Source organism: Lampris incognitus, chromosome 14 (assembly GCF_029633865.1).
Source record: "Lampris incognitus isolate fLamInc1 chromosome 14, fLamInc1.hap2, whole genome shotgun sequence".
Classification (NCBI taxonomy): domain Eukaryota; kingdom Metazoa; phylum Chordata; class Actinopteri; order Lampriformes; family Lampridae; genus Lampris; species Lampris incognitus.
The window spans coordinates 3,089,342-3,233,520 of record NC_079224.1 but is presented as its reverse complement, the minus strand read 5'-3'; the positions used below and the strand labels follow the sequence as shown (position 1 = coordinate 3,233,520).

The window sequence follows — 144,179 nt, the reverse complement described above, 5'->3', positions numbered from 1 at the left end:
TACTTCATTTACCAGCATGCTTTGTGTCTTAAACATTTCCCGTGTTGGTGTGGTTTCCAAACATGTGGACCAATGGAGTGTATTTGTTCTGTGTATTTGTGTTTGAATTTTGTGGTTGGCCAATGATGTGGTGTGGAGTTGTTTTGCCCGCGAAATCGCGGGGTTCGCAACGGTCGATCTCCTCGCGGGAAGGGAGGAGGTTGGTTTTTTCGCAGCAGGACTCCAAAGAGAGAGGTCCATGTTTTCCCTCTCTCTGCGGCCCCGTCTGAGTGCCCGTTTCGCGGAGACTTTGTACACAGCCGTGTACTGGGCCCGCATTTGAGGACAGGAGTGTTGCGATTGGCCCACGGTTGTGTGCTTGCTGGTGGGGTTTGTTTTGGGTCTGATTGCTTCGTTTCCCACCGGAGGACCATTGTCTTCGCCAGGGTTTTCGGAACGTTGCGACCTGTGGCCATCTTACGGGTGGAGGCCGCTGCCGGGGAGCCGACAGCTAGCACTGCGCCGTCCATCCTCTGGACTGCACACAGCCTCCCTGTCGTGGGAGCGATGGGTTGTGAGTAACCCGAAAAGATCACTTATACTGACACACACACACACACACACACACACACACACACACACACACACACACACACTTGTGTCTCGTCACCTGGGCATCGAAGGGTGTCTGCCTTGCTCTGCGCTCAGAGAACTGCTTTAATGGGCACCAACGGGCCCCAACAGAAAGCGCTGGGGATTTTTGTGTTGTTTTGGTACTTTCTTTCTGTTTATTGTGACCGGTTGTCACACCCTGTGTAATTTTAATTAATGTTTATTTGATCAACAATAGGGTGGTACTCTTGTTTTTTTCCCCCTCCCTCCCTCTCTCTCTCTCTCTCTCTCTCTCTCTCTCTCAGTATTATCCAATAAATCCTATTATTATTAATTACATGTCGGGTGTATTGGCAGCTCATTTACTTTTAGAGTGCTGGTAATAAGCTTGTACCGTACTCCAGTACACAGAGCAGGGTTATAAGATCTGCCTTAACCACAGCTTTGTTACATTCTGGGAAGATGCACCCTTCACTAGCCGCCTTAGGTAAGTGTAGTATTTTCTCAGTGGAGGCACCGCGCTACTAAATTGATAATCATCTTGGTTAATTATTTCTATTATTTTTTATCACTATTATTGTCTGTTGCATTGTTCATATTTGTCACGGATGTTTAGCTACATACTTGTTTGGTATGTTAATATACTTTTGTAGAGTTAGACTGCAGGAGCAAACATTAGACGTCCAGTCGTACTTGGTGGGGCAGGAAGAGAACTTTATTGCACATGCGCAGAAGTCATACACACACACACATATGGATACCCGCAAGGACCAAAATAGCTGCTTATAGCGCAGTAAATAATACAGTGGCTGACTGGCTGTATATGTGAGACTGCACATTATGTTCAACACCCTCACTCAGGCTCACCTTTACAGACTTACATGAAAAGAAAAACAGGTCTTCCTTAAAACATAAGTTACCTATGCCGGTAATTAACATAACATAACGGTAACATTATTCCTTGAATAACAACTCAGGAAAGCCCCAACTTTATTGTTGTTTGATACTTCTGGGTTATCTATGTTTCCCCAAACAAATAACATCTGAACTTCTCAAACTTTGCTTTTGTCAGTGGTTTGGTCAACACGTCGGCCATCATGTTTTCTGTGGGACAGTATTCACTGGATATTTTACCATCAATATGTGCGGCTCGCACAAAATGATATTTAATATCAACATGTTTGCTCCGTTGCCTACATACTGGATTTTTGGACAGAGCAATCGTCCCCTGATTGTCTTCGAATATTCTCACTGGTGTGTGCTGCCTATCCTTATTCATCCCTTGAAGTAATTGAACAAGATATAGGCTCTCTTGGGCAGTGGCTGCTAGAGCCATGTACTCCGCCTCGCATGTTGACAAAGCCACTGTTGGTTGTTTCCTAGTCTTCCAGGATACAACTGGACCCTCTTTGACCAAGCTAAAACAGTACCCAGTAGTACTCCTCCTGTCATTTTGGTCTGACGCCCAGTCGGCATCACTATAACCCTCTAGTTTAAGGTCTTTGTCACTTCTTTTGTAACATAGCTCATATTCAGTTGTGCCCTTCAAGTAACGTAGCACCTGTTTAGCTGTTACCCAGTGTTGTTGTTTTGGCTGTGCTAAGTGTTGTGACAACTTGCTGACCACCCAGCTTAGGTCTGGTCTGGTAGAGGTCATTATGTAGATCAGACTGCCAACTATCTCTCTGTAACCTGTGGCATCTACAACCTCACCCTCCTCATCAAAATTTAGCTTTTGCTCACAGGGTGTTGACCTCGGTTTACAGTCGGACATGCCAAACCTCTGTAGCACCTTTGCAATGTGTCTTGCCTGACTCATCTTGATTTCTCCCTTTTTCTGTGTGAAATCAATACCCAAGAAATGTTTAAGCTCCCCTAGATCCTTCATTTTGAACTTCATTTTCAACATTTCCTTTACCTCACTGATCAAGTCGTTGTTGTTGGCTGCAATTATTAAATCGTCCACCCAAATAATCAGGATCACCTTCTCATTTTCAGATTGTTTATCATATACACAATTGTCGGCCGCATTCTGGATAAATCCGTTTTCTACTAGGTGATCATGTAGGAGTTTGTTCCAGTTGCGCCCTGATTGTTTCAGGCCATACAACGACTTGTTCAGCTTACAAACCAAACGATCATCAGTGTTGAACTCAACTATGAATCCCTCCGGCTGTTCTATATACACCTGACAGTCCATCGGGGCATGTAGGTACGCCGTTTTCACGTCCATCTGATGGAGCACTAGGTCGTCTTGTGCCGCCATCTGCATCAGAATTCTCACTGACGTCATGTTAGCAGTTGGGGAGAATGTCTCTTTATAATCTATCCCCTCTATCTGGCTATAGCCCTTAGCTACATATCTAGCTTTGTATGTGTTAAGGTTTGTAGAACGAACCCAATAGCGACAACACAAGACAAAGTAAAGCACCAACCTGGCAGGACTCGTAGAGGAGAGCCGGCCGGGCCTGGACAGAAGGGGGAGGCGCTTCAGGCGGAACTTGAGAATAGCTTCTTAAAAATGGGAAAACGTAAACTGCCCCCTTAATCCGAAAAGGAAAAAACGTAAACTGCTCCCTTAAAGTCCGAAAGGGAAAAAAACACAAACTGCTCCTTTAAAGTCCGAAAGGGAAAAAAACACAAACTGCTCCTTTAAAGTCCGAAAGGGAAAAAAACACAAACTGCTCCTTTAAGGTAGAAGTCCAACCGAGTAATAAGATCCACAGTGAGAGAGGAGAAATTAGAATATCAAAAACTTGATCTCAACTTGAAAATCACGATGGGAAAATCCAATGGGGAAAACACAAAGAGAGTTCTTCTCTGAACAAGCTCTCAAGGAGAACTGACACAAGGGAATAATCAAACAAGCAAAAACACGGAGAATACTACAATCTGTACTCCACCGGGAGACACAGAAATGTCACAAAACTCGAGACGAAGAATTTACTCACGGGACTGTTCAGGACGAACTCGCGACGAGTTCTGGAAAGCAAACAAACTTATACTAGAGTGGTTAACGAGTAGGTAGGCTGCAGGTGTTTCAGACGCGCCCTTCCCCCGCTCTCATTGCTGGTTGCCAGGTTGGTCAACAGACCGAGCCCTAACAGTACCCCCCCCTCTACGGGAGCCACCAGGCGACCTGCCAGGCTTGTCAGGGTGACGGCGATAGAACTCAGCGAGCAGACCAGGGTCCATGATGAGCTGGCGGGATACCCAGCTTCGTTCCTCCACCCCATAGCCCTCCCAGTCAACCAAATACTGGAACCCCCGTCCCTTGCGTCGGACGTCCATCAGCCGACGGACCTTCCACTGTGGATGCCCATCCACAATCTCAGGGGGAGGCGGAGCTGGGGCCGGAGGCATAAGGGGGCTCTCGGAGACAGGCTTTACTCGGGACACATGAAAAACCGGATGGATCTTCATGGAGGCCGGGAGCTTAAGACGCACAACTGCAGGACTGGGTACTTCCTGGATCTCGAAGGGTCCAACGAACTGGGGATTCAGCTTCTTGGCAGAGGACTGAAAGGGGAGATCCTTGGTGGACAGCCAGACTCTCTGTCCGGGTTGGTAAGCTGGTGCTGTGGATTGGCGACGGTTAGCTCCTCGTCTGGCACGTTCCGTAGCACGGAGCAGCGCAGCCCTGGTGATCTCCCAGACACGACGACAGCGGTCCAGATGAGTCTGCACGGAGGGAACCTCCACTTCGGACTCCTGTGCAGAGAAGACGGGCGGCTGGTAACCCAGGGATGCCTCAAAGGGCGAGAGGCCGGTGGCGGAGCTGACCAGGGAGTTGACCGCATACTCGACCCAGGGGAGAAACTGACTCCAGGAGGTTGGCTTCTTGGCAGCGATGCAACGGAGAGCAGATTCCACACTCTGGTTCATCCTCTCAGTCTGTCCGTTAGTCTGCGGATGATATCCCGACGAAAGGCTGACCGAGGCGCCCAACCCCTTGCAGAAAGCACGCCACACACGGGAAACAAACTGGGGCCCTCTGTCTGACACAATGTCCTTGGGAAGTCCATGCAAACGGAAGACGTGGCTCATCAGGAGGTCAGCGGTTTCTGAAGCAGAAGGAAGCTTAGGCAAAGCCACCAGGTGAACACCCTTGCTGAAGCGATCCACCACCGTCAGGATCACTGTGTTGCCCTGAGACGGAGGAAGTCCAGAGACAAAATCCAACGCCACATGGGACCAGGGCCGACTGGGAATAGGAAGGGGCTGCAGCAGACCAGCCGGTGCCTGGTGAGAGGCCTTGCTGCGGGCACAGATGGTGCAGGCCATGACGAACTCCTTGACGTCCCTCCTCATAGTGGGCCACCAGAACCGTCGAGCTATGAAAGTGAAAGTGCGGTGGACTCCAGGGTGGCAAGCGAGCTGACTGGTGTGGCCCCATTTGAGGACCCGAGACCTCACTGAGTCCGGAACAAACAGTCGGCGAGGCGGCACGTTGCTCGGGGCTGGACTGGAGCGCAAGGCGCGCTTGACCACCGTTTCAAGGCCCCAGGTCACCACGCCAACGACCTTGGTCTCAGGGAGGACGGGACTTGGCTCCACCGTTACAGGTTCCTTAAGGTGTTGACGAGACAGAGCATCTGCCTTGGTGTTGCGGGAGCCAGGACGATAAGTCAGTGTGAAGTCGAACCGACTGAGGAAACTGGCCCACCGTGCCTGCCGACCATTGAGACGTTTGGTTGCCCGGATGAACGTCAGGTTCTTATGATCAGTCCAGATGGTAAATGGATGCTCTGCCCCCTCCAGCCAATGGCGCCATTCCTCAAGTGCAGCCACTACAGCGAGAAGCTCCCGATTACCAACATCGTAGTTCTCCTCGGCGGGAAGGAACCGGCGGGAGAAGAACGCGCAAGGATGAACCTTCTGGTCGGTCTCTGATCGTTGGGAGAGCACAGCCCCCAATCCGGTGTCCGAAGCGTCCACCTCAACTATGAACTGCCTCTTGGGATCGGGATGGAGTAGGACGGGGGCACTGGTGAACCTCTCCTTGAGCGACAGAAATGCAGAGCGAGCAGCTGGGGACCAGACGAACGGCTGAGAGGGGGAGGTTAGACGGGTGAGGGGTTCTGCTACAGAGCTGTAGTTTCGGACGAACCTCCTGTAAAAGTTCGCGAACCCGAGGAAGCTCTGCAGTTCCTTACGTGACTTAGGATCCGGCCATTCCACCACCGCTTTGATCTTGCGAGGATCAGCTCGAGTCTTGCCTCCCTCCACGATAAAGCCTAAGTAGTCCACTGACTCAGAATGGAACAGGCATTTCTCAGCCTTGACGAACAGCCGGTTACGAAGGAGGCGTTCGAGAACCTGCCGCACGTGCTGGACATGCTCCTCGAGGGACCTGGAGAAGATGAGGATGTCATCAAGGTAGACGACAACGAATTGGTCGAGCATGTCGCGAAGGATGTCATTCATGAGTGCCTGGAACACCGCCGGGGCGTTGGTGAGGCCGAACGGCATTACCAGGTACTCATAATGACCACGGGGAGTCTTAAAGGCTGTCTTCCACTCGTCCCCTTTCCGGATCCGAACGAGATGGTAGGCGTTCCGGAGATCCAGCTTAGTGAAGACAGTCGCCTGGGTCAGGGGTTCGAGGGTGGAGCTCATCAGAGGCAGGGGGTATTTATTCTTGATGGTGATGTCGTTGAGTTGGCGATAATCAATGCAGGGTCGGAGACCACCATCCTTCTTCTTAACGAAAAAGAAACCAGCTGCCACCTGGGAGGATGAGGGTCGGATGAGCCCTGCCGCCAACGATTCTGAAATGTAATCGTCCATAGCAGCCTTCTCGGGAATGGAAAGGCTGTAAAGACGACTGCTAGGGAGAGAGGCCCCAGGACGGAGGTTGATAGCACAATCATATGGCCGATGCGGAGGGAGAGACTGAGCCCGCGTCTTGCTGAAGACCTCCCCGAGATCATGATACTCGGGAGGAACAGAGGAAAGATCGGGAGGAGGGGCAATCGGAACAGTCTGGACTGCTGGACCAGGTGCGGCCTGAAGACACCGGGCGTGACAGGAGGAGCTCCACTCCAAAATGTTACCAGACGACCAAGCAATGTGTGGCTCATGCTGAGCCAACCAGGGACGCCCCAAGATCACAGGAACTAAGGGAGACTGGATGACGAAGAACTGAAGGCTCTCCACATGGTTTCCAGCAATAGTGAGAGACACGGGACAGGACTGTCGGGTAACACTGGCCAGGCGGCGCTCATCCAGAGCAAAGGCCTCTATTGGCCTCTCCAATTCCTCACATGGAATGTTAGCTTGAGCAGCAAACGTAGAGTCCAAGAAACACCCATCAGCTCCCGAATCGATGAGTGCGCCTACAGTGAGCCGCTGGTCTGCCCAAGCCAGGGTAACGCTCACAAGATGGTTAGCCGGAGCAGGATGACGGGAACAGGAAAGACGGCTCACTAGGATCTCCCGGGGTCCCAGTGAGCCTAATCTTTTGGCCGCGTAGGACACTCGCTGATCCGGTGTCCCTTAAGACCGCAGTAAAGACAGAGACCTGCCTTGAACCGGGCCTCACGTTCAGCGGGAGTCAGTCGTGTACGCCCAAGCTGCATAGGTTCCTCCTCTGTCACTGTCTGGGAGGAGGAGAGGCTTGCCACAGGGGAAGTGGAGTGCGACGAAGAAGAGCCCCCTTCGGAAGCTCTGGATGGCTGAGAGGTAGAAACGGTTCCCCGTAGACCTCGCTCGCGCCTTCTCTCGCGGAGACGTCCATCGATGCGGATGGCAAGGCTGATAAGGTCGTCGAGAGAGGTAGGATCCTCCCGGCTGGCTAGCTGATCCTTGACGGCATCGCTGAGGCCCCTACGGAAGGTTACCCGAAGTGACTGGTCGTTCCAGCCACTCTCAGCCGCAGCCAGCCTGAACTCGACTGAGTAGTCAGTGACACTGCCACTGCCCTGCTGGATCCTGCTCAATCGGACACCCGGATCCTGACCGTACACTGGATGATGGAATACCTTCCGAAGCTCAGCCACAAAGTCATCGTAGGAAGAGCAGAAACTGGCCCCCATGGACCAGGAAGCAGTGGCCCACTGAGCAGCGCGGCCAGTCAGCAGGTTAGTCACGTAAGCAACTCTTGCAGCATCTGTGGTGAACCCCCTGGAATGGTGGGCGAAGACAAGCTCACACTGCATGATGAACGTGGCACAGGTCTCAAAGTTGCCATCAAAAGGCTTGGGATTGGAGATACTGGGCTCCCGGAAATCCGAAACATAAACGGTAGGATTGTCTAAGGCAACGGCTGCGGGCACTGCTGGAGGAGGGGCGGCCGGAACTGGTGGGACAGCTGGCTGGATGGTGATAGCCGCTGTGAGAGTTTGCAACTGCTTAAGAACCTCCTCTTGTTGGCTCGCGAGCGCCGCTTGCTGGGCCGAAAGAGAATCCACCGAAGCCTGGAGGGGTTGCACCTGAGCCCGGAGGCCCTGCATGGCAACAGCGGCCTCTTGTAGTTGCTGGCCGTGGGAGGCTGTAAGCTGAATCTGCTTATAGAGAGCAGCCTGGACAGGATTGGCGTCTAGGTTGTCTGGGTTCATAGTGAAGGCGAGTTCGTACTGTTAAGGTTTGTAGAACGAACCCAATAGCGACAACACAAGACAAAGTAAAGCACCAACCTGGCAGGACTCGTAGAGGAGAGCCGGCCGGGCCTGGACAGAAGGGGGAGGCGCTTCAGGCGGAACTTGAGAATAGCTTCTTAAAAATGGGAAAACGTAAACTGCCCCCTTAATCCGAAAAGGAAAAAACGTAAACTGCTCCCTTAAAGTCCGAAAGGGAAAAAACGTAAACTGCTCCTTTAAAGTCCGAAAGGGAAAAAACGTAAACTGCTCCTTTAAAGTCCGAAAGGGAAAAAAACACAAACTGCTCCTTTAAAGTCCGAAAGGGAAAAAAACACAAACTGCTCCTTTAAAGTCCGAAAGGGAAAAAAACACAAACTGCTCCTTTAAGGTAGAAGTCCAACCGAGTAATAAGATCCACAGTGAGAGAGGAGAAATTAGAATATCAAAAACTTGATCTCAACTAGAAAATCACGATGGGAAAATCCAATGGGGAAAACACAAAGAGAGTTCTTCTCCGAACAAGCTCTCAAGGAGAACTGACACAAGGGAATAATCAAACAAGCAAAAAACACGGAGAATACTGCAATCTGTACTCCACCGGGAGACACAGAAATGTCACAAAACTCGAGACGAAGAATTTACTCACGGGACTGTTCAGGACGAACTCGCGACGAGTTCTGGAAAGCAAACAAACTTATACTAGAGTGGTTAACGAGTAGGTAGGCTGCAGGTGTTTCAGACGCGCCCTTCCCCCGCTCTCATTGCTGGTTGCCAGGTTGGTCAACAGACCGAGCCCTAACAGTATGTTTCAGATTCATCATGGTTCTCTTTAATCGTAAAGACCCAGCGACCTCCCACAACAGTTTTCCCTTTAGGAAGTGTGGTCAATGTGAACGTTTCGTTCTCTTTTAAAGAGTTAATCTCTTCTTCCATTGCGTTAGCCCACTTCTGAGACTTATTAGAGCTCATGGCCTCCTTGAATGTGTTTGGTACCCCAAATACAGCTCTATAAAAATAATCCACATCTTGCTCGTCAGTACATTCTGCTTTACACTGGTATTCTTCAAGATATTTTGGGGTCTTCCTCTCTCTAGTTGGGTAGCGGTTTCTGCCCTCACTATCCCCCTGGTTATTAGAAAGTGTACCACTTTCACCTCCTGTACCTGTAATCTGGGGCTGCTCATCAGTCCTAACTGGTACTACATCAGGCTCGTATGAGTCTATATCCTCATAGCTGTCTCCATCGTTGTGTGGACCTGTTTGTGTCTGGCAGTCTCAGTTGCTCTTCTGTATGAACTTAACTAATCTATGCTTTGACACTTTTCCTGTTTTTGGATAATATACATTGTATGCAGGGCTGTATTTATCATATCCTATGAAAATGCCCTTCTCGCACCTTGGATCCAGTTTCTTTTTGTCTTGTCTATAGGCATAGCACTCAGTGCCAAAAACCATCATATGGGAAATATTTGGTGTTTTCCCTGTGAAAGCACTGTATGGGGTTTGCTTTAATCGCTTACAATAGCACCTGTTGCGTATCTGTGCAGCTGTCTGCACCGCAAACCTCCATAGCTGTTTTGGCATCTTACTTTCTAGCAGCATACATCGTGCCATGTCAAATAATGTTCTCCAGTTTCGTTCTGCCGTGCCGTTCTGATGCGGCGAGTAGGGGGCACTAGTTTGGTGACTAATTTTATTTTCTCTCAGCAGATCTTGGAAACATCCTCCAGTGAACTCGGTACCATTGTCAGACCTAATGGTTTTCACCTGCCCAAAGGAGGCAGTGTCAGCTAAGAATTTTTCGGTAGCCTTAGCTGTATCACTCTTTGACCTCATGAAATATGTCCATGTCATACTGCTATAGTCATCTGTGAAAGCTATGGTGTATTTATACCCATCTTTATCAGTAGGCTCGATCGGGCCGCACAGATCTGTATGGACTAGTTCAAGTATTCCTTTAGCTTTGCTATCAGCCTGTCTATTTCTAGACTCCACAAATTTTCCTTCTGTACATGTTTCACAGTTGAAGTTAGATTTGTCATTTTTCCCCTTAATCATCATTCCTTCAACTACACCTTCTAGTCTTGAAACATCATCTAAGTTACAATGACCAAGGATTCTGTGCCACGTTTCAATATCATGACATCCTTTGTATCCGTCAACATTATCATCAGTATTATTAGCTGTAGACAAATAATACAGTTTCCCAAATACTTCAATGTTAAACTTGGTACCCTCGTTTTTATACCCCATCCAATTTTCACCTTCCTTGAAGTGGATTTCTGCTCCGTTACTTGAGGCTGCTTTAACGGAAAAAATGTCCTGAGGAAACGTCGGGATATACAGGGCCCTCTTCTGTCGTGCTGTCACCTTTCTTCCTTCGCTGTCAATTAAGGTGACTTCAGCTTCTCCTCTGGCCTTGGCAACTCCGGTAGCCTTTGTCCCGTCTGCAAGTTCAATCACGTGACTCTTGGGCTTAAAGCCTTTATCGACTGTTTTGAACTTTGTAAAGTCATTTATCATGTGTGACGTCGCGCCACAGTCGACCATCAAACCTCTGTTGTTGACAGTCCGCCTCACCGGCCTGGTGTCCTCTTTCATCTTGAAGCAATATGACCTGCCTTCCCGGTCATCGGCGTCCGCCTCTATTTCTCGGTGGGTGCCGTCTGTCTCTCGGTGCGCTCCCCAGCGTCCGTCCTGGTCCCACGCTGCACCCTGCTCTGCTCCGCTCACTCCCGCGATGGCGTCTCGCTGCTTCCCCCGGCCTCGCGCGTAATGTTGCCGAAGTATCTTCAATGCCGCCCTACCGTCGCCTGCTGCATCCCGCATAATTAGTGACAAGCTGTTGTTGTCTAAAACTTGCACCAGCTCCGCGTACGCTTCTCTGTTTTTCTTGACGTCTGCTTCTCTCAACTGGACAGCATTTTCGCCCGCAGCGATAACTGGCACGTTCAGTAGAGTCTCGCTGAGTCCTCTCAACTCCATGTGGGCTAGGAAGCGAGTTTCCCATAACTCGTATCCTCTCTCGTCGCCGTCGAACAAAGTCTATTAAATCGCTGACTAGACATGGCACTGGGCCCATAACCTGTTGCATTGTTCATATTTATGTCACGGATGTCTAGCTACATACTTGTTTGGTATGTTAATATACTTTTGTAGAGTTAGACTGCAGGAGCAAACATTAGACGTCCAGTCGTACTTGGTGGGGCAGGAAGAGAACTTTATTGCACATGCGCAGAAGTCATACACACACACACACACACACACATATGGATACCCGCAAGGACCAAAATAGCTGCTTATAGCGCAGTAAATAATACAGTGGCTGACTGGCTGTATATGTGAGACTGCACATTATGTTCAACATTGTCATTAGTGGCACTGGCCTACTAGTGCACAGGAGGTTCGGCCAGCTCACCATCCCACCGCTGAGAACTCGGGATCCTGTTGCGCCATTGGATGTTATTGTAACACTTTAGTAACTGGTAGCATTAGGATGTTGTCTTGTTTAAACGTGCTTGGCATTGCCCGCCAGTGAAGAAGGGGTTACAATTGCAAAAACAAACAAACAAACAAACAAACAAACAAACAAACAAACAAACAAACAAACAAACAAACAAACAAAAAAGCATGTTTACTGTTACTGGGAAAGCGGACATGACATGACTTTACGTGGCCGCTCTGAACAGCATGCATGCAATGTGACCGGCGCGAAAGTTGTGCTTGCAAATGGCGATGTAATGCTAGCGAAACCAAAAGGGAAACAAAACCCCCCAAAAAACCAATGGCAAAACAACAAACCTCATTATCTGATTTCTTCAAACGACCCAAACTAACAGAATCTTCGCATTCCGAATCCGAAGCCGTCATCAATGAGCGATGTTCGACAACTACAACTTCAACGTCGAGTGAGGTCCCAGCAAACACCGCGGCTTTGTCAGAAGCACCGGAAGACCTGTCATCCATTAATGAGGCGGCTGCACAAGGTATGTGGGCATTTCCCCGAGATGGCTGTGAGGAGACTTTTATTAAGACGGTGTAAAGGACTGGAAGCATCTCAGCCAAAGCTGTGGAAACACGAGATGAGCAAAACACACGCTATTGCCGTCAGCAAAGCAGCAGCTTGCAGGAGAGCCATCAATCTGGGGGGGGGGGGGGCGACATTTTAAATCAGCTCAGTAGGGGCGCAATGAACTCTGATTTCACTGGAAGAACCCGTGCGCATATAAACGTTGTAATTGACATAGTGTTTTTTGTTTTTTTTTGGGGGGGGGGTTGTGCAAACAGGACATACCCCTGCGTGCGCATCGCGTTGGTCAAGAGGCTTTAAACCAAGGAAACTTTCTCGAAATATTCAAATTAATCTGTCATTATCATAGCGAGATAAAAAACACGTCTTGAACAGTTGCTCAAGAATGGAACATTGATGAGCCCCGAAATAGAGAACGAGCTCCTTGAGGCTGCAGCTTCACTGCTTCTAACCAAAACCAAATGGGAGATGCACGAGAATCCGGCCACTTACTATGCGATTTTGGCTGACGAGTACAAAGACATGTCAAGAGGGGAGCTAGTGACAGTTTGTATTAGGTACCGCCACAACGGACTCCTAAAGGAGAGGGCCGTTGGTTTCGTTGATACTGCTGATCTGGCCGCAAATGGGATTTCCGAAAAGATTTTGCTGGTGTTTGCTGTTCGTGAACTTGCCCCCGCTCTCTGCGTGGGGTTCAGTTTGGACGGGGCATCGGTAATGGCTGATAACGGAGGAGGGGTCCAAGTCATCCTGAAAAAAACATTCCCCCATGCAGTATATGTACATTGTAATTCTCATCGTTTAAATCTTGTGCTTTGCACAGTTTTGAAGGTGTCGTCATGCGTCGACACTTTTTTTTGAGATTGTTAACACATTGCACGGTTTCGTGACGGGGTCCCACCGACATGCAAGGTTTTTAGATGTACAAAAACAGTTACATCCTGAGCGACGAGGCATGGAGCTGGAAAGATAAATCGACACTAGATGGAGTACTAAGTCTGGGTCGGTCAGTAAAGTGTTGACCTTCTATGGTGTCATACTAGAGACTGGCAGAATTCTCTGAAAGCGCTGGTCAGACCAAAGTTGATGCTGAATCGCTTCTCCGTCAGATACAGACAAAGAAATTTGTGTTTCTTCTCGTCACATTTGCTAAATTGTTTGAAAGCAGTGATTTCGTTACGAAAGGATTACAATCACCAAATTTGTCAATTACGGATTGCATTCACTTAATTGATGGTCTTAAAGAGTCTTTTATGTCATTTACAACAACTCTAAGAATGACTTTTATTCTGTCCTACGTGTTTGTGTCCATGTATAAACAGGCCGACAGATAGCCAACATGAAGAATCCCAAAGAAATACAGAGTCCCAGCCCAAGTTGAGGAACTTTACTGAAGAACTTTTTTGTAAAACTGTACAGGGGGGCAATACAGAGAAAGAATGTTTCAATAAACATTGCATAAATTATAAAATGTTATCACATGTCTATGACATAACTACATAACACATGTAAATAACTACACATGACTGCATGTAAATAATTATTGTAGGCTACATAACTGCATGTAAATAGCTGTACGTAACCTAGGAATTACGAAATCACACATGACTTATGAATGACTTATGAACTAATTGTAAATAATGTACGTATAACATAGATCAGTATGCTATAATATAGGCGGAATACGGGCAGACAGAATAACGTGACATTTCTACCACGGAGCTGACACAGCTAACTAGCACCCGAAAGCCTGGCTGGCTAACTGGCTAACAGAAAATGGGAGAAGCTAACGTTACACATAGCTATTTTCATATTAACATGAATACAATGAAGTTCTTATGACGGAAATCATCAATCACTTAAATAATGTCGCAACTGAACCTACAGACGATGCTCTCCAAGGCACAAACGTAGATAGAAGCAATAAACACAGGAGCTGGGCAAACATGAAACTCCGCATGGAAAGCTGGATTGTACTGTTACCATGACTACCAGGCAGCAAACTATTTCCTGAATTAAAGTCACGTGAGGAAGGCTAGAGGGAGCAAATAAACTTAAAAATAAAAGTACTCTTCTCACATTCTAATAAAGTAACGTCACACTCCCCGCCTGGTATAATTACTATACCACTATCTTAAACTAACATGAGGAGCATGTCCAGAGAACACAAACTAACTCAGTCCATATCCTCAGCAGACTGTCTCGGAGACAGGCCTCAAGAAGGTCTTTGTAGATCCATATTTTGTGACCTTGAGCTCAATCTTCCTGACCTTTCCATCCTGGCCAGGGAATGTCTTTGTAACAAGAGCCAGGGGCCACTCGTTCCTCGTCACTTGATTGTCCTTCAGCAACACTAGGTCGCCCTCCTTGGCGTTAGGACGCATGTCCTGCCACTTGCTGCGACTTTGGAGTGTGGGGTGGTACTCACGCCTCCATCGGTGCCAAAAGGTGTTGGCAAGATGTTGCACCTGCCTCCACTGCTGGCAGTGGAGATCCTTGCTGTCGAAGGTCCCCGGAGGGGGAGGGAGAGTACACACCTTTTGCGTCAGTAGTGAAGCGGGGGTCAGGAGGAAGGGAGATTCTGGGTCCGAGGAGATTGGTGCGAGGGGCCTGGCATTGATGATTGCTGTAACTTCTACCATTAAGGTAGACAACACCTCATGAGTAAGGCGTGATTGGCTGGTTTCCCTGAGCATGGAGTCAAGAATACGTCTGGAGACTCCAATCATACGCTCCCAGGCTCTTCCCATATGGGAGGAATGAGGAGGGTTAAAGATCCATGAACACCCTTCCTCACCCAAGTACTTCCTGACGTTAGGTTCTTCGGGATCTGTGAGGAGCATATGCAACTCCTTGCAGGCGCCTGTAAAGTTCGTACCACAGTCAGAACGAATCTGCTTCGCAGGGCCTCTCAGTGCAAAGAATCGTCGTAAGGCATTGATGGAACTTGATGTATCCATCGATTCGATGAGTTCGATGTGCACGGCACGTGTGCTCATGCACGTGAAGAGGACTGCCCACCTCTTGCTGTTAGCTTGACCGCCACGGGTTCGTCTTGTGGTGACAGCCCAAGGACCGAACACGTCGAGTCCTACGTAGGTGAAGGGTGGCTCTGTGCTCAGACGGTCGGAGGGTAGGTCCGCCATTTTCTGTTCGGCTGTCCTCCCTCGAAGTTTGTTGCAAGCCACGCATTTGCGGAGGATGCTGTTGATGCACCGCTTGGCTCCGACGATCCAGAATCCTGCTGTGCGGATGGACCCTTCCGTGAAGATACGACCCTGATGTTTGACTCTCTCATGGTAATGTCTCACAAGGAGCGTCGCGATGTGGCTGCGAGCTGGGATGACGACTGGGAACTGTTCGCTTGTGTCGATTGCTGCACGCTTGAGCCTTCCCCCTATCCTCAGAAGACCATCTTCATCCATGTAGGGGTCCAGCTTCCTTAGAGGACTGTGTTTGGGAATACTTTTCCCAGCACCCAAGCAGGTGAACTCTTCTCTGTAGGTCTCTCTTTGCACACAGCTGATGATGAGAGTCTCCTACATCGATAGCTGTTCCGTCGTGCAAGGCTTTGTGGGACCGGTACAGGTTTTGAGGTTGTCTTCCACAGCAGCTTTTTTTAGCTCCAAGATGCGGGTTAGGGATGCGATAGCTCGCACAAGAGACTTCCATGAGGAGAATCGCTCAAAGCGATGAGATCCCAGGTTAGCTGGAGGGACGGAGAGAGTCGTGGCATGAGAACGCACCTCACTGTCAGAATCCGGGTCGACGAGTTCGTGAGGCTCCTCTTCAGGAGTGTGAACTCCGTCAGGCGGGGACAGGAAAGGGGGTCCTGTGAGCCATGTAGTGTTTGTTAGCTTGGCGGCAGGTACCGATCGGGTAGCATGATCCGCTGGGTTTTGAGCTGTGTGGACGTAGCTCCACTGTTCTGGTTTGGTGAACTTCCTGATTCGCTGCACTCTGTTGCAGACGTACACATAGAACCGCCTGGTCTGGTTGTATATGTACCCTAAGACAACTTTGCTGTCTGTGTAGAACCGCATCGTGTCTACACTGATGTCCAACTCCCTCTCCGCCAGCTCTGCCATTTCCCCTGCCAGCACAGCGGCGCCAAGCTCCAGTCTTGGGATAGTATGAGCGGACGGAGGCGCCAGTTTCGCCTTTCCCAGGACAAAACCGACATGACACTCTCCATCACTGTCGATCACCTTGAGGTAAGCTACCGCGGTGATAGCCTTCACTGAAGCATCAGAGAAGACATGGAGCTCATTCCTTTGCGCGGTAGATAGGGTGGTGGGAGTGTAGGCTCTTGGTATCCTGATGTCTTTCAGGTCTTGTTATGAATCTTTCCACATCCTCCATTCTGCTTCCTTTTCATCTGGTAGAGGGGTGTCCCAGTCGAGAGCTTCATTGCAGGTGAGTTCTCGCAGCAGAAACTTTCCCTGAATGACGACTGGAGCAATGAGACCGAGGGGGTCAAACAAGCTGTTCACCGTGGCTAGAGCACCTCTGCGGGTGAAGGGCTTCTCTGTGGCCATTGCTCTGAAGGTGAAGATGTCGTGCTTGAGCTGAGTTCCAGGCTACGTTGGATGAGGGTGGAGTTGTCGTCGAAGTCCAAGTTTTGCAGTCCCTTTGCATGGTCTTCTGGAGGGAAGGCCTCCAGGACATCAGAACTGTTTGACACTATCTTATGGAGTCTCAGGTTTGAGGCAGCAAGCATCTCCTGTGTCCTTTTCAACAGGTCGATGGCTTCAGTGGCTGACGGGAGCGACTTGAGGCCGTCGTCGACGTAGAAGTCACGTTCCACGAAGTGCTTGGCATCCATTCCATGTTTCCTGGAGCCGTGTTCTGCTGCTCGGTGAAGTCCATAGATGGCGACAGCTGGGGATGGTGAGTTGCCGAATACGTGGACTTTCTTGCAATACTCGACAACCTCTTGGTTGGGGTCGTTGTTGTTGAACCACAGGAAACGCAGGAAATCTCTGTTGTCTTCTCGAACGACGAAGCTGTGAAACATCTGCTCGATGTCTGCTATGACAGCCACTGTTTCTCTTCGGAAGCGCAGCAAGACTCCCAGCAAGCTGTTGTTCAGATCCGGGCCGGTAAGTAGCACATCGTTCAGGGAGATGCCGTGATGTTGAGCGCTGGAGTCGAAGACAACCCTGATCTTGTCTGGCTTTTGAGGGTGGTAGACGCCGAAGATAGGTAAGTACCAGCACTCACTTCCCTCCGGTAGTGGTGGGGCCAACTCAGCCTGGTCGTAATCAAAGATGTTTTGCATGAAGGTGACGAAGTCGGCTTTCATCTTAGGCTTTCTTTCCAGGGTGCGGCGGAGAGAGGTAAGTCTGCTGAGAGCTTGGTCTCGATTGTTCGGGAGCCGTCGACGAGGGGATCTGAATGGGAGAGGCGCCACCCAGCTGTTGGTGTCGTCCATCACCATCTCTCTGTCCATGAACTCCAGGAACAGACGATCTTCGATGGAAAGCCCCACTTTGTGGTCATCTTTAGTACTCTGGAAGATAGTGCTGCCTAGGCTGCAGTCATCAGGGACTGGGGTGTCATGTTTGACGCTGTAAGGAGGGGAGGTGCTGTTATGTGCTTTGGAGCTGAACCTTTCCTTGACCTGGAGACGGTTGGGGCACGGAGTGAGGAGAGATGGCCTTCCATTTTCGAGCACGCTGGTGCGATAGGAAGTCACAGCTGCTGGCTTGTGGGCTGAACCCAGGCACACGTCACCTATAACCACCCTCCCAGGTCTAGAGGTTGGGCATAGGGGGCGCTGGGAGGACCATTGCGTTGCTCCCTGACTTTATGGACCTGAAGGATGTCGCGTCCCAGAAGTATCATGATCTGGGCTTCGGGGTCCAGGCAAGGGATTCTGCGAGCGATGGACTTCAGGTGGCTGTGGTGCTGTGCAGCTTCTGGGGTCGGGATTTCTGACCGATCGTCAGGCATATGGTTGCACTCGATGAGTGTTGGAAGCACCACACTTATTTTTCCATCCAACGACTCCACCAAGAATCCTGTGGCTCTTCTTCCAGATGTCTCGGTGACTCCTGCACATGTACGCAGGGTGTACGGTGAGTCTGAACCTCTGATTTGGAAGAGGTCGAAGAATTCAGACCTTGTCAGAGATCTATTGCTCTGGTCGTCCAGGACGATGTAGACGTTAGTAGCTCTGTCTGGGTGTGCTTTGGGGTATACCTTCACCAGGCAGATTTTGGCACAGGATCTGAGGCTTTGGCCTCTGCCACAGACTTCTGTGCATTTAGAGGTGACTGCTGGTGGAGGCGCCTCCTCTTCACTCTCCCCGCCATGCTCTGAGGTGGGGTCCTTGTCTTTTTTGTCCCACGGAGGAGGTCCAGGGTGGAGCGCCGCTATGTGGTCATCGCTCTCGCATTCGCTGCACTTCAAAGTTGCCTTACAGTTCTTCGCCAGGTGAGTTGTGGAGGAGCAACACCTGTAGCAGGCACCATTCTCTTTCAGAAAGGCTTTGCGCTCCTCAAGAGGCTTGCTTCGAAATCCCCGACATTTCTTTAGAGGATGGGGCTTCTGATGGATGGGACATTGTTTCCCAATGTCGTCAGGCTTGCTGCTCGAACTGCGTGACTGAGAAGCTGAGCGGTTTGTTGAGACCTCTGTCTTGTGGGTGGAGACATGCCTTTTGGCGTGTCTTGATTCCTTTTCTGATCGCTCATGTTTTGAGGACCCTGAGGAGGACTTGTTGGACGTTTTCAAGGGAGCTGAAGGGAGAGTAAAGCTGGGGTCGTTTCTTCTGCGTGCCTCGCTGCAGATAAAGTCTGCGAAGAAGGTGAATGGGGGGAAAGAGACATGGTGCTGCTCTTTGTACTGGGAACCCTTAGTTATCCACCTCTCTTGTAGACTGTGTGGCAGTTTCTCGACGACCGGATTGACACCCCTGGAGGTGTCCAGGTACGAGAGCCCCGGCAGGTAGCCTTCATAATTAGCAGAGTCTAATTCCATCAGCAGGTCTCCCAGTTCCCTCAACTTTACGGGGTCTTTCTGAGAGATTTTTGGAAAGTTATCTAGCCTCTCGAAGAGCGCTCTCTCGATCACTTCAGGGGAGCCATAGCACTCTTATAGGCCTTCCCAGACAAGTTGAAGGCCCACTACAGGGTTGGAGATGTGCACAGAGCGAATCCTTGTAACGTGCTCTGAGGACATTTTTCCTAACCACTTTGTCAAGAGGTCGAGCTCCTCGCTGGCAGTTAAGTTCAGTTCTTCAATGGCGTTGAAGAAAGAAGACTTCCACGCCCAATAATTTTCTGGGCGCTCGTTGAACTGGATGAGACCAGAATTCACAAGCTCTCGGCGCACCAAGTACCTCGCAATGTCATTTATACCAGTCGTGTCATCACGATGTGGCTGCGGTGAGGCTCTGAGAGGAGAGTGGTGCAGCTGAGGAGGGGAGAGCTGAGCAGGATGTTGGTGATGTACTGCAGGTGTTGACCTCGCAGGTTGCTGTGCCGGAGCTGCCGGCGCTGACCTCGCAGGCTGCTGTGCCGGAGCTGCAGGCGCTGACCTCGCAGGTTGCTGTGCTGCAGCTGGCATCGACCTCACAGGTTGCTGTGCCGGAGCTGCAGGCGCTGACCTCGCAGGTTGCTGTGCTGGAGCTGCCGGGGCTAACCTCGCTGCTTGCTGTGCCAGAGCTGCAGGCGCTGACCTCGCAGGTTGCTGTGCCGAAGCTGCAGGTGCTGACCTCGCAGATTGCTGTGCTGCAGCTGGCATCGACCTCGCAGGTTGCTGTGCTAGAGATGCAGGCGCTGACCTCGCAGGTTGCTGTGCCGGAGCTGCTGGCGTTGAACTTGCAGGTTGATGTGCTGCAGCTGGCGTTGTGGTTGCAGGTTGCTGTACTGTATGAACATCGTTCATGGCTGAGAGGTGAGGGGCTCTGAGCGGCGTATATCGTTCAAGTTCTGGGGGCTCCTCGTAACTAGTCTGTAGCTGAGAGTGGTGTTCGACGTAGTCACGTGTGCGTTGAAGGCTGTTGCTAACCGATTTGTATCGACTCTTCTCACTTCCCTCACGATCTCCAAGTTCAGCCGCTTCTTCGAGAACTTGAGCTTCTGCTGTAGCTGCCGATACCTCCTTCTCATGCTCCAATTTTGATAACTCGGCGGCTATTTGAGCTTCTTTAACTTTAATGTCAGCTGCTAGACGAGCCTCTTCTAATTTCAGGTGAGCTGCTATACGGGCCTCCTCTACCTTTAATTCAGCTTCCCGTTGACCGTAGGATGCACGTGCGCGGGCAGCTTCGACTTTGGCGCGAGCCCTGGTTGCAGCTTTGCCAGTTGAGGAGGTTTTAGATCCAGATGATGAGGCGGAATGTAGAGATGCAGCGTCAGGTGAGCGGTCCTGTTTCGTCACATCACCTTCAGTGTTTCCATTGGGTACGCCGTTTTCCGTCATTGTTTGTTGATCCTGTTGCTGTAGTGCCCGCCGTGAAGTCGTCTTTTTACTATTCTGTCCTACGTGTTTGTGTCCATGTATAAACAGGCCGACAGATAGCCAACATGAAGAATCCCAAAGAAATACAGAGTCCCGGTCCAAGTTGAGGAACTTTACTGAAGAACTTTGAGAATTCAACCTTTTTTGTAAAACTGTATAGGAGGGCAATACAGAGAAAGAATGTTTCAATAAACATTGCATAAATTATAAAATGTTATCACATGTCTATGACATAGCTACATAACACATGTAAATAACTGCACATGACTGCATGTAAATAATTATTGTAGGCTACATAACTGCATGTAAATAGCTGTACGTAACCTAGGAATTACGAAATCACACATGACTTATGAACTAATTGTAAATAATGTACATATGACATAGATCAACATGCTATAATATAGGCGGAATACGGGCAGACAGAATAACGTGACATTTCTACCACGGAGCTGGCACAGCTAACTAGCAACAGAAAGCCTGGCTGGCTAACTAGCTAACAGAAAATGGGAGAAGCTAACGTTACACATAGCTATTTTCGTATTAACATGAATACAACGAAGTTCTTATAACAGACATCATCAATCACTTAAATAATGTCGCAACTGAACTTACAGACGATGCTCTCCAAGGCACAAACGTAGATAGAAGCAATAAACACAGGAGCTGGGCAAACATATGAAACTCCGCATGGAAAGCTGGACTGTACTGTTACCATGACTATCAGGCAGCAAACTATTTCCTGAATTAAAGTCACGTGAGGAAGGCTAGAGGGAGCAAATAAACTTCAAAATAAAAGTACTCTTCTCACATTCTAATAAAGTAACGTCACAACTTTAACAAGGTTCTTAAACTGACAGAAGCTCTGATGGCTAAAAATTATATTGAACATTATCCAAAGGAGTTGAATCAAGTGCAACTGGACTTGGTATATATCCGTGAAGACGTTTCGCCTCTCATCCAAGAGGCTTCCTCAGTTCGTGCCTTTCTGACTACACCAAGCTAGTCTGACCGGCTGGTGATGACACTCAGAATTTATCCTCTAGGAGTCGTTATCAGAGATATAGATGTCCATGGCTCTTTGTGTCCCGATGTTTACCAACGCCCGTCGCTAACAGAGCCATAGATATGAGTGGCTCTTTTGTGTACCGATGTTGAACATTGGGATGTCAGCAGTTCGCGCAAACGAAAACTGCCCACTAGGTTAGAGGAGTCTCATGTGACGTCAACAGTCGCTCAGTCATGCAGTGTAAAGAACGATTCTGATTTAAGAATGCTTTGGAATGACATTTTAGACAGACAACTTGCCGAACTCAACTGTCCTTTTCACGAAGACTCGTATGGGCTCATGAAGGCTGCCACTGTCCTTTTGCCTGGCAGACACATTTGGCCAAGATGCAGCAGCAACACAGCGCCGCTGTGCCCATTATGGAATCCTGATGAGGATGCAGAACTGACTGTGTTGTATTCAGAAATCACGTCAGGACACAGCGCTGTCGCTCGACACAACCTCTCCGTGGCATTCTTTATTTAGACTGACACAGCATCAAAGGCAGACCCGATCAAACAACCCAGAGCCCGCAGGCATCACCAATCGATCCCAGCACAATAGAACAGCACCAAATCAAATGCAGCACTGTCGATGTGTGCAGACATAACATTTCCCCCCCCCCCGGCAGGATTTCAAACATGAAAGGTTGACACAAAGTCCTCTAGGTGGCCAGGGCGTAAACGTGTGCGAACAGGTCGCGGGGCGGCCTGAGGCTGGGCAGGCCGAGGTGGGGAGGGAGATGGCAGGGGAAGCTGAGGCCCAGAAATGTCTGGGGCCCGTGTAGGAGCTGCATGAAGCCCCGGGGCGTCTCGCCATGCTGAGGGAATGGCTATGGTTGTGTCACTAGCTGTGTGTGGCGGAGCTGACACCTTCCGTAGACGACTGGAGTGCCACCGAGTGCCATCGCTGAGGAGGTAAGTGGCTGGGCCCAGCTGACGGGTGACTTGGAGAGGAGAGGACCAGTATGAAGCCATTTTATTGTCCCTGTGGGGCCTGCGGACCCTGACCCAGTCTGACACATTGATGTCTGGCACCCTGGTTCGTTTTGACTGGTCAAACCGTTGCTTCATCCGCGTCTGCTGATAAGTGACTGAGGCTCTGACCCCAGAAGGAGGTGCCTGAGGTGTGGAGGGGCGGAGCCTGTCAAGGGGCATGCACAGTTCCCGGCCTAGCATGAGAGAGGCTGGGGAGACGCCTGTGGTCGAGTGCTGCGTGGCCCGATAGTGCAGCAGAGTGTGACGGATGGCCTGCGTTAAAGAGCACCCTTGGGCCATGTGTGCTCTGAGGCCGTTCTTCAGTGACTGGTGAAAACGTTCAACGCCGCCATTGGCCTGGGGGTGGTAGTACGCAGTGCGTATATGACGGATGCCCTTGCTTTCGAGATAAGCAGTGAACTCAGCAGAGACCAGCTGAGGGCCGTTGTCAGTGGTGATGGTCTTTGGGAGGCCCCAGCGAGAGAAAAGAGAGTCCAGGAAGTCGATGATGATCTGTGAGGTCACAGTGCCGGAAGTGGTGAGTTCAGGCCATTTTGAGTGTAGATCGTAGGCGACCACCATGAAGCGTTGGTGGTGGGGAACTCCATGGATCTCACCACAAATGTCCAACTGCAGGTGTTCCCAGGGCTGAGAGGGCCAGGCGAGAGGTTGCAGGGGTGGGGGAGCCTGGTGGCCAGTCTTGCCACTCACAAGGCAGGCAGAACAGTCCTTCACCAGAGCCTCAATATCTCTGTCTATCCCCGGCCACCACACCAGGTCTCGGCAGCGCTGTTTCAGTTTCACAATGCCCAGGTGGCCTTCATGCGCCGTATTCAAAACACGTGCACGGAGAGCAGCTGGGACCACTGTGCAAAACCCACGTGTCACGCAGGTGTCGTTCCAGCAGGAGAGCTCCTGTCTGACTCGGGCGAACGCAGCCAGCTCCTCTGGGACCTTGTGAGGCCAGCCGTTCTGGATGTAGGTGCGGAGCTGGGAGAGGACAGGGTCCTGTTCGGAGGCTGCCCTCAGCTCCTGCAGAGAGACAGTGGCCTGGAGGGGGTGTGTGTAGCATTTGGACAATGTCCTTTTCCACACAGTCAGTGTCCGTCTGTGGAGCTGGGGTGGAGACAGAGCGAGAGAGCAGGTCGGCGACAACATTGTCTCTGCCTGGGGTGAACTGCAGGCTGAAGTTGTACTGGCGGAGGCGGTCAGACCAGCGGTGCAGCCTCAGGGGTTTGTGGTCTGTCCCAGATTTGGACAGCAGCGCTGTCAGGGCCTGGTGATCTGTCCTGAGGGTGAAGGAGCGGCCATAGAGGTAGAGGTGCCACCTTTCACAAGCCCAGATACAGGCTAACGCCTCACGCTCACCCACGGAGTACCGCTGCTCGGTCAGGTTGAGGGCACGGGAGGCGAAGGCAATGGGCTTCTCCAAACCGTTCTGGGTTTGAGACAGCACAGCCCCTATCGCTGTGGCTGATGCGTCACAGGTCACAAAGGTGGAGCTGGAGATGTCGAAGTGAGCCAACACTGGTGGTGAAGTCAGTTGAGTCTTGAGATCACGCACAGCGTCACTGCATGCCTTTGACCACACCCTTGGCTCGTCCTTACGCAGCAGCTGGCGCAGGGGGGCTGTGGTCGCAGAGTACTGGGGAAGAAACCTCAGGTAGTAACTTGTCATACCCAGGAAGGAGGCGACCTGGGCGGCCGAGCTGGGCTCAGGGATGGCCTGAATGGCGTCCACGTTGGATTGTAGTGGAGTTACACCGCTCGCTGACAGCCGGAACCCCACGAAGTCGATGGCTGGCACAGAGAGGACACATTTCTCAGCATTGAGAGTTAGCTTGTGCTTGGACAGGGCTGCGAAGACCATGTTGAGGCGCTTGTCGTGGATTTCACTGGTGGGCCCGTGTACCACTATATCGTCCAGATAAATGGCCACGCCCAGTATGCCAGCCAGCACGGAGACCATGATTTTCTGGAAGCAGCTAGGGGCGGAGCTGAGACCGAAAGGCATCCTGGTGTAGCGAAACACTCCTGCATGTGTCACAAAGGCTGTGAGGTTTCGGCTGCTGGGGTGGAGGGGCACCTGTAAGTACCCCTGTCTGAGGTCGAGCTTGGAGAACACCTCAGAGCCATAGAACTGAGCAGTGAGTTCTTCTGAGGTGGGCAGTGGATACTTATCAGGGACCACTGCCTTATTTACTGCACGTAGATCGATGCAGACACGCAGGCCCCCCGATTCTTTTTAGCCACCACGAGGTTTGAGACCCAAGGTGACGCGTCCACCGGTTCAATGATGCCAGCTTCCAGCAGTTGTTGCAGCTCGGCGGAGACCCCATCACGGAGAGCCAACGGGATGCGGCGCAGTGGTTGGATGACAGATTTCACAGCAGGGTTGAGGAGAGGTTGATGGGTGAAGGCGGAGAGGCAGCCCAGCCCCATAAACAGCGATGGCCACTTCTGCTGCCAAGGTGTGGCAACAGTCAGGATTGCTGCCCCCCTTGTGTCTAAGAGGGAGAACCCCAGAGCGGAGAACAGGTCCAGGCCCATCAGGTTGGCCCCACGGCGTGCCACATGAAAAACTGCATTGGGTACCAGCTTGGTTCCATAGCGGACAGTAAGTTGGAGAGAGCCAACCAGATCGATTTTGGAGTCACCATACCCACAGAGGACAGCTGAGGGTGCGGACAGTAGCAGTGAACCGAAAAATTGACTGTAGGTATCAACATTCAGGAGAGACACACCTGCACCGGTGTCCAACAGCAGGGGGATGCACACATCATTAATGTTGACTGTGCATGATTTGAATGACGCTGGCCCAGAGCTCACCTTGTGAATGACGGCGGTTGAAGACTGGGGGGTGTGGCCCTCTGACCCAGCCGGGGAAGATCGACAGACGTTGGCAAAGTGATTGTGCTTACCGCAGCTACGGCATGTCTGGCCACGGGCAGGGCAGTTCTGAGCCCTTGAAACATGAGACCGAGACCCACAGTTACCACAGGACTGTTGAGGGCGGGGCCGAGAACGCCGTCGTTGCAGTTGCAAGACGTCCCCAGTGGAGTCGGCGCCCGCCTCACTCTGGTTGGGTTGCGTCCCGAGGGGCAGCCGTGAGTAGAGGGAGGAGTCGTTGGCAGCTTGACTGGAGGTGGCCACTTGCTGTGTATTTAGCATAGCAGCACATTCAGCTGCTCCCTCAACCTGTAGTGCGATGGTAATTGCTCTGGACAGCAGCAGATCGTCTTTTTCCAGCAGCAGAGTCTCACGCACCTTTGCGTTGTTGGTGTGTTCGATTAGCTGGTCGCGAACCATCTCGTCCTGAAGCGCGCCAAACTTGCATGAGCTAGCTAGCCCTCGCAAATTAGCTACGTACTGCCGCACAGACTCACCAGGCAGTTGGTGTCGCTGACGGAATATAAATCGCCGAAGGAGGGCACTCTGTGGAGCAGCGAAATGGGTGCTCATAAGTCCCACAGCTTCATCAAAGCTTGTGACGTTCCCCAGAGACCCGAGCACACGATGACCCTCTGCTCCCAAGCAGTGTAGCAACAGAGCCGTCTTCCTAGCCTGGCTCACGTCGTCGAGCCCTGAGGCGATGATGTAATTTTCAAAACTGTGTAGCCAGCAAGTCCATGGTACCGGAGGCTCGCCAGGTAATGCCAGGGAGGGGGCAGGTGGTGGGAGAGAGATATCAACCATCCTCGTCGCCAATGTTGTATCCAGAAATCACGTCAGGACACAGCGCTGTCGATCGACACAACCTCTCCGTGGCATTCTTTATTTAGAGTGACACAGCATCAAAGGCAGACCCGATCAAACAACCCAGAGCCCGCAGACATCACCAATCGATCCCAGCACAATAGAACAGCACCAAATCAAATGCAGCACTGTCTATGTGTGCAGACATAACAGACTGTCTTTACTCAGTGTAGAACATTGTATTTGTTGCAACACATGTTTGACATGTAACAGCCACCGTACTAAGGTAACCGCCTACTTCTGATACAGGTCGGTCTGCCTGTTACATACAAAGTGTTCTGTTGTTCCAATCAATAAACATGTTAAACGTTCTCCAGTGTCTGACCAGTCCTCATTCTACATGGTGTCAGAAGACGTGGAAGTAGTCTCATCGAACGAAGTGTCAAGGAAAACAAAAGTTTGAAAGGTAACACACTCCGATCAGTGTAGGACGTTCCTCAAATTGAAGGCTAATGGCTAATGCTGGCTCACAAGGAAGCTATCGTATAGACGCTGAGAAGAAAAATAATTACTGAAACTCAAAGAAACAGTCATGGCAGAGGGATTCCGTAAACCAGATCCATTGGTGTTTGACAACAATATTGCTGAGAACTGGAGACTTTTTGAACAGGAACATGACATATTTATTGAAGTGTGTACTCAGATAAACCGGATCGCACTCAAGCTTCCATCCTATTGAACCTGGCCGGCTCAGAAGCCAATCGAGCGGGAGCGGCGTTTGTGTATGCGCCAGCTGTGACTGCGGGAGTGGGAGACGATCGTCGCGCAATTGTCCCCGCTGAATCAAGAGAGGACCCGGAGGGTCAAAAAAGGAAATTCCGTGAGTTATGCAATCCTCAAGTAAATGTTACAATGGAAAGGCATAAGTTCAATACGAGAAATCAGAGATCAGGTGAGACCATTGAAGCTTATGTCCATAACTTAAAAAACAAAGCAAAAAGCTGCAGATTTGGAGTCTTGCATGACGAATTAATAAAAGACAGACTTGTGTGTGGCATAATAAATGATAGTGTAACCTATTTTTCTGGACTTGCCTGTTAGTGATTTTAAGTTCCTGTTATAAACTGTCGCCACAGTATATGCCTTGAGCTCTTATTTTGAAGGCTGAAGAGAGAGCGGAAGTGCTGTACGCAGTGTTTTTGCTGTGGAGTTCTGTTGGGGGAAGAATCCAAATAAAGTGGTCCTCGTGTGAAAGGGGAGGCTCTGTATTTGTTATTTTATAGTTTCATACCGTATAGGCGACATCTACATTGGTGGCAGCGGTGGGATCCGGAAGTGTGCAGATCCTCAGAAGTCTCTTCGGAGCGCGGAATGACAAAGCGCGAGGGCGCGCTTCCGGGGAGGGTGACGACTGTAAACTACTAATAAGACACGTTAGTCCCTAAGCAACGGGTCTGACCCTTTAGCCGAGCAGTTAGTGATGTCGCCTTGTGGTGCAGTACACCCCGTATCGAATCCCGCACCGGGCAAGAAAATAACCGGTTACAATAGCATGAGAAAACTTCTACTGCGTGATAGTGAACTGACTTTAGCCAAAGCAGTTGAAATATGTCAGATACATGAAATGACAGAGCAATACACAAAGACACTGGCTACACCGAGGCAAAACTCAACAAATGTAGACAGCTTGCAGCACAAAACAAAGGGAAAAAGTCACGTGGTGTCAAGCAGAAAAACTACACAGCACGTGTAACTCAGCCCATAGCTAACTGCAGCAACCTATGGAGGCAGCCACGAGGCCAAACGGGACGAATGCCCAGCATTTGGCAAGCAGTGTCATAAGTGCAACAAATGGAATCATTACAAGCAATGCTGCAAATGTATACAAAGCTATCACAGACAAAGTTACCACAGACATAGACCTAAAAAGTCTGTAAATCAAGTTGACACAGAACACTCAGGTGAGAGTGATGACTCATTTTATGTTGACGGGATTACAGTAGCGACAGAAACAGTCAATACTGTCGGCCCGCCGGTAACACGGAGGGGTGAAATATCCTGCACAGTTAAAGTCCATAGAAACCCCGTCGAACTCAAAGTGGGTACCGGGGCGAAATGCAATGTCATATCTGTCAAGACATTCAAACGAGTGAAACACAAGGAGAAAGTGGATCACTCCAAGACAGCAAAGCTGATTGCTTACGGAGGCAATGAAATCTGCACAGTCGCGTCAGGAACTCTATCATGCTGCTTAGCAGACAGGCTCTACACCCTACAGTTCCATGTGGTGAAGCAAACGTACAGCCATTACTAGGCTTACAAGACAGCCTTCGTATGGGACTAATCACACTCAGTGAAGAGATACATCGGCTTAGTGTGACAGAAGAGGCAAGCTTCTCACACAAAGTCTTCACAGACTATGCCGATCTCTTCGAAGATGAAATTGGTAAGCTTCTTCCTACCTACTCCATGAAGATTGGCCGTGAAGCACAACCTGTCGTCAGACCTGCACACCGCATTCCAGTTGCAATGTGAAATAAGGTCAAAGCAGAATTAGACAGAATGACAAGTCTAGGCGTCATCACCCCAGTTTCTGAATCTACTGAATGGGTCACATCCCCTTGGTGAAACTCCTCACTGTCAGGTGAAGAGAAGCGGCTGGCGACTCCACATGTATCCTCTGCATTACTGCTTCCGGGTAGACGCTCTTTGCCACTGCTCGGCTGTTGTCGGCTGGATTCGCTGTTGTTTTCTTTTTTGTCTTCGTCGCCTTTTGTATGTATGTGTGTTGTTTAAATCGGAGAGTACCGCTGGCGTCTCATGTGTGGCTGCCGCTTCTCCCACCGTCTTGTCTTTCCCTCTCTGTCCCCGTTTTTTCGGCGTTCCGTGCTAGCCGCCCTATACTAGCTAACTGGCTAACCACCACTTGGCTAACATTAACTTTACGTGAGCTCTGACCTCCTGGCTCTCCACGCTAGTTTGCGGATCTGGCTCAGTCCCCCAACCCCCGCTGGATTATTTATTTTATTTTCCCTCGGCAGTGGACACTATCCTTCTTTGGACCATCATCAACTGGGACTAGCATAATCTGGACTTCACCATCCCTTTTTCTTTTTTTTCCGGCCCACCGTGCTAGCTGCAACTGGCTAACCACTACTCGGCTAACGTTACCGTTACGTGACCTCTGACCTCCTGGCTCTGCATGCTAGTTTGCAGATCTGGCTCCGTCCCCCAACCCCCGCTGGATTATTTTCTTGATTTTCCCTCGGCAGTGGACACTAACCCTCTTTGGGCCATCATCAACTGGGACTAGCGTAATCTGGACATCACCATCCCTGGCGGCACTCCCCTTCATATGGTGAGTAGCTAGCCTCACCCCATCCGTGTTCTGCGCCATCCCTCTTACATTTCCAACATTATTAACCCACCCGTCTCATGGAACCAACACTCTGCCCTCTTCTGTTTTTCCTTACGTTACCCCCCTTATTACGACTACATAGAATACCCTGCGTTCCCTTTTTATTTCCTCTCCTGCTTAGCTTCCCTCCTCCTCCCTTACACTACTCTCCTGATGAACTCCTGTCCCTCAACAAAAACTATATCCTCTGTTGCACCCACCTCCCCTCTGTCTGCTGGTGTCCTCCGCTGCCGCCATTATCTTCATCGCGGCCCCAGACACTCCCGTCATCTACATCCTTCCACTAACCCCGATACTATATCCCACATCCAAACCCTATGTTCCCACCGCCCTGCACCCCCCGCACTACTAACCTGGACAACCTCAGACCTCTCCAGCATGCCCCCACTACGTTGCCCTCTCATTCCATCAACCTTGCCCTCCGTAACACCCGATCACTAAATAACAAAGTCCTTATCCTACATGAAACAATCACTGATAATTCATTTGACTTTCTCCTGCTCACTGAAACCTGGCAACAACCTGGCGACTTTTTCTCCCTCAACGAAGCATCCCCCCCTGGTTTTGGCTACATCTGCAGACCCCATCCCTCCTGTCGTGGAGGTGGTCTTGCTGCCTTATTCAATCAGAATTTCAGGACCACTGAGCTCTCACTCCCCACCGTCTCATCATTTGAATTCCTCGCCTTTAAAACCTGCTCAATGGCTGTCATTCTCATCTACCGGCCACACACACCAAATCCATCTTTCCTGTCTGACCTCTCTGAACTCCTCACAATAGCCTTATCTCTATCCTCACACTTACTACTGCTTGGTGATTTTAACATCCACATTGATTTACCCACCTGTAAGTTTGCATCAGAATTCATCACTCTATTGGACAATTTCAACCTCACCTAGCACGTCACTTTCCCCACCCATGTCAAAGGCCATATCCTTGACCTGGTCTGCTCTGTCAATCTACCGATACACAACATCCATCCATCCCCATTTCCTCTGTCAGACCATAATCTCATCCAGTTCACTATTCCATCCCCAACTCCTCGGCCACACCTCCTCAGAGAAATAACATTCCGCAATACTAAATCTATTGACCCCCGCCAACTCTCCGATCTGCTCTCCTCTGCTCTCCCCCTGGAATCAGCCTCTACCTCACCGGATGATCTCACCAATCACCTCAACGCTACCCTGTCTGCCTCCCTCAACACACTGGCCCCTCTCATAACAAAAACAGTCTCCTTCAACACCTCTGCACCCTGGTTCACACCTGAGCTCCGCACAATGAAACGGACTGCCCGCCAACTGGAACGACTCGCCAAGAAAAAATCTCTCACTGTACATCAAGAAGCCCACAACCTCCACCTCTGCCTACAAAGATGCCCTCACCGCCGCCAAGTCTGCCTATTTTTCCACCATCATTAATGATTCCAAACACAACCCCCGCACCCTCTTCGCCACTGTAAACAACCTCCTCAAGCCCCGTGCCGATGCCCTCTCCAACTCTACTGCTGAACAATGCAACTAATTTCTCCAATTTTTTGCAGACAAAATCGCCGCTATCAACAAATCACTGTCCCCTGCATCTGACTCAGCAGCACCTACTCAGGCCCCTCTTCTCCCCATTCCTCTTGACCTCCATACCCCTCCCCCTGATCACCGTCTCTCCCGGTTTGTTCCAGTTGCCCCTACCACTATCTCTGAACTCATCAGCTTATCAAAATCCACAACCTGCTCCCTTGATCCCCTCCCAACCCCCCTACTGAAGAAATGCCTCCCCACCCTATGCCCCTACCTCACCAAACTTTTCAATTCCTCACTGTCCCATGGAATTGTCCCCTCTTCCTACAAAACTGCAGCTGTCACCCCAATTCTCAAGAAACCTTGTCTTGATCCATCCTGCCTCAACCACTACCGGCCAATTTCCAATCTCCCCTTCCTCTCGAAAACCCTGGAACGCATTGTCGCCACACAACTCCAAACCTACCTACACTCCAACAACCTACTTGAACCCGTCCAGTCTGGTTCTCGCCCACTCCACAGCACTGAAACTGCACTCCTTAAAGTACTTAATGACCTCCTCATCTCTGCTGATACTGGAGCCCTTAACATCCTCATCCTCCTCGACCTGAGTTCAGCCTTCGATACTTTGAGCCACAACATCCTGCTCACCAGATTGAAAAATGTCGGTATCGAAGGCACCGTATTCAGCTGGCTCCAGTCTTACCTCTCCAACAGGTCACACTTCATCTCACTTCACAACCACTCCTCTGTTCCATCCACAGTCACACAAGGTGTTCCCCAAGGTTCTGTACTCGGCCCACTCCTTTTCATCATCTACATCCTCCCTCTTGGTCGGATTCTCCGCCATTTCAACTTGGACTTCCACTGTTATGCTGATGACACCCAGATATACCTCAGCAACAAATCCCCTCACAATCCACCACTCTCTCACATCGACTCCTGTCTGTCTGCAGTTGAAGTCTGGATGTAGCAAAACCTCCTCAAACTCAACAGTGACAAAACTGAACTCCTCTTCATTGGCTCCAAGTCCACTCTCAGCCAAATCAACAACCTTGCACTCACCATCCATGGCACTACTGTCTCCCCTTCCCCCAGGTACGCAACCTTGGTGTTATCCTTTATCCCACCCTCTCCCTTGAGCCACATACCCACCAAATGGTCAAATCCTCCTTCTACCACCTTCGCAACATTGCAAAAGTAAGATCCTCTCTCACACGCCCTGCTGCTGAGATACTGAGCCATGCCTTCATCTCCTCTCGCCTTGATTACTGCAACTCACTCCTCTATGGCATCAGTGCTAGCTCTATCAAGAGACTCCAATTGGTCCAGAACGCATCCGCCTGACTTTTAACTTTAACCAAATCCTGGCACCACATCACCCCAGTCCTAAAAGACCTCCACTGGCTACCCATCTCCCACCGGATCAATTACAAACTCCTGGTTCTTACTTATAAATCCCTTCACAAATTGGCTCCCCCATACCTCACTGATCTCTTCTCCCCCTACCAACCCTCTCGGTTCCTCAGATCCACCTCAGCCTCCTTTCTCTCTACCCCCAGGTCCAACCTCCGCGGCTTTGGTGACCGAGCCTTCTCCAGAGCAGCTCCCAGGCTCTGGAACTCACTTCCCCAAATCATTAGAGACTCAGAATCCCTCTCACTCTTCCAATCCCGTCTCAAGACACACCTTTTCTCCATTGCCTTCTCGTGCCCCCCCCTCCCCGTCTGCTCATACACCCCTGGTCTGGGGCAGGCTGGGGACTGAGCGCTTGACCTGCATCTGTGATTTATGTGATTTATGATGTTTGTTTTTCTTTCCCTTTATATCTGTCCAAGTCGGAGAGTACTGCTGGCGTAGTCTGTGGCTGCCGCTTCTCCCTCTCGTAGCCCCCCTTCCCATCCACCCCTGTTTGTCTGTGTTATGTTCATCTGTCGTCTTGTTTCACTCCATTTATTGTAAAGTGACTTTGAGTACTTGAAAAGCGCTATATAAGATTGATTTATTATTATTATTATTATTATTATTATTATTATTATTATTATTATCATCAATGGTAACTACCCACAAGAGAAATTCAGACGACATACGCCACTGCATTGACCCGAAGGATCTCAACAAAGCCCTCAAATGCCCACATCACCCAATACGCTCTGTGGAGGAAGTAGCCGCGCAGATGCCAAACTCCACTGTGTTCGCAACGTTAGATGCCAAGAGTTCTTTTTAGCAAATACCACTGGATCACAATACTAACTACATTGTGCTCGCCCTTTGGAAGATTCAGATTCCTCAGGATGACCTTTGGAATAAGCAGCACCAGTGAAGTATTTCAGCACACAATGGAGTAAATCTTCGCTGGATAGCCTTGTGCAGTGATAGTCGATGACATCATTGTCGGAGGAAGCAGCGATAAAGTACGTGACGAAAACCTCAAGAAAGTCCTCGATCGAGCACGTGAAGTCAGCTTGAGGCTAAACCCAAAGATGTGTAGATTCATACTGAAGGAAGTCAGTTATGTGGGTCACATGTTCACAAGCCAAGGGCTAAAGCCAGACCCATCCAAGACAAAAGGCATCCAAGACAGCTCTGCAGCAATTCCTTGGAATGGTCAATTACTTTGGGAGGTTCATCCCAAACTTTAGTGAGGTCTCAGCCCCCGTGCGACAGCTCACTGACAAAGATACAGAGTGGTGCTGGTACTAACAGCACGAAGATGCATTTAATGCACTAAAACAGAGTCTCTCAAACCCACCTACGCTAAAGTACTACAACATCCACAAGCCCGTCACACTTACATGTGATGCTTCACAGTATGGTCTAGGTGCGGCATTGTAGCCAAACTGGCCGAGCAGTGACGCACTGGAGGCAGTGTTATTAAAAATGGCAAGATGGATTTATTGTCTTGGTTATGGTGTCAAGTTTTGCTGGTCAGGAGAGGGGAAATAAATAAATAAATAAATAAAATGTTAAAAAAAACTCCCAATATAATCTCAATTCCTAACTAAACTTTAAACTGCAATTTACCTTCAATTAAACTCAAAAGATAACACTCAATCCTGGCACTCAAAGTTCCGGGCCTATAGACAGGTGTTGACCCCTGCTCAACTCAGACCAATCTCCCATAACCCAAACCTGGCCCAGCATTTCATTCCCTGGTCCAGTCCATTGCACTTTACTCAAATCAATCAACTACAAAAAATATACTTCCTCTGTTTAAATATCATTAAATACATCTAACATCTTACAATAAACAACTCTATCCAAAGACAATTACTCAATTCATTACACAACACCATAAATAACCATAAATATCTATCATAGCCCCAAACACCCCTCTAATCCCAGACACTTAACCCCATCTCAATTATGACGTCACGCCCCCCACAGTTCAAACGTCCGCTCCGACTTTCTGTCGGGTTCTCCCCCTCCAAACCGGAAGACTGTCAACTGCAACAGTGAGTACCTGATGAGGTCATGTGATCTGGCTGAACAGTCCATCATTTCTTAACATGCAGCGTCCGATCTGAACGCCAGGTCATATCGCCTGGCGTGTATGTTGATGTCTTGCAGACGGGGGAACGATCACGTTGCGATGCGTCCGCACACTGTGGAGCGACGCTGACTGTCGGAGTGTGTGTGTGAATCGTGTGCGCTAATAAACACTTGTTTGTCAATATTGTTGTCCGTCTAGTTTACTCTGATCCGGAATGTAGGATGCCGGCTAGTTCTGCGGTAACGGGCAGCCGCACCGTTGCAGGCATGTTTACAGGAAGCCCTTCCCATTGCATATGCTTCTCGTACCTTGACACAAACAGAAATGCGATATGCGCAGATAGAGAAGGAGCTTCTTGCTGTAGTGTTCGCATGCTCCAACTTCAAACAACTACATATACAGAAGGCGAGTCCAAATCGAAACAGATCATCAACCATAAGTCAGTATCTTATCCAAGCCCATACACACAGGTCCAACCAGACTGCAACGTATGATGCTACGACTACAAAAGTATGACTTTGAACTGATCTACAAAATAGAGAAACACATGTACCTTGCTGACACGTTGTCACAAGCCCCTAGACAGTCCACCGAGCAGCACAGCAACGAAAAGACGGATTTTGAGGTCATGGCAGTAAGACACATCATTTCCTCACGTTTAGATGAGCTCAAGGAACACACAGCAAGGGACCCAACCCTTCAGAAAATATGCAATGTCATCAACCATGGATGGCCTACAAAGGAGTTGAAACTGCTAGATGTTCGTCAGTACTTTACATTCAGAGACAAGCTCACGATTTAACATGGTATCGTTATGAAAGGCCCAGAGGCAGTAACCCCCAAATCGCTACAAAGGGACTACATCACAATCCTACATAGAGGCCACCCCAGGACAGAGTCAATGAAACGCTGAACCAGAGGCATTGTGTTTTGGCCCACTATGACAAAGGACATTGAGAGGGGAACACTTTCATGCCCCATCTGTAACAGCACAAAACCACACCAACAAAAAGAGCCACTCAAGCTACATCCCATCCCAGATTTACCATGGCCAACTGTAGCAACAGACATCTTTGAGTGGAATGGCCAGCACTACCTAGTATTGGTCGACTCGTACTCCGGACGGTTTGAAGTTGACTTGCTTCAGGACATCACATCCAACACTGTGATAAGAAAACTAAGAAGACATTTCTCAGTTCATGGAACCCCACACAAAGTAATCTCAGACAATGGTGCCCAGGTCACAAGCCAACGCTTTAAAGCGTTTGCCTCAACCTTATCCACATGACCAGCAGCCCGGGGTTCCCTCAGGGTAATGGATTAGCTGAAAGAGCTGTGCGCAGTGCAAAACAACTGATGGAACGGTCCAAGTGAGATGGAACAGCTGTTTACCTGAACCCGCTGAACCTTCGTAATGTACCACGTGACCAGACACTTGGTTCACCAGCTGAATGACTTATGTCAAGACAGACAAGTACCACCATCCCCATCTGCAAAACTTTGCTGGTTCCAGCTGCCAAGGACATCAGTATGATCAAGGCACAGCTTACAAAAAAACAACGCTCACAAGACTTGCTATGACAGATCCAGCAGGCCCCTTCAGCCGTTGGCCCGGGGACATGTAGTAAGGGTGCAGACTCCCCAAGGGTTTGACCGAATAGGTGCAATAAAGAACATCTGCCAAGAACCAAGATCTTACATCATACAATCAGTAGGGAAAGAGCACAGAAGAAACAGAAGACACATTCTCCCTGTCTTGGAGCCACCACCACCACAGGTTGACCTTAGTGACCCCAGCATCATTCTCCAACAACCAACTGACCAACATGGACACAACAATCATCCAGTCTCTCACGAGAGGCACCCTCAGCAAAACTCGCAGCAAAACACCAGTGAACAAGAGACTGTTCAGAAGACTTTCCAGCCTACCCAGAAATCAGTTGATGGCTCATACATCACACGGGCAGGCCGCATTTGTAAGCCAAACAGAAAATACATGCAATGAAGAGTATAAGGACAACAATCAGAGGGGCTATTGGGGGGGGGGGGAGAAGTGTGTTTATATGCATCCAACAGACATTAGGCTTTAGAGACATTTCATCTCATATTCATTCTATTTCATACTTACCTGTAATGGCCAGAACTATATTGTTATACTTGCCTGCAGATTATTATTTGTGTTTTTAGGATTGGAAGCATAGCTAAAGAGAAAGGATGTAGAACATTGTATTTGTTGCCACACATGTTTGACATGTAACAGCCACCGTACTAACTAAGGTAACCGCCTACTACTGCTACAGGAAGTACGTCAGCAGTCGGTCTGCCGGTTACATACAAAGAGTTCAGTTGTTTTCCAATCAATAAACCTGTTAAACGTTCTCCAGTGTCTGACCACTCGTCATTCTACACTCAGCACCTGAAACGAACGGTAGCTGAGGGTAGCTTATATCCATCACTCATTGAAGTTATTGACAGCTGCCCCCCAGACATATTTCCCAATGTCAATGCTTTTTTAAGAGTTTTGGTGACTCTACCCATCACAGGCTGCACCATGGAAGGCCTCTTCTCTACTACAAATAGGATCAAAACCAGCACGAGGGCAGCCGTGCTTACTTCTGGACTCAACCACTTGTCCCTTCCTTCATTTGAACGTGAGTTAACGGAGTCATTGGACTATAACGACATCATAACGCTGTTCAACTTGAAGCCACGGCGCCTCCTCCTCTGAGTCTGACATTAAGCGAGAAGCAAGGCCTTTCATTTTAGCTATCTGTCTTTGTGTGAAGGCCGCCGTGCCAGGTATTTGTGTAGTCACTGTTTTGTTTTAGTGTACCAGTATTTAGTTCTGAGCTTGCATTGGCCGCCACACCAGTCATTACAACGTTCCTTTGCCATGCTGCTGTGGTTTCTTTTAATTAGATTGTACTGATCCAACAGACACGGTATGATGTAGCGAGACGCGGTGTGGAGCTTTTATATTCTGCATTGTTGTGTATCAATAGTGTAGCCTGCTGTCACTCAAGGTTTTGTATTTTTATTTTTTCATGTGTGCTCGTATAATTGCAGTCAGCTGAACTTAACGCTATCTTGAAATATTCGTGGCTACTGTTGTGTGTGTGTGTGTGTGTGTGTGTGTGTGTGTGTGTGTGTGTGTGTGTGTGTGTGTGTGTGTGTGTTTAACTGTGTGGTGGGTAACTGCATATTCAGTATGCAGCTAGGTTATCCGAGGCAGACCAATTTCCATATTTTCAAACAACGGGGCTGCATGCGCAGCCTCGTGTCAAAAAGCGCCTGTGTTTCTTTCAATGTCAAAATTAAAATTTCAATGAAATCATTTTTAGAACTATTGTACACCTTGTGGTTTGTCTTTTAAAATGTAATGTAAATTAATACTGTGTACAGATTAGCACAGCACCTCAGACAGCCCATGCATACTTTAGCAAACTAGCTGGATAGATAGGTAATTAACTAGCGAAGCTTGTACGTTCGTTCGTCCAATGTTATTTTATTTGGCAGTTAAAATAAGAGCAAGAGCAAAGTAATGTAAGCAAGACACAAGAGTGCTGAAGTCTAGCAGTGGAATCCCTGTGGCGAGCAGGCAGGCTGCATCCTCTTTCAGTGCAACATCTGCAACAGACAGCGCCCTCTCAGGGGAGGGGGTTGTTGTCAAGCCACGTGTGATGGTTGCTCCTTTGGAGTATCTGTGGTCCTCCATTGCTGGGTCCGCCCACTGTGTTTGGGCTTCATGGAAAGTCAGAAAGAGGACCTGGCTCTTCAGAAACCTGCGTCTCACCACACTCATCTGCAGGTAATACAGAAAGTGCATATTTAGGTCACAACATGTTTTCATCTAACCTTTATTTGTACAGGTAATCCCGTGGAGACAACGGGGTCTCATTTTCAAGAGAGACCTGTGTTGCTTTTTCACGAGTTTATTCAGAAAAGTCAAACCGGAACCACAAGGAGACTCAAGAGGACAGTACAGCGCATTAGCGACACCCATTGTCAAATTACTGTATTACAACACTCCCACTAAATTTTACAATGGCATTAAGGCACTTCACACTATATTATATTACTGAGAGCCGTGCTCTCCTTCACAAATAATGTCAAGATAAGAAATCTTTAAACTGAAAAAAAGATTCCTTTTCTTACTCCTTTTCCCTGGCTTACAGCTTTCCTACCATTTTCAACAGAAAAAAAAACAGTGCCTATTACAGTAAACAGAATTACATAGGGAAAAGCCCAATCTCTCTCCTAAGATATTCACACTTCTGTTGAGTCAGCGGCTTGGCCAAGATATCTGCCCTCATGTCATTTGCTGGGCAATATTGCACTTCTATTTGCCCATTCTGCACACTTGCACGGATGTAGTGGTAGTGAATGTCTATGTGTTTAGTGCTTGAGTGATCCACTGGATTCTTCGTGATTGCAGTGGCTCCGTGGTTGTCCTCCGGGATCACTGTGGGAGTAGCAGCCATTCCGAGATCATTCAGTAATCGTCTCAGCCAGGTACCCTCTTGAGCAGCTTGACTGAGTGCGACATACTCGGCTTCTGCTGATGAAAGTGCAACTGTTGCCTGTTTCTTGCTGAGCCAGCTCCCTGCTCCGCCACTCAGTAAGAATATGTTGCCGGTTGTTGAGCGGCGGTCATCCTGATCACCGGCCGGGTCAGCATCTGAGAAGCTGATCAAAGTTCCAGACTCTGAAAGGTTCACTGTACCCTTCAAGTATTGAAGTATTCTGTTCACAGCAGTCAGGTGTGCAGCATCTGGATTTGCGTTGAACTTTGACACAGCACTCACTGCTTGAGCTATGTCTGGTCGTGTGGCCATTGCAGCATACAGCAGACTTCCTACCATGGACTGATAGGTACTTTGGTTCACAGGCTTACTGACACCATCACTTTTTTTTCAATGTGACGTTGGCATCAGCAGGAGTTGCAACAGGATTTGCATTATCCATCCCATATCTCTGAAGAATGGCTTCAATGTAATGCTTCTGATGATGCAAGACGCATTTCTTTTCTTTGTCTTGGACAACAGAGATGCCTAGTATATAGGACAGCTCACCCATGTCCTTCATCTTGTAGCGCTTCTTGAGAGCCATTTTCAACTCGTTCATGCTTGCAATCGACTCCGTAATCAGAATCAGATCATCCACATAAACAGCGAGTATCTCAAGCTCGTGTCTTGATCTCACAAACACACAGGGGTCTGATGTGCTCTGTTTAAATCCAATTTCCATCATGAACTCCGTGAAAGCCTTGCTCCAGCAGCGAGGCGACTGCTTCAGTCCACAGATTGATTTCTTCAGTTTACACACCAGGTGTTCCTGCCCTGGTTTGATGTATCCCACTGGTTGCTCCATGTAGATTTCTTCGTCCAGGTGTCCATTAAGGAATGCAGTTACTACATCCATCTGGTGCACATGTAGATTGTTCTGGATAGCAAAGGACAGTAATGTACGAACTGAGCTGAATCGTACCACGGGTGAAAAAGTTTCATCATAGTCAGCACCATACAACTGTGAGTAGCCTTTGGCGATGAGTCTGCACTTGTATCTCTCCACTCGTCCGTCACTATGATGCTTGACTTTGAACACCCATCTTGATCCTATGGCCTTTCTATCCCTTGGTAAATCCACTAAGTCCCACATCTCATTTTCCAGCAGCAACCCATATTCCAAGTCAGCTGCCTCCTGCCATTCCTTTACATTAGTACTCATCATTGCTTCTTTCAGTGTGCTTGGCTCTATGACACGACACACATTGGCACACTGATCAACAGTCACTATGTCAGCAAACTCATCATATCCATGTCTCCTTGGAGCCCTTTTGATTCTGCCGCCTTCTCTAGCAGCTTCATCGACAGTGACCTCGTCATCTGGTCTTCCACTCTCATCTGTGTTCATGGTTACCTCATTCTGTGAGTAGGTCACTTCCACTTCCTGTTTCCAGTTGAAGTCTGATTCATTAAAGATGACATCACAACGAATTAGAATCCTCCTTTTGTCTTCATCAAACAGGCCTTTGGCATCGTTTGCATATCCCATGAAACGAAGCTTCACAGCCTTCTTGTGTAGTTTTCTTCTCTCTATGTCTGGGATATGTGCATAAGCAACACAGCCAAACACTCTCATGTGACTCATGTCCGGCTTTTTGCCACACCATCTCTCGTAGGGTATCTCTTGCTTCAGGACAGATGTGGGCAGCCTGTTCTGTATGTAAGCTGTGGTTGCTACATCTTTGGCAACTTAGCATGAGACAGCATAGTTCTAGCTGCTTCAATTAATGTCCTATTTTTTCTTTCTGCAACACCATTTTGCTGTGGTGAGTGAGGTACAGTCATCTCATGGTGGAAGGAGGACATGCAGGGGGCTGGTGTGACAGGACAGGAAGACATGGGAACGGATGATCCGCTGTGGCGACTCCAGCGGTTAAATTGGGCCAGATCTTTCCGGATCCGGCACCTAGGATCAAAATTGGAACAAAACGGATCTCAGCTCCGGCTCCTTAGATCTTCATAGAAATATATTGTAATTGTTAAATTAAAAATAATATTGATCGCCTCATAATAAGTCTAAAGTAATGTCGTTGGTTGGGCTATACCCAGCGCCGTAAAGAGAGTACTCTGGTGCTGATGAATAATGGGCCACACTGACATCTGCCATCAGGGGCGTAGCCAGGACTTTTTTTTACTGGGGGGGGGCAGCCATTTAATTAGGGTGGCACTTGTCAAAACTACTTTCAGAGATTATGATAGCCCTTTTAACAATGCCATGGATTGTGTATATCCAAATGGTAAGGAATGGTATCATTCATCTAATCTACATGTCCCATGCATGGGTGTTAATGCAAGGGGTATGGTTTAAGTGTTGTAAAGTGTAAAGACCGAAGACAGAAATGTCATTTAGTATTTCAATTGCAATTACAATTGCATGAAGGGAAAATCTACACAATGAAGCCAACATTTCCATATCCTGAACGCACACATCTAAATAAACTACATCACTTGGACTTGCAATGCTGCACTTACACACTCTTGCTTTTACACTTGGATTTACACACACTGCACTTTTTACTCCTCATTGAATTATTTCCTGATCTTAAAAATCCCTTAAAAATAGCCCATTGGGCTCATAACTTTAGTGGCAAAGGACAAGACTTAATAATAATAGGCTAATAATAATGTTGCATGTATTTCAGTTTCCATTTGACTGTTTCTGTGCAGGCGTTTTTCTGTTTTTACCTACTCGGGACAGGGGGAGGGGGCGTGCTCTGACCAATGGGGGCCGTGGCCCCCACGTGGCCACGCCCCTGTCTGCCGTACAAACTCAAGCTGCATCATCATTGGTTCGTTGTGTCTCGTGTCAGCGCGCGATCTGGAGACGTCAAGCAACAAGCGCGCCACAGTGTGCTAAAAATCCAGAAGCGAGCAGCAGAGTAGAGCAGATGACCGTGCACTGACTGAGGTAAATGATAAGTTATTTAACTTGCTAGCTAGATCTAGCATCCAGACAGTTCAATACTATAGCAACAAATGTCTGTAGACTTATAGCAAGCAAAAATAGCTGTCTGCTGGGGAGCAATACATGAAGGGATTTGTGGGCAGTGTGGTGTGACAGTGGGAGAGAAAAATCTAACTTTAGCCAGGAAGCTAACATTAGCTATTGTTTCTAGTGGGCACTCGACTGAGTGAGGTAACTTAGCAAAATAAATGTATGGTAGTTCGCTGCAGCTAACTTTAGCCAGCTGTCTAGTTGGTTCAGCAGGTTTATTGGGAGTAAAATAGTTTTGTATGGAGAGGAAAACAGCTAGTTAGCTACACAGAAAGCTAAGTTAGCTTTCATTTCAAACCACGTTCTTTTATTACCACTCTAATTTACCCGCGCAAAACACCTCAGCTGTGTATGTGCTAAGATTTGTGTCCCCACCAATGTCAGGAAAAAAAACGAGATTGAGTTTTGTATTGTAATGGTAATGACAGTGACGTGCAATACTACTACTACCTTCGGCTGCTCCCGTTAGGGGGCGCCACAGCGGATCATCCGTTTCCATCTCTTCCTGTCTTCTGCATCTTCCTGTCACACCAGCCACCTGCATGTCCTCCCTCACCACCTCCATCAACCTCCTCTTTGGCGTTCCTCTTCTCCTCTTCCCTGGCAGCTCCATATTCAGCATCCTTCTCCCAGTATACCCAGCATCTCTCCTCCACACATGTCCAAACCATCTCCATCTTGTCTCTCTTGCTTTGTCTCCAAACCGTCCAACCTGAGCTGTCCCTCTAATATACTCGTTCCTAATCCTGTCCTTCATCACTCCCAATGAAAATCTTATCATCTTCAACTCTGCCACCTCCAGCTACGCCTCCTGTCTTTTCGTGACATACAATAAATTAATATAATTTATGCGTATTTGTTTTACTGCTCTTTTCTGAAGTTTAATAGCTTTCAGTTACAGCAGTGAAATAGCACATAGTTTTGTTTTTTTTTCGTTTTTTTTTTTTTTTACTATCAGTGTTATATGTGTTTTGATTTATATTGGTGCCACGCCTGCCGCATCTTAGTCCCAACCTCCACCAACTAGGAATCCCCCGCCTCAGAAATCCCAATTTAATCAACTGGGCGTGTTGCAGCTTCCATCAGGACTGTGTAGGTAACATATATAGCTAGCAGAAAGCACTATTAACGGGGACAAACTGATACACGGTAGCCATCGGATCTCTGGTCTCACCAGAATGCCAAACAAGGGCAACCGACCGTTTATTTATTGAAAAGAGAGTAATCACCCGCCCCCCTCTGCACAGTGACGTCAGCATAAGGGCATTAAAGACAGACAGTGTTCAACACCCCCACTTGCTCTTAGGTTGATTACAGTATGCAGTTGTCAGGTACATCTAGCAAAGAAAATAAAAACATCTTACATACCAAAAACAAAAGAAACAAACTTGTCAAGCAGAGCTTTAGTTACAGGTTTAGTCAAAATATCTGCAACCATGTCTGATGTGGGGCAATACTCAAAAGTTATCCTTCCATCACTAAGTGCAGACCGAACAAAATGATATTTGATGTCAACATGTTTACACCTTTGACGACATACAGGATTCTTGGACAGAGCAATGGCACCCTGGTTATCCTCATGGATAGTCACTGGTGTATAATCACACCCCATATCCATCCCATTCAACAGTTGAACAAGATACATACTTTCCTGTGTAGTAGCCGCCAAAGCCATGTACTCGGCTTCACATGTGGATAAAGCAACAGTGGGTTGTTTCTTAGACTTCCAAGAGATAACAGGACCCGTTTCAGAGAGGCAAAAACAATAACCAGTAATACTTCTTCTGTCATTCTGGTCTGCGGCCCAGTCAGCATCACTGAATGCAATAAGGTTAAGGTTCACATCACTTCTCTTGTAACACAATTCATGGTTAACCGTTCCCTTCAAATATCTGAGCACATGCTTTGCAGCTACCCAATGCTGCTCTCTTGGGTCAGACAGGTGTTGTGACAGTTTACTTACAATGAAGCTAAGGTCTGGTCTAGTACTTGTCATTACATAGATCAAACTGCCAACCATTTCTCGGTACCTCCTCGAATCAACAGGGTTACCTTCATCATCAAATTTCAGTTTGTTCTCACATGGGGTCGATCTTGGTCTGCAGTGAGTCATGTCAAACCTCTCCAGGATTTTTGCGATGTACCTCTTTTGGTTCATCTTTATTTCACCATCTCCCCGTGTAAAGTCAATACCAAGGAAATGTTTTAGTTTACCAAGATCTTTCATCTTGAATTGGTCTCCCAATAGCTCTTTCACATTCCTGAGGGTTTGACTGTCACTCGCTGCAATAAGAAGATCATCGACCCAGATAATCAAAACGATTCTCTCACTCCCAGTTTGTTTGCTGTAAACACAGTGGTCAGCTGGGTTCTGAACAAACCATTTTGGCAGAGGAAATCATGCAGCATTTTATTCCAGTTTCGTCCTGACTGTTTCAGGCCATAGAGTGACTTGTTGAGCCTACAGACTAGTCTCTCACCAGTTTGAGACTTAACCTCAAAACCTTCTGGCTGTTCCATGTATAGCTCACAGTCAATGGGAGCATGTAAATATGCAGTTTTTACATCCATTTGGTGCAGCTCCAAACCATATTGTGCAGTAACCTGCATTAAACTGCGTACAGAGGTCATATCAGCGGTTGGGGAAAAGGTCTCACTATAGTCTATCCCTTCAATTTGACTATAGCCTTTAGCTACATATCTTGCTTTATATGTGGTTTCAACTGGGTTTTCCTTAACGCTGTAAACCCATCTGCCCCCCCCCCCTGCATGTTTACCTTCTGGCAATGTTGTTAGGGTAAAAGTCTCATTTTCCCTCAGGGAACTCATCTCATCCTGCATAGCTTTAGCCCATAGTGAGGACTCTGGTGAGCCTAGGGCTTGTTTCAGGGTTTGGGGTACATCACCAATAACCCTGTAACAGTAGTCAATGCTGGTTAAAACCTGGTCATCACACTCAATCATCTAGATACGGGGGAGGTCTCCGGTCTCTCCTTGGACGACTACCTTCCCCACTCATGTTGGTATCTGACTCACATTGCTCTACATCTTGTGTACTCTGACTCGTCATCTCGATTTGTGGTTGGGTCTTAGCGCCCTCTCTAGGCAGAACACATTCACTGGTTTCCTGGTCTGTCTGAGTCTGACATTCAGTAGCGCTCTTTGTAATGAACTTCACCAACCTGTTCTTAAACACTTTCCCTGTGTCTGGATAGTATACCAAGTATGCAGGACTGTTCTTGTCATAACCAACAAAAATACCCTTTTCACATCGGGGATCAAGCTTTTTTTCTTATTTTGTTTGTATGCAGAGCCAAAAATATACATTTTGGAAAGATCAGGCTTCTTCCCGGTCAACATGTAGTATGGAGTCTGCCCTACACGCCCATTATAACATCTGTTACGGATAACCACAGCAGTCTGAACTGCATATGTCCACAGTTCTTTCGGTAGGCCACTCTCAAGCAATATACATCTAGACATTTCAAGCAATGTTCTCCAGCTTCTCTCGGATGTCCCATTTTGATGAGGCGAGTAAGGGGCCGAGGTCTCGTGTCTAATGACATTTTTGCTAAGCAGTGACTGAAAATCTCTCGACATAAATTCTGTACCATTATCCGATCTGATACATTTGACTTTGCCATAAGGTGCAACGTCAGCAAAGAATTTTTCTGTGCCCTTCACTGTGTCGCTCTTGGATTTCAAAAAATAAGTAAACATTGCTCCTGAATAATCATCAGTGAATCCCAAAATGTACTTGAATCCATCTTTGGCTGTTGGCTCTATAGGGCCAGCTAAATCTGTGTGCACCAGTTCAAGTGCGACTTTAGCTTTTACATCTGCCTCTCTATTTCTGCTTTGGGCAAATTTACCTTGAATGCATATTTCACATGGCACCAAGTTACACTCAGTTTTGCCTTTAACACTCATTCCCTCAGTGACACTTTCCAATTTTAACACATCATCATAATTGCAGTGACCAAGGATTTCGTGCCAAGTCTGTACATCATAGCATGCATGACATTCATCATTTTCATCATTTTCGAGTTCATGCTCACTATTGTCGTAGGTGTTCAGGTAGTAGAACCTGTTACGCTCGCTGATGTCGAACCTGGTACCGTCCTTATGGACGAGCTGGTCTCTGCCTTGTTGAACCTGGTACCGTCCTTATGGACGAGCCGGTCTCTGCCTTGTTGAAAGGTCACTGAGGCACCGTTTGCAGTCGCTGTCTTCACGGAGAAGATGTCCTGTGGGTAGGAGGGAATGTGCAGCGCTCCCCTCAACGTCGCTTTCACCCGTCGGCCGTTGGTGTCCTCCAGAATCACCTCCGCGTCTCCTCTTCTCGTGGCAACACCCGTTGTCCTGGTCCCGTTAGCCAGCTCCAGGGTGTGTTTCGCTGGCTGGAACGTTGAGTCGAAGCTCTTAAACTTGCGTTGGTCGGTGATGATGTGGGATGTCGCTCCTGTGTCCACCATCAGGCCACCTTCGGAGCCCTCCCGCTGTCCGTCGCTGACCCGGAATGCGAACTCGTGCTCCTCTTCGTCGGCGGTAAGTATGGTGGCGCGCTTCACGTCATCCCTCCTCCTCCGTCTGCATGCGGCGTCGCTGTGTGTTGTGCTCCTGCAGAGAGTGCACCACTGCCTGGGCCGCTGGCCCACCTGGTCGTTTTGCTGACAGGCCCGGGCAATGTGAGCCCTCTCCCCGCAGGAAAAACACGTAACGTTCGCTCTCCCGTCAAAAAACAATCTGCTCCAACGCGTTCCCACGTCCCTCTTGGGCCCATAACCTGTTGCAGCTGCCATCAGGACTGTGTAGGTAACATATAGCTAGCAGAAAGCACGGGGACAAACTGATACACGGTAGCCATCGGATCTCTGGTCTCACCGGAACGCCAAACAAGGGGCAACAGGCCGTTTATTTATTGAAAAGCATAATTAGCAGCACCTGTAGAGTAATCACCCGCCCCCCCTCTGCACAGTGACGTCAGCATAAGGGCATTCAAGACAGACAGTGTTCATCGGTGTTCAACAGGACGCCTCCTAACGGGAGCAGCCGAAAGTAGTAGTAGTAGCAATAGCTAACACTTCTTCAGTCAAATCTGCCGCCGGTCTGTGATACTGCTTCCGCCAAAAACCGGAACTATTACCCATAATCCCCCCCCAGGAAACTCGTGGTACAGGCTTGAAATACTCCGCAAAGCTTACAAGGTAGATAGCTGCGGGTCACGCAGATGCCTTGAGTCATTTGAATGTCTGGTCAACTTTTTCAAAAGAAAAGCTATGTAGTCAGTTTGTAAGGGGTGGGCAATCTTATCCAGAAAGGCCCAGTGTCGGTGAAGGTTTTTGTTCCAACCAAGCAATTGCACACCTGTGTCTCCTAATCAGGTTCCTCAGCAAAGACTCTACTGGTTGATTAGTGGGATCGTGTGTGTAACTGCTTGGTTGGAACCAGGGGCGTAACCACGGGTGGGCCTGGCCTGTCACAGGCCCACCCATTTCAAGCCCAGGCCCACCCAATCACGCTTGCTTACAAGCACGTAGGCCGGCCCCTTTTACGTACGTAGAACTGCAAAATCTGAGCGCGCATACCATCACGCTCTGTATTTTTCACTGCTGCTAACTAGCCAATAGCCAAAAGTTAGCCATAACTTATGGAATGGCGAAACAAAGTTCAATCTTCCGCTTTTTTAAAAAGCCACGGATGGAGGAGGAGGAAAGCACACCTGCTCCAGCACCGACTGAGCCGCCCAATGACAGTGAGATACCGCCGGAGAGAACGACAGAGGAGGCTACAGCTTCTCCGTTGCAGGCAGCTTCTCCTCCCCCCTCTGACGACGGTGAGACGATTCCCTTGACCATGCCGCCACCGTCAGATTTGTCTGCTGTGGATGAGCCCCCCTCGCAGCCTAAATTAGTGTTCCCCGCAACCAACATTTCAGGAAAATGACCTTCTTTTTCCCACAAGTGGTATGAAGAATTTAAGTGGCTTGAATACAGCTCAGCAAGGATCACTGTTTTCTGTAAAATGTGTAGGCATTTCCCCGAGCCCCACATGGAAAACACGTTTTTTCGAAGCGGGTTTGTAGATTGGAAGCACCTCCGCCAGGCATGCTCGAAACATCAGGCTAGCAAACCCCCCCACTGTATTGCACTTGGTAAATGTGAGGGTTACAGAGCAAGCCTGCAAGGTCGGGGGACTGTTCTAGACCAACTAAACCCTGAGGCAATGGACCGCTCATTTGTGGAAAGAAATCGTGATCACGTAAAGGTGGTTCTGGACATTGTTATGCTCTGTGCAAAACAAGAACTGTCATTACGTGGACACAAAGAAAGCGAGGAAGCAGAAGCACTAAACAAGGGACATTTTTTAGAATTGTTTAAATTCATTTCCAAATACGACCCAGAAATTCAAAGTCGCCTTCAACAAATGCCTAAAAATGCAACGCTCATGAGTGCAAAAATGCAGAAGGAATTGCTAGAATCTGCTGCCTCATTACTGTTGCGCAAGATAAAAGCAGAGCTGCGTGAATCACCCGCCACCTACTCTGCCATATTAGCGGACGAATATAAGGATATGTCAAAGCGTGAACTGGTCTCTGTGTGTATTAGGTACATTCATGCAGGGACAATAAAAGAAAGAGCAATTGGATTTGTAGACACCGGTGATATGAGTGCAAACGCGATATCTGAGAAGATTTTAGAAGTGCTGCAACCACTGGAACTTGATCCTCTCTGTGCGTGGGTTTAAGCTTTGACGGGGCTGCCGTAATGTCAGGGAACAGAGGGGGGGTGTGCATGTTATTTTAAAACGCACTTTTCCACACGCGGTATACGTCCACTGTAATTCCCACCGTCTTAAGTTAGTTCTTTGCACCGCATGGAAAGTGTCGGGACACGTCAGCACTTTTTTCGAGACACTGAACTCTCTCTACAGTTTCATGACAGGTGCGCACAGACACGCTAAATTCCTCGAAATACAGAAAGAGCTTCATCCTAACAGACGATGCCTGGAGTTAGAGCGCTCAACAGACACCAGGTGGAGCTCGGAGTCAGGATCAGTGAGCAGGTTTTGGCGTTACTTGACGTTATCTTGGAAACGCTAGCACAATTTTCCGAAACTAGTGGTCACACTAAAGTTGAAGCCGAATCACTTTTGCAACAAATTCAGACGAAGAAATTTTTGTTTTTGCTGGTTACATTCTGGAAATTGTTCGAGAGCAGCGATTTTGCAACAAAAGGTTTACAGAGTGGCTCATTGACTGTCACTGACTGCATAGATCTAATTCAAGGCCTCAAAGACAGTTTTGCACAGTTTAGAGATAATTCACAAGGTGATTTCAACCAAGTGTTAAAACTAGCAGAGGAACTGATGGAAAAGAATGACGTCTCCAGCTGGGATGTCACCCGCACTCGGGAGAGAAAGCTGCCCGCCAGATTCAATGAGTCGGTGGTTACCACTAGTTTGGGCAAACCTACAAACGTGAGGAACAACGCTGACCTGAAGCAGCTATGGATTAACATTCTGGACAGGCAGATTACTGAGCTGGACAGTCGCTTTCAGCAAGATCAGTATGGCATCATGCGAGCAGCCGCTGCTTGTTTACCAGGATCAGTTACGTTTGCCCAGAAAGAATCATTGCAGCATTCGTGTGATCATTACCGGATATCTATTGAGGACGCGGAATGGACCGTTTTCATTCAGGCACTGCGTCGTAAAGTGGAGAGGGGTCAGTGTTACCCATCCCTCATTGAAGTGCTGGACAGCTGCAACTCTGACGTTTTCCCAAACATTAACAGACCGTTAAGGGCAATGATCACCATTCCCCTGACTTCATGTACTGCTGAAAGACTCTTCTCCACTACAGGCCGTATCAAAACATGTCTAAGATCTTCCATGCTAACTGCACGCCTCAACAATCTATCCCTGTTGTCCTTTGAAAGGGAACTTACTGACTCTTTGGACTATGATGAAATAATCTCGATCTTCAACGCTCGCCCTCGGCGTCTACACATTGTGCTGTAAAACGTGTACTATAGGCCTATAGCTTACATGTTGTATCATGATCTTTTAGACTGTTTTCCTCAGTGATGTTTAAATGGTTGTGCAGAGCCTGGCGAGAATGACTGGCGTGGTATTTGTTTAAGTGGGTTTTTATTAAAGTTTTAGTATGTTTCTTGGTCACGTACTAAAAACCTGTGTTATGTGTTTACTGCTGTAATGTGTTCGAATTTGCGTCTTGTTTGAAGGATTATTGCTGGAAAATTTTGGCCCACCCATTTTCACTCAGGCCCACCTACAAAAATATTCCTGGTTACGCCACTGGTTGGAACAAAAGCCTTCACCCACACTGGCCCTTTCTGGATAAGATTGCCCACCCCTCTCACGCTTTTATTTTGAACACAAAATCGCTGAAGAGGAAGTTTGCTGTGACTTGTTTCTCTGACTGTTGCTGCTGTGATAGCCTGAGATACTTACCTGCAGTACCACCCCACGCCACAGACGGGCGTACGACCCTAAGTGATGAGGTATATACTCACCTATTTGGTTCTCTTATCTCTCTCTCCTGTGAAGACCTGGCACACAAGAGATGTCACGTTGATGGTAGCTTCGACATGTGAACTAATAAGTTAATAATAAACAGAAATGCTGCATTCCAAAAATGTGTAATCATTCTGACTAAAGACAATTTCCACCATATTGGCGACGAGGATACTGGATGGACGAATAAGGTGTCTGATTGATGACGGATGGCGAGTCAGAGATCAAGTTCAAGGCTGCGGTAGGACCGAATCATGCTAAGTTGCTAACTAGCTAGCTAATGGGCTAACACTTGAGCGGGTAGAGGGAGGACAAGTACATCAATAAATAAAAATGAGTACGATGATTGGCACCCTGTCAGCCTACGAGGCTAAGGAGCAAACGTGGGAAGAGTACTGTGAAACACTCAAAACAGTTTTTTGAAGCAAATGGCATACTAGATGACGGAGATAAGCAGAGAGCTATCCTCATCAGCGTAGTGGGGCCGGCCACGCACAAGCTCATGAGAAACCTACCAAGTCCACAGAAGCCTAGCTCCAAAACGTACGGACAGCTTAAGCTTTTGATGCACAATCACTTCAGCCCGAAGCCGAGTGAAGTCGTTCAGAGATATAAATTTGACTCTCGCTCTCGCCAGCCTATGCAGACCGTCAGCCAATATGTTGCCGAGCTACGGCAATTAGCGCATGACTGCACCTACGGCACGACACTCGAGCAGATGCTAAGGGACATGCTTGTGTGCGGGATAAACGACGATCGGATTAGAAGACGCTTGCTTCCTGAAACAGATCTGACGTTCGAGAATGCAAGATACCGCTAGCAGGTACGCTAAAGATTTGCAAGCTAAATTAGTAGCACGTAACCGAGGGAAGACTGAGAGCAACGCAGTGAGACAGAGACGTACGGAAAACACTGACCAGACACCGAGGGAATGCTACCGTTGTCCGCGGAAACAGCACAGTGCAGCCGAGTGCAAGTTTAAAAATGAAAGTGTACCTCTTGTGGTAAAATAGGGTATCTCGCCAAAGTGTGTCGCGGTCTTGGCAGGGAGGGCGCACGCGCCAGTGAAAATAAAGCACTCAGAGTGCAGCACAGACCGGAGCACAGAGGCCCGCGCCCACACCGTTCACACATCGGGCGAGAGAGAGCAGATGACGGTGATGATGGCTCCGTATCAGAGGAGGCATTCACGTTAGCCTGCATTAAAACAGACACGGCATTACAGAGAGTGAAGCCTTTTGAAGTGAATATTGAGGTGAATAAGAAAACCGTGCACTTTGAAATGGATACGGGCTGCAGCATGAGCATAATGAATGAGAGCAAGTTCGAGGAGATGTGGGAAGCAAAACAACGCCCACAAACCAAACTCAGACTGAAGTCATACACTGGGGAGAGAATTAGTGTAGTTGGTGTGGCAGAAGTGGAAGTGAACTATGCACGGCAGGTGAACACATTACCTCTGGTGATGGTGAAAGGTGCAGGACCTAGTTTACTTAGAAGAGGCTGGCTGGAGGCCATAAAGTGGAAGTGGGATGAAATTAAGCCCATGATAACGGAGGCGCTGACATTACAGGGGGTGCTCATTAAAAATGAGGACGTTTTCAAAAAAGAATTTGGCATGCTGAAAGGCATGCCGGCAACGATTCATGTGTCTGCTGAAGCCCGCCCCAAATTCTATCATCCGCACTCTGTCCCATATGCCATGAGGGCCAAGGTGGAAAAAGAGCTAGACAGACTGTTGAAGGAGGGCATAATATCACCAGTCAAGTACGCTGAGTGGGTGGAGCCCATCGTTCCTGTTCTCAAGCAGAATGGTTCGGTCAGGATATGTGGCAACTACAAATTAACAGTAAACACCTCCTCACTAGAGCAATACCCGATTCCCTGTGTTGATGACCTTTTCAACACAATAGAGGGAGGAAAACAGTTCTCCACACTTGACTTAAGCCACGCCTACCAACAAATTGGGTTGGATGAGGAATGCAAAAGGTACCTAACAGTGACTACACATAGAGGCCTTTTCACCTACAATAGATTACCATTCAGAGTTCCGTCAGCACCTGCAATCTTCCAAAGAACGATGGAGAGCCTGCTGCAGGGTCTGCCCCGGGTAGCTGTGTATTTGGATGACGTTCTACTGACCGGGATAGATGAAGCAGAGCACCTGAGAACGCTGGATTAAGTACTCCGACGACTGAAAGAAGCTGGCCTGCGACGAAGTAAGTGTGTGTTCCTACAGGAGGAAGTCGAGTACCTAGGTCACAAGGTAGATGCTGAAGGCTTACATCCGGTGGAGAGCAAGGTGAGAGCCATAGTGGAAGCCCTATCCCCAAACACAGTGACTGAGCTGAAAGCTTATTTGGGGTTGTTAAATTATTACAACAAATTCCTGCCTAACCTTGCCACACGCCTAGTCCCATTACACCAGCTGCTGAGAAAAGATGTGCCATGGGCCTGGCACAAAGAACAAGAAGAAGCGTTTCAGAGGTCGAAGCTGTTGCTCCAATCAGCCAGAGTTCTATGTTATTACTCAGCTGAAATAGAATTACTGCTGTCATGTGATGCCTCACCGTACGGAGTTGGAGCCGTGCTGTCACACGTGATGGTAGACGGAAGTGAGAAGCCATTGGGGTTCATGTCACACATGCTGACACCTGTGGAGAAACGTTATTTGCAGCTCGACAAAGAAGGGTTGGCGATCATTTTTGGGATTAAGCGGCTTCATTTGTACATCTATGGACGGACATTCACAATCTGCACTGACCACAATCCATTGATCTCGATATTTCATGAGAAGAAACCAGTACCACAGATGGGGTCAGCCAGAGTGTAGAGGTGGGCAGTCCTGCTGAGAGCATATGAGTACAAGATGGTTTATAAGCCAGGTAAAGATCACACAAATGCAGCCGCATTGAGCAGGCTACCGCCGCCCCAGATGGAGGAGGAGGATGACACAGACCAAGTGCTCATGCTAGAGGTGATGGATGAACCACCAATCACAACAACACAGGTGAAGCAGTGAACGGCCATGGACGAAACACTCTCTTAAGTACATGAATGGTGCATGAAAGGATGGCCAAGAGAAGTGTACCCATCATACAGACCATACAGTCAGAAAAGACTGGAATTGAGTGTGAAGGATGGATGTGTACTGTGGGTCACGAGAGTGATCCTCCCCACGAGAGGAAGGAAGTCCATACTGAAACAGCTACACCACATGCACCCAGGCATATATAGAATGAAGGGCCTAGCATGCTCATACATATGGTGGCCGGGTATGGATATGGAGATTGAACAGGAAGTGCAGCCTGTCACTCATGTCAAGAAAACAGTAAGTCTCCAGCCCGTGCACAACTACACCCGGGGGAGGAGCTTAGCACACCATGGAGCCGATTTCACATCGATTATGCAGGCCTCTTCCTAGGGAAGATGTTCCTTGTCATCGTAGACTCACTCTCTAAATGGATAGATGTGTATCCTACCAGCACAGCAATGAGTCAAGTAACAACAGAAAAGCTCAAACAGTGCTTCAGCACACATGGCTTGCCCCAGATGCTCATATCCAATAATGAAGCATTCTTCAAATGTGCAGCGTTCGAGGCGTTCCTGCAACAGAATGGCATACAGCATGTGACATCCACCCCATTCCACCCAGCATTGAACAGCCTGGCAGAAAGAGAGGTGTAAACATTCAAAGAAGGAATGAAACAGTTGAAAGGAGACACCGTGGAGACACGACTAGCCAGATTCCTGTTTAACTACAGACTCACACCACAAAAAACAATGGGCTTGTCACCAGCTGAAATGCTCATGGCCATGAGATTACATTTCACACTGGATTTGCTGCTGCCAGACGTGAAGATCAAGATCCGTCAGAAGCAATTCAAGCAGAAAGAATGACATGACGCACACAGCAAGTGGCGGAGTTTGTCTCCTTGGGATGAAGTGTTATGTCCGAAACTACAGCCACAGACCAAAGTGGATATCCGCAGTCATTGAGGGAAGCACGAGGCCTTGGCTGGGGACTCTGTTGCTGCCACTCCAGTCAGTGAGAGAGTGACCGCTCCTGAAGGAGTTCCTGAACAATCCCGCTGACATACTGCCGGGCGTGAGAGCAGAGCCTCCATCTGAACTACGCCGCTCTGGGAGGGCAAGGAAGGCTCCTGTTCATCTGAAAGACTGTGAGTTAGTAGTGAGATAAAAACAGAGCAAGAATGCACTCTGATCTCACTGGAAGGCTGGCAGTCTACCCACCTTCCTAGTTGGAAAAAAAAAAGAAATGTGAATGTTTAATGTTGAAGTAAAATATTGTGGAATGTTTGAATTTTTTGTGACAGTTAAGTGCCTAATAGAGTTAAAAGGATTGGAAGTTATGCCATTGCAGTATTCTTGAAGAATTGAAGGTTAGAATGGGATGTCAAAGGTCACCTGGTTAGGTTAAGCTTGGGCGGGGGGGGGGGGTGTGCGATATCCTGAGATACTTACTTGCAGTACCACCCCTACGCCACAGGCGGGCGTACGACCCTAAGTGATGAGCTATATACTTACCTATTCGGTTCTCTTATCTCTCTCCTGTGAAGACCTGGCACACGAGATGTCACGTTAATGGTAGCTTCGACATGTGCACTAATGAGTTAATAAGAAACAGTAATGCTGCATCCCAAAAATGTGTAATCATTCTAACTAAAGACAAGTTCCAACAGCTGCCATGACGGAAACTGCCTCGAGGTCGAGGGAAGCAATGCGTCACGCTCCTACACCTGTAGCTGTGTCACTGCCTGCCAAACACTGGAACCAGTGGCTCGTAATGAACAAACAGGACAATAATTTAGCCCAATGATCTACACATAGTAGTAATAATAATAATAAAAACCATTTCTGGTTATTCCTTTTACTGTCGACACGGAGAACGTGTCGACAGTCGATCGCTTAGTTAACATATTTTTTCACATCCCTGTTAACCGCCGCCGACTCTTCGTATTAGTCTACCACAGGGGCGTTTCCAGGATTTGAGTACATTCGGGGTTTAGCCCGGACTTCTGTAGGGGTTTCGGGGGGGGGATTTTTTTTTTATAAACAAGCTCTATTTTGATGCTTTTTTATGCACTCTGGCACGTTATTTATATTCAAAGTACATGTCTTAATCATTGAAAAATTTAAATGTGTACCTCAAGAACTGTTGTTAATGCTCCAAATTAATTATAAATTGTGGTATTAAAATATAAGTAGTTGTTAATAATTAGTGTTAGTATTGAGTAGAAGCAGAATACTTTACAACTGCGACCCTTACAACTGCTATCATTAAACATTTATTGACATGCTACAGTACCAGACTAGAGAAAAAAAGTTAAATGTATTTATGTTGATATTCGTTTATTGGGATATTACATTTTCTTTCACTCACACACACACCGGGGCAGTTGCTACAAGCCATCCGGTCCTTGTATAACCAAAGTGAGAGCTGTGTCGGCATTCTTGGCACAAAGTCAAACACGTTTTCGGTGGGTGTCGGACTCCGCCAAGGTTGTCCCTTGTCTCCGATTCTGTTTGTGATGTTCATGGACAGGATCTCAAGGCGCAGCCAAGGTGAGGAGTGGGTCCGTTGTGGGAAACTCAGAATTGCATCGCTGCACTTCGCAGATGATGTGGTTTTGTTGGCTTCACCAGCACGCGACCTCCAGCTCACACTGGGGCAGTTTGCAGCTGAGTGTGAAATGGCCGGGATGAGAGTCAGCACCGCCAAGTCTGAGGCCATGGTTCTCTACCGGAAAATGGTGGATTGCTCCCTCCGGGTTGGGGACGAGTTGTTGCCTCAAGTGAAGGAGTTCAAGTTTATCGGGGTCTTGTTCACGAGTGAGGGTAGGATGGAGCGGGAGATTGACAAGTGGATTGGTGCAGCATCAGCAGTAATGCGGACGTTGTACCGGACCGTTGTGGTGAAGAGGGAGCTGAGCCGGAAGGCAAAGCTCTCAATTTACCAGTCAATCTTCATTCCAGCCCTCACCTATGGTCATGAGCTTTGGGTAGTGGCCAAAATGGTGAGATCGCGGATACAAGCGGCTGAAAAGAGTTTCCTCCATAGGGTGTCTGGGCTCAGCCTTAGAGATAGGGTGAGGAGCTCGGACATCCGGAGGGAGTTTGGAGAAGAGCTGGTGCTCCTTCGTGTCGAAAGGAGCCAGTTGGGGTGGTTCGGGCATCTGATTAGGATGCCTCCTGGATGCCTTCCTTTGGAGGTTTTCTGGGCACGTCCAACTGGGAGGAGACCCCGGGGTACACCTCGCTGGAGGGACTACATGTCCAATCTGGCCTGAGAATATCTTGGGATTCCCCCAGGAGGAGCTGGAGGGCGTTGCTGGGGAGACGTCTGGAGTGCCCGACTGGAGTGCCACGACCCGACCCCGGAGAAGTGGCTGATGATGAATGAATATTATAATTATAACATCCAACCTCGGGGGTCGTCCCAGTTCGTCCTTTGTATGGAGTTTGCAGGTTCTCCCTGTGTCTGTGTGGGTTTCCTCCCACAGTCCAAAGACATGAAGGCCAAGTAAATCGGCCGTACTACATTTTCCCTAGCTCTGTGTGTGTGTGTGCAGTGCACAGGGCGTGTGTGATGCGTCAGTGCAGTAGTACTGGAGTAGTAGTGCTTGTAGTTCGTGCATGCTGCATGCTGTTGCTGCTTGCTACTTTCTGCTTTCAGCTACTGCCGCCGGCTATTCCTCTTTGCGGGGGTGAAAAGAGGAGCTGAGTGCGTAAGTCTCCCCTGCCGGTGCATAGCCTCTCTACCGCCAAGACTCCCGCAGTGCCTCCTTGTGGCCACACACGGTAACTGGGTACCTTGCGGTCCCTGGCTAAACTGTAGGGGATCTCGGAGCTACAGTGGTCCCCAGAGGTCTAATGTGCAGGCCCACGTGAAGTGGACACGCCCTGGCATTGACCAACCACTGTCCCGCTGCCTTGTGGGTACGTCTAGGACATTACATTACATTACAGTTATTTAGCCGACGCTTTTATCCAAAGCGACTTACAGTAAGTGCATTTAGTGTAGGAAATCAGGAGAACTACTAGTCATCAGAGGTCATAAGTGCATCTAAACAAGCATCTAAGAGCAAAACCAGTGCCAAAGTAAAAGCGCAAGAAAGATTTTTTTTTAATGAGTGAATACAATAAGTGCTAAGAACAAGTAACAGGGTAGTAGTTCTTGAAGAGGTGAGTTTTCAACCTGCGCCGAAAGATGGGCAGCGACTCCACTGTCCTGACATCAGTGGGGAGTTCATTCCACCACTGTGGGGCCAGGACAGAAAAGAGCCGTGACCCGGTCGATCGACAGCAGGGGCCTCTGAGCGACGAGGCAACCAGGCGACCCGAGGCAGCAGAACGAAGTGGTCGGGCGGGGGTGTAGGGCTTGACCATGGCCTGGAGATAGGAAGGAGCTGTTCCTTTCACGGCCCTGTAGGCAAGCACCAGAGTCTTAAATTGGATGTGAGCAGCTACTGGGAGCCAGTGTAGGGACATGAGAAGGGGAGTTGTGTGGGAGAACTTAGGGTGGTTGAACACCAGACGAGCTGCAGCTTTCTGAACAAGCTCCAGAGGTCTGATGGCCGACGTCGGGGCGCAAGCAAGGAGGGAGTTGCCGTAGTCAAGCCGGGAGATGACAGGAGCCCCATAAGAGACCAGTTTCTGATCAATAGGCCTATTTTAAGGGTACCTCTTTGGCCAATTGGGTGTTAAGTGGCCAGGGTGTGGCCTGCATTCCTGGCAGACGATTAGCAATCAGTGTTCATTAAATCACTGAGTCAGCTTCCAAGCATAAGGCATACAAGCCGGGGGCAAACAGGTCTAGGTTGAACGAAGGCTAGAGTGAACAAAGGCAAGCGTGACTTTTTCAAGTCAAGACTTCGTCAAGCAAGGACTGCTCTTTTTAGATCCGGTCAGTCATCTGTATTTTTTTTAAATAAATTTATTTCTAGTTTTCCCCTTATCCCAACCGATTAACCCAATGGCATATGGCCAGAACTCTTGTGGAATAACTCCCCTAGCTCACGTTTCCACAGGAAGGAGATAGTCGTAACACCAGCTTCCTTCAAACTCGTGTCGGCTGCTTTCGCCATTTTACACGCTGAAGCCTCCTCGCATGGATTGCATTACCCTCAGGCCGCGAAGGAGACGTAGGGTGAATGCTTTCGGTTGCTTGGCTGTAGGCGCCCGGGTGGGCCAGAGGGGTCGCTGGAGAACGACGAGTCCCCGAACACTACACCGATCTACACCCACTATCCCTCGGGTAAGGCTGGCCTAATGAATGCCTTACCCCGTGGATGCTCTGGCCATGACCGGTTACGGCGAGTCTGGGATACGAACCTCCCAGCCACATGACGAGCGGGTTGCAAGAACGGCGGGTTATTCCGCTTGGCCATCAGAGCGGCAGTCATCTGTATTTTCTGTACCTAGTATAGACTATGTGTTTCCTTCGCATTCCAGTCCTTTCCTCTTCCCAGGGCTGGCATAGACATTGGGTCACTCCAAGGCACTGTGACCCTACCAATCTCATCTATTCCAATCTCGCCATTCACGTTGAGCAGGTGGTGACGGGAGGGCTCTGGAATTGGCAGTCTGCGGTGCCGAAAGTTGAGTTTATCTCAGGCTACGCATCCTTGCTCTCCCTCAATTTTCTTTCTCTGAGACCTGGATCATGCCAGAAAACACTACCACACCCGCAGTTCTGTCTGATGTGTACTCTTCTTCTCACACTCCAAGAGCTGGGAGACGAGGTGGTGGTACTGGCCTACTAATCTCCCTGAAATGGAAATACTCTCTTGTTTCCATTCCACAATTTTCTCCGCCCTCTTTTGAATTTCGTGCTGTTACTGTCTCTTATCCAGTCAAACTCACCATTGACTGACTGACTGACATCTCGGAGTGGATGGCAACACATCACCTGAACCTCAATCTGGACAAGACAGAGCTGATGTTCCTCCTGGGGAAAGGTTGCCCACACCGAGCGAGACCTGGCCATCACCATTGGCAACACCATGGTGACGCTAACTCAGACTGCGAGGAATCTGGGTGTGATCCTGGACGACCAACTGCCATTTGCTGCAAACGTTGCATCGGTTGCTCGCTCCTGCAGATTTCTCCTCTATAACATGAGGAGGATTCGCCCATTCCTCACCGACGAAAGTTTGTCAACATCCTTACAACAATTTCATGTGGGGATGATGGCACGTGTGACCATTGGAGGCCAGGAATCTGAGCCCTTCAGGGTGTGCACCAGGGTACGTCAGGGGTGCATCCTTGCTCCAGTTCTTTTTAAGATCTTCCTCCTGTGTGTGACATTGCTGCTCCACAAGGAAATCAGGAAGGACAGTGGGGTTCCTGTGGACTTCAGACTAGATAGAAACCTATTTAACATCCGTAGGCTCCACACAGTCACATAAATGACATCTGAGCACATCATGGAGTTACAGTACGCAGATGACTGTGCAGGTGTGCCCCACACATCGGAGGCACTGCAAGCTACCCTTGCAGCTGCTGCAAGGGCGTATGGTAGGCTGGATCTCTCTATAAATGTAGCAAAGACTGAAGTAGTATGCCAGTGGGCATCTACTCATCCATCACATTCACCATCTCCGACAAACCACTCGCAACAGTGGAATCCTTCAAATACCTAGGCAGCTTCCTCTCTGACAACTGCAGCATTGACAGGGAGATACAAAACCGGATTAAACAAGCATCACCCCCTTTTGGCAGACTTAGGAGAAGGGTCTTTCAAAACAAAGACCTCAATCTCCACACCAAAACATCTGTCTACTTGGCAGTTGTCATATCGACTCTCCTCTACAGCTGTGAGGCATGGACCCTGTACAGCCACCACCTCAGGATGCTTGAGGCCTTCCACATCAGATGCCTACAGTGCATCCTGAGGATAACCTGGTGTGACCGAGTGTCCCGTATTGAAATACTGCGCAAGACCAACTGCATCAGCATGGAGGCTACCGTCACCCAGCACCAACTTTGCTGGCTCGGCCACGTCATCAGGATGCCAAATGAGCGCTTACCATGTAAAGTGCTGTATGGCCAGCTACATCTTGGCCGCCGCTTGGTAGGGGGCCAGCAAAAAACTGTACAAAGACCAACTGAAGACCATCATAAAAAAGTGCGGCCTGAACCCGAGCAAGCTGGAGGACACTGCTGCCCAACACTCCATCTGGACCGAGGTGATCGACGGACCAGGAGACGTCTGAAGAGACATGAAGCCAGTACCACACCTACACCCCCAGTCAGTGCTCTCACCTGTTCTCTCTGTGACAAACAGTGTGGATCGCGGATTGGGCTTTACAGCCATAAGAAGACTCGCAATTGACAGAGGCAGGATTGTCATCGTCGGACACGACGGACAACCTTAAGCAAGTAAGCAAGTGTGTGTGTGTGTGTGTGTGTGTGTGTGTGTGTGTGTGTGTGTGTGTGTGTGTGTGTGTCGGCCCTGTGATGGACCGGACTGCCTGTCCAGGGTGTCTCTGCACCTGCTGCCCAACGACTGCTGGGATAGGCTCCAGCATCCCCACGACCCTGAGTAAGGATAAGCGGTTTGGATAATGGATAGAGGGATAAGATTATATAATTATATAATAATTATGTTATATAATATTATCATTATATATTTTAATTACTTATTATTATTATAATATATATAACTTTGTTAAAAGAAACACTCAATGACATGATATACACTACCGTTCAAAAGTTTGGGATCACATTGAAATGTCCATATTTTTGAAGGAAAAGCACTGTACTTTTCAATGAAGATAACTTTAAACTAGTCTTAACTTTAAAGAAATACACTCTATACATTGCTAATGTGGTAAATGACTATTCTAGCTGCAAATGTCTGGTTTTTGGTGCAATATCTACATAGGTGTATAGAGGCCCATTTCAAGCAACTATCACTCCAGTGTTCTAATGGTACAATGTGTTTGCTCATTGGCTCAGAAGGCTAATTGATGATTAGAAAACCCTTGTGCAATCATGTTCACACATCTGAAAACAGTTTAGCTCGTTACAGAAGCTACAAAACTGACCTTCCTTTGAGCAGATTGAGTTTCTGGAGCATCACATTTGTGGGGTCAATTAAACGCTCAAAATGGCCAGAAAAAGAGAACTTTCATCTGAAACTCGACAGTCTATTCTTGTTCTTAGAAATGAAGGCTATTCCATGCGAGAAATTGCTAAGAAATTGAAGATTTCCTACACCGGTGTGTACTACTCCCTTCAGAGGACAGCACAAACAGGCTCTAACCAGAGTAGAAAAAGAAGTGGGAGGCCGCGTTGCACAACTGAGCAAGAAGATAAGTACATTAGAGTCTCTAGTTTGAGAAACAGACGCCTCACAGGTCCCCAACTGGCATCTTCATTAAATAGTACCCGCAAAACACCAGTGTCAACATCTACAGTGAAGAGGCGGCTGCGGGATTCTGGGCTTCAGGGCAGAGTGGCAAAGAAAAAGCCATATCTGAGACTGACCAATAAAAGAAAAAGATTAAGATGGGCAAAAGAACACAGACATTGGACAGAGGAAGACTGGAAAAAAGTGTTGTGGACGGATGAATCCAAGTTTGAGGTGTTTGGATCACAAAGAAGAACGTTTGTGAGACGCAGAACAAATGAAAAGATGCTGGAAGAATGCCTGACGCCATCTGTTAAGCATGGTGGAGGTAATGTGATGGTCTGGGGTTGCTTTGGTGCTGGTAAGGTGGGAGATTTGTACAGGGTAAAAGGGATTCTGAATAAGGAAGGCTATCACTCCATTTTGCAACGCCATGCCATACCCAGTGGACAGCGCTTGATTGGAGCCAATTTCATCCTACAATAGGACAATGACCCTAAACACACCTCCAAATTGTGCAAGAACTATTTAGAGCAGAAGCAGGCAGCTGGTATTCTATCGGTAATGGAGTGGCCAGCGCAGTCACCAGATCTGAACCCCATTGAGCTGTTGTGGGAGCAGCTTGACCGTATGGTACGCAAGAAGTGCCCATCCAACCAATCCAACTTGTGGGAGCTGCTTCTGGAAGCGTGGGGTGCAATTTCTCCAGATTACCTCAACAAATTAACAGCTAGAATGCCAAAGGTCTGCAATGCTGTAATTGCTGCAAATGGAGGATTCTTTGACGAAAGCAAAGTTTGATGTAAAAAAAATCTTATTTCAAATACAAATCATTATTTCTAACCTTGTCAATGTCTTGACTCTATTTTCTATTCATTTCACAATATATGGTGGTGAATAAGTGTGACTTTTCATGGAAAACACAAAATTGTTTGGGTGATCCCAAACTTTTGAACGGTAGTGTATATTCATAATTCACACTTTTACAAAAATGTTTCTAATTGCATGGCCTCAGATCTTCTATGAATTGTCAACATGTCTCCTCTCAGGTCTCTTCACACAGGCCCTGAAAACTGCGGTCATCAAGCCACTCTTAAAAAAGAATAATCTAGACACTTCACCCAAGAACAGTTGTAGGTCCATATCAAACCTCACGTTTCTAAGCAGACCCATTGAAAAGCTGTTTTCCAGCAGCTGAACAATTTCTTGGCACTAAGCACCAGTTCTGATGTCTTCCAGTCAGGGTTCGGACCACACCACAGTTCTGGACCGCTCTCGTTAAGGTCTTTAATCACAGCCGCTTAAACACAGACAGTGGCAGCGTCTCGGTTCTGGTATGATTGGATGTCAGTGCTGCTTTTGACACAGTCCACCACAACTGGGTGAAAATGAAGGCTGCAAAGACAGGGGGCCAGTCTGTACAGTTTAGAGGTATTTTGACTTAAACATGGATCCATAAAAATAGCATGAGAACTCAAACACTAGATCCCTTATTACCCATATCAACCATATTACTCAGCGGCAGGCTAGCATTCACAATGTACTGCGTTTCACTATATAAGTATACCTTATGGAGAAGTGTGTCTTGTCAGATTTTCTAAACTTCTAATGACAAAACCCACTGAGTAGTTTAAGAAGTTTTTTTACTATAGTCATTGTTTTTGAAGCAGTGATGAGATCAAGATGATACAAAAGTCATAAACAATAGGTGGGGACGGTAAAATAAGAATGTGTGGTATAAATAGGGAGTTACATATCTCAAAATTCATGTGGCAGACATTGTCTCATCATTCAACAATTCCCAAATTGATATTCGACATCTAATATCCCAAATTCCTCAACCTTTATGTCTTGTTAACTTTGCATTCCCTCTCTTAGCAACTAATGATTTATAGTTGGGAGAAAAATGGTGCAGGAGAAAACCATCCACACATGCTTGTTATGTGTGGTGGATGTCATCATGTCTTCATTTATTTGAGGAGCTTTGCGGTGGCCATGGAGGTCATGGAGGTCATGGAAATAGTCGGCACAGCTATGTCTTTGAATATGGGCTGCGTGACACCAGTGTAGGATGGTGTGGTCTGGCTTAGAGTCTCGATGATCATCTGACGCATGTCGCGACTGGCATCCCCTCGTATTGCCAACAGGGCGAGGACGTGTTCCTCCCTACAGAGACGGGACAAAAAGAACACAGAAATAGATAGGGCACAGATACAAAGGGCGAGTGACGGTGCACAAGTTAGACACTGAATGTGTGTGTGTGTGTGTGTGTGTGTGTTTACCTGATATCAGGATATTTGGACACCAGAGTGGACACCTCAAGATACAGCAGAGTGGGGTCAGTCAGTTTGAAGACTTCTGCTATTGCAGCAATCGCACCACACAGCAGCTCTGTGTCCTCCTCCTGGCCACAACACAAAAGCAGCGGGTCATCAACAAACTGTTTTTACACAGCCATCTTTCTTTTTTCACAAGCAACCACACTGGTTTACAATACTAGTTTGCTTACAGGTTTTGTTTTGGGAGGGAGTTGCTCTGTGACAGTCCCAAGACGAGGAGGTCATCCCACACTTTCACAATCCCTCCCTTCCTCTCCCTCAGCTCAAACACACAAATGCCCAGAAACCAGACCAAAACAAAACAAACAACAACAAAAGAAGAAAAAAGAAAAGTGCAGGGCGTCCAGGTAGCGTAGCGGTCTTTTCTGTTGCCTACCAACATGGGGATCGCCAGTTCAAATCCTCGTGTTACCTCCTGCTTGGTCGGGCGTCCCTAAAGACACAATTGGCCGTGTCTGTGGGTGGGAAGCCAGATGTGGGTATGTGTCCTGGTCGCTGCACTAGTGCCTCCTCTGGTCGGTCAGGGTGCCTGTTCGGAGGGGATGGGGGGGACTGGGGGGAGTAGCGTGATCCTCCCACACGCTATGTCCCCCTGGTGAAACTCCTCACTGTCAGGTGAAAAGAAGCGGCTGGTGACTCCACATGTATGGGAGGAGGCATGTGGTAGTCTGCACCCTCCCCGGATCAGCAGAGGGAGTTGAGCAGTGACCAGGACGGCTCGGAAGAGCGGGGTAATTGGACAGGTACAACTGGGGAAAAAAATCCCCCTAAAAAAAAAAAAAAAAGCAAAGTGCAGCAACCAAGTGGGGCTCAATTGTCTAGAGGCTACTCGTGGACTCCGTTACAGATTTTACTTTAAAAGACCATCAATCGCATGTTTTCTGTAGCACTCAGGGTGCAGAAAGTTTGTGGACATTCCAAGTGCTTAATGCAAACATTTTTAAAATATTTAAATTTTTATCTGGAGGATGTCACACTTCAAACAGGTGTTTATGTCTTTTACACTGTATGTACAAAAGTATTGGGACACACCTCTTAATGATTAAATTCAGGTGTTTCATTCAGACCCATTGCCACAGGTGTACAAGATCCAGCAGCTAGCCATGCAGTCTGCATTTACAAACATTTGTGAAAGAATGGGTCGTTCTGAAGAGCTCAGTGGATTCAAGCGTGGTACTGTCATAGGATGCCACCTTGCAATAAGTCAGTTCGTGAAATTTCTTCCCTGCTGGATATTCCACGGTCAACTGTAAGTGGTATTATTGAAAAGTGGAAGTGTTTAGGAACAACAGCAACTCAGCCACAAACTGGCAGACCATGTAAAGTAACACAGCGGGGTCAACGAGTGCTGAGACGCATAGTGCGTAAAAGTCGCCAACGCTCTGTTGACTCAATAACTGCAGAGTTCCAAACTTCCTCTGGCATTAACATCAGCACAAAAACTGTGTGCCAGGAGCTTCATGGGATGGGTTTCCATGGCCAAGCAGGTGCATGGAAGCCTTACATCACCAAGCACAATGCCAGGCGTCAGATGGAGTGGTGTAAAGCACACTGCCACTGGACTCTGGAGCAGTGGAAACGAGTTCTGTGGAGTGACGAATCACACTTCTCTGTCTGGCAGTCTGACGGACGAGTCTGGCTTTGGCAGATGCCAGGAGAACGTTACCTATCTGACTGCATTGTGCCAACTGTAAAGTTTGGTGGAGGAGGGATAAAGGTATGGGGTTGTTTTTCAGGGGTTGGGCTAGGCCCCTTAGTTCCAGTGAAGGGAAATCTTAATGCTTCAGCATACCAAGACATTTTGAACAATTCTATGCTTCCTACTTTGTGAGAACAGTTTGGGGAGGGCCCTTTTCTGTTCCAGCATGACTGTGCCCCAGTGCACAAAGCAAGGTCCAGTAAGACATGGTTGGGTGAGTTTGGTGTGGAAGAACTTGACTGGCCCACACAGAGCCCTGACCTCAACCCCATCGAACACCTTTGGGATGAACTAGAACGGAGATTGCGAGCCAGGTCTTCTCGTCCAACATCAGTGCCTGACCTCACAAATGCTCTTCTGGATGAATGGGCAAAAAATTCCCACAGACACACTCCAAAATCTTGTGGAAAGCCTTCCCAGAAGGGTGGAAGCTGTTATAGCAGCAAAGGGGGGGACCAACTCCATATTAACGACTATGGATTTAGAATGGGATGTCATAAAAGCTCCTGCAGGTGTAATGGCCAGTTATCCCAATACTTTTGTACATATAGTGTGTGTGTGTGTGTGTGTGTGTGTGTGTGTGTGTGTGTGTGTATGCTGATGATTGCTTATGGCATGAAACAGGCTTGTACTATCTCATAAACAATTTACTTGACTCACTGGATTTTATATATATATATATATATATATATATATATATATATATATATATATATATATATATATATATATATATGGCCAATTATATGAGCCCCTCTGTGCAGTACTGCACAGTACTGTCCAGTTCAAGGGGCCACAACTAAAGGTATGAATGACAGTAACAGGCCTAACAACTTGGTCCCCAGCATTGAAAATCATATTTTCGTTTGCCAGCGTGACCAGCCCATATGGAACGTTTAATGTGTTGCTTGTGTCAGTGCACACTTTAGCCCGCTTGTGAAAGCCTGGGCTGGTGCTAACACTGAATCTCAGGCTTCACGCCTCGGGGCTGGTAGCTTTGTGCATGATTAGCTTAGCTAAATATATTACAACAGAGGATGTGACTCTTTAAGCATTTCACCAACTTAATTTGCTGAACTTTTACTTAAAACTCATGCGTAAAACTAGAACGTTATAAATATAGGAGACATGGGAATATGTACTCACAGCAGCAAGTTTTCTGAACAGGAACTTGAACTGTTCTGCCTCCTTGATCATCCTTTCAGCTCCCTCCCTCCTCTCTTCTGCATTTTTAAAGGTGATCCTCTTCTGCATCACTGCCTTCAGGTACTCCACCACCACCCTGCGATGGGCCTCGCTTGTCATCTTCTACGAAGGAAGCCATCACATGCATCACGTCAGACTGTTACAGACACATATCACTTGACATGTAGTACAATGTCCAAACATGAGGAACAAGAATTCACAAGTATCAACCACCCACTTTTAGGAACTCTACGGCTGTTTAGAAAGAAGACCAACCTCGTTTGTTTTTCCAGTATAATCTTTAACTACAAGTCCAGTCACACTTAACATGTGTCTGGGAGAGCGTAGCATAACTGCTGCTTTACATTTCATTAAATCACTGGTTCTCAGACTTGTACTCATGCCCCCCTTTGGCGGAAGAGACATTTTCATGCCCCCCGCCCCAACAAAATGGTGACAAACGGCCGCAGCCGTGACAGTATAATTACTTCCACTGGTAAAGCCAGCGGTGGTCCTGTGTCCACAAGCTACAAAATGAAGCTGGTAAGTCAAATAATATCACAGCTGATATGTATGATGGATAAACCATGAGAATAAGACCACGGCTGTAAAATAAAATGGAATCATACCGTCACAGCTCCGGACGGCACTCCAGTTGTCCTGTGTGTTTGTCTGTTCCCTGCCTCCCTTGTGTCTCAGTGTTTATATTGTTATTATTATTATTATTATAGTGTTTATTAATAGCTCCCCCCTTTTTCTCCCCAGTTGTACCTGGCTAATTACCCCACTCTTCCGAGCCATCCCAGTCGCCGCTCCACCCCCTGCCGATCCGGGGAGGGCGGCAGACTACCACATGCCTCCTCCCATACATGTGGAGTCACCAGCCGCTTCTTCAAAAGGGGGACATAGCGCATACAAGGATCATACTACTCCCCCCAGTTCTCCCTCCCCCAGGCGCTCCGACCTACCAGAGGAGGCGCTAGTGCAGCAACCAGGACACAAACCCACATCCGGCTTTCCACCTACAGACACGACCAATTGTCGGGTGTCCCTACAGACACAACCAATTGTGTCTGTAGGGACACCCGACCAAGCCGGAAGTAACATGGGGATTCAAACTGGCGATCCCTGTGTTCATAGGCAATAGAATAGATCGCCATGCTACCAGGACACCTATTAATAGCTTTGGATAATGGATGGATTTAATAATGTACTGTTGATGTTTTATAAAGGATGAATTAACTATTAAGTAATACGCTGTAAATGCTTTACAGTGTTTAGTCATTATCAAATGTTACCCGATATTTTTCTCCCAGCCAACGAGGCCAGACTTTTGTAACAGACTAAAAGCTGGCCTTACATGCCTGAAGGAAAGACAAGAGTTGAAAATGCTTGATCACACCTCAGTTGTGAAGAGATTCCCTCCCCACCTGGTTGAAGGGCTTCTTGATCTTGTTGAAGTCGTTGAAGTAGTCCTCTACAGTCACGCAGATGGTGTCCACAGCATGAGAGCCTGTTAGCCACTTCCTGGTCAGCAGCTCATTCAGATGGTGCTGGAGCATATCCAATACAACGTCACTCAAAAACTAGCATGTTTGAAAACATCTGTCCAGACTAGTAGTTGTTAATAAGTATGCAATTACACACACTTCAAATTACTCAGATGGTCCTGAAAATATACAATACATGGCCAAGAGTATGTGGACACCCCTTCTAATTAGTGGGTGTGGCTGAAAAAGCCACACCCACTGCTAAAAGACACATAAAATCAATCCTGCAGCAATGCAATCTCTACAGACAAACATGCCACCTTTCCAACAAGTCAGTTCGTGAAATGTCTGCCCTGCTTGAGCCTCCAAAGTCAACTGTGAGTGCTGTTACTGTGAAGTGGAAGTGTCTAGGGGCAACAACAGCTGCGAAGCGATAGGCCACACAAGCTCATAGAACGAGACCGCCGAGTGCTGAAGCGCGTGAAGATTCAGTCATCGGTTGTGACACTGACTACTGAGTTCCAAGCTCCCTCTGGAAGTGACATTAGCACAAGAACTGTTCATCAGGAGATTTATGAAACGGGTTTTCATGGTGCAGCAGCAGCACAAAAGCCTAAGATCACCATGCACAATGCAAGGCGTTAGCTGGGGTGGTATAAGGCACACAGCTATTGGACTCTGCAGCTGTGGAAACGTGTTCCCTGGAGTGATGAATCATGCTTCACTATCTGACAGTCTGAGGGACAAATCTTAACCTTAACTGAATGCATAGGTCCAACTCTCAAGTTTGGTGGAGGAGGAATAATGGTCTGGGGCCATGTTTCATGGTTTGGGCTAGGCCCCTCAGTTACAGTGAAGGGACATTTTAATGCTACAACATACAATTATATTATAGAGAACTGTGTGCTTCCAGCTTTGTGGCAACAGTTTGGGGGAGGCCCCTTTACTGTTTCATTATGACAATGCCCCGAGCAGAAGGCGACATCCATGAAAACATGGGTAGAAAACCTGACTGGCCTGCACAGAGCCCTGACCTCAACCCCATCAAACACCGTTGAAATGAATAGACCCTCTTATGACCTACGTCACACATAGTATGCGCGCTCATTTTGGCAGTAACAGAGGCACCTTCTCCATCTCCAGTCAGTGCAGAGTGCAAGTGGATTTTTGATTGACTGATATTTACATTTTTAAAATGTCTTGTTGTGTTGTGGGTTGCCAGAACAGGTCTAGCAAAACTAAAGGTGTTAATTTCTACCGCATTCCATTGGGGAAAAGACCGTTCAATAGACCCTTTTATGACCTACGTCACGCATAGTATGCACTCTCATTTTGGCAGCAAAATCACGTGATCACTGTTTACCAGCTGTAAAAGGGTGTATTGGAACGGCGACCGCGAGCCGAGCTGTCTCGCTCAACATCAGTGCCGGACATCACCAGCGCTCTTGTGGCTGAATGGGAGTGAGGCCCAGCAGCACTGTGCCAAAATGTGGTGGAACGCCTTCGCAGAAGAGAGGAGGCCGGCACAGCAGCAAGAGGGACCAACTCCCCATTAGTGCTCGTGATTTTGGAAGGAGATGTTCAGCAAGCACAGATGGGTTTGATGTTAGGGTGTCAACATACTTTTGGCCATGTACTGTTTGTTTAATACATATATTACGCTTACACTTACACACACACGCGCGCGCGCACACACACACACACACACACACACACACACACACACACACACACACACACATATGTACATATATATATAGCGTTTTTTTTCCTTTCTTTTTTTTCTGAAACCGTCAGTGGAGTTGATAGAAGTGCTCAACTAATGAGGAGAGGAATATCAATACAGATGCAGGAAAAATAAGTTTTAGTACACAGCAGTTCAGGCCTGTTTCATGTGTCGCACACTCATCAGCTGCTTAGCAGACATTAGCAGCTGATGAGTGCACAACGCATGAAACAGGCCTGTATTGCTATGTATTAAAACGTTTTTTTCCTGCATTTGTATCGATATATATTTGCAACATACTCATATTTAAAAATATGGACAAAATACACACATTTGGACTTTTCAAATAGTACTACAGCTATTCTATAAAAAGCAGCCCCTTTTTTAGGAAATACTAGTCAAAAAAGATAGAAAAACAGTAGACTGTATGACCAACAACAAATGTTTCCAACCATAACACGTGTTACCTCTAGATCCAGGAAAACTTCGTCTAATAGGAACTGGCATCCCTCTTTTGCCACTTCATTGAGGGTCTTCTCTATGGCAGCATCACTTTCGGTGGGCTCTGCAAACTGGGAGTACTTCCTCTTCAGACTGTTAATGGACTCTCTAAAGAGTGGATAGTACAGGTAGTTGGTAGTTGAGTGATAAGTATCAGCAGGTTAAAAGCACTGCAATCAGGCCCTTTCCTGACCTTTTAAACAGGCTGAGGTGGTAAAACAGAGTGACAGGATTACAGCATAATGACATGGGAACTAATCAGAAACAGTAGAAAAGAAACAATGCGACCAAAGTGCATAAGCAACGTTTCAAGTGTCCACACATCACCCTGGCTAAGACATCTGGGAATCAAACAGACACTAAAAGAGAAATAATTTCATTTTTCTGAAGTTAGGCACAAAGATCCAACTCCATCCAGTATCCGAACAGCTTATCCTCCTCTCAGGGTTGCGGGGATGCTGGAGCCTAACCCAGCAGTCATTGGGCGGCAGGTGGAGAGACATCCTGGACAGGCCGCCAGACCATCACAGGGTCAACACACACACACACACACACACACACACACACACACACACGCACACACGCACACACACACACACACACACACACACACACACACACACACACACACACACACACACACACACGCACACATTCATTCCTACGGACAATTTACTACGGCCGAGTCACCTGACCTACATGTCTTTGAGTCACCTGACCTACATGTCTTTGGACTGCGGGAGGAAACCGGAGCCCCTGGAGAAAACCCACGCAGACACGAGGAGAACATGCAAACTCCACACAGGATGACCTGGGACAACCCTCAACGTTGGACTACCCCGGGGCTCGAACCCAGTGCCTTCTTGCAGTGAGGCGACCGCGCTAACCACTGCGCCACCGTGCCGCCCAAGACCCAACTCTTAGCGATAAGATAAGAACTGAAAAATGTTTACACTACATAACACTAAGGCTGTCAAACACAAGATGCTGATGAAGTTCTCTTCAGCATGGTCACTGGTGTTCTAGGCAGGGTGGTCGCTCGTCTTTCATTTCATTTGACTTAGAAAACATTATAAGACAGTTGTCTGACCTACTTAGATGAGGATATTACATTACATTACATTACATTACAGTCATTTAGCCGACACTTTTATCCAAAGCGACTTACAATAAGTGCATTTAACGTAAGAAATCAGGAGAACTACTAGTCATCAGAGGTCATAAGTGCATCTAAACAAGCATCTAAGAGCAAAACCAGTGCTAAAGTAAAAGTGCAAGAAAGAGTTTTTTTTTTAATGAGTGAATACAATAAGTGCTAAGAACAAGTAACAGGGTAGTAGTGCTTAAAGAGGTGAGTTTTCAACCTGCGGCAAAAGCTGGGCAGCGACTCCGCTGTCCTGACATCAGTGGGGAGTTCATTCCACCACTGTGGGGCCAGGACAGAAAAGAGCCGTGACCGGGTCGATCGACAGCAAGGGCCTCTGAGCGATGGGGCAACCAGGCGTCCCGAGGCAGCAGAACGAAGTGGTCGGGCGGGGGTGTAGGGCTTGACCATGGCCTGGAGATAGGAAGGAGCTGTTCCTTTCACGGCCCTGTAGGCTAGCACCAGAGTCTTAAATTGGATGTGAGCAGCTACTGGGAGCCAGTGTAGGGACATGAGAAGGGGAGTTGTGTGGGAGAACTTAGGGTGGTTGAACACCAGACGAGCTGCAGCTTTCTGAACAAGCTCCAGAGGTCTGATGGCCGACGCCGGGGCGCCGGCAAGGAGGGAGATGCCATAGTCCAGCCGGGAGATGACCAGAGCCTAGATGAGCACCTGTGCCATCTTGCCAGTGAGGAATGGGCGAATCCTCCTCATGTTATAGAGGAGAAATCTGCAGGAGCGAGCAACCGATGCAACGTTTTCAGCAAAGACAGTTGGTCGTCCAGGATCACACCCAGATTCCTCACAGTCCGAGTTGGCGTCACCACGGTGTTGTCAATGGTGAGGCTAGGTCTCGGTGCGGGCAACCTTTCCCCGGGAGGAACATCAGCTCTGTCTTGTCTAGATTGAGCTTCAGGTGGTGTGTCGCCATCCACTCCGAGATGTCAGTCAAGCACGCAACAATGCATGTCTCTACTTGTGTGTCAGAGGGAGGAAAGGACAAGATCAGCTGGGTGTCATCAGCATAACAATGGTAAGAGAAGTCATGCGAGCGAATAACAGAACCCAGGGATGTCGTGTACAGGGAGAAAGGGAGAGGACCCAGAACCGAACCCTGTGGAACGCCTGTAGTCAGTCTGCGAGGCTCCGACACAGATCCCCTCCATGTCACCTGGTAGGAGCGACCCATCAGGTAGATTGCAAACATTGAGAGTGCAGAGCCTGTGACACCCAGCCCCTCGAGGGTAGAGAGAAGGATCTGGTGGTTCACTGTGTCGAACGCAGCTGACAGGTCCAGGAGTATCAGGACAGAGGAGAGAAGGTTTGCTCTCGCAGAGTGCAGCGATTCTGTCACTGCAAGGAGGGCAGTCTCTGTCGAGTGACCCACCCTGAACCCAGACAGGTTGGGGTCCAGGAGTTTGTTCTGGTGGAGGTACAAAGAAAGTTGGTTAAAGACAGCACGTTCGAAAGTTTTGGATAGAAAGGGTAGAAGGGAAACTCGTCTGTAATTTTTGACGGCAGAGGGGTTAAGCGATGGTTTCTTGAGAAGAGGGGTGACTCTAGCAGTCTTGAAGGCAGATGGAAAGCATCCTGCCTGGAGGGAGTTGTTGATGAGGTGGGTTAGATAGGGAAGGAGTTCAGGTGCTATAGACTGAAGAAGAGGGGAGGGGACCGGGTCAAGGGAGCATGTGGTGGGGCAACTGGATGTGATGAGGTTTAGAACCTCGTCGGGGGAGAGGAGAGCGAGGTGGGATAGGGTGGGACGTGGAGATGTGAAGGAAGGTGCAGAGGGTGGGATAGTGAAAGCAGCACTATCAGACAGAGCTGTGGGTGTGGTAGTGTTTTCTGACATGATCCAGGTCTCAGTTAGAGCAAAAAAGTTGAGGGAGAGCAAGGATGCGTAGGCTGAGATAAACTCAGCTTTCAGCACCGCAGACTGGCAATTCCAGAGCCCTCCCGTCACCACTTGCTCAACATGAGTGGAGAGAGTGGGATAGATGAGATTGGTAGGGTCACAGCGCCTAGGAGTGACCCAACGTCTATGCCAGCCCCGGGAAAAGGAAAGGACAGGAATTCGAAGGAAACACATAGGTTATATTAGGTACACAAAATACAGATGACTGACCGGATCTAAAAAGAGCAGTCCGTGCTTGACGAGGTCTTGGCTTGAAAAAGTCGCGCTTGCCTTTGTTCACTCTAGCCTTCATTCAACCTAGGCTTGTTTGCCTGATGCTTGGAAGCTAATGCTTCCAAGTAGCAGCAGTGATTTAAAGAACACTGATTGCTAATTGTTTGCCATGAGTGCAGGCCACACCCTGGCCACTTAACACCCAATTGGCCAAAGAGGTACACTGAAAATAGGCTTATTGCCCAGAAACTGGACACTTCTGTAAAACTCTATCAAACCTCACACAATACTATTAAAGCTGCAAACAGCAAGTTACCAAGGAATATATTTATAAGCTAAAAGGATAACTAAGTCAAAACAGCTAGGCAACATGAAATATTTAAGGGCACACTAGGTGAAAAACAGCTACAGCTAGAATAAGTAAATAAGACAAGTAAGTAAATAGAATAAGACAGCTAGAGCTAGAATAAGATCCCACTAGGAACCAGCAGCAGATGTATAGACAAAAGGACTAATACTCAAGCAGCTGGAATAAGACTAGTAGCAACTTGTTAAGCAAGAAAGATGATACTTACTCTATTCTAGATGAACCAGCAATTCAGAATCACTCCAGAAGTTACAATGCACACTCATATTTAATAACTCAAAATTATTGCTTACCAAAATCATATACACACCCACCCACACACACCCACCCACACACCCACCCACACAGCCACACACACACACACACACACACACACACGCTTATCAGTCCAACTATTCAGCCTACTATGGTCTCTGTAACGGTCTGATCTCTCTTTCCTCTCTTCTCACTTTCTCTTTCTGTGACATCAACCTGGTAAGTGATCGTTGGGCCTAAGGCAGGAGGAAACTCACTGAAGAATACACAGTCAATTCGATAATCGTCTGATACACCGCGACGTTATATCAATAACTATTCAACCTTTGGGACTCTTGATGTAAAAGGAAGTTTGTTGTGGCACATGCCGCTGTAGGAGGTGGACAGCCCTTGGTGGGGTTTTCAGTGCATTTTTGCTGTGTTTGATTTTTATGTTTGATCTTTGCTTTACAAAGTGGGAAGATTTTGTGGGGATGTCAGTGTGTTGCATACTTGAATGTCTGGCAGTTGTTGATGATGGCGATCATGTACTGGACGTAGCACTGTGGCAGCTGTCTGTCCTTCAGATGTTCTTCTTTGTAGGCTATCACCTCCTCTCTGTATCTGAACACGGGAAAAACACAAAACACTGAACCTGTTCATACAGCATCAATTACAACTATTAGATAAAAATCAGGTGTTCTTATTCATGGACTGGCCTCTTTCAAGTGCCGACACTGCAATGCAAACCAAATACGCCAAGTACAGCATTCTGTCATGAGCTACCCCTCCCTCTCCGCGCCTATGACACAATATTAAGCAGTTACAATTCTTACAATGCTGTGATTACAACATTCCCCAACACTCTGTGAACAGTACACATGGCCATTGTTACTCTAGTTCATGGTCACGGTGATTTGCATATAAAAGCGGTCGTTGGTTTTGGTCGTTATGCCACTGTATTGTTTATAAGGGTGGGGACACCTGCAGTCAGTTTAAGGCGCATACACACCAGGCCGTCGGTGAGCGTCTGTGACCCTAGTTTTTGCGGTGTGTCCTGCACCGTCGGCACTAGTCAGACCCCTGTTGGCAGCTTTTCACCCGAGTCAGCATGATGAATGGGCGGAGCCCATCGATGAGTGAGATCATTCTTATTGACTGTTCAGTTTAGCGAATCAGTGCAGAACGTATATGCTAGATGGCTGTCGGTTGTAGTTTTTGCGGTGTGTTCAAGTGGTACTTTTTGGCCCAGAGGGCAGGCGACATGAGGCGACGCAACAGTCGGCCTTTATCACCGCTAGTCGGTTTGGTGTGTCTGGGCCTTTACACTGAAGAGGTCACTTAGATGATGATGAAACGTTTCTCTCAATAAATGCTGTGTCCAAATGAACTGAGTCACCTATCTGGGATTTTCTTACCTGGATTATTGAGCACGCATCAAGACAATATCAAGCAATTATTTTGTCGTTAATATCTCGTTCTCCTCAAGGGAGGTTCAAATATTCATAGCCATGGACATCCCAATTTGTTGCTTCAGGATACTTTATATTTGCTGACTTACAGCCACACTACTAGCCCCACTACTAGTTCTTCTGTTGTCTCGGGTCAAAATGACCAATAGCAGTGCTTAACAGCAGAGAAAAGACTCTACATTATCTTTTTTCAACCTGACACGCGGTGACTTTTCCTACAGGGACCCCAACATTAGAAACAGTGAAACAATGTTTCTGTTCATATTTCCATGAAAGCTGAACACCACTAGGGTGCTAAGATTGTCTTAGGGTCTAGGCCTAGGGTCATGTTTGCCCTAAGACAAAAACTACTTTCTGCACATTTCTGCTACTTTCTTAAGCTGTACAAGTACTATCTCTTGCTAAAAAGTTAATTTTTACACCAATGCAGTACCTTAAGCAATAATAACATAACCATAATAATAATAATAATGACAATGATAACAATAATAATAACCTAATAACAATAATGATAATAATGATGATGATAATAATAACAATAGTAATAATAGTAGTAATAATAATAACAATAATAATAATGATGATGATGATGATGATATTAATAATGATAATAATGATGATAGTTATGATAGTAATGATAATGATAATAAACCTCTACTTTAGTAAAGAAAACAAGTATGACAGGTGTGCTGTAGTAAAAACGAGGGGTGTCCAGTGATTAAATACAGTCTTTCTGTACTGTGCGGAGAGAAAACCCAGATAGTCACACAGTTTGTGATGAATGACATGTTGTTTCCTCCTGCAGAATAGATTTGGGGTTTAAAATTAAATGAAGTTGCTTTAATTTAGAGGTTTAATGAAGGCGGCTCATAAATTACCCTTAAGACCAGGGCAGTATACACAGTGTGTGGACTACACAAGGGTTAGGAGCAAATAGTAACACACACGAGTGTTTGCCTCTGAGGATGACCAACACAAAATAGTCTAGAGGAAGTAAAATCCTGGGGTGCCTCGGCTAGATCCCCACCGGGATAGGAATCAAGGACATTTGAACTACTTCTATCAAATTACCCAATTCTGCCCACATTGACTCTCAGGGAGGAACCGCTGTGAGAGGGCCTTCAAGCTTTGTGCAAACCTCACATGAGCTTATCTTGATAGTGACTCAGAGTTTTATTTTGTAGGGTCTACCGGGAATGTGCCGACCAGCTGGCTGAGGTCTTCACACCTGTATTTAACCTCTCACTGTCCCAATCTAAAGTCCCGGCATGCTTTAAGACCACCTCTATCATTCCTGTCTCCAAGAAACCAACATCCACATGTCTGAATGACTACCGACCCATAGCACTCACACCCATTGCCATGAAGTGCTTTGAGAGACTGGTTCTGGCTCACATCAAAAACATTATCCCCCCACATTCGACCAACATCAGTTTGCCTACCGTCCAAAAGGTCTACTGAGGATGCCATTGCCACTGCCCTGCATGTTGCTCTGACCCACCTTGAACTTAACAACACATATACATTCGGATGCTGTTTATAGATTACAGCTCTGCCTTCAACACTATCATCCCCACCAAACTAACCACCAAACTCCTCTCCCTTGGCCTCAACCCCTCCCTCTGTAACTGGATCCTGGACTTCCTGACCAACAGACCTCAGTCTGTTAGGTTAGGTGACCAGGTTAGCAACGGGCATTGGTAAACATCGGGACACAAAGAGCCACGCATATCAATAGCTTTGACAACGACTCCTAGAGGATAAATTCTGAGTCTCATCAGCAGCCAGTCAGACTAGCTTGGTCTAGTCAGAAAGGCACGAACTGAGGAAGCCTCTCGGATGAGAGGCGAAACGTCTTCACGGATATATACCAAGTCAAGTTGCACTTGATTCAACTCCTTTGGATAACCATGACCTGGATGAATGAGAACATTCACAGACACGTTAGGTGATCACACCTCCTCCACCCTGACCCTCAGCACAGGTGCCCCTCAAGGCTGTGTTCTGAGCCCCCTCCTTTTCTCCCTCTTAACCCACGACTGCCTGCCAACTCACCCTTCAAATGTTATAGTTAAGTTTGCAGATGACACCACAGCCATTGGCCGTATCACCAACAATGACGAGATGGCCTACAGAGACGAGATTCAGCACCTCACATCATGGTGTACTACCAACAATCTTGTCCTTAATGTGCAGAAGACAAAGGAGCTGATTGTGGACTTCAGGAGGTCTAGAAGCTGCAGCCACTCCCCCATACACATCAATGGGGAGGAAGTGGAGCGTGTTTCCAGCTTTACATTTCTTGGAGTCCACATCAGCGAGGACCTTTCGTGGACATTAAACATCCAGGCCCTTGTGAAAAAGGCCCAACAATGCCTGCATTTCCTGAGGAGGCTGAGGAGCGCCCGTCTACCCCCCAAAATTCTCACCAACTTCTACCACTGCACCATACAGAGCACCCTGACCATCTGCATCTCAGTGTGGTACGGCAACTGCACCTCAGTAGACCAGAAAGCTCTGCAGCGGATCGTCAAGGCAGCCCAGCATATCATCGGTACCCAGCTCCCAGCCATAAAAGACATTTATCACAAACGCTGCCTTCGAAGGGGTCTGAGCATCAGCAGAGATCCCACCCACCCCAACCATGGACTGTTCTCCCCCCTGCCGTGCTCTGGGAGGCGCTACAGGAGCCTCAGAGCCCGCACTACCAGGCTCAAAAACAGCTTCTTTCCACAAGCTGTTGCCCACCTGAACCTGGCTACCCACTGAATTGTCTGTAGATATTTTAAATATTTTGTACTCCAGCTCTTTTTTTAACTTATTATTTTAGCTTTTGGTCTTCATGCGTGTACATCTTATACTGTGTTTGTCTGTGTCTGTTTTGCACTGTTTGGTGAAGCCACAGCCCTCATTTCATTTTTAACATGTGCCTCCTGCACATTGTTTTTAATGACAACAAATTGAATTGAATTGAATATTATAGCACTGTAGGACACATTTCAGACCATGCAAATGGTTAGATGAAATATGTTGAAATATATTCTTTTTTAAATCACAAGACAAGACACAGAGCCAGATTATCAACAAATATTTTGGGATCTTAAATTAATATTAAAGTAGTGTGACTTCAGAACTAAAATACCATAATGGGACTCTTTATATCTGTTCAACTCTAAGCGGGCTGTTTTTGTTGTGATTTGCACTACAGAAGGAAAGTGTGTATAACACAAAAATAGTTAGTTATACTTTTGAGGTAATCTCACTTCAAAGCTAAAAGTAGTGTTGTTTCTTTTCCTCAAGGGTGGTTTTGTTGAAACAGAACATGACCAGCATATCTGAAGGGACAAGCTGTGAGATATTACTGTGAGATATTACTGTGAGAGATCACTGTGAGATATTAAGTGATTCACAAGAAATACCAGAGTGCAGGAAAGAATGTTTACCTGATCAGAAATATGTTCATCTGTTTGAGGCATAGCTTCAGAACCTGCTCTTTGAAATGCTCATCTATCTGGGCCGCCACCTGCAGGTTCTGCTCAAACATCTAATGGACACAAACAGGCAGTGGAGGGAGTAGGGAAGGAACAATGCAATGCAAAACAAAGCAAAAAAAAAAACCCAAGTAGGTAGAGAAAGAGTGCATACAATGAATCTGAGGTATCACGACTTTCAGTCAGAAATATGTGTGAGTGTTTGCATTTGTACTTTGTGCTGTACCTGGAACACTATGGCCGGTAGCGTGGTCTGGTAGTAGCCATCTTGATCAGCCTCTGGCTCTGTATCTTTCAGCCAGTCCTTCTTGTCTGTTTCCAAGGCTTTACGAAGCCAGCTGGTTATATTTGACTGGACAGAAGATTAAGAACCACAGTGAGAAACTTGGGCTAGATTTCCCAGAAAAACTGAATCAGTTCAGCTGGACACAAAGTTTAGTGGGAAAACATTTCACCACCCATCTAAGTGATGTGGTCAGCTGACTGCAGGTCAGAACGGCGAGTCAAAGAGGCCATCTACATGAAGAGGGAACAGCCATCCCTGAACCAAGGGGGGAGGGCTAAGAGTACATCTGCCACCATCTTACAATGCTGTGATTGCACCTATTCCCCAATCCTCTGAATAGTACACATGGCTATTGTAACTCTAGTTAATGATCACAACAGTCTGCATATGAAACCACTGTTAGATCACCGGTTTCAGTCATTGTGCAACTGTACTGTTTACAAGGGTGGTGTACTGTTTACAAGGTACTACATACCTACATACCTGGGGCAACTTTAATTCTGATGTGATAAAGTATTAAATGGTTGCCAAGCTACAGAGAGGACTCTTTTTCTGCAGATCTCTTTTACCGATTATTGGCTGTGATAGTTTTTGTGAACACGTTTACTTTCTGTCAGTATAATATCTTTCCGTAAAGACCTTCACAGAGGACATGTATTCGAAGTGAACGTTTTACTTACTGTAAATGTGTGAACGTATTTGTTAAGCAGTTCATCCACCACATCCTGAGACAGCAGCGGCTCCAGCTGGTTAACATCACACTCTGAGCACAGCTCTGGATGGCCCATCATCTCCACACTGCATCACACACACACACACACACACACACACACACACAGTACACCACCATCATCACCTTTCAGCTTAAGTACACACAACCTGTAGCTATATAGCTATATATACACTCACTGGCCACTTTATTAGGTACACCTTGCTAGTACCGGGTTGCACCCCCTTTTGCCTTCAGAACTGCCTTAATCCTTCGTGGCATAGATTCAACAAGGTACTGGAAACATTCCTCAGAGAGTTTGGTCCATATTGACATGATAGCATCACGCAGTTGCTGCAGATTTGTCGGCTGCACATCCATGATGCGAATCTCCCGGTCCACCACATCCCAAAGGTGCTCTATTGGATTGAGATCTGGTGACTGTGGAGGCCATCTGAGTACAGTGAACTCATTGTCATGTTCAAGAAACCGGTCTGAGATGATTCGAGCTTTATGACATGGCGCGTTATCCTGCTGGAAGTAGCCATCAGAAGATGGGAACACTGTGGTCATAAAGGGATGGACATGGTCAGCAACAATACTCAGGTAGGCTGTGGCGTTGACACGATGCTCAATTGGTACTAAGGGGCCCAAAGTGTGCCAAGAAAATATCCCCCACACCATTACACCACCACCACCAGCCTGAACCGTTGATACAAGGCAGGATGGATCCATGCTTTCATGTTGTTGATGCCAAATTCTGACCCTACCATCCGAATGTCGCAGCAGAAATCGAGACTCATCAGACCAGGCAACGTTTTTCCAATCTTCTATTGTCCAATTTTGGTGAGCCTGTGCGAATTGTAGCCTCAGTTTCCTGTTCTTAGCTGACAGGAGTGGCACCCGGTGTGGTCTTCTGCTGCTGTAGCCCATCTGCCTCAAGGTTCGACGTGTTGTGCATTCAGAGATGCTCTTCTGCATACCTCGGTTGTAATGAGTGGTTATTTGAGTTACTGTTGCCTTTCTATCAGCTCGAACCAGTCTGGCCATTCTCCTCTGACCTCTGGCATCAACAAGGCATTTTCGCCCACAGAACTGCCGCTCACTGGATAATTTCTCTTTTTCGGACCATTCTCTGTAAACCCTAGAGATGGTTGTGCGTGAAAATCCCAGTAGATCAGCAGTTTCTGAAATACTCAGACCAGCCCGTCTGGCACCAACAACCATGCCACGTTCAAAGTCACTTAAATCACCTTTCTTCCCCATTCTGATGCTCGGTTTGAACTGCAGCAAATCGTCTTGACCATGTCTACATGCCTAAATGCATTGAGTTGCTGCCATGTGATTGGCTGATTAGAAATTTGCGTTAACGAGCAGTTGGACAGGTGTGCCTAATAAAGTGGCCGGTGAGTGTATATATATATATATATATATATATATAGCGGGGTTTTTTTCTGAAACCGTCAGTGGTGTTGATAGAAGTGCTCAACTAACGAGGAGCGGAATATCAATACAGATGCAGGAAGAAAAAAAACTTTAATACACAGCAGTACAAGCAGAATATCAATACTGATGCAGGAAAAAATAGCTTTCATACACAGCAGTACAGGCCTGTTTCGTGCATCACACACTTATCAGCTGCCCATGTCATCAAACAACAAAGAAAAAACAAAGCCAATAAATTCTACGTTGCCCTGCGCCACTCCCCCTAGTTACGGTGCAAAGCAACCAATGGGAGGATAGAAAACACATCAAAACATCGAAAGGAGTTGAATCAAGTGCAACTGGACATGGTATATATCCATGAAAATATAATACCAAGTCCAGTTGCACTTGATTCAACTCCTTTGGATAACCATGACCTGGATGAATGAGAACATTCACAGACATTTGAAAACATCATAAGAACCATTACAACCCATGGGGTATGGGCTGGGGCTCATTCTGAGAAAAGCTGCAGCACCACGCCACCACATGATACAAGTAAAGTACCCTGTGTTATCCTGTCATCTGTTAAATGTAGGCTGTCTCCCCAGTGCCCCGCCCAGCCCTTTAAGTCCTGGCTGTTTCCCCAGTGCCCCGCCCGGCCCTTTAAGTCCTGGCTGTTTCCCCAATGCCCCGCCCGGCCCTTTAAGTCCTGGCTGTTTCCCCAGTGCCCCGCCCGGCCTTTTAAGTCCTGGCTGTTTCCCCAGTGCCCCGCCCAGCCCTTTAAGTCCTGGCTGTCTCCCCAGTGCCCCGCCCAGCCCTTTAAGTCCTGGCTGTTTCCCCAGTGCCCCGCCCAGCCCTTTAAGTCCTGGCTGTTCCCCCAGTGCCCCACCTGGCCCTTTAAGTCCTGGCTTTTTCAACAGAACCCCAGCCCTTTAAGTCCTGGCTTTTCAACAGAGCCCCAGCCCTTTAAGTCCTGGCTTTTCAACAGAAACCCTGTGGCGGACACTAGGGGCTGTGCCTCTCACCCAGCAAGGCTGTGGGCTGGGGGCGTGGTTTACGTTCCCGGGCTCACTGGTGCAGGGTTGTTCCTGCTGCAGTTTGGTTTTTGGAGTTGAGGAATAAACATAAAACTCGCCTTCGTCTCCTGTGTTTTTCCTCATCCTGCCACATTGGTGACCCCGACATGATCATGTTTGGAGCAGAAGAAGAGTGTGAATCCACTTCGGCCAAGCCGCCCCAACTCTTACAGCCGGCCGTTCTCGCCACGGCTGTGAAGCTCCCAGAGTTCTGGCAGAGCAACCTGGCTTCGTGGTTCCAGCATGTCGAGGCGCTGTTCCACCTGCGTGGAATCTCCGCGGACGACTCCAGATACTATTTGGTTGTCGCTGCGCTGGACCAGCAGTCCATACGCCGGGCCATGCAACTGTTGCGCACCCCCCCCCCGCAACACGGTACATACGTCACCCTCAAACATCTTCTGCTCCAGAGGTACAGCCTATCTGCCGCAGAGAGGGCAGATAGGATCCTTTCCCTATCCGGTTTGGGCGACGGGACGGCTGTGGATCTCATGGACAATATGCTGTCGCTGCTAGGCTCGGACGAAGGTGGGTTACTTTTCCTGCACGTTTTCCTGCGCCAGCTCCCGTCTCCTGTGCGCGCGGCTTTGGCTAACTCCCCGTGTCTGGCCGCTGGTGACTGCTGAGGTTTAGCTGAGGAGACCGATCGGGTCCTGCTGGCTACCAGACGGTTCTCTGTGAAGAGTGTGGCATCGGAGCCTCTGCAGCCGGAGTCGGAGGATGCGGACCCGGCAGTGGTGGCTGGAGTGACTGCCCGGAGACGGCGCGGGAGCGGCCTCTGTTTCTTCCACCAGTGGTTCAGCGGCAAGGCGAGGCGCTGCGTCCCTCCGTGCACGTTTGAGGCGCCGGGAAACTCCAGGGCCAGCGTTCAGTAGCAGCTATGGGCGCTGGCGGACATAGTGAGCTGCTCTTCATTATGGACTCGATGTCACGAAGACGGTTTCTGGTGGACTCAGGCTCGCAAAAGAGCCTACTCCCTCCAGCTAAGACAGACATGTCAGCTGAAGGCGGCAGCCCACAGTTGAGTGCAACTAACGGTTCGTCCATTGCGACGTTTGGCACAAGGTTGGTGACTGTTTGTTTCCACGGGCGCCATTTTGAGTGGGACTTTGTAGTCGCCGCATTACTGTTCCTATTATTGGCACGGATTTTCTGTATGCTAACGGTCTGCTGGTTGATGTTGCAAACCGCCGTTTAATTGATGCTGTGTCTTTCGCCACTGTTCCTTGTGAGACAGGGGGAGCCGGGCCGTTAACACACGCTAACTTTTTAGCATTAGGGGATGTTTTTCAACGTTTGCTGGCGGATTTTCCATCGGTGACTACACCTGCCTTTTCCACCGCGGTTACTAAACACGGGGTAGAACATTTCATTCCCACTGTGGGACTGCCAGTTTTTGCGCTTACACGGTGCCTCGATGCGGTAAAATTGGCTACAGCTAAGGAGGAGTTCGCCATCATGGAGTGTCTGGGTACAGTGAGGCGTTCCAACAGCCCGTGGGCCTCGCCGCTTCACATGGTGCCCAAGGCGGATGGGTCGTGGCGGCCTGGCGACTTTCGCCGCCTGAACAACGTCACCGCCAATGACCGTTACCCCATCCTACACATACAGGACTTTTCCATACGCCTGGCAGGTACCACTATCTTCTCTAAGGTGGATCTGGTGCGTGGCTATCATCAGGTTCCCGTGCGCGCAGAGGACGTGCCCAAGACCGCAGTGATCACCCCATTTGGGCTTTTTGAGTTCGTGCGCGTGCCTTTTGGCTTGAAGGGGGCAGCGCAAACCTTTCAGAGGCTGATGGACTCGGTGTTGCGTGACCTTGCTTTCGTGTTCGTTTATCTCGACGACATATTAGTGGCCAGCCCATCAGCTGAAGAGCACCTGGCGCACCTGAAACAGGTTTTCCGTCGTCTGGACGAACACGGCCTGATAGTCAACCCGGCCAAGTGTCAGTTTGGACTGCCGGTGATTGACTTCTTGGGTCACCGCATTTTGCCGCAAGGCGCGGTCCCGTTGCCTTCTAAGGTGCAAGCGGTGGCGGAATTTCCCCGCCCAGTCTCTGTTAAGGCATTGCAGGAATTCTTGGGCATGGAGAATTTCTATAACCGTTTCCTCCCTCGCGCTGCCCACCTCCTTCAGCCACTTTACGAAGCCCTGCGGCTTAAGAAGGCTAACGACCCTGTCAACTGGACTCCCGAACGGGTCCAGGTCTTTGACGGAGCTAAGTGCGCCTTGGCTAACGCTGCCCTCCTCGCCCATCCCACACCCATGGCGTCCATAGCTTTAACAACCGACGCGTCTGACATAGCCATGGGGGCTGTGGTTGAACAGCGTGTGGCGAATGCGTGGCAGCCACTCGCATTTTTTAGCCGCAAACTGCGGGATAGCGAGCGCAAGTACAGCGTTTTTGACCGGGAGTTGCTGGCACTGCACCTTGCAACCCGCCATTTCCGCTTCCTGCTGGAGGGTCGCTCCTTCACGGCTTATGTGGATCATAAACCGTTGATTTTCGCCATGTCCAAGGTGACTGAGCCATGGTCTGCTCGTCAGCAGCGCCACCTAGCGGCCATCTCCGAGTTCACAACGGACATTCAGCATGTGGCCGGGAAATCCAACCCTGTTGCTGATTGTCTGTCGCGTGTGCTTGTGTGTCCTGTGCACCTCGGTGTGGATTTCTCCGCTATGGCTGCCGACCAGCCCAGCCACCCGGACGTCCTTGCCTAGGTCAACGCGTACCGGCCTCAAGCTAGAGGATGCTGTGATGCAGGAAGGCAGTCCTGCCCTCCTCTGCGATGTCTCCACCGGCCGTCCCCGCCCCGTTGTTCCAGTGGCCTGGCGCCGTTGAGTTTTCAAATCGATTCACTCCCTCTCGCACCCTGGAGTTTGGGCGTCGGTGAAGTTGGTCGGTTCCACGTTTGTCTGGCCTGGTCTCCGCAAGGACTTCAAGGGGTGGGCGGCTGCATGTGTGGCGTGCCAGCGCGCTAAGGTCCACCAGCACACTAAGTCGCCCCTCGAACCGTTTCCGATCCCGGCCAGACGTTTCTACCACGTGCATGTGGACCTGGAGGGCCCTCTACCTTCTTCACAGGGTTTTACGCACCTGCTCACAATGGTAGATCGGACCACCAGGTGACCAGAGGCTGTCCCTCTGTCCTCCACAACATCCTCGGATGTTGCACGCGCGTTTATTTCCTCCTGGGTCGCCTGTTTCGGCACTCTGTCAGATATCACCTCAGACAGGGGCCCCCAGTTCGTGTCAGAGCTCTGGTCGGCACTTGCGCGATCCTTGGGTGTGCAGGTACACCGCACTACCGCGTATCACCCTCAGGCTAACGGCTTGTGTGAACGTTTTCACCGGTCGCTCAAGGCAGCGCTGCACTCTCGGATGGTAACTGGGTGGATCGTTTACCTTGGGTTGTGCTCGGGTTGCTTTCGGCTCCTAAGGAGGACCTCGACGCTTCGCCCGCTCAGTCAGCCGCTCGGGATCCTCCCTATAGTCCCCGGGTCCTATGTTCCCCGCTTTGTATGAGACCGGGGAATATCGGACCTTTTTGTATACAGAGGGCCCTATATTCCCCACTTTTCCCCAAAAGGGTCCTATGTTCCCCGTTTTGTATGTGCAGGGAAACATGGGACCTTTCTTTACAAAAAGGGTCCTATGTTCCCCTAGGGCACCCGGGGAACATAGGACCCTATTTATAAAGAAAGGTCCTATGTTCCCCGGCCAGCAGGTTTGACGCTGTTTGGCGCAAAAAGTGCATTTTCAATAATGCATTATTTAGGGCAGATTATTAAGAAGACAATGAATCATACAATTTCTATTTTTATATCACAAAAACGAATTCACAAAGTCCAGGTTGGCTAAAGTATGTGGAAACTTTCGACACTAAACCAATTTCAACTTATTAGGCTATAGCCTATATTTGGGCGCATAACCCACCCCGGTAGTTCTCTGATATTTATGCGTGAAATGTGTCACTTATCGAGGAAAATGCGCCTCGTCGAGTAGGTGAGCTGGCTCGTCTGTGTCTGAATGTAATATAGTAAGCCTATGTTCCTTAGGCAATTGTACCCGGGCATAGCTCAGTCGGTAGAGCTCTCGCCTATGGATGGCAAGGTCGTGAGTTCGATCCCGGGTGCCGCCAACTCAGCGTATGAGTAGCACATTGTGCGAGAAGTGCTGGGAGCTGAGGATAGGTGTTGTGTTCCGTCCTCAGCAGTCCATCTCCCAGAGGTCTAGTGCATTGTACCAGGGATAGACTCCTGCGTAAGCTGGCTGATACCGACAATAGGCCAATTCCGACCCACTTCTTCTATGTTCCCTAGAAAGCCGTCGTTCCCATCATAACCACACCAGCTTATTGGGAAAAGCATCTGACAGATATTAGATAGAAACCATCTGCTCAGTAAGGCCCTTTAAGCATCATAATTGTAATGATAATAATAATAATAATAATAACATAATAATAATGATGACAATAATAATAATAATGATAATAATAATAGCCTAATAATAATAATAATAATAATAATGATGATGATGATGATAATAATAATAATAATAACAATATAGCCGTATATATGAAATGCTAAAAATTGGATAATTGAAATATTTATAATTATAAAGTAGGCTAATATAGCATGGTAATAACAATAAAATAATAACAATATCTGCCTGGTCTCTTAAGATTCTAAGATGCTGTATGCTACAGAAATAACGGGACCTAGGCCTAGGCTAATGAATACGCCTTTTTGACAAAATATGAATGAAAGGCTAATCAACAACGCTAAAGCTGAATCACAAAACACATATTGCTCGAAAAATAATTTATAAATAGCCAAATGCACACATGATTTCGAGTTTGGAAATATTTAAAACTTGTCGTGGATGTGTGGTCATCTGCACGCAAGTTTCCTGGCGTTCTAAACCACATGATCAAAATTCACCTATGTCTAAACCGCCCGCCAACTTGCAACAATTTGCAACAATCGGTTGTTATCGGTGATAACTCATGGACTCACTGTCATGTGCTTACTAGCCTACAAGAAGACAAACAATAGCGATAGTTAAGGATGGTGATCGAGGGGGCAAAGTGTTGGTACATGAGAACTTCAGATATCAGAAGCACCGCACCAATCAAGACACCATTAGATGGAGGTGCTGGAGGTGGAACTGTAGAGTGCCACTGATCACAAATAGATTTGAAGTGGAGGACGTGGATGCTAACATTATTGTGCACGATGTTGGGGAACACGTGCATCCCCCTGACGGAGAAATGGTGCACCGTGCAGAATTCCGACAGGGGGTGATTGCAGAAGTTGCGAGGGAGCCAACAGTCCCAATCAGAAGGATCTATAATGCGCAAAGGCCTGTCTCCTGCGGCTCAAGGGTCAACTGGATGCTGGTCACAGAGATTTGGAATCATATTGGAGGGCTGTAAGCCACCACATTTTCAGATAGGCTGAGTAGAGGTTTTAGCCCCTCTTTGTTGAGTAGCCTAATGGACTAGGACTACTCATTTTGCTTTTTTGAAGAAGAAAAAAACCTTAACGTTAGGCTAGTTAGGCCTTGGAGATTTTTGTTTTAGACCATGCCTTTTCTGGGGGTCTTCTGCCATAGACCAACCCTTTTGCAGCCAAGCTTTTACTAGAAGCATTTTGTTATTAATAGCCTATTGTCAGTGTTACTATTGATAGTACTATGCCTGTAATTGTTATTTGTTATTAGGCCTCTTTTATAATTAGGCTATTATTATTATTAGTATTATTATTATTAGGCTGTTGTTGTTGTTGTTATTATTATTTATTATTATTATTATTATTATTATTGATATTATTACTATTACTATTATTATTATTATTATTATTAAAGAAGAACATCAAAGGATGTAAGGTAGCACTCATCAAATGAAAAAAAAAAAGACACAATTCTCTATTTTACCATTTCATTGTTTGGCATCAGTCATTAACTTGGCCGGGTGGTCTTCTTCAGAAACCTTAATGACTGATGCCAAACAATAAAATGGTGAAATAGAGGACTGCCTCTGTTATTTCTTTACCATTTGGTGAGTGTTACCTTACATCCTTTGATGTTCGTCTTTGATTCATGTTTTTGGTTTAGCACCTCCACAAGCCTTTAGTTTTTTGAGAAGCACATATTATTATTATTACGCAATTAGCCTATTGTGTAAGGTAGGCGGCCCCCGTTGATGGATACTTTGTGCTGGTCCTAAATTCCAAGTCCTGGTCTAAGTTCTCTGCCTAAAAAGTTCATCATTTAAGTCTTTTTGAAAGAAAGTCTGCCAAGTGATTTAATATGGAAAACGAACTGCAAAGTAACAAGAAAGTGGCTGAAGTGTCCAGTGCTGTGCAAATTGAAGTTTGAGCGAAGGTGGAAATGGCTACTGGTTATACTGGTAGGCGGGCCTACTGCAAGACAAACTTGCGTTGGTTGCCGACTGTCCATGCTGAGCCGGAGAGCCAACTAACTAGGCCTACTGCAGTAAATATTGGTAAGAAATAACAATAAAGCAAATTACAGCCTCCTCTATAGGCCGAATTTGGATACGCACTCAAGGTGGCCTGCGATATACAACAGCCAACAATGGTAATACGGCCTAATTTAATCAGCGGAGGAATAGATTGTCGTAGCCTACATCTCAGCCATGACCCCAGTTTTTATTATTTTGGACACGTTAAGGAAATAATTTGCAAAAAGGGTTCTAAGTTCCCCGGTTTGTTCCTCGATTGGCAATAGCGGGGAATATAGGACCCTTTATTTGGAAAAAGGTCCTATGTTCCCCTGGAAACAGCAAGGAATATAGGACCCTTTTTCCAAAAGAGGGTTCTATGTTCCCCGGTGTCTATTGCAACCGGGATTATAGGACCTTTTTAGGGGAAAACGGGGAATATGAGACCCTTTTTTTTTCAAAAGGGGAATATAGGACCTGGGGACTATAGGCACGGCCCCAGCCGCTCCGCGTCCCTGGGGAATTTTTGCCAGGGAGTTCCGCTCCTCGACCCCGTCCGGCCGTTTATCCTTTTTTGTCCAACAGCACTTGGGTTCCAGGCCCCGTTCACCACTGTTTTCCGCGGTCGTTCGTACCTGCGGAGCTCATGTTGGCTCGTTTTGTTTTTGTACGGCATGATGCTCACCGCTCGCCCCTCCAACCCCCATACGATGGCCCATTTCGGGTTCTTGAGACGGGTCCTAAGGGTTTTGTGCTGGATATGGGTGGGCGTAGGGAGCGTGTCACGCTTGATAGGCTTAAACCGGCGCACAGGGTGGCAGGCGAAGTTGTGTTTCCGGCCCAGGTTCCCCGTCGGGGTCGCCCTCCTTCCAGGACCCCGGCAGTGTCTTCACGGGTTCAGCGTTCTGCTTCTCAGCCGACATTGGACTGTGTTTCACCTACTGTTTCGGCTGAGGGACGGCGCAGCCGTTATGGCAGGCTGCTTAAGCCTCCAGTGAGACACTAAGTTTGTTTCCAGGAGTCCCTTCTGGGTGTTGGGGGGGGGGGGCTGTGTGGCGGACACTAGGGGCTGTGCCTCTCACTCAGCAGGGCTGTGAGCTGGGGGCGTGGTTTACGATGGGGGCGTGGTTTATGTTCCCAGGCTCACTGGTGCAGGGTTGTTCCTGCTGCAGTTGGTTTTTGGAGTTGAGGAATAAACATCAAACTCGCCTTTGTCTCCTGTGTTTTTCCTCATCCTGCCCCGCCCGGCCCATTAAATCCTGGCTTTTTAACAGTACCCCGCCCGGCCCTTTAAGTCCTGGCTTTTTAACAGAGCCCCACCCGGCCCTTTAAGTCCTGGCTTTTTAACAGAGCCCCAGCCGGCCCTTTAAGTCCTGGCTTTTTAACAGTACCCCGCCCGGCCCTTTAAGTCCTGGCTTTTTAACAGTACCCCGCCCGGCCCTTTAAGTCCTGGCTTTTTAACAGAGCCCCACCCGGCCCCTTAAGTCCAGGCTTTTTAACAGTACCCCGCCCGGCCCTTTAAGTCCTGGCTTTTTAACAGTACCCCGCCCGGCCCTTTAAGTCCTGGCTTTTCAGCAGAGCCCCACCTGGCCCTTAAGTCCTGGCTTTTTAACAGTACCCCGCCCGGCCCTTTAAGTCCTGGCTTTTTAACAGAGCCCCACCTGGCCCTTCAAGTCCTGGCTTTTCAACAGAGCCCCGCCCGGCCCTTTAACTCCTGCCTTTTTAACAGAGCCCCACCTGGCCCTTCAAGTCCTGGCTTTTCAACAGAGCCCCGCCCGGCCCTTTAAGTCCTGGCTTTTTAACAGAGCCCCACCCGGCCCTTTAAGTCCTGGCTTTTCAACAGAGCTCCGCCCTGCCCTTTAAGTCCTGGCTTTTTAACAGAGCTCCGCCCTGCCCTTTAAGTCCTGGCTTTTCAACAGAACCCCGGCCCTTTCAGTCCTGGCTTTTCAACAGTGCCCCGCCCGGCCCTTTCAGTGCTGGCTTTTCAACAGAACCCCGGCCCTTAAGTCCTGGCTTTTCAACAGAGCCCCACCCGGCCCTTTCAGTCCTGGCTTTTCAACAGAGCTCCGCCCGGCCCTTTCAGTCCTGGCTTTTCAACAGTGCCCCGCCCGGCCCTTTAAGTTCTGGCTTTTCAACAGAACCCCGGCCCTTAAGTCCTGGCTTTTCAACAGAGCCCCACCTGGCCCTTTCAGTCCTGGCTTTTCAACAGAGCTCCGCCCGGCCCTTTAAGTCCTGGCTTTTCAACAGAACCCCGGCCCTTTCAGTCCTGGCTTTTCAACAGTGCCCCGCCCGGCCCTTACAGTGCTGGCTTTTCAACAGAGCCCCACCCGGCCCTTTAAGTCCTGGCTTTTCAACAGAACCCCGGCCCTTTCAGTCCTGGCTTTTCAACAGTGCCCCGCCCGGCCCTTTCAGTGCTGGCTTTTCAACAGAGCCCCACCCGGCCCTTTAAGTTCTGGCTTTTCAACAGAACCCCGGCCCTTTCAGTCCTGGCTTTTCAACAGAACCCCGGCCCTTTCAGTCCTGGCTTTTCAACAGAACCCCGGCCCTTTCAGTCCTGGCTTTTCAACAGAACCCCGGCCCTTTCAGTCCTGGCTTTTCAACAGAGCTCTGCCCGGCCCTTTAAGTCCTGGCTTTCGGACAGAACCCCGGCCCTTTCAGTCCTGGCTTTCCAACAGTGCCCCGCCCGGCCCTTTCAGTGCTAGCTTTTCAACAGAGCCCCACCCGGCCCTTTCAGTCCTGGCTTTTCAACAGTGCCCCGCCCGGCCCTTTCAGTACTGGCTTTTCAACAGAGCTCCGCCCGGCCCTTTAAGTCCTGGCTTTTCAACAGAACCCCGGCCCTTTCAGTCCTGGCTTTTCAACAGTGCCCCACCCGGCCCTTTCAGTGCTGGCTTTTCAACAGAGCCCCACCCGGCCCTTTAAGTCCTGGCTTTTCAACAGAACCCCGGCCCTTTAAGTCCTGACTTTTCAACAGTGCCCCGCCCGGCCCTTTAAGTCCTGGCTTTTTAACAGTACCCCGCCCGGCCCTTTAAGTCCTGGCTTTTCAACAGAGCCCCACCCGGCCCTTTAAGTCCTGGCTTTTTAACAGTACCCCGCCCGGCCCTTTAAGTCCTGGCTTTTTAACAGTACCCCGCCCGGCCCTTTAAGTCCTGGCTTTTTAACAGTACCCCGCCCGGCCCTTTAAGTCCTGGCTTTTCAACAGAACCCCGCCCGGCCCGTTAAATCCTGGCTTTTTAACAGTACCCCGCCCGGCCCTTTAAGTCCTGGCTTTTCAACAGAGCCCCGCCCGGCCCTTTAAGTCCTGGCTTTTCAACAGTACCCCGCCCGGCCCTTTAAGTCCTGGCTTTTCAACAGAGCCCCGCCCGGCCCTTTAAGTCCTGGCTTTTCAACAGAGCCCCGCCCGGCCCTTTAGGTCCTGGCTTTTCAACAGAGCCCCGCCCGGCCCTTTAAGTCCTGGCTTTTCAACAGAGCCCCGCCCGGCCCTTTAAGTCCTGGCTTTTCAACAGAACCCCGCCCGGCCCTTTAAGTCCTGGCTTTTTAACAGTACCCCGCCCGGCCCTTTAAGTCCTGGTTTTTTCAACAGAGCCCCACTCGGCCCTTTAAGTCCTGGCTTTTTGACAGTACCCCGCCCGGCCCTTTAAGTCCTGGCATTTTAACAGAGCCCCAGCCCGGCCCTTTAAGTCCTGGCTTTTTAACAGTACCCCGCCCGGCCCTTTAAGTCCTGGCTTTTCAACAGAGCCCTGCCCGGCCCTTTAAGTCCTGGCTTTTTAACAGTACCCCGCCCGGCCCCTTAAGTCCTGGCTTTTCAACAGAGCCCCGCCCGGCCGGCCCTTTAAGTCCTGGCTTTTTAACAGTACCCCGCCCGGCCCTTTAAGTCCTGGCTTTTTAACAGAGCCCCACCCGGCCCTTTAAGTCCTGGCTTTTTAACAGAGCCCCAGCCGGCCCTTTAAGTCCTGGCTTTTCAACAGAGCCCTGCCCGGCCCTTTAAGTCCTGGCTTTTTAACAGTACCCCGCCCGGCCCCTTAAGTCCTGGCTTTTCAACAGAGCCCCGCCCGGCCGGCCCTTTAAGTCCTGGCTTTTTAACAGTACCCCGCCCGGCCCTTTAAGTCCTGGCTTTTTAACAGTACCCCGCCCGGCCCTTTAAGTCCTGGCTTTTTAACAGAGCCCCACCCGGCCCCTTAAGTCCTGGCTTTTTAACAGTACCCCGCCCGGCCCTTTAAGTCCTGGCTTTTTAACAGAGCCCCACCCGGCCCTTTAAGTCCTGGCTTTTCAACAGAGCTCCACCCGGCCCTTTCAGTCCTGGCTTTTTAACAGAGCTCCACCCGGCCCTTTAAGTCCTGGCTTTTCAACAGAGCCCCACCTGGCCCTTAAGTCCTGGCTTTTTAACAGTACCCCGCCCGGCCCTTTAAGTCCTGGCTTTTTAACAGAGCCCCACCTGGCCCTTCAAGTCCTGGCTTTTCAACAGAGCCCCACCTGGCCCTTAAGTCCTGGCTTTTTAACAGTACCCCGCCCGGCCCTTTAAGTCCTGGCTTTTTAACAGAGCCCCACCTGGCCCTTCAAGTCCTGGCTTTTTAACAGAGCCCCACCTGGCCCTTCAAGTCCTGGCTTTTCAACAGAGCCCCACCCGGCCCTTTCAGTCCTGGCTTTTCAACAGAGCTCCGCCCGGCCCTTTCAGTCCTGGCTTTTCAACAGTGCCCCGCCCGGCCCTTTAAGTTCTGGCTTTTCAACAGAACCCCGGCCCTTAAGTCCTGGCTTTTCAACAGAGCCCCACCTGGCCCTTTCAGTCCTGGCTTTTCAACAGAGCTCCGCCCGGCCCTTTAAGTCCTGGCTTTTCATCAGAACCCCGGCCCTTTCAGTCCTGGCTTTTCAACAGTGCCCCGCCCGGCCCTTTCAGTGCTGGCTTTTCAACAGAGCCCCACCCGGCCCTTTAAGTTCTGGCTTTTCAACAGAACCCCGGCCCTTTCAGTCCTGGCTTTTCAACAGAACCCCGGCCCTTTCAGTCCTGGCTTTTCAACAGAACCCCGGCCCTTTCAGTCCTGGCTTTTCAACAGAGCTCTGCCCGGCCCTTTAAGTCCTGGCTTTTCAACAGAACCCCGGCCCTTTCAGTCCTGGCTTTCCAACAGTGCCCCGCCCGGCCCTTTCAGTGCTAGCTTTTCAACAGAGCCCCACCCGGCCCTTTCAGTCCTGGCTTTTCAACAGTGCCCCACCCGGCCCTTTCAGTGCTGGCTTTTCAACAGAGCCCCACCCGGTCCTTTAAGTCCTGGCTTTTCAACAGAACCCCGGCCCTTTAAGTCCTGACTTTTCAACAGTGCCCCGCCCGGCCCTTTAAGTCCTGGCTTTTTAACAGTACCCCGCCCGGCCCTTTAAGTCCTGGCTTTTCAACAGAGCCCCACCCGGCCCTTTAAGTCCTGGCTTTTTAACAGTACCCCGCCCGGCCCTTTAAGTCCTGGCTTTTTAACAGTACCCCGCCCGGCCCTTTAAGTCCTGGCTTTTTAACAGTACCCCGCCCGGCCCTTTAAGTCCTGGCTTTTCAACAGAACCCCGCCCGGCCCTTTCAGTCCTGGCTTTTTAACAGTACCCCGCCCGGCCCTTTAAGTCCTGGCTTTTCAACAGAGCCCCAACCGGCCCTTTAAGTCCTGGCTTTTCAACAGAACCCCGGCCCTTTAAGTCCTGACTTTTCAACAGTGCCCCGCCCGGCCCTTTCAGTCCTGGCTTTTCAACAGTGCCCCGCCCGGCCCTTTCAGTGCTGGCTTTTCAACAGAGCTCCGCCCGGCCCTTTAAGTCCTGGCTTTTCAACAGAACCCCGCCTGGCCCTTTAAGTCCTGGCTTTTCAACAGAACCCCACCCGGCCCTTTAAGTCTTGTTTTTTTTCTTTCATTATTATTATTTATTTCTGATTTTTCCCTTTTTCTCCTATTTTGATTCAACAGTGCCCCGCCTAGCCCTTTAAGTCCTGGCTTTTTCAACAGAGCCCCGACCCTTTAAGTCTTACATGACATCTTAACTGCATGAGTATGTCAGCGAGGCGGAGCTAAACTGTCTTTTTTTATATAATTTATTTCTGATTTTTCCCTTTTTCTCCCAATTTAGTGGCCAATTGCTCCCTGTTCTGGTTCAAACACCCACCCCCATACTACATGCGTTCGCCGACTGCATCTCTCCAGCCAGCAGTCTCAAAGGAGACGCCTCATCACGGAAGTGGTGAGGCGAATCCAGGCCGAACCACCGCTTTTTCTGACACACACAGAGATGCATTCATGTGACAAACAAAAGCCTACTCCGCCCCCCTCCCTGCTGCTTCATCAAATCCGGCCATAGTCGGATCTGACGAGAACAAGGCCCGAACCCCGGTCCCCAGTGGGCACCTGCATCAACACAAAGCCAATGCTTAGACCGCTACACTACCGCAGACCATTAAACTGTATCTTGTCATGTCTTCTTGAGGACGTACATGACACAGTGGAACTTAATCTCTGTCTCTGGTCATGTCCTCATGAGGATGTACATTACTCAGTGGGACTTAGTCTCTGTCTCTGGTAATGTCTTCCTGAGGATGTACATTACTCTGTGGGACTTAGTCTCTGTCTCTGGTCATGTCTTTATGAAGATGTACATGACTCAGTGGGACTTAGTCTCTGTCTCTGGTCATGTCTTCATGAGGATGTGCATTACACAGTGGGAGTTCGTCTCTGTCTCCGGACATGTCTTCATGAGGATGTACATTACTCAGTAGGACTTAGTCTCTGTCTCTTGTCATGTCTTTATGAGGATGTACTTGTACATTACTCAGTGGGACTTAGTCTCTGTCTCTGGTCATGTCTTCATGAGGATGTACATTATTCGGTGGAACTTAGTCTCTGTCTCTGGCCATGTCCTCATGAGGATGTACATTACACAGTGGGAATTAGTCTCTGTCTCTTGTCCTGTCTTCATGAGGATGCACATTACACAGTGGGATTTTGTCTCTGTCTCTGGTCATGTCTTCATGACTCAGTGGGACTTAATCTCTGTCTCTTGTCCTGTCTTCATGAGGATGCACATCACTCAGTGGGACTTAGTCTCTGTCTCTTGCCATGTCTCCATGAGGATGTACATTACTCACTGTAACTTAGTTTCTGTCTCTTCTCATATCTCATGAGGACATACATTACACGGTGGGACTTAGTCTCTGTCTCTTGTTATGTCTTCATGTGGATGTACATTCCACTGTGGGACTTAGTCTCTGTCTCTGGTCATGTCTTCATGACTCAGTGGGACTTAGTCTCTGTCTCTTGTCATGTCTTCATAAGGGCGTACATTACACAGTTGGACTTAGTCTCTATCTGTTGTCATGTCTTCATGAGGGTGTACATTACTCAACAGAACTTAGTCTCTGTCTCTGGTCATGTCTTCATGAGGACATACATTACACAGTGGGACTTAGTCTCTGTCTCTGGTCATGTCTTCATGAGGATGTACTTTAGACAGTGGAACTTTTGTCTCCGTTTCTGGTCATGTCCTCATGAGGACGCACAGTACACAGTGGGACTTGGTCTCTGTCTCTTGTCATGTCTTCATGAGGACGTACATTACACAGTGGGAGTTAGTCTCTCTCTCTGTTCATGTCCTCATGAGGATGTACATTACTCAGTGGGACTTAGTCTCTGTCTTTGGTCATGTGATGATGTACATTACACAGTGGGACTTAGTCTCTGTCTCTGGTCCTGTCCTCATGAGGATGTACATGACACAGTGGGACTTAGTCTCCGTCTCTGGTCATGTCCCCATGAGGATGTACATTATGCAGTCTCTGTCTCTTGTGAGGAGAACTTTGTTAGAACTTTTAATGCTGAGATTTTCTAATATATGAATTGACTAAATATGTTTGGCAACATGCATTTGTATAGTTATATTTACATAGTTATATTTGTTATATTTATATTTGCACAGTTATATTTGCAATATTTATATTTGTATAGTCATATTTGTTATATTTATATTTTATAGTTATATTTGTAGTTATATTTGTTATATTTATATTTGTATAGTTATATTTGTTATATTTATATAATTATATTTGTATAGTTATATTTGCAGTTATTTTGTTATATTTATATAATTATATTTGTATAGTTATATTGGTATATTTATATTTGTATAGTTATATCTTATATATTTATATTTGTATCGTTATATTTGTAATATTTATATTTGTTAGATTTATATTTGTATAGTTCCATTTGATATATTTATATTTGTATAGGTATATTTGTTGTATTTATATTTGTATAGTTATATTTGTTATATTTATATTTGTACAGTTATCTGTTATATTTATATTTCAGATAACTATACAAATATATTTAACCCAGCCACTGAGGATGCACAAGCCAGTGCATTCTTAGTGCCGGTCCTAAGCCTGGACAAATGCAGAGGATTGCGTCAGGAAGGGCATCCAGTGTAAAATCTTTGCCAAATCAAATACGTGGATCATAAATAAGATTTCCATACCGGATCGGTCGAGGCCCGGGTTACGGGCCGCCACCGGTACTGTTAACCAGCAGGGTGCCGGTGGAAACTATGCTACTGCTGGGCGAAGGAGAAGGAGAGGGGGAAGGCATGTCCAGAGGCAGCTAGAGAGGAGGAAGGGTAGGCGTGTGGAGGTGAGAGTTGGAACATTGAATGTTGGCACTATGACTGGTAAAGGGAGAGAGCTGTCTGACATAATGGAAAGAAGAAAGGTAGGCATACTGTGTGTGCAAGAGACCAGGTGGAAGGGGAGTAAGGCCAGGAGTATCGGAGGTGGGTTCAAAGTCTTCTACCATGGCGTGAATGTGAGGAGAAATGGGGTAGGGGTAATTCTGAAGGAAGAGTATGTCAAGAGCGTGCTGGAGGTGAAGAGAGTGTCAGACAGAGTGATGAGTATGAAGCTGGAAATCGAAGGTGTGTTGCTGAATGTTATCAGCGCATACGCCCCGCAAGTTGGGTGTGAGATGGAAGAGAAAGAAGAATTCTGGAGTGAGTTGGACGACGTGGTGGAGAGGGTACCCAAGGAGGAGAGAGTGGTGATTGGAGCGGACTTCAATGGACATGTTGGTGAAGGGAACAGAGGTGATGAGGAGGTGATGGGAAGGTATGGAGTCAAGGAGAGAAATGTGGAAGGACATATGGTGGTTGATTTTGCGAAAAGGATGGAAATGGCTGTGGTGAATACATATTTCAAGAAGAGGGAGGAACACAGGGTGATGTACAAGAGTGGAGGAAAGTGCACACAGGTGGACTATATCTTATGTAGAAGGAGCGATCTAAAAGGGATTGAGACTGCAAGGTGGTGACAGGGGAGAACGTAGCTAGGCAGCATCGGATGGTGGTCTGTAGGATGACTTTGGAGACCAAGAAGAGGAAGCGAGTGAAGACACAGCCGAAGATCAAATGGTGGAAGTTGAAGAAGGAAGACTGTTGTGTGGAGTTCAGGCAGGAGTTAAGACAGACACTGGGTGGTAGTGAAGACTTGCCGGATGGCTGGGCAACCACTACAGAAATAGTGAGGGAGACAGCTAGGAAGGTACTTGGTGTGTCATCAGGACAGAGGAAGGAAGACAAGGAGACTTGGTGGTGGAGTGAGGAAGTACAGCAAATTACACAGAGAAAGAGGTTGGCAAAGAAGAAGTGGGATAGTCAGAGAGATGAAGAAAGTAGACAGGAGTACAAGGAGATGCAGCGTAAAGCAAAGAGAGAGGTAGCAAAGGCAAAGGAAAAGGCGGTGAGTTGTATGACAGGTTAGACACTAAGGAAGGAGAAAAGGACTTGTACTGATTGGCTAGACAGAGGGACCGAGCTGCAAAGGATGTGCAGCAAGTTAAGGCGATCAAGGATAGAGATGGAAATGTGCTGACAAGCGAGGAGAGTGTGCTAAGAAGGTGGAGGGAGTACTTTGAGGGGCTGATGAATGAAGAAAATGAGAGAGAGAGAAGGCTGGATGATGTGGGGATAGTGAATCAGGAAGTTCAGTGGATTAACAAGGAGGAAGTGAGGGCAGCTATGAAGAGGATGAAGAGTGGAAAGGCAGTTGGTCCAGATGACACAACTGTGGAGGCATGGAGATGTTTAGGAGAGATGGCAGTTGAGTTTTTAACTAGATTGTTTAACACAATCTTGGAAAGTGAGATGATGCCTGAGGAGTGGAGAAGAAGCATACTGGTACCGATTTTCAAGAACAAGGGTGATGTGCAGAACTGTAGCAACTACAGAGGTATAAAGTTGATCAGCCACAGCATGAAGATTTGGGAAAGAGTAATAGAAGCTAGGTTAAGAGGAGAGGTGATGATCAGCAGCAGCTGTATGGTTTCATGCCACGAAAGAGCACCACAGATGTGATGTTTGCTTTGAGAATGTTGATTGAGAAGTATAAAGAAGGCCAGAAAGAGTTGCATTGTGTCTTTGTAGATTTATAGAGAGCACATGAAAGGGTGCTGAGAGAGGAGGTGTGGTATTGTATGAGGAAGTCAGGAGTTGCAGAGAAGTATGTAGAAGTGGTGCCGGATACTATGTATGAGGGAAGTTTGACAATGGTGAGGTGTGTGGTTGGAATGACAGATGGGTTCAGCACCACTTTTCAGCACCACTTTTCCGACCATGTTGTAGCTTCCGTCTTCAAGTGAACCCAACAACGTGTGTGTTAATGTGCATGTGTGTGTCAACATACTTCATGCGCTGGTACCTTTTGTATGTGTTGAGGACCCAGGTGAGCAGAGAGACGATCTCGTTAGCCTTCAGATCTTCATCAGTCAGATCTTTGATACGAGCTGACACAGCGTGATGGTAAAGACAGAAAAACCTGAAACGCAGTAAAATCTGGAATGAAGCATTTGAGGTTGCAAGTTCATCATCACCCCCCCTCTTTCTTCCAATTGTACTTGGCCAATTACCCCACTCCTCCAAGTTGTCACAGTCGCTGCTCCAGCCTGTCTGCTGATCCGTGGAGGGCTGCAGACTACCATATGCCTCCTCCATACATTTGGAGTCACCAGCCACTTCTTTTCACCTGACAGCGAGGAGTTTCACCAGGGGGACGTAGCACGTGGGCAGATGACGCTATCCCCCCCAGTTCCCCCTCCCCTCTGAACAGGTGCCCCGGCTGAACAGAGGAGGCGCTAGTGCAGCGACCAGGACATATACTCACATACAGCTTCCCACCCGCAGACACGGACAATTGTGTCTGTAGGGACGCCCAACCAAGCCGGACGTAACATGGGGATTCCAACCAGTGATCCCCATGTTGGTGGGCAATTGAATAGATGATTGCGCCACCCGGATGCCCCATATGTTCATCAATACTTAAAACTGATGCACAAGTAAGTTGCTCTATGTACTCTACTATTCTCCTGACTGCACAGCCAATGAGACAAGTTCCAGCCTTTCCTAACAGCCATCACATGACATACCAGTCTGTTGTGCCATAACCCAAAGCACATGACATACCAGTCTGTTGTGCCATAACCCAAAGCACATGACATAACCATCTGCTGTGTCATAACCCAGAGCACATAACAAACCCATCTGCTGTGCCATAACCCAAAGCACATGACATACCCATCTGCCGTGCCATAACCCAGAGCACATGACATACCCATCTGCTGTGCCATAACCCAGAGCACATGACATACCCAACTACTGTGCCATAACCCAGAGCAGGGCTTGGTGCAATACCAAACGTCCATGAACTTCCATGTACTGCAGAGGCAAAGACTAAGCCTGATTTAGTACTCTTTATGATTTAGTACTCTTTATGACTTAGTATTCTTTATGACTTAGTACTCTTTATGATTTAGTACTCTTTATGACTGAGTACTATTTATGAATTAGTACTCTTTATGACTTAGTACTCTTTATGATTTAGTACTCTTTATGACTTAGTACTCTTTATGATTTAGTACTCTTTATGACTTAGTATTCTTTATGACTTAGTACTCTACGATTTAGTACTCTTTATGACTTAGTATAATTTATGACTTAGTACTCTTTATGATTTAGTACTCTTTATGACTGAGTACTCTTTATGAGTTAGTACTCTTTATGACTTGGTACTCTTTATGATTTAGTACTCTTTATGACTTAGTACTCTTTATGATTTAGTACTCTTTGTGACTTAGTACTCTTTATGATTTAGTACTCTGTGACTTAGTACTCTTTATGATTTAGTACTCTTTATGACTTAGTACTCTTTATGATTTAGTACTCTTTGTGACTTAGTACTCTTTATGATTTAGTACTCTTTATGACCTAATACTCTTTTTCTCTAATTTTATTTCTGATTTTTCCCTTTTTCTCCCAATTTAGTGGCCAATCAATCCCTATTTTAGTTCAAACACCCACCCTCGTACTGCATGCGTTCGCCAACTGCATCTCTCCAGCCGGCAGTCTGGAAGGAGACGCCTCACCACTTCCATGACAAGGTGAATCCAGGCCGAACCCCTGCTTTTCCCCCCACACACACAGAGACGTATTCATGTGACGAACACAAACCGACTCCGCCCCCCTCCCGAAGACAGCGTTGCCAATTATTGCTGCTTCGTCGAGTCCGGCCATAGTTGGATCTGACGAGAGTGGGGCGTGAACCCTGGTTCCCAATGGGCAACTGCATCAACACAAAGCCGATGCTTAGACCGCTACACCACCGTGGACCCAATGACTTAATACTCTTCTTGATTTAGTACTCTTTGTGACTTAGTACTCTTTATGATTTAGTACTCTTTATGATTTAGTACTCTCCATGCCTGTATCCTGTCAGAAAAAGACAATGCAGAGCTACTTCAGAAAGTGAGACCATGTGTTTTTCTTTACCAGTGGAAGCAACTACAACACAAACTGTCTGTGAATGTTCTCATTCATCCAGGTCATGGTTATCCAAAGGAGTTGAATCAAGTGCAACTGGACTTGGTATATATCCGTGAAGACGTTTCGCCTCTCATCCAAGAGGCTTCCTCAGTTCGTGCCTTTCTGACTAGACCAAGCTAGTCTGACTGGCTGGTGATGAGACTCAGTATTTATCCTCTATGAGTCGTTGTCGGAGCTATTGATATGCGTGGCTCTTTGTGATCAGATGTTTACCAACGCCCGTCGCTAACAGAGCCATAGATATGCGTGGCTCTTTTGTGTACTGATGTTATGGCTGCGCCCGTCGATATCGGAGCCATAGATATGTGTGGCTCTCCTGTGCTCCGATGTCCAGCCACGCCCGTCGCCATCGGAACTATTGATTTGCATTTGTTGCGACGGTCGTTGGGGTTGTTAATTTTGACTTCAATGTTCAGAGGTCATGAGAGTCGTTGGAGTCGTTAGTGACTGACTGTTGTTCTTGGAGGCTAGGTTTCTTGAGTCTCCTGGGTAGAGATGAAAGGACGGCATTGTAAGTGGGAGATAGGTGGTGTCGCAGACCTCCTCCTCTGTTGAGGGATGGTTTTTCCAGTTTCGCATAGATGGCTTCCTTCACCCCTCTTTCAAACCATCTATCTTCTCTGTCCAAAATGTGTACGTTACTGTCCTCGAAGGAGTGTGTCTTCTCCTTTAAGTGTAGATAGACTGCTGAGTCTTGTCCTGAGGAGTTTGGCCTTCTGTGTTGGGCCATCCGTTTGTGTAGTGGTTGTTTGGTTTCTCCTATGTATAGGTCAGTGCAATCCTCATTGCATTGTACGGCATACACCAGATTGCTTTTCCGGGTGTGTGGTACACGGTCTTTGGGATGAACCAGTCTTTGTCGGAGTGTGTTGCTGGGTTTGAAGTATACCGGGATGCGGTGTTTGTTGAAAATGCTCCTGAGTTTCTTGGAGACCTCAGAAACATACGGGATGACTGTGCTATTCCTTCTGTTCCTTTTCTCCTCGTCGCTCACCTGGTTGGTCTTTTTGGAACGAGTTGCAGTTTTCACAAAGGTCCAACTGGGGTAGCCGCAGGTTTTTAAGGCTCCCCTCCGGTGTTTGTGTTCTTCTCGTTGGGCCTGAGTGCTGCTGGGCACATTGTCAGCTCTGTGTTGCAAAGTTCTGATGACGCTCAGTTTGTGTTCCAGAGGGTGGTGTGAGTCGAAAAGTAGATATTGGTCTGTGTGTGTAGGTTTCCTGTAAACCCCAATGTGGAGGCTCCTGTCTTCCCCAATGTGGACGTCACAGTCCAAGGGCAAACTGTTGTTCTTTACGTCTTCCATTGTGAACTTAATGTTCTTGTCCACTGAGTTGATGTGTTTGGTAAACGCTTGCACCTCTTGTGTTTGGATTTTGACCAATGTGTCGTCCACATATCTGAACCAGTGGCTCGGAGGTGTTCCTCTGAAGGAGTTCAGAGTTCAAATACTGAGTCTCATCACCAGCCAGTCAGACTAGCTTGGTCTAGTCAGAAAGGCACGAACTGAGGAAGCCTCTTGGATGAGAGGCGAAACGTCTTCACGGATATATACCAGTCCTGTTGCACTTGATTCAACTCCTTTGGATACAACACAAACTGTAACCCTAATCATGTGATCACTTGACGCAGACCGAGAAACATCTTTTACCTTTGAGAATGTGTGTAGTAGTAGTAGTGTTAATATTGTCACGTCAGTATCCCGCAAGCAAGTACCGAGGACAGACTTGTCCGTTATCATTAAACTTGAAACTAAATGCAGATCTAAAAAAAAAATGTTATGTGCAAAAAATTAAGGGAACTGCAAGCCCTTCTCAGTTAAATTTTTTTTAACATTTTTCCCCCTTTTTCTCCCCAATTATTGTTTTTCTCTCCACTTGGCCAATTACCCCACTCTTCCAAGCCGTCCCGGTCTCTGCTCGACCCCCCTCTGCCAATCCAGAGAGGGCTGCAGACTACCACATGCCTCCTCCATACATGTGGAGTCACCAGCCACTTCTTTTCACCTGACAGTGAAGAGTTTCACCAGGGGGACGTAACGTATGGGAGGATCACGCTATTCCCCCAGTCACCCCTCCCCCCCAAACAGGTGCCCCGACTGACCAGAGGAGGCGCTAGTGCAGTGACCAGGACACATACCCACATCCAGCTTCCCACCCGCAGACACGGCCAATTGTGTCTGTAGGGACGCCCGACCAAGTCAGAGGTATCACAAGGATTCGAACCAGAGATCCCTGTATTGGTAGGCAATGGAACAGACTGCCATGCTACCCGGACGCCCTTTTTTTAAGGTCATGTAATGCCATGCTTTATTCATTCACATGGACAGTCTCAGTTCTATACTCGTACCTGTGGAAGGTGTTGTAGTGTGGAGGGAAACACTGCACCATGAGGATCTTGACAACAATGAGGTCATCCAGAACATACTTCCTGGTTATTTCCAGAAGGCGAACTAGCCACATCTTGTCTGACTTCCGCGTGTCTGACTGGGTACCTTCAATGCGTGTGCTGACTGTATCCTCCAAGACCTGAAATAAAAATGATGAAAATATGCCGAAAGAAAGATTTGGGTTACGGCTACACATTTCCATTCAGGTTTCACATTTTACTGAAAGTGTCCAAACAGTCAAGAATATTATAACTAGCATTATGACTGTCGTGGGGATGCTGGAGCCTATCCGAGCAGTCATGGGGCTGAAGGCGGGGAGACACCCTGGCCAGGCCGCCAAGCCATCACAGATAAGCAGTTGGGATAATGAATGGATGGGCATTCTGACTGTGGTAAGAATATGGAAGAGTTGACCAGTACACAACACTCAGTGTGTACAAATGGAAAACCAACATTTTCAAGCAAGTATCTTCGCTCCAGCTGAAATGGGATGAAGTCTGTCTTAGTAGTACAATTGGCATTTGTTCCAATACATGTGAAAGTTGTCCATGTATTTCAGCCACGTACGAGCACATTCAGTTTTAGCCAGGAGTGGAGTGAAACGAGATGGGAGCAGCGACATGCGGGAACAGGTCCTGTTAATAGGGCTTATTTTCCTCGGCTCTTCGGTGCATCAAGCAGAAGCGGGGGTCTTTTCGTGGTGTTTCAGGTTGCTACATGCTGGTGTCCTTTGTACGGATGTGAACTATAATGGCAGCACATGCAGGGTAACATTCTAGGACAAAAGGTAAATGTTTAATGATATTTAAGGAGCAAACACCAGGACACCAGTCCAAGCCCCTCATATTTCAATGTCTCTCACAATTGGGTCACATATAATTCTCACTGAAGGGGGAACAAGGGGTGGAAGGGACAGTCTGACAAGGCCTGTTGTGTCTCCTGTGTCATTCTGGTTTGCTGTTAAGCAGACACTGGGGAGGAAGGGCAGCCAACTGACAGGAATGTAGCACCCAGGCCAGTGGTAGTGTTGGGGTGAGACTGGCCCGAAAATGACTCCACAACCAGGCTCCTGATGTCCAGGAGTGTGTGGGGTGACTCTCTAGCTTCTCTATTTCCTGGTAACCATTTCTCACTACTGTTTATTGCGTTCGATAATAATTAAAGATACTGGGACAGAGGATGTTAAATGGGCCAGTGTCTTGGGTTTAGCTCCACGCCTGGACCAAGTTTTGTCCACGGTAGCTGGAGAAACAATCGACAGAACCAGCTCTCCCGTGGTTTTGGAACCAAGCTAGGGGAGGGTCCAGTCTGTCTGTGACCTGAGGTGTTGCAGCAAGCAGCGAGCTGAAGATCTTAGTCCAATACTAAACAAAGTGGTGTTCATAACCAGATAATACAGTTAAAATAGGCACCACTACAAATGACAAAGCATCCATCCATCCATCCATCCATTATCTGAACTGCTCATCCTGCTCTCAGGGTCGCAGGGATGCTGCAGCCTATCCCAGCAGTCATTGGGCAGCAGGCGGGGAGACACCCTGGACAGGCCACCAGGCCATCACAGGGCCGACACAGACACACACACACACACACATATATATATATATATATATATATATATATATATATATACACACACACACACACACACACACACACACACACACCCATTCATACCTAGGGACAATGTAGTACGGCCGAGTCACCTGACCTACATGTCTTTGGACTGTGGGAGGAAACCGGAGCCCCCGGAGGAAACCCACGCAGACACGGGGAGAACATGCAAGCTCCACACAGTGGATGACCCCGGATGAGCCACCAAGGTTGGACTACCCTGGGGCTTGAACCCAGGACCTTCTTACTGTGAGGTGACTGCGCTAACCACTGCGCCACCGTGCCGCCCATGACAAAGTGCAGTACAATAAATATTTTGGTTAAAAACTGGGAAGTAGAGACAAGGACTTCATTTAGTTTACTTCCTATTTTTCACACACCATGCAACAGGTGGAAACTCAAGATGACAACTGGCACTCAAGTTCAACTTAAGTCGTGCATACACAGACTTGACTTGTGCTAAAAAGGGACTTCAGACTTGACTCAGACTTGTCAAAAATGACTTGTGAACAATAAGAGCCTTTGAATAAAAGATGTATGATCATGAAAACCACAGGGGAAAAAAAACTCTGCCCCATCACTGTGCACATCACACTGTGCACCAGCATAATCTGGACACCACCACACTCCTTACATACTGCAGCATAGCTTCATGGCTTCCAACATGGGTCCATTCATTGCTGCCTTTTGGCTCGAAGCTCATGGAGTTGAACAAAAGGATTGCTACAAGTATACAGTAATAGAATTAAAGACGCTGGAATGACAACGTCAAACTATCCCACACCTAAAAACTTGTCTGGACAGGTCAGTCCTTTAGCCTTGCTAGCATAGCCACTGCTGGTTTTCCACATAACCTGCGGGCACTTTGTTCACATAACAAGCATTTCAGTGTGACAGCCATGTCAAGTCACCTGTGGAGGGTTATGTACAGAAAAACTAATCATAATTTAATGGAAGTCTGCCGAATACGATGTCTGCTATTGGTGCCATACAATGATACTCAACATCAGTCAGTCAGCTCACTCATTCGCTCACTCACGCATGCACACACACCACTCTTGCTCTAGTACAGAGATGGTAATGAAAAATAAGATCATGTTCTATAAATACATTTATATTCAAATATTATTTATGTCATATCGCATTATCTATGTTGCATTGTAATGTTTCCCTACTAAAGCAGCAAGGAATGGTGTGTTAGAGAGAGAGAGAGAGAGAGAGAGAGAGAGAGAGAGAGAGAGAGAGAGAGACAGGGAGAGAGAGAGAGAGACAGGGAGAGAGAGAGACAGGGAGAGGGAGAGAGAGAGAGAGACAGGGAGAGAGAGAGAGAGAGAGAGACCGTACCGACTGGCTAGTGCTGTGCCTGGCTATGTGCCCTTGTGTGGCAGTAAAACTGGCCGTCATATTCGGCACAGTTTTATTGATTTATTTTTCTGTTCATTCTCCCCTCTTCCCTGAAGCTGTCATATACACGCCTCTTTCCTATATCCTCAACTAGCAGTCTTGGTGAATTTCTTAAAATAGCCATACAGCTATTTAAACCGAACCATCTTGTAAAGTTGAGACTTGACTCAGACTCATGACCAGAGTAGAGACTTGACTCAGACTCGTGACCGAAGAGTTGAGACTTGACTCAGACTTGTATTTGAGGATTTGCAAACATCCCTGCCATGCAATAAGAGCATGGAAGCACTAAAGCCAACTCATCACACATTGTTATGCAAAAAGATTGCATGTGTATCACTGCATAATCTTGTCCATGTCTACCACATTGTTTGGAAACACAACCTTTATCCCTCTACCATCTTCATCTCACCAAGTATCTAAACATAACTTGTACCCCGACCCTTTGCCCTCCTGTAAACTTGCCTTGAACATCCTGTCCTTCCAGAGTTTAGGTCGTCCTGGTGGAATGAAGCCAGTCTGTTTCTTCCGGTCTAACATGCGTTGATCAATCTTCTCTTCCCGCTCAATGATGCGAACCACAGAGACTAGCATTGTAGGGTCACTGCGAACAGTCACCATAGAACGTTGGAGCACCATCCATAGCTGCTTAGCTAGCTCATCTGACAATGCCTGAACCTGGAAAAGAATTAAATCAAACAGAAAATGTATTTAATTCTGAAGAATTTAACAAGTTGATATTCCACCTACAAGAAGAATTCTGGAGTGAGTAGGATGACGTGGTGGAGAACATTCCCAAGGAAGAGAAAGTGGTGATTGGAGCGGACTTCAATGGACATGTTGGTGAAGGGAACAGAGGTGATGAGGAGGTGATGGGTAAGTATGGTGGCAAGGAGAGAAATGTGGAAGGACAGATGGTGGTGGCTTTCGCGAAAAAGATGGAAATGGCTGTGGTGAATACATACTTCAAAAAGACGGGGAACACAGGGTGATGTATAAGAGAGGAGGAAAGTGCACACAGGTGGACTACATATTATGTAGGAGGCGTGATCTGAAAGGGATTGAGACTGCAAGGTGGTGACAGGGAATAATGTAGCAAGGCAGCATCAGATGGTGGTCTGTAGGATGACTTTGGAGACCAAGAAGAGGAAGCGAGTGAAGGCAGAGCCAAGGATCAAATGGTGGAAGTTGAAGAAGGAAGACTGTTGTGTGGAGTTCAGGCAGGAGTTAAGTCAGGCACTGGGTGGTAGTGAAGAGTTGCCGGATGGCTGGACCAGCACTGCAGAAATAGTGAGGGAGACAGCTAGGAAGGTACTTGGTGTGTCATCAGGACAGAGGAAGGAAGACAAGGAGACTTGGTGGTGGAATAAGGAAGTACAGCAAAGTATACAGAGGAAGAGGTTGGCAAAGAAGAAGTGGGATAGTCAGAGAGATGAAGCAAGTAGACAGGAGTACAAGGAGATGCAGCATAAAGTGAAGAGAGAGGTGGCAAAGGCAAAGTAAAAGGCGTATGGTGAATTGTATGACAGGTTTGTCACTAAGGAAGGAGAAAAGGACTTGTACCGATTGGCTAGACAGAGGGACCGAGCTGCGAAGGATGTGCAGCAAGTTAGGGTGATCAAGGATAGAGATGGATATGTGCTGACAAGTGAGGAGAGTGTGCTGAGAAGGTGGGAAGGAGTACTTTGAGGAGCTGATGAATGAAGAAAATGAGAGAGAGAGAAGGCTGGATGATGTGGGGATAGTGAATCAGGAAGTTCAGTGGATTAGCAAGGAGGAAGTGAGAGCAGCTATGAAGTGGATGAAGAGTGGAAAGACAGTTGGTCCTGATGACATACTTGTGGAGGCATGGAGATGTTTAGGAGAGATGGCAGCAGGGTTTTTAACTAGATTGTTTAACACAATCTGAGAAAGTGAGAGGATACCTGAGGAGTGGAGAAGAAGCAAACTGGTACCGATTTTCAAGAACAAGGGTGATGTGCAGAACTGTAGCAACTACAGAGGTACAACACTAGAACGACCGGGATTTCACTCCTACCTAAAATGACCATGGGCAGTCAAAATGACAGCTGGTTTTTAAACTCTATATTGTGTCAAGATAAATACTCAATTGAGATATTAATGCATTACAAGTGTTAGTATGTCTGTTATGAAACTGACACCAAAATTAACATTTTAACAAATTCAATACTAATTTTCAAACAATTTAAAATGGCTGCTGTCCAACGCCTGTAAATACTGCAATGCCTCGGTGGTAGTCATGGTGCATCTGTAACAATGTCTGTAACCAGACATGTTGGCAATAATCAAAAATCAAGTTTAGACTATTTGTCTGCACCGGAGGACGCTAGTGTGTTTCTAGGACAGAGCAATTACCTTCATGAAGGAAATGATGCGACCAACCCACGTCACAAATAGTGACATGACGTGTGCCGTGTCGCGCAAATTACGTGCAGTCATTTCGACCAGTTCTAGTCGTTTTAGGTAGATCTTATCGTAACTTTTTTTTTATTTTGTATAACTGATCTAAAACTAATTTCAATGCAAATTCGAAAAATTTAGGAGCATTCAGGGAGCGGCAGGTCTGCGTTTTTTTTTTTCACAAAGTTATCAAACTTTGAAAATCCAAAACGGTCATAATGACTGTCTTGATCGTTCTAGATAAAGTTGATCAGCCACAGCATGAAGATATGGGACAGAATAATAGAACCTAGGTTAGGGGGAGAGGTTATGATCAGAAAGCAGCAGTATGGTTTCATGCCATGAAAGAGCACCACAGACGTGATGTTTGCTTTGAGAATGCTGACGGAGAAGTATAGAGAAGGTCAAAAGGAGTTACATTGTCTCTTTGTGGATTCAGAGAAAGCATACGACAGGGTGCCGAGAGAGGAGGTGTGGTATTGAATGAGGAAGTCGGGAGTTGCAGACAAGTATGTAGGAGTGGTGCAGGACATGTATGAGGGAAGTGTGACAGTGGTGAAGTGTATGGTTGGAATGACAGATGGGTTCAAGGTGGAGGTGGGATTACATCAAGGATCGGCTCTGAGCCCTTTCTTGTTTGCCCTGTCTTGTTTTGACAGGTTGACGAAGGAGATCAGGCAGGAGTCTCCGTGGACTATGATGTTTATGGATGACATTGTGATCTGTTGTGAGGGTAGGATGCAGGTTGAAGAGAGCCTGGAGAAGTGGAGGTATACACTGGACAGAAGAGGAATGAAAGTCAGTAAGAGGAAGACAGAATATCTACACATGAATGAGAGGGAGGGCAGTGGAATGGTGAGGATGCAAGCAGTAGAGGTGGTGAAGGTACTACTACTACTACTTTCGGCTGCTCCTGTTAGGGGTCGTCACAATGGATCATCCATTTCCATTTCTTCCTGTCTTTTGCGTCCTCCTCTGTCACACCAGCCACCTCCATGTCCTCCCTCACCACATCCATAAACCTCCTCTTTGGCCTTCCTCTTTTCTGGCAGCTCCATATTCAGCATCCTTCTCCCAATATACCCGGCATCTCTTCTCCACACATGTCCAAGCCATCTCAATCTTGCCTCTCTTGCTTTGTCTCCAAACCATCCAACTCGAGCGGTCCCACTAATATAATCATTCCTAATCCTGTCCTTCTTCATCACTCCCAATGAAAATCTTAGCATCTTCAACTCTGCCACCTCCAGCTCTGCCTCCTGTCTTTTTGTCAGTGCCACTGTCTCCAAACCATATAACATAGCTGGTCTCACTACCATCTTGTAAACCTTCCCTGTAACTCTTGCTGGTACCCTTCTGTCACAAATCACTCCTGACACTCTTCTCCACCCACTCCACCCTGCCTGCACTGTCTTCTTCACCTCTCTACTGCACTCCCCGTTACTTTGGACAGTTGACGCCAAGTATTTAAACTCATATGCCTTCGTCACCTCTACTCCTTGCATCCTCACCATTCCACTGTCCTCCCTCTCATTCACGCATAGGTATTCCATCTTGCTCCTACTGACTTTCATTCCTCTTCTCTCCAGTGCATACCTCCACTTCTCAAGGCTCTCCTCAACCTGCACCCTACTCTCGCTAGAGATCACAATGTCATCTGCGAACATCATTGTCCATGGAGACTCCTGCCTGATCTTGTCTGTCAACCTGTCCATCACCATTGCAAACAAGAAAGGGCTCAGAGCCGATCCTTGATGTAATCTCACCTCCACCTTGAACCCATCTGTCATTCCAACTGCACACCCCACCATTGTCAAACTTCCTCATACATATCCTGCACCACTCCTACATACTTCTCTGCAACTCCTGACTTCCTCATACAATACCACACCTCCTCTCTCGGCACCCTGTTGTATGCTTTCTCTAAATCTACAAAGACACAATGCAACTCTTTCTGACCTTCTCCATACTTCTCAGTCAACATTCTCAAAGCAAACATCGCATCTGTGGGGCTCTTTCGTGGCATGAAACCATACTGCTGCTCGCTAATTGTCACCTCTCCTCTTAACCTAGCTTCTATTACTCTTTCTCATATCTTCATGCTGCGGCTGATCAACTTTATACCTCTGTAGTTGCTACAGTTCTGGACATTGCCCTTGTTCTTGAAAATCAGTACCAGTATGCTTCTTCTCCACTCCTCAGGCATCCTCTCACTTTCCAAGATTGTGTTAAACAATCTAGTTAAAAACCCCACTGCCATCTCTCCTAAACACCTCCATGCCTCACCAGGTATGTCATCAGGACCAACTTCCTTTCCACTCTTCATCCTCTTCATAGCTGCCCTCACTTCCTCCTTGTTAATCCACTGAACTTCCTGATTCACTATCCCCACATCATCCAGCCTTCTCTCTCTCTCATTTTCTTCATTCATCAGCCCCTCAAAGTACACCTTCCACCTTCTCAGCACACTCTCCTCACGTGTCAGCACATTTCCATCTCTATCCTTGATCGCCCTAACTTGCTGCACATCCTTCGCAGCTCGGTCCCTCTGTCTAGCCAATCGGTACAAGTGCTTTTCTCCTTCCTTAATGTCTAACCCGTCATACAACTCACCATACGTCTTTTACTTTGCCTTTGACACATCTCTCTTCGCTTTACCCTGCATCTCCTTGTACTCCTGTCTACTTTCTGTATCTCTCTATCCCACTTCTTCTTTGCCAACCTCTTCCTCTGTATACTTTGCTGTACTTCCTTATTCCACCACCAAGTCTCCTTGTCTTCCTTCCTCTGTCCTGAGGACACACCAAGTACCTTCCTAGCTGTCCCCCTAACTATTTCTGCAGTGGTTGCCCAGCCATCTGGCAACTCTTCACTACCACCCAGTGCCTGTCTTAACTCCTGCCTGAACTCCACACAACAGTCTTCCTTCTTCAACTTCCACCATTTGATCTTCGGCTGTGTCTTCACTCGCTTCTTCTTCTTGGTCTCCAAAGTCATCCTACAGACCACCATCTGATGCTGCCTAGCTACGCTCTCCCCTGTCACCACCTTGCAGTCTCCAATCCCTTTTAGATTGTGCCCTCTACATAAGATATAGTCCACCTGTGTGCACTTTCCTCCACTCTTGTACGTCACCCTGTGTTCCTCCCTCTTCTTGAAATATGTATTCACAGCCATTTCCATCCTTTTCGCAAAATCGACCACCATCTGTCATGCCACATTTCTCTCCTTGACTCCATACCTACCCATCACCTCCTCATCACCTCTGTTCCCTTCACCAACATGTCCATTGAAGTCCGCTCCAATCACCACTCTCTCCTCCTTAGGTACCCTCTCCACCACGTCATCCAACTCACTCCAGAATTCTTCTTTTTCATCCATCTCACACCCAACTTGCGGGGCATATGCGCTGATAACATTCAGCAATACACCTTCAATCTCCAGCTTCATACTCATCACTCTGTCTGACACTCACTTCACCTCCAGCACGCACTTGACATACTCTACCTTCAGAATTACCCCTACCCCATTTCTCCTCCCATTCGCACCATGGCAGAAGAGTTTGAACCCTCCTCCGATACTCCTGGCTTTACTCCCCTTCCACCTGGTCTCTTGCACACACAGTATGCCTACCTTTCTTCTTTCCATCATATCAGACAGCTCTCTCCCTTTACCAGTCATAGTGCCAACATTCAAAGTTCCGACTCTCACCTCCACACGCCTACCCTTCCTCCTCTCTAGCTGCCTCTGGACATGCCTTCCCCCTCTCCTTCACCAAACAGTAGCATAGTTTCCACCGGCACCCAGCTGGTTAACAGTACCGGTGGCAGTCGTTGGTAACCTGGGCCTCGACCGATCCGGTATGGGAATCTTATTTATGCCCTTCCTGACGCAACCCTCCCCATTTGTCCGGGCTTGGGACCGGCACTAAGAATGCACTGGCTTGTGCATCCTCAGTGGCTAGAGTTGGCGAAGGTGTATGAATTTAAATACCTGGGGTCAACTGTTCAAAGTAACGGGGAGTGCAGGACAGAGGTGAAGAAGAGAGTGCAGGCAGGGTGGAGTGGGTGGAGGAGAGTGTCAGGAATGACAGAAGGGTACCAGCAAGAGTTAAAGGGAAGGTTTACAAGACAGTTGTGAGACTAGCTATGTTATATGGTTTGGAGACAGTGGCACTGATGAAAAGACAGGAGGTGGAGCTGGAGGTGGCAGAGTTGAAGATGATAAGATTTTCATTGGGAGTGATGAAGAAGGACAGGATTAGGAACGAGTATATTAGAGGGACCACTCATGTTGGACAGTTTGGAGACAAAGCAAGAGAGGCAAGATTGAGATGGTTTGGACATGTGGGGAGGAGAGATGCTGGGTATATTGGGAGAAGTATGCTGAATATGGAGCTGCCAGGGAAGAGGAAAAGAAGAAGGCCAAAGAGGAGGTTTATGGATGTGGTGAGGGAGGACATGCAGGTGGCTGGTGTGACAGAGGAAGATGCAGAGGACAGGATGACATAGAAAGGGGTGATCTGCTGTGGTGACCCCTATTGGCAGCAGCCAAAAGGAGAAAAAGATATTCCGCTTACACAGCTCAAGTCATCCTTTCTACTGAGAATACTCTATACCACTGCTGGTAAAAACACGTGCTATAAGTCAACATACATGTAAATGAAGGATTTGATGTGAATATTAGGAAGAATACAAAAGGCTAAATATGTAAAAGTTAGGGGTTGAACCCACTCTAGAATCCCTTTGTGGGGAAGCAGGCTTTGATGTGGCTGTAATGAATACCATCAGTAGTAGTATCATAAAAGTTATATTTTTGATCTTTGTAATTCCTTTCAGACAGTGTAGTGTACAATCAACACATAAGGACATTTATGAAGCTGGTGAAAATATACGTATCTGGTCAGTTGAGCTTAGTCTGTGGCAAGGGGGTGCTGGACACAGAAGAGTGAGTGTTTTCTAAGGGACTTGCCTGAACAGGGCAGTAAAGTGCAACAATGAGCTTTGCTGTCTTGCATTTTGGCAACATGACCACCTTAAAGCTACAGCTGTACACATGATGCATTTCTCTTAAAGCCGTGTATGAGCTTCACGTCTTTGCTTGTTTTAAAAATCCAATTTACATCTTCAAAGTAGGTGTGGATGAGGTTCATGTCGCTGGTGTTCTTGCTGTCCATGCGGTATTGCTCGTACATCAGGTCATCTCGAGAACACTCAAGGTCCATCAGCTTTCGGTGGGCCTGAAGCAGCTCAGCTTGTTCTATCAGCTCCTGCGTCTCTTTCACTATCTCTGGTACTGCACAGAAGAAAAAAAGAAAAGAAAAGAAACATGAAGCAAAAGTTCTTTGACAACATCCAAGTAAATTTAACTTTACCTGAACTAAACATTAAGCGATGAGTTAATTCTTCTCAGAGTCATCAGACTGATACTTTAAAAAGTCACACTCCCTTGGCAGTGTTTCTTAAAATACTTAATTTATTTTGTCACCCAATAAAGAAGGTGGCTTGTTTTGTGTTGAAAATGAGAACTGTGTTGAATATCCACTGAGCACTTTAAATAGCAGATACTGACAGATCATTTAAAGTGTGAGGGAGTATTACTAACTAATAAAAGACTCGTGTAGTCATTCCCTCTACTCATACAGTAAAACGATGGTCTCTCTAGCTGCCCAGTATGGTAAGTCACACCATCTGACATTGAAAAGAATTGCAGAACTAAGACATGGTGAGGCAGCGTCATTTTGCTCTGAGAATCCGAGTCTTTGTCGGGGTGCTAGACCTGCTAGATCAACTACATCAGAAGGAGAATCAAGTTAACTGTGGTTCCACTGTTACCTGACTTTCATCAAACCTGACACATGCCCTTACAACTGACTTCCCCTGATAATGCCCTTACAACTGACTTCCCCTGATAATGCCCTTACAACTGACTTCCCCTGATAATGCCCTTACAACTGACTTCCACTGATAATGCCCTTACAACTGACTCCCCCCGATACACCCTTTCACAGCATTTCCTGTGCCCACATGGTATGACTTCTTTAACTGGCGAAAGTTTGAAGTTCAACGTATAATAATAATTTTATTTATATAGCACTTTTCTAAAACAATGTTACAAAGTGCTTTACAAAGAAATAAAACCAGACAAGGCAAAAATAAGAGTAAGACCAAATAAGTAAGAGTAAAAATAAAAACAGTATAAATAAATAAAAACAACTGTTAAACACATGTAAAAGCTTTCTTTCATAAAAAGAAAAGTTTTAAGATGAGATGTAAAAGAAGCTAGAGACTTGGTGTGTCTTAGTTCAGCAGGAAGACAGGTACATAGTGTGGGGCTCTAACGGCAAAAGCCCCATCACCCTTTGTAACAAACCGAGACCTGGAATAACCAGCAGGGCTCCATCTGCAGACCTTGATGGTGGAGGGGGCACATACCAGGTCAATACATCACACATGTTTGTAATAATAATAATAATAATGATATGTATGTAGGAGCAAGACCATTTAAAGCCTTGAAAGTGAGTTATACATTTTTAAAATCAATATGAAATATAACGGGGAGCCAGTGTAGGGAGGCAACACAGGAGTGATGTGATCATGCCTCTTTGTCCCTGTAATGAGTCGAGCAGCGGCATGTGGTACCAACTGCAGATGGTGGAGGGAGCCCTGGCTGATACCAGAATGAAGTGCGTTACAACAGTCACCCCAAGACTAGATAAAAGCATGTACAACCTTTTACAGCTCAGCAGTTGATAAAAAACAAAACAAAACCTAGTTTTGGATGTAATAATTTTGGATATATGCTGGAGAAAGCATGGCTGAACATGTTTAATTTAATTATCAAAACCGAAGTCAGCATTGACTACTGCCCCAAGATTCCTAGCAGCCTGCTTAATACTACCTGACAGACCACCAAGATTAGTACCAGAAGGGCTGATGGAATGACCTCAGACATCATTAAGTTTGAGAACATTTTCAGACATCCAGGATTTAATGTCAGAGAGGCAAGTTGTGAGATTTGCTAGGGCACTGGTTCATGGGTTTTAGTGGCATGTATAATGAGTGTCGTCAGCATGAAAATGGTAATTGTCTGGCTGGGAGAACTGGCGTGAGATCGGCTGAGGAAGCCTGGTCTCCTGCATCCGGTGGGCCCAAGGACCACGGCCCTGACCGGTGCTGTGCCCGAAGAGAAAACACAGAGGGCGGTCTGACAGGACACGGAAGCAGGACAGGCTAAGCTAACTGCTAGCCCATGCAGACCGGCAGTTACAACAGTCATGCTGGCTGGTGTTCGTTCTCCTGGACAGTGATTTTTTGTTGTTGTTTAGTTTAGATATATGTGTTAGTTTGGATATGTGTGTTCTTGTACTTTTTGGATATGTGTTGTTGTCTTTGTGTTGCACTGCTGTGTGCTGGGGAAAGGATGTTTTGTTTCATTTCATGTGCGCAAGTGCATGAAACGAAACGATAAAGTGTTTCTGATTCTGTCTGATACAGAATAGCCAACCTGAATAGGTTTCAGTCGAGGGCTATTAAGCATAGTACTGAATTCATGAGTAAGCCACATGTCTCACAGTCTCTGCTGGGTTACCAGTTCTAAGCAGGGATGTACACTGAATTCATGAGTAAGCCACGTGTCTCACAGTCTCTGCTGCGCTACCAGTTCTAGGCAGGGATGTACACTAAATAAATGAGTAAGCCATGTGTCTCACAGTATCTGCTAGGTTACCAGTTCTAAGCAGTGATGTGCACTGAATTCATGAGTAAGCCACGTGTCTCTCAGTCTCTGCTGGGTTACCAGTTCTAAGCAGCGATGTACACCAAATTCATGAGTAAGCCACGTGTCTCACAGTCTCTGCTGGGTTACCAGTTCTAAGCAGGGATGTACACTGAATTCATGAGTAAACCACGTGTCTCAGAGTATCTGCTGGGTTACCAGTTCTAAGCAGGGATGTACACTAAATTCATGAGTAAGCCATGTGTCTCACAGTCTCTGCTAGGTTACCAGTTCTCAGCAGGGATGTATACTGAATAAATGAGTAAGCCACGTGTCTCACAGTCTCCGCTGGGTTACCAGTTCTAAGCAGCGATGTACACTGAATTCATGAGTAAGCCACGTGTCTCACAGTCTCCGCTGGGTTACCAGTTCTAAGCAGCGATGTACACTGAATTCATGAGTAAGCCACGTATCTCACGGTCTCTGCTGGGTTACCAGTTCTAAGCAGGGATGTCCACTGAATTCATGAGTAAGCCACGTGTCTCACAGTCTCTGCTGGGTTACCAGTTCTAAGCAGAAATGTACACTGAATTCATGAGTAAGCCACGTGTCTCACAGTCTCTGCTGGGTTACCAGTTCTAAGCAGGGATGTACACTGGATTCATGAGTAAGCCATGCGTCTCACAGTCTGTGCTAGATTACCTGTTCTAAGCAGGGATGTACACTGAATTCATGAGTAAGCCACTTGTCTCACAGTCACTGCTAGGTTACCAGTTCTAAGCAGCGATGTACACTGAATTCATGAGTAAGCCATTTGTCTCACAGTCTCTGCTAGTGTAACCAGCACAACAGGGGAAGGGGCCTATGCTTGCGCAGGGACAGTCTACAGTCTAATGTCTGACTGCTATTTTCAAAATAAAAAAATATATAACTTCAAGTATTTTATAGAGCGGTGTGGTCAGTGGGGTAGTATATGGCCTGAAACGCTAATTAACCAATCTCCTGGCTGGCTCGCCAACTTTCTGTAACCTGCACGACAGGGGAAGGGGCCTATGCTTGCGCAGGGACAGTCTACAGTCTAATGTCTAAGTTCAGTGGAGACTGGTGTAGGTTTTTTTCTAGACCAGATTCTAGTACTCACCCCAAAGACAACACACACACTCGTGGGTATAGTTTACAATAAAAAAAATATTTATTTCAACAATTCAAAGTCAAGTTATTTCAATATCAATACTAAATGAGATGTGTTATATTATTTACTTAAATGTTCTTCCTAATATTCTATTTATGGTCTATATCTATCTATATTCTATTTTATACCCTTCTAATATATTACTTATGCAACCATATTCTATATTAACAAATTAAACAAAATAATCCAAAATAAAGTATGAGTGCACTCAAAGAAAATAATAAAGAAAAGAAAAGGGGGAATGATTCAGTCTTCCAATTTGTGCAAGGTGCAATGTCCAGATCCTACCACAATCACAGCGGCAATTTAATGTAGAGGGTGATGATGATGAATCCAAATCCCGGGCAATGATGGGGGCTCCAAAAGGGGGTATCCGAGGGTTCCAAAAGGTATAGCAAGGGGGGTTGTTCGGGTTACTAAAAAAAACAGTCAGGATTCCAGCAGTGCACAACACACAAGAGACAAGAGTCTTCCCTTCCTTCTTCCTTCAACAGGAGATCATCTATCAAGGAAACTTCGTGGGGGGAATCTTTATGTCGTAGTTCAAATGTCCTGTAGTTCAAATATCCATAGTTCAAGTATCCGTCGTCAAAGTTGTCCGTATTTCAAAATATCCGTATTTCTCTTCTCTTCCAGTCTTTCTCTCGTCAGATTCACTCTCTCTTCTCCATTGTTGACGGTTGTTTGTTATGGTTTAAACTCTGTAGCTCGTGTGCCTCCTAGAGGCTACTAGTGGAACGTACATATGTCACAGGGTACATGTAATCATGTGGGTTACATTCTCCCCCTCCAAACCGCATCAGTCTCTGCATGCGTCTAACACTGTACGGTCTTGCAGAGGGCACTATAGAATAATCAGGGACATTTCTGCCCAAACTTTCGAAAAATGAGGCAATGGCTAGGACTAAAGGCCTTCCTAGTTCCCCATAACACAGTCTCTCAGGGGGATGTCTTTCTCTGATAGATCTTCTGATCGGTTCACTCTCAGACGGGTTTCCGTCAGACGGGTCAGCCTGGGCTGTCACACCAGTGGGCAGTGCACTATCGGGTTCAAGTGGGTTGTTTTCAGGTGAACATCCTTCAATGGGTCCAAATTGAGGTCCAACAGCAGTAGATGACGCGGGGTCTCCCTCAGGTAAGTGTCTTCGAACAGGTTCAGAGAATTCATCTCTGACTACTTCTGTCTCACACCCAATTGGTTTCTTTTCAAGTAACTGATTGTGAACAGACTCAGGGGTATGGGGTACTTCACTAATGAGTGGACTACCAGATTGGGAGAACTCCGATGAACTTGGATTCAACCCGACTGGGTTCAACAGTTCCATGGCACATGCTAGAGGGGTGGCCTGTGTGGTTGTCCTAATGCTTTGAGGAAACCTTGTGGAGATCTGTGGATAGCAATACTCATCCTCGTCACTGCTGGGCATATCTGGGTCAACAATATTGTCGTGCCTGGTCTGCTACCTGGCTTTATTCTTCTCTCCCATCTTCTTAGAGCTTTCAGAAGCAAGTGCATAACTGTCTTGGAGGCGCTGTCGAAGATGTTTAACATACTCCGAATGCGACTTGAATCCAATTTGGTCTGGTGTAAGGCCTAGAACCAGATCAATGGGTAGTCTTGGCTGTGTATCAAACAACAATTCATATGGAGAGTAGCCTGTGGTGTCATTTTTCATGCAATTGTATGCATGGACAAGAGGTTTGACAAAGTCCCTCCAATGATATTTATCCTTGTCTTCTAGTGTCCCAAGCATGCTGAGAAGGGTCCTGTTAAATCTCTCGACAGGGTTTCCATGTGGATGGTATGGCGTGGTTCTGATCCTTTTGGTTCCAATCAGAGAGCACAACTCCTTGATGGTGTGGGATTCAAAATCTCTTCCCTGGTCACTGAGAAGTCGACTTGGAAAACCATACTGAACAATGAAGTTTTCCCACAGTGTTTTGGCAACCGTATTTGCCTTTTGGTCTTTCGTGGGGATGGCAATGGCAAACTTGGTGAAGTGATCCGTGATGACGAGGATGTTTCTAGTGTCCTTACTATCAGGCTCAACACAGAGGTAATCCATACACACCAGTTCAAGGGGATAACTGGTCTGTATATTCTCCATATGAGCAGCGTGCTGGGAATTGGCTTTCCACCTCACGCATCTTTCACAAGTCCTACACTTCTGTTCAACAGACTGAAACATCTTTGGCCAGAAAAATCTGGAACGAACAAGATGAAGGACACACTCAGCGCCAAGATGACCAACTTCATCATGAAGGCCTTGCAATGCTCTTTCTCTGTGGCTACTAGGCAGCACCAGCTGATAGATCTGATTCCCATGATCGAGACATTTCCTGAACAGTACTCCATCTATAAGCTCTAGTCTATTCCATTCTCTAAGGAGCAGCTTGACTTCTGACAGTTCAGAGGACATCTCTTGAAAAGTGGGTTTTCGGTTTCCTTGAATGAAACTGATCACACGTCTGATAGATGGATCCTGTCTTTGAGACAGATACCAGTCATTGTGAGTCATTCCAGGGAGGGTGCCTTGTCCAGAGAACACAAAGTCATCAGGGATGGCAGAAGCATCTAAAACCAAGGATTCAGCGAGAATAGGGAGTTCTGGCTGCAAATAGTCAGCCAAAGTGGTCACAGAGTGGCGTTGACATAAAGCGGACAGCATGTCACCAGAAACAGTTTTGCTTTCTCCATCCCAAACCCTTTGCTTCAGCTCTTCTATCCTCACTTTCTCCTGCTTGAAGTCCTCATCTTCTTCTGGTGGACTCTGAGGCCTTCTGGACAACCCATCGGCATCTTGATTGCTGATCCCAGCCCTATACTTTATGTTGAATCTGTAGGTTGACATAGCAGCTAACCAGCGATGTCCTGCTGCATCAAGCTTTGCTGTGGTCAACACATAAGTTAGGGGGTTATTGTCTGTTAAAACCTGAAATTCTGTTCCATAGAGGTAATCGTGGAATTTCTCACAGATGGCCCATTTCAAGGCGAGGTACTCTTGCTTGTGGGCAGGATAGTTTTGTTCACTTCTGGATAGCCCTCTGCTGGCATAAGCTACAACCCTCAGCTTCCCATCGTGTTCTTGATAGAGCGCAGCACCGAGACCATCGCAGCTGGCATCAGTATGCAGGACGTAAGGAAGATTGGGATTGGCGAAGGCAAGAACAGGGGCCGATGTCAGTTTATCTATGAGAATTCTAAAAGCAACATCACACTCTTCAGTCCACTCATTTCCAAAAGGTAAGGTGGGATTGATGGAAGTCTTGACCCTGTCCTTCTTGTAAATCTTCCCTCTTTTCCTTGGAGCAACATAGCCAGCAGTTAGAGCATTCAATGGCTTTGCTATTTTAAAGTACCCTTCTACAAAACGTCGGTAATATCCAGCAAATCCTAGGAAGCATTTGAGCTCTTTTCTGTTGGTAGGTTGAGGCCATTCTCTCAAAGCAGAGACTTTGCTTGGATCTGTGTGGACTCCATCGGCATCTACAACATGGCCAAGGTATTTAACAGAAGTCTGGAAAAAATGGCATTTTTCAGGGGACAACTTTAGGTCATAGTCTTTGAGCCGGTTCAACACTTTCATCAATCTGGCCTCGTGCTCTTCTAGTGTGTCAGAGAAGACAATCAGGTCATCCAGAAATACTAGTACTTCATTGAGATGCAGGTCTCCAACACATTTCTCCGTGAGCCTCTGAAAGATGCTTGGGGCATTTGTCACACCTTGGGGCATACAATTAAACTCATAGAAGCCTAGAGGGCAGACAAAAGCGGTCTTGTGCTTATCTTCCTCTGCAACTTCTACTTCATAGTAGCCTGACTTCAGATCGATGACAGAAAACCATTTGGCTCCACTAAGAGCAGAGAAGGTGTCTTCGATGTTGGGGAGAGCATAGGCGTCTTTGATTGTTCTCATGTTCAGCTTCCTGAAATCTATGCAGAGGCTTATTGCACCATTCTTCTTCTTGACAACTACAATGGGGGAAGCAAATGGAGACTCTGACTTGTGAATAATTCCAGCGTCTAGCAGCTCTCTTAGGTGTTGTTTGACAGATTCTCTGTCAGAGGGATGAATGGGCCTGGGTCGCTCTCTAAAAGGGGCCTCATCCTGGAGTCGGATGCGATGTTTTACTGTAGTCGTATAACCACGAGACAAGTCATCAACAGCAAACACCTCTGGCATGCTGTTCAGCTGGTGTGTGATCCGTTTTTTCCACTCTTCTGGAATGGGGGAATCTTCCAAATCAAAGTTGGTGGTGTTACTCTGAGACGGAGGGATGTCAGGCACAGTCATATTTTGGGATTCAGATGGCATCACATACTGTGCTACCATCATTTCAATCACCTGCCTTGGATGCAGTGTGACACTACGATCAGTGACATTTCTGAGAATGACAGTAATCTTGTTTAAAGATCGAAGTGGAGTTTCTATCAAAGAATTTTCAACGAACACTCCACCAGGTAAGGAAACCATTTCAGGGGATTCGACCACGAAAAGGGAACGTGGGGAATGTTTCTTCACTCTGACATCTCCAAAGACAGAGTCTTTTCTTCCTGATGGAATGGTGATAGAATGGCGTCCATGCAACTTAACATGATTGGCTGAAATCTCTTCCTGATGACTTAGGGCAACATGCTGGAACAGCAAGATACAGTCACTATTGATATTGGGCCTCTGTAAGAATTATCTTCCATGCTTTTCTATGCCACCTTCATATAACCTGTCAAGGACATTGGTTCCAATCAATAGGGGAATCTGAGTGTTAAAATGGCAATTTGGCACAATGAGAACTAATGAAGAGACCTGTTCAGCTACGCCAGTGATGCTGCTGGGGAAGGAGATGAGGGCTTGGATATAACCCTGGTAAGGAACATGTTGGCCACCTGCACCTTCTATCTGGAAAAGAGTCTGCATGGGCTGGATGGGGAGGAACGATAAGTGGTTCAAGTAGAATGTCTCTGAAATGGTTGTTACTTGGGAACCGGTGTCAAGGATTGATTCACATTCTATTCCCTCAATGGAGACAGATGCAGTGCAGCGTGGGCCTACAATTCCACAGGGAAGGGATTGGCTTTTTTGTTATCTTTGTCTGTATCTATTCTTTCTTGTCTGGGTTCTATTCATAATATCATTAATGGGTTTGGGACTCTTATGCTGGTACTTACCTCCTGAACGTCCCGAAACAGGAGCTGCTACTAGTTTAAAGGCATGGAGGTGACGGTATGCGTATTTCTGTGAGCTTCACGTTTGTGTCTCAGCTCTGTGTTCTTTGGATGGACAAGAACGGGGTTGGGGGCACTCACACAGTGGGCAGCAATGTGACCATCTTCACCACATTTAAAGCAGAACTATGGCTTGGGGAAATGAGGCATGTAATTTCGAGGTATGGAGGCATTCGTGACCATGCAGCTGGTTTCAATCTGAGTTCTGTTTGGCTGTGGTTCTTTCTTGGTGGACAGGGTTGCAATTTGTTTCTTTAACTCAGCTACTTCATCGCGGAGTTTCTGTGTGTCTTCATTTTTGTTTTCGGCTGGGGCTTCGATTCCATAAACAGTGTGGGCATGCACTGAAGCTTTTGAGCTCCCTAGATGTTTCTTCATCCTATCTAGTTTGGCTGAACGACGGCCTTCTTCTGTCCTAAGCTGATGAAGCAATTCAGGAAATGAGGGTGGGCTATTTTTTTCTGTTCAAGCTGAAGACCTAAAATCAACGAGTGATCCCAGCATCCTCTGCAGAACTGTCTTATTAAGTGTTTTTCTGAATCTACAAGTGAAGCTCCCCCTCTAGAGATGACTTTAGTGAGGAGGGTCTGAAGTCTGAACAAATAATCAGATGGCTTCTCTCCAGAATTCTGGTTTGCACTCAAGAATGCAGCAAAAAGCTCTTCTCCATCTTCTACGACTCCAAAAGCTGATTCAAGGTGGTTTACATACGCAACAGGGTTTGCATTGACACCAAGTGGTTTCACCATGTCAGAAGCTGGACCAACCAAACTCTCTAGAATCTTTCTGATTTTTTGTGAATCGGTGACATAGGTGTCACTTAGAAGCAGCTCAACTTGAGTTCTCCAAGCTTCATAATCTACTTCCCCATTTGGCTTTGGAAGCCTACCTGAGAAGGTTTGAATTTTACTTGGGCTACTGTATGGTTGTGCTGACTCATTCTTAATAACATGTTCTACTACTATGCTCTGGATGCTCGGGGGATTAATGATGTCTTCTTCAAGGCTCATTGAATTATGCACGGATGAGTGTGTGGTTGGAGTACGGTGAATGTCAGATGGGCGTCTGTTACATTCTTGGGTCATGCTAGGCGTGTGCTCAACATCAATGCTAGGCTGAGTGTTCTGCATAGGGCTGTGTTCCGGTAAAGACGTGTTGTCAGTTTTCTGTGATGCTGTAGACCGAATGTGTCTCAGTTCATTTTCTAAGATGGAGGCATAGCCTGACGTGGCACTACCACCAATAGCGCTGAGTTCTTTGAGATATTGCTGGGCTAAGTCTTTGCCTATGTCCTCTTGACATATTTGTCTAATTGTTCTGACATTCCATAGAGTAGTTGGATCAACAGGGCTAGGTATAAGGCCAAGGGTATCTGGGTTTATCCTGGTGATTGACTTTTCACACTCAAATTCTATTAGTACCCTACCATTAGGTTGGTTTGGCTCATCCGCAAATCTGATGCAGGATGAGATCTTCCCATGTTGTTCGAAGAAGCTGATTATCGTTTCAGCAGAGCTCATTTCATTGACACCTTCAACTAATAAGCAGGTTTGTCCATGGACTTTATACTGATTGCAAAGATCCATACTGACTGCTATTTTCAAAATAAAAAAATATATAACTTCAAGTATTTTATAGAGCAGTGTGGTCAGTGGGGTAGTATATGGCCTGAAACGCTGATTAACCAATCTCCTGGCTGGCTCGCCGACTTTCTGTAACCTGCACAACAGGGGAAGGGGCCTATGCTTGCACAGGGACAGTCTACAGTCTAATGTCTAAGTTCAGTGGAGATTGGTGTAGGTTTTTTTCTAGACCAGATTCTAGTACTCACCCCAAAGACAACACACACACTCGTGGGTATAGTTTACAATAAAAAAAATATTTATTTCAACAATTCAAAGTCAAGTTATTTCAATATCAATACTAAATGAGATGTGTTATATTATATATATATATATATATATATATATATATATATTATTCTATTATACTTTTTAAATGTTCTTCCTAATATTCTATTTATTGTCTATATCTATCTATATTCTATTTTATACCCTTCTAATATATTACTTATGCAACCATATTCTATATTAACAAATTAAACAAAATAAACCAAAATAAAGTATGAGTGCACTCAAAGAAAATAATAAAGAAAAGAAAAGGGGGAATGATTCAGTTTTCCAATTTGTGCAAGGTGCAATGTCCAGATCCTACCACAATCACAGCGGCAATTTAATGTAGAGGGTTATGATGATGAATCCAAATCCAGGGCAATGATGGGGGCTCCAAAAGGGGGTATCCAAGGGTTCCAAAAGGTGTAGTAAGGGGGGTTGTTCGGGGTACTAAAAAAACCAGTCAGGATTCCAGCAGTGTACAACACACAAGAGACAAGAGTCTTCCCTTCCTTCTTCCTTCAACAGGAGATCATCTGTCAAGGAAGCTTTGTGGGGGGAATCTTTATGTCGTAGTTCAAATGTCTTGTAGTTCAGATATCCGTAGTTCAAATATCCGTAATTCAAGTATCCGTAGTCAAAGTTGTCCGTATTTCAAAATATCCATATTTCTCTTCTCTTCCAGTCTTTCTCTCGTCAGATTCACTCTCTCTTCTCCATTGTTGACGGTTGTTTGTTATGGTTTAAACTCTGTAGCTCGTGTGCCTCCTAGAGGCTACTAGTGGAACTTACATATGTCACAGGGTACATGTAATCATGTGGGTTACACTAGGTTACCAGTTCTAAGCGGGAATGTACACTGAATTCATGAGTAAGCCACATGTCTCACAGTCTCTGCTGGGTTACCAGTTCTAAGCAGGGATGTACACTGAATTCATGAGTGAGCCACGTGTCTCACAGTCTCTGCTAGGTTACCAGTTTTAAGCAGCGATGTACACTGAATTCATGAGTAAGCCACATGTCTCACAGTCTCTGCTGGGTTACCAGTTCTAAGCAGGGCGGTACACTGAATTCATGAGTAAGCCACATGTCTCTCAGGCTCTGCTGGGTTACCAGTTCTAAGTAGGGATGTACATAAGCTAAAGTACGACATTTTTCTCTGTCTTCATTTCATGTTGAAATGTTGGTTATGGTTTGTGGTATGTTCACATATATTGGGTGTTGATCGAAAGATAGTATAATGCCAGTGCCTCCCAATATGCTGCTAAAGTAGTAGCCATAAGCACGTGGCTAACAGCGAATGTACACATAAGCCAACCTTGTTATAGGCGGGAAAAATATTGAAATGCTGTGTTTGAGTATTTTTCTTATAGCACAGTGGTAAACTTCAATTACATTACCTACTGGATTGCTTTGGAAGAATGTAAATGAAATTGATCTCTTTTGTCCACATACTAAAGAGATCCTCCAGTCACATGGCATTTCTGAGTTTCTCTGCAAAATTACCAAAGCTGCATTTCTGGGGATTTGTGTCTGGAGTATCTTTGCAGAAAAGCAGGTGAAGTTGAGGTGATTACAGGCTGGGGCTTGGATGTCAGGTCTGTTTCTGGATGTCACTGCAGATGCAGTCTGTCCCTAATTTAACGGTAATTGGCTAAAGCATATGCACTGCAGCAGCGGGGCATCATCATCATATTAACACACCTTCCCCATGAGTTCCAGTTCAGCGGAAGCAGTAAATACCATGTGACTGCAGTGTCTCTTTAATGGAGGCCAGTGGTAGGATTTGAGTGCCTTCTTGTGGACAAAATATTACTGTCATTTCTGTACACTGTATTGTAATTTAACTGTATATAGTATGGGACATTTATTTGTAGTTTACCATTTAATCATAGCTCATTTACATAAACATACACTCCCTTTTCTCACCGTAGACCACCCAACACTGTATGCAAGTTCAACCCAGTATATGAAGCCAAATAAAGATTTGAAAGGCCATCCAATGTTTATTCACCTCAGATGGGATGCCCATGGTTGCTGTAATTGATACCAAATCAGCATAGTTTCTTAATCACTGCACAACTTTTTGAGTTTAATCTTATATTATTGTGACCAGCTGCTTATAGCACATCATTGCATGTTAGATGTGTTCCAAGTTTAACCAAACTTGTAGATTATCTAAACTATGACTGTAACATTGAGCATGCAGCACAACTCCTGCTACAGGCTCTTGTTATATCACGCATTGACTACTGCAACTCTTACCGGCAGGTATCCCTGCATGCACTTTCAAACCTATGCAAATGATCCAGAATGCAGTGGCGCAACTGGTCTTCAACCAACCCAAAACAGCATATGTCACTCCACTGTTCATATCCCTCCACTGGCTCCCAGTTGTTGCCCGCATCACATTCAAAACTTTAATGTTTGCTTACAAAACGGCTCCCGCCTACCTGAACCCCCTCATTCAGGTCTACACTCAGTCCCGCTCACTATGCTCTGCAAAATAATGGCACCTGGCACTTCCGCTGCAACGGGGCCCTAAGTCACTAGCCAGACTCATATCTTCTGTAGTTCCCCGGTGGTGGAACAAGTTATCAAACTCCATTCAATCTGCTGAGTCCCTCTCCATCTTTAAGAAGAAGCTAAAGACCAAGCTCTTTCACCAACATCTCCACACCTGATGGTATTAATATTAAAATTTGCTTCTATACACCCTATTTGTGCACTGCCTGTTGACAACTATGTCCTCTGGGACTTGGACCTAGTTTTTTTTGGCACGTACTTGCGTTCTCTCCTCCTGACTAGATCCTTGCCTGTGTTGTATTAACTCTCAGATGATAAAAGCATTTGCTAAATGAAATTGTAACACTGTAATTTAACGATGATGACACTGATATTTACCTGAAAAAATGTTTTTGAGATTTTCCACAGCAGAGGCCAACTGACTGTGTTGCACAACCGCATCCTTGACATCTTTGAGGTTCTCAATCGTGTTTATGCTCTGTCTCCAGTCCTTACTGACATCTGCCAGTGAGCTCTGGATATCTTTAACATCCAGTAGGGCATTGTGCAGCTGGGCAAGTCCAGTACGAACACCATCAAGCTGAGACTGGATAGCTGCCTGAGAAATGGAAATATACATACATATATGAATATAAAGGACAAGCCTTGCTCCACTTAAATGAGTTAATGTGACTCACAGCCTGAGCTGTGTAAGATATATCAACACCTTGTAGGCATCTTGTCGTGGTCAGAGAGGAAAAGAGTGAATTAATGTATGGATGAAAAGCTGTGTGGGAGAAATGAGATTAGATAGAATGATTAAGTGTCCGCTTGGGCACTGTGGCACCAAGTCTGCAGGCAGAGAGCTTGCTTGTTTTTGAGCTTGAGTTGAAGAGAGGTTAGCTGAGGGTGAGAAAGGTTTAGCGACTAATTAATCAAATGTGTAAAAGACAAGGCAATGATATGAGAGAACGTGCTCATGAAATGAGAGTGTTTATTGAGCAACTTGACAAATGTTAATTAATAACTTAGTGAATGAATAAATGAAAATTCTGCTGCTGGGTTAGTCCAGTGTGAAGGCCAAGTAGCTGAAAGTAGAAAACAGGAAAATGAGCAATGTCAGTACATTAGCAAGTAGATTAAAGATGGTACAACACACACACACACACACACACACACACACACACACACACACAATCACACAGTCAGGAGGCACGAACCTTTAGCCTGGCTTCCACAGATGCCTTCTTCCGGGCCTCTCGCCTTCGATACTGCTCTACTTTGTCTAGTTGGTCTGATCGCTGCAGCATTCCTGCCACACGCTGCACAGCAGTGGCAACTGCCTCCCGATTTGTGTCTTCCATAGTAACGTAGAGCAGAATCAAGCTCCCGCTGTGCAAAAACAAACAATCCTAATTGAAAGACAAAAACAAAATAAAGAGAGCCTCAGAGAAAGCCATTAAAATAATTCGGTGATGCTTCCGCCTTGTCTCTAGAAGTAACAAGTGTTTGCTGAAGAGGTGTGACAATGCCGTGTAACACCGCAATGTAGAAATGTGCATCTTCGCAAAAGGTAAATAGGGGGAACTATCTCTTTTATCTTTTTTATTTATAATATGGCCATTTTTATGTGCAAATCTTACATGTAGATCCAAGAACCAGCTGTAAATCACCTGAAGCTGCATCACATTATAGCCACTTTTAGAGCCCGACTGACAAATCGGTGTGCCGATATTATCGGCCCACATGAGCTAACTGCAGATAAAACTGGTATCGGTGTTATAACGGCTGACCGGGTGTGACGTTTGCATGCTTCTTCGAGCATGTGAAGTGAGGGCGTTTTAGATGATTTCATAATTTTCACGACACATGACCGATAAAATGCATCTTGATACGCTAAACTACATGTGAAGAAGGCTGAATGCATTATGTGATACACTTTTTGGTTTGTTGATCTTCAGTGCTCTTAGCCTGTTTTAGCCTCTTAGCCTCAGTGTGAACCGCAAAAATGTTCTAACGTTTTGCTTCAGACAGTGACAATGGTTGATGACCCGAGTGACATTGATGCCAAGTACAGCCCTTAGTTTGAGGAAGAAAACAACAATGAAATATGGCCGCAGGTGGTGCCAACACACACGCGATAGAAGCTAAAAGCTTCAACAGCTTAATCAAAATTATCCACCAAGCTTGGTGATGTTTGGAAAAACTGTCATTGACTTCAGCCAAATGTTCACCAGACCAATGCACGTTTGGAACTAGTGGTGCCCCTATTGAGTGATTTCAGATATTTTTACACAAATGGTTCAACATTGTTATGAAAAATATTCTGCAAGATTTGTAATGATTGGACAATTTCTGATTTATAGTCTGATTTTATGCCACGCCCATTGTTTTGCATTTGTAGCTCCCTCTAGTGTTAAATTTGAACTAAACTTTAAAGAGAGACTGACATGCCCTTTCTGAACACATTTTTTAACATTGGGAGTTTGAATCATAACCGAAAATAGGTGTGGTTTTATGAAATCAAAGCTATTGGCTACTGTCTTCCTGGGTGTTCGCATGGGTGGGGCTCAGTACCGCTCGTCACTTGCTGTAGAAAAAAAATGGCGGTAGGCCTACGGCATGGCAGTGCAATACAACTTGGCAAATAATATGTTCGATGATACAAATAACTGACAGACGGACGGACGGACGGACGGACGGACGGACGGACGGACGGACGGACGGACGGACGGACGGACGGACAGACAGACAGACAGACAGACAGACAGACAGACAGACAGACAGACAGACAGACAGACAGACAGACAGACAGACAGACAGACAGACAGACAGACAGACAGACAGACAGACAGACAGACAGACAGACAGACAGACAGACAGACAGACAGACAGACAGACAGACAGACAGACAGACAGACAGACAGACAGACAGATAGATAGATAGATAGATAGATAGATAGATAGATAGATAGATAGATAGATAGATAGATAGATAGATAGATAGATAGATAGATAGATAGATAGATAGATAGATAGATAGATAGATAGATAGACAGATAACAATACGTCATAACAAGATCGATAATAAAGTCTCAGCAAAATAGCTAAAACTCGAGCCAAGTAGCTAGCAGGAGGGGGTGAAAGAATGGCTTCTCCGTGGTTTTATAGCATCTCGCTATGGACACACCCTATATGCAAATTGACTGGTGTCTACATATCCACAGGCACAATTTGTCATTGGACACCATCTACAGTCAATCACAGATCTCTCTCGAGTGGCCGCAGACGCGCTGTTTTGGCCAATGAATTTCTCCGTGGTCACATTCCACCTCGGAACATAGCCTATTAATAGGAATTTTCAGATGTTGATGTCAGTATCACTGTTTCAAATAATTATGTGTTTCAGATAATTATGTGGAGATACCCTGAAAGTTTTGTGATGATTGGCCCAACGGTTGTTGACTTTGGTCTATTTATGTGCTGAATCACAACCTGTTGAAGTTGGTTAGTCGACATCTTGAAAACTAAATAAGAGATCTACAAGCTTTATACAACTTATGAGAAACTCAGACCAATAATGAGCCAGATAACATTTGGTAGTACTCAGGCCTACAGTTTAAGAGAAGAGGTAAAAACTGTGTCAGGCGGACTTTAGTGGTTCTTGAGGAAATTTTTAGAGCAAGATATGTTGGATATCTGTACAAAGATCTGTATAAATCGGATTTATGTCAGAGTTATGACTTTTCAAGTTCAAACTTTTGACCTTAAATTGTAGTGCCCACATCAGACCAATTGGGGTCATACTTCTGGGGCAGTACTTGCACACAACATCGAATCATGGGGCAAAATCTCATATCTCTATTATTTACTATCTCATGGGAATTTGTGCAAACCTTTTCTGAATAATAATAATCTTCTTTTGGCTTATTCAGTATCTCAGGGGTCGCCACAGTGAATTTTATAGTTTCCATTGGTACGCTGTGAGGGCACAGCACCAATGGTGGCCATTCTTAACCCAGGCCTTGACCAATCTGGTATGGTCTTGTCAATCCGCATACTGATGTGGCAAAATGTTATGTCGGATGCCCTTCCTGACACACCCACTAACCCTATGGATGAGGGCACAGGTAGAGCTCTGGATGCCATCCCAGGATTCATGGACTTTCACCCATGTCTGTCACTACATTCTTTTTCAGCTTACTTTTTTTGTTTTCTTTACTCAGTTTTAGTTTATTCTGTTTTAGTTTGTTTACTATGTTTTAGTTTATTTTGTATTAGTTTGTTTACTCTGTTTTAGTTTATTCTGTTTTAGTTTGTTTACTATGTTTTAGTTTGTTTACTCTATTTTAGTTTATTTTGTATTAGTTTGTTTACTCTGTTTTAGTTTATTCTGTTTTAGTTTGTTTACTCTGTTTATTCTGTTTTAGTTTGTTTACTCTGTGTTAGTTTACTCTGTTTTCGTTTGTTTACTTTGTTTTAGTTTATTCTGTTTTAGTTTGTTGTTTATTCTGTTTAAGTTTGTTTACTGTTTTAGTTTATTCTGTATTAGTTTGGTGCTCATTTAGTTTTGTTTATTCTGTTTTAGTTTGTTTACTCTGTTTTAGTTTACGTTTAGTTTATTCTGTATTAGGTTGTTTACTCTGTTTTAGTTTATTCTGTATTAGTTTGTCTACTCTGTTTTAGTTTACTCTTTTAGTTTATTCTGCATTATTTTGTTTACTCTGTTTTAGTTTACTCTTTTAGTTTATTCTCTGTTAGTTTGTTTACTCTGTTTTAGTTTATTCTGTTTTAGTTTGTTTACTCTGTTTTAGTTTACTCTTTTAGTTTATTCTGTATTAGTTTGATACTCTTTTTGTTTTGTTTATTCTGTTTTAATTTTGTTTACTGGTTCAACCTTTATCTAGGCAGACCTGGCCAGTTATGGAGCAGACCATCTCCGTGTCATCACAGACCACTTGCTGACGTACTGGGTAGGGTGGGCTGTGACAGAGGTCAGGCAAAGCGCCAGGAGTGGCCAAGCGCAAAAGTGGTGATCAAAGAGCTGCCTCATGTCCAACAGACCCCGATAGGCTGCAGCGCTTCCCCAACCTGCTGATGTTTGAGCTAATCCTGTTCCCACTATCCACTGCTGCCTGTAAGCGTAGCTTCAGTGCCATTAAAACAGATTGGCGGAGCACCCTTTCACTTGATATATGTATTGTGGAAACTGCTGTATATTAGCATTGAGGGGCCAGCAGTTGCCAATTTTGTTGTGCAGCGTGTTGTACAAAGATGGCTGTCAGTATGGTATGTCGTACAGTACAGCACGCCGGTGTAATTAAGATTTGCATCCTTAAGATCCTCCTCTCTACCCTCGAGGGGCTGGGTGTCACAGGCTCTGCAATCTCAATGTTTGCAACCTACCTGACGGGTCGCTCCTACCAGGTGACATGGAGAGGATCTGGGTCGGAGACTGACTACAGGCGTTCCACAGGATTCGGTTCTGTGTCCTCTCCTATTGTCCCTGTACACGACATCCCTGGGTTCTGTTATTCGCTCGCATTACCTCTCTTTCCATTGTTATGCCGATGACACCCAGCTGATCTTATCCTTTCCTCCCTCTGACACACAAGTAGAGACACGCATTGCTGCGTGCTTGACTGACATCTCGGAGTGGATGGCGACACACCACCTGAAGCTCAATCTAGACAAGACAGAGCTGATGTTCCTCCCAGGGAAAAGTTACCCGCCCGCACCGAGAACTGGCCATCACCATTGACAACACCGTAGTGATGCCAACTCGGACTATGAGGAATCTGGGTGTGATCCTGGACGACCAACTGTCGTTTGCTGAAAATGTTGCATCGGTTGCTCGCTCCTTCAGATTTCTCCTCTATAACATCAGGAGGATTCGCCCATTCCTCACCGACGAGATGGCACAGGTGCTCATCCAGGCTCTGGTCATCTCCCGGCTGGACTACAGCAACTCCCTAATTGCTGGCGCCCCGGCGTCGGCCATCAGACCTCTGGAGCTTGTTCAGAAAGCTGCAGCTCATCTGGTGTTCAACCGCCCTAAGTTCTCCCACACAACTCCTCTTCTCATGTCCCTACACTGGCTCCCAGTAGCTGCTCGCATCCAGTTTAAGACTCTGGTGCTTTACAGGGCATTGAAAGGAACAGCTCCTTCCTATCTCCAGGCCATGGTCAAGCCCTACACCCCCGCCCGACCACTTCGCTCTGCTGCCTCGGGATGCCTGGTTACCTCGTCGCTCAGAGGCCCTTGCTGACGATCGACCCGGTCACGGCTCTTTTCTGTCCTGGCCCCACAGTGGTGGAATGAACTCCCCACTGATGTCAGGACAGCGGAGTCGCTGCCCATCTCTCGATGCAGGTTAAAAACTCACCTCTTCAAGAACTACTACCCGTTACTTGTTCTTAGCACTTATTGTATTCACTCATTAAAAAAAAAATCTCTTGAAGTTTTACTTTAGCACTGGTTTTTCTCTTAGATGCTTGTTTAGGTACACTTATGACCTCAAGACTAGCAGTTCTCCTGAGTTCCTATGTTAAATGATGCACTTATTGTAGTCGCTTTGGATAAAACCGTCGGCTAAATGACTGTAATGTCTACTACTACTACTTTCGGCTGCTCCCGTTAGGGGTCGCCACAGCGGATCATCCGTTTCCATTTCTTCCTGTCTTCTGCGTCTTCCTCTTTCACATCAGCCACCTGCATGTCTTCCCTCACCACATCCATAAACCTCCTCTTTGGCCTTCCTCTTCTCCTCTTCCCTGGCAGCTCCATATTCAGCATACTTCTCCCAATATACCCAGCATCTCTCCTCCACACATGTCCAAGCCATCTCAATCTTGCCTCTCTTGCTTTGTCTCCAAACCGTCCAACCTGAGCGGTCCCACTAATATAATCGTTCCTAATCCTGTCCTTTTTCGTTACTCCCAGTGAAAATCTTAGCATCTTCAACTCTGCCACCTCCAGCTCTGCCTCCTGTCTTTTCATCAGTGCCACTGTCTCCAAACCATATAACATAGCTGGTCTCACAACCATCTTGTAAACTTTCCCTTTAACTCTTGCTGATACCCTTCTGTCGCAAATCACTCCTGACACACTTCTCCACCCACTCCAACCTGCCTGCACTCTCTTTTTCACCTCTCTACTGCACTCCCCGTTACTTTGGACAGTTGACCCCAAGTATTTAAACTCAAATGCCTTTGTCACCTCCACTCCTTGTATCCTGACCATTCCACTGTCCTCTCTCTCATTCACGCATAGGTATTCCGTCTTGCTCCTACTGACTTTCATTCCTCTTCTCTCCAGTGCATACCTCCACCTCTCCAGGCTCTCCTCAACCTGCACCCTACTCTCGCTACAGATCACAATGTCATCCGCGAACATCATTGTCCATGGAGACTCCTTCCTGATCTTGTCTGTCAACCTGTCCATCACCATTGCAAACAAGAAAGGGCTCAGAGCCGATCCTTGATTTAATCCCATCTCCACCTTGAACCCATCTGTCATTCCAACCACACACCTCACCATTGTCACACTTCCCTCATACATATCCAGCACCACTCCTACATACTTCTCTGCAACTCCCGACTTCCTCATACAATACCATACCTCCTCTCTCGGCACCCTGTCGTATGTTTTCTCTAAATCTATAATGACAAAATGTAGCGCCTTCTGGCCTTCTCTATACTTCTCAATCAACATTCTCAAAGCAAACATCAGATCTGTAGTGCTGTTTCGCGGCATGAAACCATACTGCTGCTCGCTAATCATCACCTCTGCTCTTAACCTAGCTTCTACTATTCTTTCCCATATCTTCATGCTGTGGCTGATCAACTTTATACCTCTGTAGTTGTTACAGTTCTGCACATCACCCTTGTTCTTGAAAATCGGTACCAGTATGCTTCTTCTCCACTCCTCAGGCATCCTCTCACTTTCCAAGATTGTGTAAAACAATCTAGTTAAAAACACCACTGCCATCTCTCCTAAACATCGCCATACCTCCTCAGGTATGTCATCAGGACCAACTGCCTTTCCACTCTTCATCCTCTTCATAGCTGCCCTCACGTCCTCCTTGCTATTCCACTGAACTTCCTGATTCACTATCCCTACATCATCCAACTTTCTCTCTCCCTCTCAATTTTCTTCATTCATCAGCCCCTCCAAGTACTCCTTCCACCTTCTCGGCACACTCTCCTCGCTTGTCAGCACATTTCCATCTATATCCTTGATCACCCTAACTTGCTGCACATCCTTCGCAGCTCACTCCCTCTGTCTAGCCAATTGGTACAAGTCCTTTTCTCCTTCCTTGGTGTCTGACCTGTCATACAACTTACCATACGCCTTTTCCTTTTCCTTTGCCACCTCTCTCTTTGCTTTATGCTGAGTCTCCTTCTATTCCTGTCTACTTTCTTCATCTCTCTGACAATCCCACTTCTTTTTTGCCAGTCTCTTTCTCTGTATAATTTGCTGTACTTCCTCATTCCACCACCAAGTCTCCTTGTCTTCCTTCCTCTGTCCTGATGACACACCAAGTACTTTCCTAGCTGTCTCCCTCACTATTTCTGACATGGTTGCCCAGCCATCCGGCAACTCTTCACTACCACCCAGTGCCTGTCTCAACTCCTGCCTGAACTCCACACAACAGTCTTCCTTCTTCAACTTCCACCATTTGATCTTCGGCTCTGCCTTCACTTGCTTCCTCTTCTTGGTCTCCAAAGTCATCCTACAGACCACCATCCGATGCTGCCTTGCTACATTCTCCCCTGTCACCACCTTGCAGTCTTCAATCCCTTTTAGATGGCGCCTTCTACATAAGATATAGTCCACCTGTGTGCACTTTCCTCCACTCTTGTACATCACCCTGTGTTCCTCCCTCTTCTTGAAATATGTATTCACCACAGCCATTTCCATCCTTTTCGCAAAATCCACCACCATCTGTCCTTCCACATTTCTCTCCTTGACACCATACCTACCCATCACCTCATCACCTCTGTTCCCTTCACCAACATGTCCACTGAAGTCCGCTCCAATCAACACTCTTTCCTGCTTGGGTATCCTCTCCACCACGTCATCCAACTTACTCCAGAATTCTTCTTTCTCATCCATCCCACACCCAACTTGCGGCGCATATGCGCTGATAACATTCAGCAATACACCTTCAATTTCCAGCTTCATACTCATCACTGTCTGACACTCTCTTCACCTACAGCACACTCTTGACATACTCTTCTTTCAAAATGAACCCTACCCCATTTCTCATCCCATTCACACCATGGTAGAAGAGTTTGAGCCCACCTGCGATACTCCTGGCCTTACTCCCCTTCCACCTGGTCTCTTGCACACACAGTATGCCTACCTTTCTTCTTTCCATTATATCACACCAGGCTACTTAAGGCTGGGGAAAAAAAATCTATTTTTGGAATTTGTGAATCTATTCAGAATCGTAGGGTAAGCGGTTCGGATAATGGATGGATGGATGGATATTCATAATCGTAGATGGTAAGAACCCCCCACCCCTGTTATCTAGCTACACATAACAAATAGCTAGCAACTGACTGATAGTGAACAGTACTGATGTTTATTTAGCTATTTATTTTATTTTTATTCATTTTTTATTAACTCAGTGTTGATTTCTAGAATTGGTTGACAATGTATAATAATGTTAAATAGTCTTTAATAAAGGTATTTGTTCAAGAAAGCATCTTTCTGGGTACCTTTGCATAGTCATATTGATGCAAAATCAGTGAAAAAGCCACACAGAAAAGGTCTGTTTTTATTCCAGCTCAAAATTTCACTATAGCAGCAATCGGTGTATTTTTCTCCTCTAAAATCGGTATTGGTCTCAAAAACCCCATGTTGGTCGGGCTCTTGTCACGTTCACTGAGGTAATGATCTTTACTGTCCAGCGAAAACCCCGTTTCTGCAGAGGAACTGACTTTGGCTGACTTTACAGGAAGTGAGAAAATCCTTAATATTCCACCACTTTATAAGCATTTCAAGGGCTTTGTAAAACCTCTTCACTTGCCTGGGAACACTGGACGAGTACACAAACCTTTAATGGGAGAATCTGACTTGAGTACTGAAGTTCTTTTAAAATAATCGCGCGGTATGAAAATATGATTGGTCTCACCCTGCAATGGCTTCTTATGTATATAACAGCAATTTAATAACATAAATACAAGTACTTAAGACAATGTGGCCACTTAAAGTTTGTTAAATCAAGATGGGAGGTACTTCATCCATCCATCCATCCATTATCCAAACCGCTTATCGTGCTCTCGGGTCGCGGGGATGCTGCAGCCATTCCCAGCAGTCATTTGGTGACAGGCGGGGAGACACCCTGGACAGGCCGCCAGGCCATCACACAGGGCGGACACACACACACACACACACACACACACACACACACACACACACACACACACACACACACACACACACACACACACACACACACACTCATACCTAGGAACAATTTAGTAGGGCCGATTCACCTGACCTACATGTCTTTGGACTGTGGGAGGAAACCGGAGCTCCAGGAGGAAACCCACGCAAATACGGCGAGAACATACAAACTCCACACAGAGGACGACCCGGGAAGACCCCCAAAGTTGGACTACCCCGGGGCTAGAACCCAGAACCTTCTTGCTGTGACGCGACCATGCTAAACACTGTGCCACCGTGCCACTATATAATAATAATAATCATCATTATCATCAACATCATCATTACTTTATATAGTGCTTTTCTAGACACCCAAAGCGCTTAACATTGCATATAGTATCACATGAATATAGCATCACATGAACATAGCATCACATGAACATAGTATACACATGAATATAGCATCACATGAATATAGTATCACATGAATATAGTATACCATGAATATAGCATCACATGAATATAGTATCACATGAATATAGTATACACATGAATATAGTATCACATGAATATAGTATACACATGAATATAGTATCACATGAATATAGTATACACATGAATATAGCATCCCATGAATATAGTATACACATGAATATAGTATCACATGAATATAGTATACACATGAATATAGCATCCCATGAATATAGTATACACATGAATATAGCATCACATGAATATAGTATACACATGAATACAGTATCACATAGTATCTTCCTTCACACGTTAGATGAAGACAAGGGCAGCCTCTCCAAATGCACTAGAGCGCCACAGGAGGTCATTCCTATATCAAACTTTACAACTGCTCCTCAGTGTCGGACACTCAGAATTCATGGTCCCTGGACTGGCCCCTCCACTTGTTTTACCCTGTTGGGATTTGTTTGTGCGGTTTGTTTTGTGCTGCGGTAGTGCAGTATAGATACATATGTTAATATATTTTGTTCTTATTTCTATTCCTTATTTTAGCTTTTATTTCTATTTGTTTCTGTTTTTCTTGTTTCTTGTATTTTATAAGCTAAGCTAGATAACATTAAGCTATATATTAGGAGAACTCTTAGAACAGGCTGAAACACTGATGGACTATAGGGTATAGGACCCCTGATAGTAAACTCTCAATAGAATATAGGAAAGATTAAGTTTTTGTTTGTTCAGTTTTGGTTTTTTTTCTTCCCCCTTTTTAGGCAATGACATTTCGGCTTCCAGTTTTGTTTTTGTTTTTTTCAGCATTGCGATGCATTTCTGATTTTTCAACGAAGGCATTTAAGCTTTCAGCATTTGCAGCTTCTTTAGGTGCTGACTTCAAGCTTCCAACTCTGCCACGATTACACTTCAGCTTGCAAGCTTTTCAGTACAGCAATGCAATGCATTTCAGCCACGTCAGCACAGAGTTCCGCTTTTTCCAGCAACGCTTGCGCACAGTTTCCCCACAAACTGCATTTTTCTTCTATGAATTTGAACTTTTCAAAAACAAAAAGTCTGCGATGCGACCATCTTGTCTGACCCCAACCCTGTCTTTATTTTCCTAATACAATAAAGCTGGAGAAACCGTTTCCACTCGCGCATGCGCGACTCACATCCATGGCTGATTCGGATCGGGCAGCAACAATATGCAACACTTCCTGTTTTGCCTGCAAACTAGAGGAAGTTGATCCTTTATACCTTTCCCGTTTTTTGGTTTATCAAAAATCTTTTAATAACTTTTGAAAGTGTCGCTGCCCGAGCCAAGTCAGCCGTAGATGTGAGTCGCGCATGCGCGCGGTTGACTCAGCTCGAGAAGCGACTGAGCGCAGCGTTCGTTGGTCGAGCGACCTCCAGAGTGAATGATGGGGGGAGGGGGGGGGCAATAGCGACGACAGGTTCATCATACAGTCATAACTGTGCACAAACATGTTAGGCTGATGACCAAACGCATAATCTTCAGGCTGTCCGACTGGCGGGAATAATAATTAACTATTTATACTTGATACACATCGACAATGTAGTCACCATTAAGAGCTGAGGTGTATACTGTATTTACATTGAATTTTCTAACGAGCTGCTCTAGACAACATTCTCTAATTCAGATCTGTGTTTTGAGAGAAACGAGCCAAGCCACATGCTTTTATGAATAAGCTTGCTACTTTAAAAACACATTCAGATTCTTAGACCTCGTATAACATCTGAAATTAGTACTTGACATATCAGAACTGCATTTGGGTTAAACATATATCAAAGATAACGGTTGTTTAAAAAACTGCATACTGGGGCGGTCATAATAGTGGTTATCGATGCGCCGGTTTGGACAATACCTCTCATAAACTATTTGGCTAGCGTATTTATATCTGGCTAGCGTATAAATTATCTGGCTAGCGTATTAATGAGGACGGCTACAAAGACGATAGCTGCTTATTGTGCAGGGGAGCAGTCAGAGCAACACTCGACACACAGAAACCCCACTGCCATTTATCGCTAAACAGTCAATGAGGTTAATCCAACGCTAACATTAGCACAACAAGCTAACGACTATCCATTCAGGCTGGATAGATACGGGCACGGCAGGGCCACGAATCAAAACGCTTTGTACCCTGTAACATGTTTGGGATAGAAAGTAAAAGAAATATTCTTACCTACTGGAGTATCAATCATAAAGGGCGTAGTACAGACAATATACAGTTATCTCAAGCCTCTGGTCTGCATATCATTCACTCCCTTCTAAAATCCTGCTTCCGGGTTGACCATCGTCGCTGGTGACGTCACGACTGACCCCAAGGCTCCGGAGCATCGAACGCACCGAGCTGTTTCTTTCTGAAGCCTGGGCTGCAATGATCACGTGGGTGGTGACGTAGAATCAAGTCCCGCTTCGGTTGGGCAGAATCACGTGACTGGTATATGGTACGGCAGGTGGAGTTTTGCAACTCGGCGGCTTTCAGAGCTTTGTAAACGGACCAGAAAGGATGCATTATTTGTTATTTTTGGCGGTATGCACCTTAAAGCTGTTTGCGATCCACCAGTAAACCGAGAGAAGAAGAAGAAGAAGAAGAAGAAGAAGAAGAAGAAGAAGAAGAAGAAGATCATTTGTGGGTTGAATTCGCAGGTGCCGTGGATTATGGCTGCGTAGTGAATCAGTTGATAATTTCAAGAGTTGTCATGGTGATTATTGGTATGAGTGTTTTGCGATGGCGCCATCAAGAGTGTGTGGGAACATTTTGAGCTGATGCTCCCGAATAAGTTATCACAACATTATGCAAAACTCCGTCATCATGTCAACATGCAGTCTAACAGACATAACAGAAAACCTTCTAATATTTTTAACTTTATATATTAATAATAAATAATTATTGTATAGCGCTTTTCTAACACTCACAGTGGCTTTACAATAAACGGGGTGTTCTTATGGTTCAGTGCTTGCTCTGCCCTCAGTACCTGACGTTTAATAATAATGTATGCAATGCTGAGGCATTATCCAGGCCTCAAAGCATGAGAGCTCATGGATAATGCCAACAACCAAGGTAGGCTTCGCCATCAGTTTATAGTCCTGTTTATAAGTGGCATGCTACGGAAATGTCAGTGTTACACAATATATTTAACAAACCCCACAATACTGATATAAAAGGCTTCTTATGTAGGTCTATTCCCATTTTCTCTATTTACTACATTTCAATGAAATGTCGTACTGCAACGCTAACTTAATGAGTTCTGTTCTATTAGGCAACAGAAAAGAAAAGACCTTGATGACACTCTTGTAAACATCATTGTTCAATACGTTCTGCCTCTTTCTGTTATGGATAACCCTGGCTTTAGAGCATTTGTGGCAAAACTGAATCCCACATACGATAATCCAAGAAGGCAGGCTGTAAAAGCCATGGCAGATAAGAACTATGAAGACAAAAGGCAGAAGGACAAGGCTGAGATGGAGAGTGTAGATGGCTTAAGTCTCACTGCTGATATGTGGACCTCTATCAATATGGATACCTAGCTTGCCGTAACCTGTCACTACGTTCTACGACAACTGCTTTTAGCTGCTCTCGTTAGGGGTTGCCACAGCAGATCATCCGTTTCCTTCTCTTCCTGTCCAGCAAAGAAACACACTACAGCAAAGGAACATAGTACAGCAAAGAAACACTACAGCAAAGAAACACACTACAGCACAGAAACACACTACAGCACAGAAACAGTACAGCCAAGAAAAGAAACACTACAGCACAGAAACACCGTAAACAAAGAAACACAGTAAACAAAGAAACACAGTACAGCAAAGAAACACAGTACAGCAAAGAAACACAGTAAACAAAGAAACACAGTACAGCAAAGAAACACAGTACAACAAAGAAACACAGTACAGCAAAGCAACATACTACAGCAAAAAAAACAGATTACAACAAAGAAACAGTACAGCAAAGAAACACAGTACAGCAAAGAAACACAGTACAGCAAAGCAACACACTACAGCAAAAAAAACACATTACAGCAAAGAAACACAC

General features: G+C 46.9%; 1 protein-coding gene across 3 annotated transcripts; it reads right to left on the bottom strand.

The window, feature by feature from the left end:
• Positions 1 to 63,334: 63,334 nt before the first annotated feature.
• exoc3 (exocyst complex component 3) lies at positions 63,335 to 142,442 on the bottom strand. 3 transcript variants are annotated; one of them, XM_056293340.1, is made up of 16 exons: positions 142,326 to 142,442; positions 130,487 to 130,678; positions 129,666 to 129,885; positions 115,860 to 116,032; positions 108,782 to 108,994; positions 105,259 to 105,437; positions 100,736 to 100,852; positions 81,037 to 81,154; positions 80,297 to 80,422; positions 80,023 to 80,123; positions 75,621 to 75,731; positions 71,201 to 71,342; positions 68,948 to 69,070; positions 67,479 to 67,637; positions 64,577 to 64,698; positions 63,335 to 64,460 (listed from the first exon to the last, which is right to left on the bottom strand). In XM_056293340.1, the coding sequence occupies exons 2-16, from the start codon at positions 130,628 to 130,630 to the stop codon at positions 64,265 to 64,267; spliced, it is 2,244 nt and encodes a 747-aa protein (XP_056149315.1). In that variant the 5' UTR covers positions 130,631 to 130,678; positions 142,326 to 142,442; the 3' UTR covers positions 63,335 to 64,264. The 3 variants fall into 3 exon arrangements, with proteins under 3 accessions (XP_056149315.1, XP_056149313.1, XP_056149314.1); XM_056293338.1 differs by having other exon boundaries at positions 63,336 to 64,460; positions 67,479 to 67,640; XM_056293339.1 differs by having other exon boundaries at positions 63,336 to 64,460; positions 67,479 to 67,640; positions 130,487 to 130,658; positions 142,326 to 142,428.
• Between the last annotated feature and the right edge of the window lie 1,737 nt (positions 142,443 to 144,179).

Excerpts from the sequence above, each read along its gene's own strand:
- exoc3 (XM_056293338.1), bottom strand. The coding sequence starts at position 130,630 with ATGGAAGACACAAATCGGGAGGCAGTTGCCACTGCTGTGCAGCGTGTG. Across the intron at positions 105,438-108,781 it reads GGAAGGACAGGATGTTCAAG|GTCTTGGAGGATACAGTCAG; the intron begins GCAAGTTTACAG and ends TTTTTATTTCAG. Across the intron at positions 81,155-100,735 it reads GTCCTCAACACATACAAAAG|TGTGGAGATGATGGGCCATC; the intron begins GTACCAGCGCAT and ends TGTGTGATGCAG.